This window comes from Pseudorca crassidens, chromosome 1 (genome assembly GCF_039906515.1).
Source record: "Pseudorca crassidens isolate mPseCra1 chromosome 1, mPseCra1.hap1, whole genome shotgun sequence".
Lineage (NCBI taxonomy): Eukaryota > Metazoa > Chordata > Mammalia > Artiodactyla > Delphinidae > Pseudorca > Pseudorca crassidens.
In genome coordinates, this window is record NC_090296.1 from 101675429 (window position 1) to 101819607 (window position 144179).

The 144179-nt window shown below is 38.1% G+C and overlaps 1 protein-coding gene and 1 pseudogene across 11 annotated transcripts; one reads left to right on the forward strand and one right to left on the reverse strand.

Annotated features, from left to right (window-relative positions):
- Positions 1-1472: 1472 nt before the first annotated feature.
- ATOSA (atos homolog A) lies at positions 1473-88754 on the reverse strand. 11 transcript variants are annotated; one of them, XM_067747479.1, is made up of 13 exons: positions 88561-88754; positions 87127-87242; positions 26215-26399; positions 25061-25263; positions 24655-24780; positions 22031-23879; positions 19787-19906; positions 16515-16594; positions 15697-15805; positions 11985-12143; positions 7058-7126; positions 4539-4738; positions 1473-2499 (listed from the first exon to the last, which is right to left on the reverse strand). In XM_067747479.1, exons 2-13 carry the CDS (start codon positions 87140-87142, stop codon positions 2346-2348), a joined length of 3270 nt encoding a protein of 1089 aa, XP_067603580.1. In that variant the 5' UTR covers positions 87143-87242; positions 88561-88754; the 3' UTR covers positions 1473-2345. The 11 variants fall into 11 exon arrangements, 10 of the variants coding, with proteins under 10 accessions (XP_067603580.1, XP_067603571.1, XP_067603561.1 ...); XM_067747470.1 differs by lacking the exon at positions 88561-88754 and adding an exon at positions 87709-88342; XM_067747460.1 differs by lacking the exon at positions 88561-88754 and adding an exon at positions 87581-88342.
- On the forward strand, positions 49035-60115 carry LOC137206991 (translation machinery-associated protein 7-like; annotated as a pseudogene).
- Positions 88755-144179: the final 55425 nt, after the last annotated feature.

Consider the following 144179-nt stretch of genomic DNA (forward strand, 5'->3'; position numbering starts at 1 on the left):
CAGGGCAAGTGAGAGCAGACAGATGCTGGGTCACCATACCTCACTGGGAAAAAGAACACAGACAAAAAAGGCCTTAAGAAGTAGATGGACAAAATGTCAGCACTTGTTTCCCTTGCACAAACTTGCTAGGAAAAGCACAAGATGCATCCAGCTGCTTCACTCATTTTCTGGAAATTTTCTTTAAAATGCCCAGAAACGTGGAAAACCAGGTACTAGAAATAATTCTAGAAAGATTGCAGTGTCGTATCCACATAAAAAGACACCTGCATACACATACATCATTAATTTTTGGAGTACTAGAGAGGTCAAAGCAGCAATAACATTTTTTTTAAATTAAATAAAGGCATTTTGATGTTTTAAATACTTGGTATTTTCTGAGTTTTATATAAAATTATCAATATTGACTTTTGTCAAATATATATAAAAAGTCTATTGGGATTGACATATACACACTACTATATACAAAATAACTAATAAGGACTTACTGTATAGCACAGGGAACTCTGCCATACTCTGTAATGGCCTGTATAGGAAAAGAATCTAAAAAGAGTGGATATATGTGTATGTATAACTGAATCACTTTGCTGTACACCTCAAACTAACATTGTAAATCAACCGTACGCCAATAAAATTTTTTTTTAAAGTCTAGATACATGTATTGAAATACATATTCCAATAATTAGATGACACTTTAAGAAGAGAAGACACGTTAATGATACTCTCACCCCATTTTCTCAATCACACAGAGCCAGAAAGGTCAGTTCCATCAGATACCATTAGAGCTAGGACTATAATCCAAACCTTATGGGTCCTAATTCCATGTTGATACCACACACCTAAAGATTAAAAACAAACCTTTATAAATTTGTGTCACTGAAAACTTTTTTTTCGTGGAGTGTAAATAGACTTTTCTCTTTAAGCTGGTGTTTCAAAAGGACTTTATAAGAGGCTTCTTGCTGAGCACCCCACAGCCTGCAGGTATACACTCTTATATGCCTTGTATAGTCTATCCATTAGCTGAGTGCCAAAGTAAAGACCTTCCCATCTCCCAAATTCCAGACTGCTCACTTGGTTCTAGACTCCCAGGTCTCCTGGGTCTGGCCTACTTGAACTGTATGTATTTTCTAACCTGCGTTCACAGCTTTGTGTGAGCATTCCCAGTATTTGTGCCTTGTTAACTGATCTGCTGTTGCCCACTGTCCCTGTACAAAGATCTAAAACCACTCCTCTTTCTGAGGGGGATGGACGGGAAGACTTTTGATGCGCTCAATCATGCTCCTTTACTCAGTGTTTTCCCAGTTGCCAAATGCCTTCCATGTGACTGTGAATGAGAAAGTGATAAATTGGTACGAGGCTCAAGATATCTCTCCCCTCTTATCAGCTGTAAAGCTAGAATAGAAACTGTCTGATCGGTACCAGAAATTCACTCAATCATATAAATGTCTCATCTAAAAATAAAAGCCAAATACACATTTCTTTGTTTCTTGCATATATTTACAATATAAATACTAATTTGTTTTCAAAGTACATATTCTTTTAACAATTTGCAAAAGTTTTCTAGAATGGGACAGCAATTTAACGTAAAGCCTTTGTAGTAGTGATTAAGGAAAAAATAGAACTGTTTTGGGGATAAGGGATTCTAGAAGGAATATGAATGGGCATGATGATCTGAACTTGCTAAGGGAGTGTGAAGCAGCTTACTCCGTGTTGCACTGCTGATACAGCATGTTAAAGGACTATTGTGTGAGACAGCAACCGGGATGGGGTGTTGTAAAAACTAAACCTGGGAGATATAAAAAGTACACATGCTTGCATAGTGCATTAATCTTGAAAGAAGCTCAACATTTCATTCTCATTTTCAATAACTTAAATGAATAGTACTTAAAACACATCACACAAAATTAAAAGACTTGTGCATATATTTCAGATTTCAACATTAATGTCAAAAATACATAGTATGATTTTACATAGGATTTGTGCTACATTAGAACACTAAAGACAAACATCACTTGAGTAGTAAGGAAAACATTAAATATTAAATAACTGAGAAACGAAACGTGTAAACGCTAATCTAACTGTGGCGGGGGTGGGGGGATGGGGGGTGGTTTGCTCTTGCAACAAGTCCAGTGAAGTGGTTTCGACAGTACAAAAAGGGTTAGGACATGAGTGTTTCCAGTCTCCTTGGAATATGTGGATCTCATCCCAGGAATCCTTTCATAAAAACTGGTCCAGGATAACAGGAGAGGACCCACTCTCCTGCTTGTTAATTTGGTACACTCCCTTCTACGCTATTTTTTACTTTCAAACTTGGGTACTGAGCAAATACTTTAAATTGTCACTCTTTATCAACATCTTGGTGAAAACTGAGGGTTTGTTGGCGATTCAGTGTAAGATTTGAGTTCATATGCAGCACCGCTATCAACTTCCATCGACTTTCTAGAGAACAGGAGCCGTACATCTCTATGGAGGTAGATCTTTCCAGATTTAGAACTCTGGAACCTAAACAAAGAAACAACAGAATGATGCTTCATTTCAGGGAATTAGTGTTTAAAACAAACAAACCTGAGTAATTAAATTTTGAAAGCAGGAAGGATTAGTCTTGCTACAACATTAACAGTGCCTCTTTAACAAGATATTTAAAGTCTTATATTGCCAAAGCACTTGCTGCTATTTCAGTGCCTCTCCCTCACTATCCCTAAACATTCCATACTCCCTTTCCCCTCTTACAATGACAGAGGTGCTTCTTTTTGTAAATCTGGGTTTCACATGCAATCTGACTCTACATCCCTGACACCACAGCACATGCACCTTTCCTTACCTGTAGTATGCACTTTCAGTTCACGTCAGCCAATTACACTACATTTGGGCATCTTCTAGCTACAAAGAATGACCCATTTCACACAACTTGCCCTCCTACAATTTTGAGTACATTAAAATGGATTCCACACTTGGAAAGTCACCACAGAAAACTATCAAGTTTTGAGACAATCACAGGATGAGAAAGGACTGCTACCACCAGTAGTGGCTAGCTAAATAAAACCTAATCATCATTAGAAACCAAGAGGAAAGTTAGCAGTGAAATGAAAATGGTTACCAAAGCTGTATATGGAACTGTTTCTATCCTCTGCTAACAGCTTACAGCATAATACAGGGGGTTGGAGGCTTTAATCACATAAACTTAACTGGCAGATAGTCAAACATACCCTTTAGTGTTAATTTCTCTAGTTTTCCCTTTGCATAGCAGAAATATCTGGGTTTGTGGATTTTATTCCCAAATTAGCTGAAAAATCTGGTGGTCAGTTGTATATATTAAAGCAGACCTCAGACTGGCTCACTCTTTGATTCTTTCTGCAGTTTTTCACCTTCTCAATCTGAAGAAGAACATGGTGAGCTTTGGGAATTATGCCATGCCTTCTAAAGCAGTTTCTTCACAGCATTTAAGGTATCTAATCATTATGTGGAGATGACAAAAGCTGGGATAGTTGACTTTTTGGCGAATGTTGGTTATATATGGCTAAGGCTGTTGTAACAGATTGAAGTTACCTCCTCCTGATGAATAGGGCTCCTTGGAGTAAGCAGTTAAGCTAAGATGAATTACTGTCACTGATGTGATTGAGGACTTCTTATGAACAACATCAGAAAATTATTATTAGGAATAGAGTTACAGGCAAAGGGCTACTGAGTTCTCTTCTAAGCAATACACTTGCTCATTGATCTTAAGAACTACACTAGGATTTCAGGGCTAAAAACCTTACCCTATGATGCTGGAAGCATGGACCTCAAGAGCAAACAAATGGTTTCTCACAACCTAGAGCTATTAGCTGGGTAGTAAAAGTCTGAGGAAAATATATTTCTAATGGAATCACCAGAATATAAGCTGTATAAGAACAGAGATTTTGTCCCTGCTGTTTCCAAGAGTCTAGAAGCATGCCGGACACATCAATGTTTGTTGAATAAATGAATGAATAAATGAAAGTTAAGAATTTCCCTGTCCAACTCAGCAGCCACAAGCCACATGTGGCTACTGAGCACCTGAAATGTGGCTAGTTCAAACTGAGTACAGCAAAGGAATGTAAATATCTCATTAATAATTTTTATATAGATTACATATTCCAATTATAACACTTGAATATGTTAGGTTAAATAAAATATATTAAACCTCTGCTTCTTATTACTTTTTTTAATGTGGCTACTAGAAAATATAGAACTATATATATGGCTCATATTACAATTCTATTGGACAGCATGGGTTTAGACAACTGTGTTTCATTTCCCCCAGATATATTAGCATTGTTTTGCTATAACATAGTTTCCATTACACAGCTATAAATGAAAACTCCCCTAATTCAACAAGTAGTAATGACTGAAGGAAGATATGCCATGTGTTTTCTGCATCCTGGCCTATCATAAAGAGTGTCGAAGTTAAGCAAATTCCAAGGGGTACTCGTCTAGTTAGAATGACAGTTTTTAAAAATAAACTAAAAATTTTAGAGTTTTCTTCTAAAGTAACGTATTTTCATATTCATTTGAAACATTACCTCAGATGTATGAGGTAGCGTAATAACCGTTCTTCTGTATGTCGGATGTTCTCTTTATTAACACTTCTCTTCATTTCTTGTTTAACAGGTACAGAAAAAGTTCTTTGTCGTAGGAATGTCTGATGATTGGCTGGCATATCTCGTAAGTCATATATCACAACAAACATCTTCACCACAGTCTTATTAGGATTAAATAAGGTCTGAAGAAACAATATAGAAATTATTCTTTAAAAACAGTGATTTGTTCATTTGATTCAAAATGATTGTGCCAATAATAAAATAGGCTTTTCAATAATAAATTAATCCCAGTGGATATAATTCAGTTTGGGGGAATAAAGTTAATAAAATTTCAGAAGTTTATGAAATGATATTCAATATTTTTTAATGGTTCAATTAGATTTTTTATTTACAGAAATAAAAGAAATAAAAACTCCTGTAACAAATCAAAATCTTTAGTCACAAATGTCATATTAATAATAGATAATACATAACATTTACTCTTGTTCATATTTTAAGAAATGGTTCCATTAGACTAAGCAAAATACACCTTCACTGAATTAAAGCATTCCAGTTCAACTACTTCAAACACTAGCTTTATTAAAATAAGTCAACTGAAAAATGCTCAAAATAGAATTTTAGTTTTCCTCACATTTTAATAGTGAATAAATAGAATTTTTTTAAATAAAAAAATAAAATCTTGGTAAAACTAGACTTTGATATGATGTTTCAGGTACATATGGTTATTATAAAATTTAAAATATATTCTCAAAAAAGAGAATTTTTCTTGTTTGGAAATTTTTCCAGGTTTAGAAAATAAAGTTCATTATTATTAGTTACAAAGTAGGCTAAGTAATACTTCATGTTCTCACAGTTGGATTCATTTCAAACACTGCAGTGACACTAGACTTTTTTTTTAATCATCATCAATATCATAATAGACTGAAATTAAATTCAGTTGCTACTTGGCCATTAATAACTGAAGGAATATTATTTTTTAAAGTACTAATTTTTAAACAAAATTCCAAGCTGCTGATTTGACTTTAACCAAATTACCAACACATCAATAGGTAACTTGGTGCCCATGCTTTCAGAAGCTCATCCGTGGCACTGGACATCACTCACTGAATCAAAATGAGAAATATATCAATATTATGATCCAATTTTTGAAATCTAGTGAGTCTTAAGATTAAGGCTAATAATACATTTAACAACCACAACAACTAGCAAGCCAGGAGTTCAAGCCATGTTTATACATAATTAAATTTATACAAGGAATGAAAGACATATCCAAATTTCAGATTTAAAATAGCCAGTAGAGTTGGTAGTCTTCAAACAAGGGGTAAATGTGCTGCCTCTGGGTTTCTGCCTCATTATTATGACACCTGATAGCTAGCTTTCCAGTGACCCACACTTTCACAAGCACTACAGAGCCAGAGGCAAGAGATCAGAAGATGATCACTCTTTTAGTTCAAGAAATACATTCAACATAAAAATCTTACTTTAAAATGCAGTGATCTTTCCTTGGTAAAATTTATACGTATGTACATACTGCAATACATACATGCATATATATTGCCTAGTACTATGTTTCATTCCTGTGTGATACGAAATAAACAAATGTACAGACTCTTCGCTATACTGGAACAACGAAGATGAGTAAAAGTGGTCCTTCGAAGCACTGATCACACTGAAGCCAAAGGTCATCAAAAGGCTTGCTGGATTAGACCAGATCCTTAGTGTGAGGAACTCAACTAGACTCTTTTTTTTTTTTTTTAATTTCAGCTTTATTGAGGTACAGTTGACAAATCTCAGCTAGACTCCTTCCAAGAGTTGCAAGAGCCAACACTGTAATAGACTTGCGTGCTTACAGGATTATCCTGGGTCTGACTTGGAGATGAACTCAATCACAAACTGGCCTCGATATAAAATTACTCTTCTGAGAACCCTAGATCAAGGATGATGAAGGATTACTGCTCTGGGCTAGAAGAGTTCTCCTAAGCCAAAACTAGATCTACACCTAGACCAAAAGGAAAGAGGCATTCTTTGCCCTGACATCTGTCGGACTGCATTTCTGCTTTGTGTAACCGTCTCATTAAATCAATTTTAGAAATTATTACAGTAGGGATAATATAATTTTGCTTCCCATGTTTCCCTGACAAAGCAATACTAATATTTGGGGTCTCCTTTTACATAGGTCAATCTCAGTCCGGCTTATTATATTAAGTAGAAGGTACTGGTAATCTAAATTCTAATTATACTGAAAATAGCTCTATTTAAATTATGTTAACTGTCATACACTATTTTTCTAAAGCATTCACCTTGATTAGCTTATTAATGCTTTCCTTTTATGGAGGTCCCCAAATGGTCATTCCTGAGGCAGAGCAGGGAAACTCCAAACAAAGCTGCAGCCCCACTGTTACTTACCAAAGTTGTTGCAGCAGCAGTAGCAGGAGAAAGGGCTAAGTTCTATATGTATGTGAGAGAATGATTATTGCAATTGTAGGCTATAAAACACATACCACTTGTATTGTTCCTGAAGGAGGTACTCGATAACCCCTTTTACCAAGGGACTCTAAAGTAATCACACCCTTGAAATAAAAGAAGACAAACTGAGTACAAACTGATGCATATATATACATAAAAGACTAAAATAAGAATAATAAATCATGTAATTACTAACATTTCAGAATTGTATTTGTATGGAAAAACATTCACATTGAATTAATAGAGATACATTCTATGAATATGAAATAGTGAGGATCCCACCTCACTAGGAAACAATTTACTGTTCTTCCAAGAGATGCTTCAATAAACAATACATAACATCAATGACCATACTGCTTGAAATTAATATTAAGATATAAGATATAGAAGTGAGAAGTTCTTTAACTAAAAAGGAAATAAAGGGAGATGACAGGATTATTCTCTTGTACCATGTGGGAGCAGGGAAATGAAGCAAAACAATTTATTGGTCTTTGGACATACAGAAACTCAGGAATGAGGACTGATCCTAAGTCTTTCCCAAAAATGAAGTCAATTCTTCAGTCAGAAAGTTGAGTTGTTATATACACATATGGACTTCTGACTAGAGACAGACCAGCATCATCAGCATCACCTGTGAACTTGTTAGAAATGCATAATTTCTGGCTTCTCCCCAGACCTACCAAATCAAATCTGCATTTTAACAAGATTCCCCAGATGATATCATATGTACATTAAAGTTTGAGAGGCACTGCCATATTATATAAAATAGTTTTCTGAGAAAGATGCTGTAATCACTGCAGAAGTTGAAACAATGACGAACAGTATAAATTAAAACACGGGAAGCTAAGACTGAATGTGTGAAAGTTTCTAGATAACCAGGATGACCAAATTACTACAGGTGGTGACTGTGATACTTAATTCTTAGGTGGCTTTAAGAAACAAATGCTGATTCATTTAACTGGGTGAATAGTTTTCTTTTGAGTAGTTAAGTAGAATAATTGCATGCTCTACAACTCATATCCCATCATTTTACACTGTACCTGCCAAAATGTGTCAACCTTATGTAAAAGTAAATATAAAACAGGACTGTCCCATCAGGCAACATTTGTTGGGTTTGAAAGACAGACCAGGGGAGGCGGTGGGGGGTAGAAAGCAGTGGACAAAGGTAAAAGGGAAGGCCAGACTCTAATATGTGAATACCTAATCTCCAAGTGAACAGCAATTGACAATCAGAATATTAAATTAATACGTTAATAATGGGAAATGTTCATGGAAATGGGCACTGAAAAGACATATGTGGTTCTTAACAAATATGATTACATGGTCATTTAAAGCATGAAAACAGCATATCAACAAACTGCATCCCTAACCAACACAGTAATGAAGTTTTAATAATTTTTCTCTTACAATCTTCTCTACATGAAAAAATGCTATGGTATATAATGCTCCTCTTCTTCCTAGTTCCAGAAAGAAAAAGCAGAATATATCTAAATAATAGCTACCTTTCTAATCACATTGCTCCAGGCAATATATTACTGTTTTTCCTTGCCATCCTCCGCTAAATATATATAAGAAAACTGGTGAGGGAAAATCTACTACCAAGCCTACACTTACTTCCTTTAACACAATACAACTCTAATAGATTTTAGAACATAATAACAGTAACTAAATCAATTTATAAAAAAAGAATATGGATAAAACCCCTCAAAGTTTAAGGCAACACTTTACAACAATAATTTCTAAGCAATATAAGACTAGTATTGGCAATGGCAAGTTAGGAATTTTGAAGGGATTGGGAAAGTATTTGGAATTTTATTTGTATTATTATTAAATTTATTATTTTTTTTAAAATTTCATTATTTTAATTGGTTGGCATATTAATATTTCCACCTAGAAAGTTACTGTATTTAACATAAAGAAGAAAAATACATTTTCTTCTGGCATTTTAGGATGGAATAGGTAGATTAAGATGAACTAAATTTGGTCAAAATCTTACACAAAAAATTCTCAAGTGACTGGGGAATAGAGAATATGCAAAGCTAAGTAAAACTGAAGGAGGTATATCTTAATTTCGTTAATTATAAATAGAAGAAAAAATATAAAATATATAGTGCTGTTAATATGATCATAAAGCAAGTCATACCATGAATTTGCCACGGGCAAAACTGCTTTAGACCTTTCTGCCTGGTTCCACCGTGCAATAGTTTCTAAACAGTGAAATGTTGCCATATTACGTAACACTTGGAGAACATTTTTACTACTGACATAGGATTGGAGAGAGACATTTGTATGGCTTTGAGCTAGTCTAAAAGGAATTATTTAATGAAAAGCCCTGTACTATCTCTACTCCACAAAGACAGAATTCTCTGTGCTAAAATTTCACCCTTGCAAGTCATTTGTATAATTTGTCATGAGAGGTCCCAAGGTTATTATTAGAGTAACAAATAGGGGTTTGGTGTCTCAGCTCCACTGGTCTGTGGTATGTACTATCTTATCAAAACATGATCAGACCTTTGAAAACAGACTAAACTACCAAAATACAAATAACACTCCCTACCGAATAAGATTAATTTGATTAATTTACAGTAGGAAAGATCCGTGGTCTAAGATTTGGACTGGGTCATTTGTAAAGGGAACCCATTCCTAATAAGTAAAAACAATTACATATTGGAAAATTTATTAAAGAATATTATCAGAGAAAAGTAAGAAAAAGATTCTTAAAGGATAGACTAACTTAACCTAATTTAGACTCTTTTCAATATTTATTCAAAATCTGTGATCATTTGTGTGTGCTTTCTGGAGACAGAGTGATAAAATCCTTTATCTCTCTCTTTTTAAAATTTAATTTAATTAATTTATTTTTTATACAGCAGGTTCTTATTAGTTATCTATTTTGTATATATTAGTGTATATATGTCAATCCCAATCTCCTAGTTCATCCCACCCCCGACCCCCACTTTCCCCCTAAATCCTTTATCTCTTAATCCTTATTTTTTTAGATGTCAACCAAGGTCAAGAATTAATGTTATTTTGCTTTTTTAAAGCATAGTTCAAATTACCTCTTGCTCGTGAATTTCACTCAAAGATAGTTTTTTGAGCTGACTTTCAGCCAATTCACTCTTTTACTTGTTTCTAACTCATCCTAATGGTCATCAGGGACTCTGTACACTAATGACCTCAGATCTTATCTTTCCATTCTTTATTACCATGTGCCAATAGAATACCTGAAACTAATGAGACTTCTTGATGTCCCAGTAAAGCAGAATGGCCATCTTTATAGCTATATTCTTTTTTTTTTTTTTGCGGTACACGGGCCTCTCACTGTTGTGGCCTCTCCCGTTGCGGAGCGCAGGCTCTGGACACGCAGGCTCAGCGGCCATGGCTCACGGGCCCAGCCGCTCCGTGGCATGTGGGATCTTCCCGGACCGGGGTGCGAACCCATGTCCCCTGCATCGGCAGGCGGACTCTCAACCACTGCGCCACCAGGGAAGCCCTATAGCTATATTCTAATATTGTAAGCATTCCAGTAAGATACACATTTTTTCTGGTATTGAGCTTATCTCAATGATATTTTCCATTTTATTATCTAAAATTAACAGTTATTTTTTCAAAATTATACTGGAAAGTGGATACATCTTACTATGGTAAATGAGTAACAAGTGGTATATGTGATAACTGGGTAGGCTTGTGAAGAACTGGGCCTCTGTTTTTTATAACAACCACTGTTATGCATCTTTACAATTATGACCCACAAGTGTTATTATTATTGAAAAAAGAAAACTTTGAATAAATGACACCACTGTGCTTTTTAGATCAAAGTATGAAACACCAATCAGACTCTTGATTAAAATTTCACCCTTAGAATGGAATAAGGCTTAACAACCTTCCGTGAACAAACTACATCAATAATGAGTAGACTGCATTTAGGTCCCTAAAAAACTGTAACTTCCCTTCCTCTGTTGTTTCTCAATTATGCAGAATTTGCTTTTCATAGTTTTTATTAATAACAAAAGACATTGCTGCTAATGTCCTTGAGGAACCTAGAAGGTGGGGGAGAGGGATATTAGAAAGGAAGCAATTGGGTCAGGAGATAAGTTAGGAAATTCAAGTAGCAAGACCAGAGCTGTATATTTCTATGCCTACTGCAATTTGTATTTCTCAAAGTAAGACCTAACATAAAAACCCAGATCTGACTCCATATTTTATACCATCAATGTAAACTTCTTACAGACTTGCACTGCTAGCCACTAACTTGTCTTTTGGAAAAGGGCTGATAGTAATCACACACCAGGACTTGGTATCATTTTTGCAGTTGAGGGCTTATTTCATCCTCAAATCCACTGGAATAAAAGATGGGAAAGATAAAATTATAGGATCCTAAGGCTCAAGACAGTGCTCTTATTCCTCTTAGCTATTTTACTCTCCACTAAAACATTGGCATGGAGTCAGAAATAGCTAGTATTCTAAAGAACCCTAGGATTGGAAAAAGAATGGTCCAAAGATAAACCAAACAGGAGAAAGGGGGTGAAAGCGCATCACAAAAGCCGTACGTCACCAAATCTTTACCTAAACTCTACTGAGATGAGGATCATAGTGAAGGCAACACTGTTAGGACTAGAGTGCCCAGTAAGCACTTGAGAATCTGCGTGAACTCAGCAAGATATGGAATCACAGTGTCACTAATCAAAATTTTATCATTTTTTCATATTACATAGAAACAAGTAAATTTTCAGCACAATCCTCAAATGTAATAGAGGATATCTGTTATTAGAGCTTGCTCAGAAAGAAGTTGTGAGGTGTTATTTTGGCATATTCATCTCTATGCAGCCTTCAATCCCCTCTTAGGAAATGCTTTATATTTTCAAGCATTGCACCAAAGTAGTACTAAATCTCTTTAAACTTAAAGGTATTTGTCATTAAGATGGTTGATTTTAGCAGAGGAAGACAATTAAAAATACTTGCCATATAAGGAGAGGGAGCATTATCATCAGAAACACTGTAGAATGACACTTCAACTGGAAGAGTCAAATGAGTGGGGCAGAAAACACCACTTGCCCCTACCTCGGCAGTAAAGCCATCAACAATGCCGAGAGGATCTAAACGATAGTTCAAGACAGACTCCTGGAAGGCAAAATAAAAGAATTTTTAAGAAATAAAATTTAAAAGTTAACACATTCATTCCTTCTTTCTATTTAAAGAAATATGTTAGTATGCTTTCTGGCACTACAAAAGTGGTCGCTGCCATTGCCATGCCCTCATTTCAAATGTTCATCTGACCTGAAATCAACCCCCTCCCAAATCAATCTTCTACCACCTTACAAAGTTTGGCCTCCTTACTATTCCAACCCACACTGAACTATCTTTGAACTTCACCATTATTTTTTTTCACCATTATTTTGATATAATGGTTTAATGAGTTATTCTTATCTCTGTAAAGAAAATATGCTCTACCAGAGCAGGTAAAATATCAGAAATTTTCTTATTCCTCAGAGTATATTTCTACTGTTAGCCATAGAGAAGCACTTGAAAACTTGTTAACAGGTCATATACAGAAGTTCCATCAAAACAGAAAGCCAAGTACTCATAACTTTAACTGAAAAACAACTGCCTCTTAAAAATTGTTGTTGGATGTGACATATGTTTTATTGTTTAGTTTAATTTAAAAAACAGTAAACACACATTGGGAAAAATTTAAAAGTACATAAATACAAACAACAGAGAAGCTCCTTATCCATCTCTCCCAAGCTCATTTGCTGAGGAAACCACTTTTAACAATTTAGTGTTTATCTTTCCAGGTATGAGAAACATGTTAAACCTTTCACAAGCTCTCTTTCCTATACATATATCAACATATATATGCATACATCAAGAAATGTGAGTAACATTTCTTTGATTCAGTAATTCTTTGAAAAGAAACACTCCAAGCCCTCATGAGTCTAAATTTGAAAGTGGCATCAGCAATTCTCAAGTCCCGTGTCAAAAAGACCAGACCAAGAGACCTATGTTACAACGAGCCTTCTATATCTCCCTCCTGCCCTGCAATCAATCCAATCCATACCCTGCTGATGGGACCTCTCAGTCTCACAGCCTCAGCTCTCTCAACACCAGTAACCTAGCTCAAACCCTCATAACCTCTCCTCTGAACAAATGCAATACTCTCTAATTAGTTATTCCATCTTTAGTGTATCATCTGTATTACTGCCAGAGTTTTTCTTTAAAAAAAAAAAAAAAGTCTTACGTTACCCACCAGGTTAAAAACTTTGTGTTTCTTGATGTCCACAGGATGAAGTCAAATATTCACAGCATGGTATGTAAGGCCCACCCTACATCTCTTACCACAGCTCTCCTCACTTGCACGCAGTCTTATACTCCAGTTCTGGATGATGCTTTTCAATATCACCATGCTCTTTTACTACTTTTACACATATGCCTTTGCACATGTAGCTCCCTTTGTCTAGAATCCCTTGACACTTCTCACACAATTTACTTGGCAAATTCCTACTCAACTTTTGTAACTAAGCTCAAATGACAGCTCCTTAGTAAAACTTTCCCAGTCCCTTAGCAGAGAGAACAAATATATGGAGACTGAGAAAATTTCTATTACAGTGCTAATTACTTCGGTTTATAGATTATTTATATGTCCAACTTCTCCAGCAGACTGTAAACTTCTCTAAGGCAGGCAGTTTATTATTTAGCTTTATATTCCTAGCATATAACATGACACATAGTAGGTACTCAATAAATGTTTCTTAAATAAGAAAAATGTTCTAAGGATGTATGAAAATTTCAGAAAAAGAGCACAAAAATGCTAATGGATAAGGCCAATGATCCAATGTAGTCTATGACTTTATTCAGATTTTTGTGACTTTAAACGAATATATTGTACTAGCATGCATGTTAGGCCCTACTGAGTGCAAAACTACAAGAAAAGGAAATAAAAGGCATACATATTACAAAGTAAGAAATAAAACTGTCCCTATTTGTAGATGATGTGGGAATCTACATACAAAAATCCACCCCCTCCAAATCAATAAAATTAATAAGCAAGTTGAGCAAGGTCATAGGTGATTATATATGTTTATACACACATACATACATACATACATATATATATATATATATATATATATACACACACACACACATACATATAAAAACACTTATATATATATGTATATTTTTAGCCCCAACTCTCAGCATGCAGGATCTTAGTTCCCCAACCAGGGATCCAACCCATGCCCCCTACAGTGGAAGCATGGAGTCCTAACCACTGGGCTGCCACGGAATTCCCTAAAATCACTGTTGGGAATGTAAATTGGTACAACCGCTATGGAGAACAGTATGGAGGTTCCTTAAAAAACAAAAAATAGAAGTACCATATGCCCCAGCAATCCTACTCCTAGGCATACACCCAGAGAAAACCATAATTCAAAAAGATAAGTGCACCCCAATGTTCATTGCAGCACCATTTACAATAGCCAGGACATGGAAGCAACCTAAATGTCCACTGACAGGGGAATGGATAAAAAAGATGTGGTACATATGTACAATGGACTATTACTCAGCCATTAAAAATAATGAAATAATGCCATTTGCAGTGACATGGATGGACCTAGAGATTGTCACACTGAGTGAAGTAAGTCAGACAGAGAAAGATAAATATCATGTGATATCGCTTATGTGTGGATTCTAAAAAAAAGGTACAAATGAACTTATCTACAAAACAGAAGTAGAGTTACAGATGTAGAAAACAAACTTATGGTTACTGGGGGGTAAAGGGGGGGAGGGATAAATTGGGAGACTGGGATTGACATATACACACTACTATATATAAAAGAGATAAAACAGATAACTAATTAGGACCTACTGTGTAACAGAGGGAATTCTACTAAATACTCTGTAATGGCCTATATGGGAAAAGTATCTAAAAAAGAGTGCATATATGTATATATATAACTGATTCATTTTGCTGTACACCTGAAACTAACACAACATTGTAAATCAACTATACTCCAATAAAAATTTTTTTTAAATGTCATTTACAGGTTCATGTTTAAGATTGTTTTCTAACTGAAGAAAACTAAACCCTTGATATACTTGATCCCAAGTAGAAGAGTCATTAAATAAAGCAGCACATGTATCAGAGACCTTTAACCATTTGATTTTTTAAAAATAATCTTATTTTATAATAAATTTAGATTTACAGAGGAGTTGCAAATATAGTACAAAGAACTATTTGATTTTGAAAATCAGCCTCCTTGATCATGAATCAGCTGCTATCAGCCCACCATCATCCTTCCTGGGTCCCAGAGCCAGTTTTACCAGGTAAGAAGGTGTGGTCAAGTCTACTTTCCAGCTCGGGTAACGGATACCTCCATCCAACTTGATTTCACCTAAGTCCTGCATCTCCTCCACCAGCTACCCAATTCTAAAATGTCACTGCCAACAATTCTCCCAACTTTACTTCTCATGAAAAGGAAAGGAAAAAGGGAAATCAAAAAAGGAAAAAGGGATAAGGAAAAAAGAAAAAGGGAAAGGAAAGGAAAGGAGGTGATTTCAAGGCTTTAGAAAAATATAATCCATTTATTTCCTTTTTAAGAACAAATGACATAAATGACACCATGGGTCTAGGTTAGGAAACTTCAACTCTTAAAATAGTTTCAAAAAACATTACCTCAAAATTTCCTAAGAGACTAAGACTTGTTATAGGTGGAGCACTAGAACTCAGAAATGGTTTTTCATGAATATCTGGATCATCTTCAATGTTTAAACATGGTCGAGGACTATTTAAAAAAAGAACAAATCAGCAAATGGACATATTAACAACAGTATTTTCTAATTCACTTTTGTACAAATTAAATTAGGAGGATCTGATCAATTTTACTTAAACTACCATAATAAAAAATTAATGTAACCAAATTTTAAGATATGAAATATCTCATTTTAAATTCCTGATTAGATTTTATAATCTTTGTTATAATATTTGATAAAGAATATAAATAACATCCTAGGTTTCAAGGTGGAATTTATCACATAGCAGCATCTACTGGAAATATATAATATTGTAATGCAGTCTTCTATATCAATCTTCATTTTAAGTTAAAAATTAAAATACAAAGGCAAACTTATGTGACTAAGGAATATAATGAGAGTATTATTTGTCAACATGGAACAAATTGCCAAGGCTTTTTTGCAAAGGAGTATAAGACAAAGGAGGAGGTGAATGACCAGAAACAGACAAACCCACTTAAATGTTAAAACCAATGTGTTTGTTTATCATAATGACTACTGTATAGTTAGTTACTCATCATCTTAATTTCTCCCTCACTCATCCTTAATAACTGTATGTGTGAAATCATCTTGAAAATGATAAACTGAAAAATGGGATTCCTGTTCAAAGTTTGATTTTCAGAGTCAACATTATTTACTGTGAAAGGCTAGAATTTTGTGCAAGATTATTTCATATACACTAATGAATTTTAAGATAAATACCTTCTAGATGATAAGCTTTTCAGATGCAGTAATGAAGAATCCAGATTAAAGCAACCTGATTGTGCCTTTCTTTGAGGAACCTAAGGTTAAAATAATCACTTGTTAGGTTTCAAAAGAATTTCAGAAGACTATAAGTTTTTTCTTGAATTGACAGAACAATTTTCAAATGAAAGCTAAGCATATCTTAAAAAATAATAAAACTTCTCTCCTAACAGCTTATTAAAATCATGCTCTTTATTACATATTGTCCCTATGTCCTCATTTTATTAACTAGTTTGGAAAAAAAGATGATTAATAAAAGCACTTTTACTAGGTTTTTATTTTTTTCTTTTTTTGGCCAACCGCACTTCGGAATCTTAGTTCCCCAACCAGGGATTGAACCCTGGCCACAGCAGTGAAAGCGCTGAGTCTAGATCACTGGACCGCCATGGAATTCCCTCGGTTTTGATTTTTTAAGAACCAGAACCAGTTTTTTCTAAAACCAAATCTTACATGTAATCCCAACATATAACATAATAAGACTTTTACTTTTTTACTTTATATACTTCTGTATTGAGGGGGTAGGAATAAATGATTAATAGCTTTACAATAAAAGGGGGAAAAAAAGAATTAAATGGCGATGGGAGTCTGGGGTCCTGACAATTCTACTGTTCTTTTAACCATCCCTACCCGACTGCACATTTCCAAGAACCCTGGCTGGGGCTTCACAGAGAATAGGTTTGAAAAATACTACTGTGGATTTTTAACCACTATTGTATAACAAATTACATTTAAGACAAACCACCAACTAGCTAAAAATAATCTAAAAATGAAAGACCCAAGTGTAAATTAAAGGTAAAATCACATACAACATACAAGTTAGACGGATTTGTCTCTAGAATTAATGTTAAATATGTATAAGTATCTGAGTGATTGGTCTAATTTGTGACTAAGAAACAGATGATACTGAAAGTCTAAAAAACCTCAATATTTTTGAGAGTTGTACAAGCGCACCATTCTATATTTTGGAGTTAGAACTTAATGTGAAATCTTCAATCCAAATTCTCATGTCTTCAATTCAGGAAAGTTTTCTACTTTCATTTCTTCCAATACTGCATTTTCCTCATGTCATCTAGCCTTCCTTTTGGAATTTCTACTAGGCTTATACTGAACATCTCATTTTATCCTCCAGGGCTCTTTCATATTTTACCATTTCTCTTCCTTTCTGCACTTTATTCTAGGTGCTTTCTTAATACGTGTCTCTCCATTGACTAAATCTCTATTCAGCTGATTCCAGTCCACCATTTAATCCATGTGTATATGTATGCGCACGTGTGTGTACACTTCAATTATATTTTTCATATTTTTAATTTCTATTTTTCCAATCCCACATGTTCTCTTATCTCAGTTCCCTGTCTTTATCTTCATTTATCTCTTGGAACATACATTCACTCATTCATTCATTTATTTATGTTAAAATCTTTATTGGCGTAATTGCTTTACAATGCTGTGTTAGTTTTTGCTGTATAACAAATTGAATCAGCTATACATAAACATATAACCCCGTATCTCCTCCCTCTTGTATCTCCCTCCCTCCCACCCTCCCTATCCCACCCCTCTAGATGGACACAAAGCACCAAGATGATCTCCCTGTCTTGAAACATTTTAAAAAGAATTATTTCTGATTCTCTTTCAAGTTGCTCTGATAACAGCATTCCTAAATATGAATTTTCCCACTTCTTCTTGCTGATTCTTTTAAGGTGCTTTGTAATTTTAATTCCCCTGAGATCATCCTCAGTAAGAGTTATCTTCCATGAAAATAAATCCTTGGTGCCATGGGTAATAGATGTGGGATAGTTTCATGTTTTCTCATAGACAGCACAAATTCAGAACCCCCTAACCATGGGTGACTTAGGCTTAGGTCCAAATTCTTTTGGGGGCTTCTTTTCCCATCTACTCTATCCCTCCTATTGCACCCCTTAAGTAAATAGGTGATTTCTTTTCTCTTCTCCCATTTCTAGAATGGCAGTCCTCACCTGTTTCTGGCTTTATGGAGTTTGGTTTTAGGTCCCAGCTACGACCGGTGTAGACCTGACTCCTGATCCAGCAGGAGCATTAAACCCTAGCACTATATTAGATTTAGATATCCTAGAAGGTCATAATTTGCCCCAAGTTAGTTTCGGAGATTTATCTTTCTTGCTCTTACACTATATTATGTATTTAAAAGTTGTGTGATATTTTGTCCAGGATTTTTGTGTTTGGGAAGGAGGAAGGATCTTCTTGTATTAACTCAGTCCACCACATTGAACAGAAGTCTGTAGTGCTTTTTACACCAGCATGATGCTGTAAGTTTTTTCCTCATCACTTGGGCATTTTGAAAGCACCTCATACGTAGGTCAAATATTTGGGGTTATTTTAAATTGTTTAGAATTCAACTTCCCTAAAATAAACACCTAAGGTCCAAGTTACAAATTTAAAACTAAATCTCTTATTCAAGAATTAATTTTTGAAAATATGCTAGATATTGCATGCTTTGAGTTTACTTAAAAAAACTCACATAAAAACAAAAATTATGTCAATAGCAAAAATAAACATGTTTTTAGTTTACTAGGATATTGACTGCTTACCTCTGGTTTAACTGAAATGGCAGCTTTAGCGACTATCAAATGCTTACCAGGAATGATACTAATCATCTTCCCAACACTAAGGTAGACATTATCACCCGTTTTTCAGATGAGGAAACTGAGGCTCAGAGAGACAATATTCCTCACCTAATGTCACACAGCTAGGGTGAAGTCAGCGTGATGCCAAAGCGAGGTTCTTAACCATCACACTCAGATCTATAAATTTATTAGTAAATGTAGAGTGGGGAAACGTCTCAAAATAAGACGATTAACTGTACAGGTCGCAAGTCAAAGACAGCCACAAATTTGATTCCCAGATGATTCAGCTGGTGGTGTCAACCAGCCACAGTACTATGATACAAATCTATTTAGAGAAAATCCACTTTACACTAAGTATTTTCTTTACATTAGTGAGAATTAATATGCTGGACAAAAGAATTTCAGAGAAATTTTATAATCCTAATACAATAAATTCATTTTTATTCATTTTTTCTGCCTTTTTCCATATTAACATTTAGCTATTAAATGTATCAAAAATTAAAACGTTTTCCCACTAGAAATTTATTTTGAAGGTATTTAAATTTTTTCAATTAAAATTTGGATAAAGTGATTTGCAAACATTTTACATGTTTTGCAAGTCTAATCATAAAATAAGAGAAAAACACTTACAGGACTGGAAAGAAGAGGCAATCCAGTTCGAGGATGAAAGGCTCTGGTTGAGGTTCCATCCAAGGAATGAAAATTATGTTTCTGCCAGACACTTGAGTGTTTAAGTGGTATAGTTCTCTGCTAGGAAAAGATTTAGATTTTAATGGCAATATTTAAAATTTTTTTGTTTCTAGATTTATTCTTAACATCTACTGAGATATTACATCCTTGGTGGTAAAGCTAACAACCTATATAACTACCTATACACACATATATAAACACTTTAATCAAAAAACAGTGTTTAAGAGTTTTTTCTAAGATGATGAATAAACTCAAATATTCTAAAAAAAGTATGTCCAAACACAATTGCCTTATCAACATATTTATCAAAACTCAGTCTGGGCTTCCCTGGTGGTGCAGTGGTTAAGAATCCGCCTGCCAATGCAGAGGACAAGGGGTTCAATCCCTGGCCCAGGAAGATCCCACATGCTGTGGAGCAACTAAGCCCGTGCACAACTACTGAGCCTGTGCTATAGAGCCCACAAGCCACAACTACTGAAGCCCGTGCGCCTAGAGCCCATGCTCTGCAACAAGAGAAGCCACTGCAATAAGAAGTCCTTGCACCTCAACCAAGAGTAGCTCCCGCTCACCACAGCTAGGGAAAGCTCACGCACAGCAATGAAGACCCAATACAGCCAAAAATAAAAACAAATAAATAAATAAGTTTATTTAAAAAAAAAACAACTCAGTCTATCATCTAGTAAGCTAATATTCAATTCTTTTAATCTGTGAAAAAAAAACTCACAGAAAAAAATTAGTAAAATATTCTAAAATATAAAACTATGTCAGTAGCAAGAGCCATTCTCAGAAAATATAATTTGGTACAGCATGATACAAAAATTTAAATGTGAATTTTAAAATATACTTAACACAGTCACAGTATCATGTTTTTGAAGTGATATAAGAAATAGACTAATTCTTAAGAATTTAAAATGGCAAATTTATACCCAGAAATAAAAAATGCATAAAAACACATGAATAAAAATCAGAGAAGAATAATTGGGGTCCTGGCTCTACCATTTACTAGCTTTATGACCTTGGGCAAGTTACTTAACCTCTCTGGGCCTAGAGTTCTCATTTGTAAACTGGAGTTAGTAATAGCGCCTAACCTCAGAGCGTAGTGAAAGGATTTAGTAAGCCAGCATGTATAAAACATTCAGAAGAGTGCCTGGGCACCCAGTAAATGCTATATAATTATATTTAAAGTAAGTGTATGAAAAAACAAATCTTAGTGGCTTGAAAAATACCATGGTCAAAGTAAGTCTCCCTATTAGGTACCAGAAAGGATCGTGAAAAGCTAGTATTCTTAAGGCCAGGGTAGGTTTTTGTGACAATTATAGTTTTAGGAAATTGGAAACTGTCATTTGATTAAACCCATGTGTTAGAAAGAGATCGTCTGTTGAAAAATATTAATTGGAAACATGGCATACTTTTAAGACTCTAATGTCCGGCAAAACTAATTTGTATGATAAAGAAGATGAATCAAGGTCATTCAGATTTGGATCGAGGCAGTTAAGTAGTTTTCCATATAACTGAGATATAAATTTGTGATACTTCTTGGAAAAATAAAGGAAATTTAAGCCTAGTAATAATTTTCTAAAGTTAAGCAGTGATTTGGTAGACAAATAAAATGGAACTAACTTAAATATCTTTGATTTAGGTAGTGCATTAAAAGCTTACAAAATGTTTAAAGATCTATAATTTGATTATCACCACAACTATAAGCAAAAGATATTCATCGTTCTTATTTTAAAATCGAGGAGACTGAGGGTTTTACAAGTTACGTGATTTATTCAGCTTCACTCAAGGACCAAATTGTCAGGACTGAAACTTGGGTATTCTGACCAACAGCCCAGTGATTTCACTGTAGGTATTCCTAGGCATAACACAATGGGCACACTGCTTGTACTAGGCCAGAGCTGCTATCAAACAATACCTTAAGCTAATGATACAAGTTTCATTTCTGACTCTTATTTACTCTCCAGCAACTGTTCACAGTATTAAAATAAACAAAAAAAGGCAACAGGAAGAATTTACCTAGCATTTGCTCCGAAGTGGGCGGGTTATTTACAAGGATGTTTATTATATCAGACAGTGAGTTCTATAGATAATGGGCATCTTGGGCCTAACTAGATCTCCTGTAAACAAAGTTCAAACCATAACAAATGTTTGAGGATTATATTTGAAATGTTAGATATTACCTACCAATACCTCTTTATTTTTCAGGCGTTCACACGTAAACAAACAGTCTTTTATATTCTTCCTCTGAGAACAGTTTTGAGATTTTTCATCAACCGGATCTTCTTTCTTATCCTGTTCATTGTTTAATTGGTTTGGCTTTTTGCATTTGAAACCTTCACTATCTTTATTGAGGTAATTTTCTATACTATTAAGTTGAGTATTTTGTTCGCATGACTTAGGCTTTTTTGAGTCTTTATCTGAGCACTCATTTGCATGTTTGTTCAAATATCCAGACATTTCCAACACAGTAACATTTATTTTCGAGTCATTTTTTTTTGAATGATCAAACTGGTGATTGTTAAAAGATTCTGGATTATAATTTTCATTTATTATTATTTTGTCCTTATACTTATTTGTGCAAATCTGTTTGTCAATACTGTTACATTTTGAATACTGTTTATTGATTTCATTGTCAATTTCTTGTTCCTTAAATTGACACTCAGAAAGTGTGTTTTCCAATCTGATTGTGAAATCTAAGTTATCTTCTTTGCAAAGAGACATATTTGAAGGATTCATTAAACCAGTGGCTTTGTTCTGTGTCTCTTGAAATGTACTTTGGATTTCACTAGGATTGTTCCGATGCAGATTCCTTCTTGTTTGAGGTTTCAAAGAAGGCTTGACATTACTATTGCATTTAAAAGAACTAAAATGTTTATTAGGTGTTAAGTGTTTCCCTTCACTGATGTTATCTAACACGGAAAATTTTGTATCAGAAATGGAAACAGAGGTGTCATCCTTGTTTTTCTTCAACAAATTTCTGTCTTCATAGGAACTCCTAAACACTTTAGAAGGAACTGAACTGGAGTCCTGAATGTTGAATGATTGCCGGGGCATGTGAGGTGCTGTTGGATCGATGTGCTCCAAGTGCTGAGCAATCCTTGCAATGACATCTTGCCGCTCCTGGAGTAAAGAGCTTATCAAAGGATTAATCTCACCAACAGACTGATCAGAATGAAGACCATTAGAAATGCAAGTGTCACTTCGAGGAGTTTCTGGTTTTACTCGAATTTTCCCTTCATTGGTGTCTTCTGAGGAGGTGAGCGCTGGATTACCAAAAGAAATGGAGAACGTTTCTTTACATTTTCTCACATTTTCATTTTCTTGTGAAACCCGGAAAAGCTTTGAATTAAGTGAACTAGATTCTTGTGTATTAAGTGGATGTCCAGAAACATGTGAAGTGTTTGGATCACAATGAATCAAATGCTGAGCTATTCTTGCAATAACTTCTTGTCGCTCCTGAATTAAAGAGCCTATTAAAGGATTAGTCTCACCAACTGACTGCCAGGAACTCTGGCGGCTAGATTCACTAGAATCAATCACTGAAAACGATTTTAAAGTTCTCACTGATGTTTCATGTGACTTTTTATCTCCTATACCACTGAAGCCCAGAATATTGCCTTGAGATGTTCCATAGTCAGATTTACCACTAGTGCCCGGATATAGTTTGACATTTTTGACAGCTGCAGTATATTCTGGAGTTGTGCCATTTTTTGCATGTAATATTATGCTTTCGGGTGCCATGGTCCAAGTTTGTTTGCTACACAGACGCTGTGAACTGTTTGTACCACATTGCTCTGCTTCAGTAGAATTTCGGTGCTGATGGGTTTTAAGTTCATGGTCTTGAACTCTTTTCTCAAAAAGGCCAATATTAGTGTGAATACTACAGGTCAAAACTGGATAATTAGATTGTCTGGGCAAGGACTGAACACTGACTTTCAAGGCCACATTGTGAGACACATTGGGAACAGGAAACACATGTTCAATTGGAGTTTGTGAAAAATTCCACTGTAGGTCTACATCAGCAGCACTGATTCTAGAATCACACAGAAAAAAATGGAATCAATGGATTATAAAACATATCATTATTATATGTTATTAAAAAATGTTACAGTCATATACTTACCTTTGTTTGCATTAATTACTATAGAGATTTTATTTTAACCTACTTTACCATGCATGTCATTCTAACAAAACCAACATAAATAGATTATACCTGGAATAGAGACCATCTTCTTTTTAAGAGCACTATTCTATTAAAGCATTAAAGCTCAAAAATACTATAATTTAAAATTAGTTGTCAAAACAGAAAAAAGGACTTTCCATTTACTACTAAATAAATGGATTCAGCTAATTCTGTTGCGCATGGTGATTAAGAGATACTCTCTATCTCACGGCCACCTGCCTAAAGAGACAGTTAAGACAGTTGTTCAGCAGCCTGTGTGTTTATAATTTTCAGGATCTAAAAATTAAGTCTACCATTATGGAAATTCAGCAACCCAGAAAGTTTTTCCACTTTATTTATAATGGTGGTACATTCTCATTGTTAGTTCTGTAAAGTAAGCTAAAAAGTTCTCTGAAAACTATTCTACACCAGATTTAACCCAAGAAGCAAAATGCATATTGAGTCATATCTAAATTTCTCCAACTTGTTTTGAAAAACAAGTAAAGTTTTTAATTTTTAATTTCAGTAAATTTTGTCCACTTATATTTAGAAATGAAGGATATAAACTGCCTAAAAGGTAAAATGTCATTCAGTAGCTAACCACTGTAGCTGAATACACATTGTCCTTTTTCTGCCCTAGACATACCTGTAAATAATATTTCGTGGAATAGCACCATGAGAAACACTCAGCCAAGCACTTAATTGAGAAAAAAACACAAATGAGCGGACAGCCAATAGGAGAGTCTTCTCTTCAATAAATCGATCGCCACTCCTAAGGGAAGTAAAAAAGCATCATCTAAATGTCAACAAGTACAAAATGGCTAAATTTTAGAAAGATAAAAGCTGAAATAAACATATCACTCAGGACATGTGCTTTCAAGAGTATAAGAGTGCATTTACCAGTGTCATTTGAAGTCACATAAGTACTAAATATGTAAATTTTACTACATAAATAGAGGGACTCAAAGATATGATATATTATTAAAATAATTTATAGAAAGTAATGGAAAACCTGATTTACAAAGGACAACTTCAAACTCAGTTCAACTTACTGTCGAGGAACTGGCTCCAATATCCATCTTTCTAATAATAACGCATCTTGCTTAATTGCAGGATCATTTAGATCAATCCCTTCTGTGGTGGGCCCATCGTCACTGTAGCAGCAATCTGGTAGTAGCATCACTTCCACCATGATTGGAAGGTTATTCTTCCACAATAATGCGACCTCAGACCTAGTTCGTCGGGCTTGGCGACACTTGGAGAAGATGGAGATAAGCAAAATGGCTCAAGAGCCCACCCAATTTTATATTTAAATTTGAAAAATATAATTGTAAAGCAGACATCTGTATGAAAATGAGTTGCCTATTGCAGGGCTCAGCTCAGGCTTGTCTGCCTATTTAGGTTTCCTCATTAAACAATGCATCAGCACTAGGAGCTCTAGAGTGTGGGGATTAGTAGCAAACAACAATTATGATGCAAATTTTCTCCGGGGAGGATATCTTTGCTCTATTTTGCGGAAAAAGAACTGCCATGCCCAATGTCTGACAGGCCGCAAGATGGCCCAGCCTCGCCTCATTTGTTAATTACATCATCATTAATTAGAGGAAAGATTCATTCTAAGATCAAAATATTAAAAACTCATTTTCATTAAACACTCAAAGTAGACAACATTTTTAGAAGTTTAAAATTTTGGACTACAGTTAAGAGACTAACTGGGAGGAAAATCCTTACAGCAAATTATACGCTACATATCAAAATAAATATTTTTAACAGTATTCTACAAAAACATTAATGATAGCAAAAAGTATCCTCCCATTAAAAAGGGGAGGGATATAAGTGATTAATGTGGGGAAAATAATTATGAACATCAATCTATTAAATAAACAAGAACACAAAGTTGATGAACCGGGGCTGAGACTAAAACTAAAGAAAAGCTAATTCATAGTAACAAAGATAATCTTAAATCTGGTGTGTGTGGAGGCAGATATGAAACTGGCTGCCCACCTGCCTGCTGATGGAAAAGCCTTTTAGAGCCTTGTTCACAGCCAAAATTATTAGCTGCAGTTCAGGATTAGTACCTTTTCTTTATGTTGTGACCAATTTTATACTTAAATGTGAACATTATAATTGTGATTTAACAAAGTCAATGACAGAATTTAAACAGGTTTATATAAAAGATAAAAAACATTCAAAACACAGTTCTCACCTGGGCCAGCTTATCACTACATTCATGTTTGCTAGTTACTGGGTAACAGGACTGTGCTGGAGGGCAATGGAAACTTTCTGTCCGACCTTTAACAGAACATTCAGGTGTTCTTCCTTCTGTTATTAACAAGGCCAGAGAGACCAAGAACTCCTCTGCATCATATTCAAAATATTCATCCAGACTATCTGGTATCAAAAAAAAGAAAGAAAGAAAGATGGGTCCTTGCTTTAAGGTATTCTTGACAAGAACTCTTTTTTTTTTTAACATCTGTATTGGAGTATAACTGCTTTACAAGAACTCATTTTTTTATGTCTAAAATAACTAATACCATAGCCCAAATTCAAGTATATTCACTAACAAAGAGTGAAAAGAGAATAAAAGTGAGGCAATTAAAATACAATAAACTCTTGGTACTTCCCTGGTGGCGCAGTGGTTAAGAATCCGCCTGTCAGTGCAGGGGACATGGGTTCGAGCCTTGGTGCGGGAAGATCCCACATGCCACGGAGCAACGAAGCCCGTGCGCCACAACTACTGAGCCTGTGCTCTAGAGCCCATGTGCCACAACTACCGTGAGCCACAAGTACTGAAGCCCACGCTCCTAGAGCCCGTGCTCTGCAATAAGAGAAGCCACTGCAATGAGAAGCCCGAGCACCGCAATGAAGAGTAGCCCCCCCTCACCGCAACTAGAGAAAGCCCGTACGCAGAAACGAAGACCCAACGCAGCCAAAATAAATAAATAAACAAACTTATTTAAAAAACCCAATAAACTCTTAATTCACAAGGTACAGAAGTCAGATGATGATGGATAATTCAAAATTTCATTTAAGACAAAGCCGGTTAAAATTACGGCATAAAATTGTTTTTATGTAAACTTCAATTAAAATGTTTAAGATTTAGGAGTACATTTATAATCTTTTAGATAATGATATTTTTGGACATCAAATACAATAGTTTTCACACACAAAACTTCGCCAATAGCCAAAAGGTCAAAATGTCTTATTAGGTCATATAAATATTTTCAGCTAAGACGTTTTATTACTGTTATTAAATATTAGAAAAAGAGGCAGATACAAATGTATGTTTCTCCCTTTCTCTCCCTCTCCCTTCCTTAACTAGTTCCTTGTTCTTAGAGCCCTAATTCTGTGATGTGGACACTCACAGCCACAGGGTCCTTCTCTTTCCTTGCTATGCAGTGGTAGTAGTTTCAGAGGAAGAAATTTTATAATTATCCAACAGGAGATGCAGGCCTGTATTGTAATATATGAAGTGTGATATTTTTTGGTTACTAGGCAGTTCCAAACAATCTAACCTGCAGATGTTTCACTTAGATATATTAAATTAAATTTTTTTCACAAGTCCTCCAATTTTAAAAGCACGGTTAGTCTTTAAAACTGTTAACCTGCTATGCAGGTTGAACATGCATGCATGTGTACATGCACACACGAAATTCAATTTATAGTGCAAACTTGAAAAGGTTGCTTTCTCTTATCTCTGCCAGCTAAGCAACACATATTTTAAGTGCCTAGCACACTGTAGTAGGTGACAAGGGGACACAAAGTTGTACTGCACATAGCTAATAGTTTCAGAGGATTTGATTCAGGGACGATTTTTTAAAACAATACAACACTGAAGCATATAATAAATTCCAAAGAAGTTCAGATAACAGTGGTAAAATTTTGCCAAAGAGGTAGATGTTAAGCTGAACCATGAGAGAGAAAGTGCAACTTGAGCGGAGCATTTGTACAAAAACAGTGTAGAAAAGGCAGGACTGGAGCCTGATTGTGAATAGCCTTGAAGAGTATGACGACGAGTGCCTATTTCTAGCCTCAGGAAGGCCTTACCAGGAAAAGAAGGAGTCTTGAGAGCCAACTTGATTGAGCTGGTATTTTAAGACCATTCAGTCCCTAAAATGACCATTTGCAATATATAAAATAACAGCCAGCACTTAGTAATGTTGTTAGGCATTGCCAGTTCTCACTACTTTCTATACATTAACTCATTTACTCCTCAAAGCACCTCTAGAAGGGACTATTACCACCATTTTTATAGATAACCGAAGCATAGAGAGGTTAAATAACTTGCCCAAGATCACCCAGCTAGGAAGTTGCAAAGTTGAAATTTGAACCTACACAAGTCTGGTTCTAGAATCTGAGTCCCTAACTACCCCACACATGCTTCCTTTCACTGTGGCTACAAATTTTGCCTTTATATACTTTAATAGACATTTGTAAAAATATAAATAATATGTATTCAACATATATTTTAACAATATATTTTGGAATATTGTGGTACAGGATTTGTTTCCAGGAAAAGGACCATAATTTATAATAATGTGCCAAACTGGGGGAAAAAAAGAGGTCTCAACTTTCAACTTTCCTCCAGGAACCAATTAGGTCATAAGCCAAGGGTCTCCTGTGGTCTCCTGGGACTCACTGAGTTAAACCATGGTGTCCTTCAGAGGGAAGCAAAAGACATAAAAACAAATCCATTCAGACCTTTCTCTGATGGTTCTGTGGGTTTTCAAGGCTAGCTCAGGCTTGCCATGGGCTGGCTACATGGGATGATTTTAGCTCCCGGGAGATTTCTCTGGGCTCATCCTTTTCCCTCTCTCGGACTGTGGGGTAATCCTGCAGAGCTAAGAATTGTGGCAGAGCAGTGGCTCTTACACTATGGAAAGCTGAATGATGTCAAGATGTCAGTTACTCCATGTGAGTACCAAGGATGGTTCACAGCCTAAGTAATGTCTCATATATATTTGGCAGTATTTTTTTTAAATTATAATTTATCTCCAAAACCCTAGCAGGATATCCATTGACAGATGAATGGATAAAGAAGACGTGGTACATATATAATACCATGGAATATTACTGAGCCATTAAAAAGAAAGAAATAATGCCACCTGCAGCAACATGGATGGACCTGGAGATATCATACTAAGTGAAGTTAAGTCAGAGAGAGAAAGACAAATATCATATGATATCACTTATATGCGGAATCTAAGAAAAAAAATGATACAAATGAACTTACTTACAAAACAGAAACAGACTTAGAGAATGAATTTATGGTTACCTGGGGGAAGGGTGGGAAGGGGGAATGAATTTATAGTTACTGGGGGGAAGGGTGGGGAGGGGGATAGATTGGGAGTTTGGAATTGACATGTACACACTGTTATATTTAAAATAGATAATTAACAAGGAGCTACTGTAAAAAAATAAAAAACAACCCTATCAGGAAATGGCTTACTCATATACTAGAAATTACCAAGTTTAAAGTGATAAAAATTAAACTGTTATACACTGTAAAGCAACTATACTCCAATAAAAATTTTAAAGAACCGTTACGTGATGACAACCTTTAGGAACTTGTCAGGAAAAATTTATGAGTGTCTGAATTTTAATAAATGAGAATACTAAATCACAGTAGTCATTAGAAAAGTTGCATTATTAAAATTTTGATAATTTCAATCTCTAAAACCTCTGCCATAGCGCAGAGTTTACTGTAATAAAGAATATGACTAAGGAACCGGGAAATTTTATGTCATACTAAAGAAAATTCATTAGATCCGACGATACTTTGAGGACATAGCTTACTCAAGAAATAAGGTATAATTTTTGGGTCTCTGAAAACAATTTACTCTTTACAAAAACAAAAAGTGCTGCAAATCTAGACAAATACGGGCTGCTAAGGCTTACCTACTAGCTATACATTTTAAAAGAGATAAATTATTTGATGTAAAATATAACTTTGAAAAGAACAGAAAGGATGTTATAAATTGTCACAGGCTATCAATGACAATTGACAGTGGGAATTAATCAATCAAATCATAGTCCCTCTGCCCCCAAAACCTCAATGAGGATAGTATTTACACCACAGTCGGACTAGAAGCCATGACCAGACTAGCTCCTTTTTTGTGGCACACTCTTCTGGCTCCGGAGTTCAGCCATCTTAAAGTTCTTCATCTGTTCTCTCCAACAAAAGAGGTTAATAATTTGGCCACTGGGAAAACCTTAAATAATCAGAATGACCCATAGGTGAAACAGACTAACTTGGGAAGTAAATTCTTCATCACCAAGGCACAAACAGACTGATAAACAATTGCCAGGGGTGTGGTTGAAGGGATTTAGCTGTCAAGTGGAAACTGAATTAGACTTGCAGTGGTTCTTTCAACCTTAAGAGTCTATGAATCTCTGTTCTTCAGAAGTACTTCATAAAAAACCTAGGGGAGAGACCAGAACCACCACTTCCTTCTTGGGAGGCCCTAACCAGGAGCCCCTCTCAATCAGAACTCATCATAAACACTTAATGGTGGTGCCTCTGGATCCTTGATTTAAAACAAAAACCTAGGATACTTCAAAGCTCTGTCTCAAGGAAACAGAAGAAGGTCCTTCCTACCATTGGGCTGCTGTATATACTGTTCAATGTACTTCTAAAGCCTGCCAAGGTAGTAGATTGCACCCCCCTCATATATGGAATAAAATGGCAAGAGAAGCATGAGAACCCCTGGGGGATTGCCAAAAAGAAAGTTTCTCTAAAAATAATGTCCTTTCAAACTTATGATGGACAATCTAATAATACGAATAAAAATTATTCCATGAATTTATTCCAATGAAATAATAGAACAAGTACACAGAGATGAATGTTGAAGGATATTTATTAAAATGTTTATACCAGTCAAAAATAATTGTAATCAATCTAAATGTCCAACAAAAAGGGACTGGTTAAATATACTGTGGTACAGTTTTATCTAAAATAATGATATAGATCTACTTTTGACAAGGAAAGATTATCTACATCATAAGTGAAACACAACTCTCAAAAGAATGTTATGATCATGTGTTTGTGGAATTACACATGCATAGAAAGATATACATGCAACAAAATATTATCAGTCCTATAAAGCAAACACACAAACACATAAACTAAATTTTAAATAAATTACTATTCTCTGACTGGCATTAGATAAATGATAAAGCCTATTAACTGAAAAATAATATGTAAATAAAAGAATTACATAGTGTCATATATTTTAATTAGAGTTATTGTTTTGTAAAACCCCTGCTAAGGAGATCATAGTCTGGTTACTCAGTAGAGGAATTTGTGAAGACACACGTAAGTAACAGCACACTGGTTCTGGTGTTGAAAAATTAGAACTTAGCAGTTTGAAACACTTTTCTGCTTTGCTTTGCTTTCTTTTTTTCTCTTTATAAATAATCTTTTAAAAATAATTAGGTAAGAACTAGCACCTCAAACGGATAATATGAGAAACATATGGATGAATCTGAGAAAGGGTGTTAAGAATTAGTAGAAGAGGTTATGCTCAGAGAATTGGACTCTCAGTTGATATTACCAGTATGTAGGTATGAAGATGGTGCTAAGTGCCATGCTATAACTGCAAAAATTGAGAATAATCATGTAAATGCTTTATACTAACTGTTGAGGGATGGCTTTTCTGAGCAGATAACATTTAATTAAGCCAAGGTCTGAACAAGGAACAAGCAATTCAAAAATCAGAGGAAAGAGCATTCTGAGCAGAGGGTCTAAGGTGACAATAAAGGAGTAATGTCCCAGGAACTAAAAGGTGAGTAAGGCTGGAATGGCAGTAGCAGAGAGGGAAAGTGGTAAGAACTATAGTTTAGAATGGTGGGCAGGGACTACATCACACAGGATTTTGAAGCTAGGGCAAGGAGTTCAGATTTTATCCTAAATGCAATGGGAAGTCACTGGAGGGTTTTAACTAGAGAAGTGACACGATCTGATTTACTTTTTTAAATGATCGCTCTGACTGCTATGTTGATAACAGAATAGGGGAAAAAGAATCAGAGTAGGTATACTAGTTAGGAGGTTGTTGTTTTCCAGGGTTGGGGATATAGTTTTGGGAATCATTGGCATTTGGATAGTATTTAGAGTGAAGAGTTACCTAGAAGCATGTAGAGGGTATTCATGACAAAGGCCAGAGGCACTCTAAGAAGTAGAGATCTGTTAGAAGATGATGAACCAGCAAAAGGAGCTGGTATATGTCAAGTATGGTATCATAGAAGCTGCGAGAAAAAAAATGTTTCATGGAGGGCATGGCCAATGGTCTTAAACACTAGTGAGGTTTAATAAAATATAAACAAAGAAATGACCACTGTATTTGACAATAAGGAAGTCATTGGTGACTTTGACAATAGCGATCTCAGTAGGTGGTGATGATGGAAGATTAGATGTGACGTACATTGTCAATTATTCTGAAGGGTACAGATGATAAATACAAAAGCCTACTTTCCTAGTCCTCTCTTAACACAATGGCAATTCATGTATCACAATATAAGTATTACACATGCAAAATCATCACTCATACAAAATTGTCGCCAAATCCCAAAAGGGAATAAGAGAAGTTCCCTTCTAAGTCTATGGTACAGGGGCAGGAGATTCTCCCTCTTTATGGTCCTAAAATCCAGTGACTGAACAAGTCACTAACTTGTTCTTCAAATTTCTCTTGAAATTAAACCTTCCTTTTTAACCTCAAAACAGTTACCAAGTTAGATTCCTATTACTTTACACATAAATTACTACACCAGTCTCCTAGCTATGGTCTAGGACTCTAGGCCCTTTTTTATTCATCTTGCACCCTGATGCAGATTAATCTTCCCGAAAGAAGATTAATGCCATTCCATCACATTCCTCAAAGTTTTTCTGTTTGTTGTTTGTTTGTTTTACTGGCTCCCTAACTTCCTATTAAACCCAGTGTGAACTATTAAGCCTGACATTAGGGCCAGCGCCACTGTACAGAGGTAGCTACTCTGGCTGGGCATTGCCAGATTCTGATGTGAACACTGCCTCTTGAAGTTATACACTGAGGTGACCCTGCTTAAGACTCCACCCACCTCTGGTTCTTAATCTCATCTTTTACTGCTCTCTGTGTTCTACCCAAACTGCTGTCTATACCACGCTCTACTCATTTCTCACCCTGTACCACTGCTTTTTCTTTCTGTACTGCTAACTTTAGCCAACCCTCTCCCAACTGCAGGCACTTCCAGAGTTACACTAACCCATCCATTTCTTTATAAAAATATTCTTAATATTTCATAGATGTTTATCTCCTAATGGGTTAAGTTCTACATACATTGAAATATTTTTGGTTTCTCATTTATATGTTCCAATCTCATAGGTATGTGTTGAGTGTTTCTGTTTTAAGTGAGAATTGTAAAGGACCTTAGAAATCATGTGGCCTAATCTACCTTACTTCCAGATGAAGAGAGTAAGGTAAAAAGACATTAACTTTCTTGCTTAAAGTTGTATGCAGTATGCATACTGGAGAAATCCAGGTTTCTTCATTCCTAGTGCAACTTGACTTATACACCATGAGAAGTCTTTAAGCAGAGAATAAAAGACAAAGCTGACTTTAATGACAAGTGCAAAAAATAGTGGCTGTGGCTATAAATGAAAGCAACTTTATATCTGTACTATTATTTTATTAATACTAGTGACACATAAATATTTCCACTGTCAGAAGAGTACCTTCAAACACAAAAATATTCTCTGTTTTTGTTAGCCAACAACAAAGCTTAAACTGAATTTAAAAAAATCCTCAGCACTCTATTATGAAAAAGGCAAGTGATCTGTAAACAAACTTATCATGGACTGACTTTAAAAGCTTTCTAGACGTGTGTGGTTTAAATTCAACCAAGTATTTCTGCTGTACATCTACAGTAACCACCAAAATTCAAAATTATGATTAAAACAATGAATATTCTGAGGTTCTATCTGAAAAACAAAGTCATGTGTATGTTTTTATAATAATCTAGCTCTTTGAAAATTGGCTATAAATTTTAATTGTCACGTAATACAAACATTCAGTTAAACAAAGATGATCATTATCATCTTGAGTTGTGGAGTGTTTTATCAAGTGCTTCCTCATCTTAATTCTCATGATGTAGCATAAAGTAATAGTTAAGAACATGAACTCTGAGGTCAGGCAAACAGTTCTGTTACTTGCTAGTTGTTTGGCTTTGTACAAGTTATAGCGATACAATCTCTCTTTGCCTTAGTTTTTAAAAAATCTATTAAATGGCAATAATAGTAGTATTGACCTTCAGAGGGTAGTTAATAGGTTGTTATTTGTAAAATATTTAGAATATTGCCTGGCACATAGTGAGCACCATACTGTTTCTTTTTTCTTTTATTTTCCATCTAACGTTTCTTAAATTTAAAATAAAATAGGGACTTCCCTGATGGTGCAGTGGTTAAGAATCCTCCTGCCAATGCAGGGGACACGGGTTCGAGCCCTGGTCCAGGAAGACCCCACTTGCTGCGGATCAACTGAGCCTGCAAGCCACAACTACTGAAGCCCACACGCCTAGAGGCCATGCTCCACAACAAGAGAAGCCACCACAATGAAAAGCCTGCACACTGCAAGGAAGACCCAACACAGCCATAAATAAATAAATAAATAAATAAATTTATTTTACAAAATGAAATAAAACAAAAATAAATGCGAAGGTATAGGTTTTTCTCTCATTTTACAGATGAAAAAACTAAATTTGTAAAATCATTTGCCCAAGGTCACAAACAGTATCAGTAAGTAGAGAACCATCTGTAGGAGCCCACTTTCCACTACCAATAGTTCTTAATAATTCTCAATTATGAAAGTTCATTCTTATTTTTCATTTCACACAAAAAAGACTCATTTTTAGGGTAGAGGTTACCCTACCAACTCAGGGCATAGATTCTAGAAATCTCCTCAGATAGACATATCTTCAAGGATTCCTGGTATTAAAAGAATTTGGACAGCTATTCCTTTCTCTCCTTATGTCTCCCAAGTTTAAAGGTTTCTCAATTTAGATATCATGGAAAAGGTCTGGATCATGCAGTTCCAGAAAGAGCAAGAGGATATCCCACTTAAAAACATTATCCTTATAATGCTTGGCAAAACTGTACAATTACATCTGCTTATAAATAAAATGTTTCAATGTTCTGTTTTGTGCATTCAAAACCACTTAGAGTTAATTAAAACCAAACTTGGTCCCTCTGTCATCAAAGAAAAATAAGCAGCTTCTGTGGGCAAAACTACAGGGGATAAGTTAAAAAGTGGGGCGAGGTGGGGGGAGTCTTGGCTTTTGTATAGAATTCAGGAGTAAGAACTCAAAGGAACCTTCAATAGTATGTATTTTCATTAATCTATAGATGAAGAAATTGGACTTCAGAGAGTAAAGTGACAGCTCAGACACACAGAGCAATATAATGGTAACGTGAGGCCTTAAATCAAGATCTCCTATGTATATAAAATGTTAAAAATCTGAGGACTTATTTCCAAGTCTCATCCAGGGTGCCTACCTAAACTCTACTCCCCAATTAGTCCAATTCCAATTCTGGCTCAGGAAAGAATAATGGATGGAGACTCAGCCTCAGGTATTTGTTGGCTTAGCATCAAGATCATTCTTACAGCTCATTCTGTATTGGTTATCCAGCCTGTGAATGCTGATTCTGGTCCTTACTGTAAAACATCTTGATGTTTAATTTCCAATCTCTGTTTTCCTTTGAATTCTAACTGGACTTCCCAGTTTACATGGTTACTATTCTGCAATCTTGACAGAATTTTCTTTGTTTCTCTGCTCATGCAACCACTCTGAACCCTGTCTTTCACCACTGAGACATGAGGTGCTTACCTATCTCAGGACTGTTTCCTCAATATCTATTATATCTGATAGGGATTCCTATATGCCATGGCTACCCAAACTAAACCTGACACTTTGAAAGCTGCAAAAGAAGAGTTGTGAATGAGTTGGAAAACCAAAGGGGGAAGGGAAACGGGTTAAAAACCTTAACTAAGGAGTACACTGTTACAAACTGTGTATTTTCCAATGGAGAAACTGAAAATCTGCCAACTTTTTTCTAGTCCCTGATTTCAGTTAAATTTCAACTCAGGCGGGAAGCAGACACAGAGGGAAATCCTCTCATAAGCTTCATGTGTTCCTACTGCAATTCTTAATCTACTCTAATGGCCGATTGTCTCTAATTAGATTATAAACTCTAGGCATGCAGGAGCCAGGTCTAACACATCCATCATTCTATGACCAGTGCCTAGGACAGTGCCTGGCGTATAGGAGATGCTCAATGAATACATAAGCAAAATGAAAGAGTGGTTAAAGTGTAGTTATTTAACTAATTAATAAGATCTCAGTTGCAGATCAACTTGAGATCTATGTTAAAGTATGACCAACTCTGAAGAATTCAGGTATTATAGGACAAGTGACCTCAGATTATTAGCCCTCTAACAAATGGCAGATTGAAGGTGCCAGGACATCAGGCAATGCACAAGAAGTTCTTTTAGCTTTTATTTTACTACGTTTTTTTAAAAACAGAATTTAACTTATTCACACTGACATTTTAATAAAGAGTTGTTAAAACACACACACACACACACACACACACACACACACACCACTAAAATGATTATATTCATGTATGTTCCTGGGCCTCAATCATCAGTATCTCAAGAGAATTTGTTTCCTACATTCCAATTTGACAGCCAGTTCTGCCATCTGATAGTGTATTCTCTAAAATGTTGAAAGCAGGTAATTTTTGAGGGTCAAATCTTACAGATATCTTCACACTAAATCTCAGAGAAACCAAAGGAAAAGCCTTGGCTAATTCTCTAATCACTAATTCTCTATCGTTAACAATTAGCACAACTAGTATAACCAATGGAAATGGACTAAAGGAAGGCAGGCTTAGTGATCTGACGGGTGAGAATTAGGACTTTCAATTATTTTCAATGCTCCAAAATGTTTCTTAAATTTTTCTAAAACTGCTCATGTTTGTAGACATTCTAACAGGCTCAGAACTGGTGTTTTGAAATTTTCATATATATACACAAAAATTTAATTATTGTGAACAAAATCAATACAAAATATTCATTCCATCATTCTTAGATATTTTAAGATTAATAGTATTTTCTAAAGCACTTTGAACTTCTTGAAACAAGGATCTAAATAACATTAAAAGACAAACAGTTCTAGTTCTAAAACTAAAAAAGAACATAAGAGAATTCTGGAAGCATAGAAGGTGCTCCTTTGATATGAGCTATGACAAGCCTGTGTACTCAGAACTCAGCCCATACTGAGTTCCTATGTTCCCTAAATTACTTACAGTCAAGTAATAAGTACTAACCCTTTTCCCACCTTTGCAAATATTGCATAATAAAAAACAGCAATCACCTACCAATTTGAATTTGTTTACCACAACTATTAAATAAATTACAGTAACAAAAAATACAATGCTATGTAGTTTTTTAAAACACTGTCATAGACTATATTAAAACTTTAAAAAAGACATATATTTTATGCCATTTAAACTGCTCAGATGATTATATTATAGGTTAAAAGCTTGCATAACAAAGAAATATGGCATTTATGATTAGTATTTACATATCTTCCATCAAAATAATTTTTAACTAAAAGTGCTACATAGGCATAACACAAAAGAAACAACTCTTTATAGTAGTAAAACAATTGGTGAGTTCATTAAAAAAAATTCAATCTAATTTATGCAATACTTACTACTGAATTTTTCACCCAGTTGTTAGCAGATAGATATTGTCTAGGCACAGAAGAGTAAATAGAGTTCACCAGAAGCCAAGGAAGGTAAAGCTTGTACTTCACACAATTCTGCAAGGCGACTCTCTTCCCAGAGGACTGTAATTGGCTGTCGTAACAGACATCTTTTCCTCTACAATCCGAATTCCCAACTACACAAAGCCTCTAATATGTAAGTGCCATCCACATTCCCCTCCTGGCTCCTTACCAATTCAACCACAGTAATTTGGTTAGAGATAAGGAAAGTTTTAAAGAAAACAATCAGAAAAGAATAGAAGGATAAGTAACTAAGAATTGTGATCAAAGTAAAGAGAAAAAAAGGAGGAAAGGGACAGGGAGAAACAAAATAGACAAAGAAGAAAGAATAAACAAGAAAATAAGATGGGGTGGGGGGGGAATATAAAAGGAAAAATAAAGTATACAGAGTAAGAGTAGAGTTAGAGGAAGCTGAACAGATGAGGGAGGGAAAAACTTTTCAGGGGAGCCATCACTTTCTGTTCTAATTGTTCCTTAGACTCTTTTCCTAAACTCCCATCTTTCAAACATTGCAAAGTAGGCTTCCCTGTCTTCTCACACATGTTCTACTAGCACCCCTAAAAGGAGCCCCAAATTTGTTAGGTAGTTGTATACCCATTGATTAAAAACATTTTAAAGTAGAAAAGGCCAATTCAATCTGGATTTCAGTTCACAATAGTGTTCAAAAGGTACAGAGCTTCAATTTAGTGAGCATAAAATATTAACTGTAACCTAGGCAAGTTGCTGTCTTAATTATTTCTCTGGTAACTAAGAGATGATTTATTGTTTGATAACCATATTGCTTATAATAATTTTTCTGTTGGTTTTAGATAAATGATCTTAAAGATTAATTTTTCTAAAGGACACATAATAAGCCAAAATTATAACTGTGAATTTTAAACCTGAAATATTAAAATTTTATGTTCTTCTATAGAACTGTGATGGTTCTAAACTGTGGCCTAACTTCGAGGAAAAAATTGGTTTTATGATCAAGTAGATGTAAATTCAAATACTGAGTGAATCTAGGCAAATTAAAATAATTCTTTGAGAAATTTCTGAGAAAAAAAAGACTCTGCCCTTTGATCTCTGGCATGTACTGCTATGGTAGGAATTATCAAATTAAATTTCAGTTATTATTTAACCTTAAACAGCAAACCTCATGTAGTTGACAAATATTTATTTATTTATTGACAAATATTTAAAAACCCACTATAAATTCACTGCTCTTTATGGTCAGAAGACATTCTTAGTAAAGTTTTCATACAAAGGGCCAGAATACAAATTAATTATTGATTTCAGGCTGTATTTCCTTCATAATGTATTTGATCCAAGGAATGCCATGAAGCATAAAACCTTCCCATCTCCAGAAATGAAATGAGGTTATATACAACATAACTGATGGTCAAAGTGAAAATTAAAATTCATGTAAAGATCTAAAAATAAAATTAACCTTTAATAACTATTTCGTAACTGCAATACATAAAACATTCACTGCAGAATTTGATTTTACTGTTTTCACAAAGACAGTAGGATCCAGTGAGGACAGTCCTGGGCAAGTTCAGGCATGTCACTTAATTTCTTCATTTATACAATGATAATGGTAAGTGTCAGGGGAGAAAGGAACTTCTTCCCTTTACCTGGGTTGGGTCTCTGTACACAGGGAGAGCAGGACTTTACCACAACTCTTATCTTCCACCAAGGAACATACTGGGGAGAAACGCATGATTTCTATATTCATCCATTTTATGAATTCTTCCACAAGGCCAGTAGGATGGCTGACATGACTGGTTTGATTTTGGTAGTCACTGTGCTATTTCCAGTCAAAATGGAGTATTAGGGACTTGATTTACCCACACACCTAAACCACAACAAAATACAAACAACTGTTTCCAGACACTGGACAACAGACAGTGTAAGACAGTGATCTCTGAGAGAAAAATAAACAGGTGAGCTCTAAACTGCCCAACTTTAATGCCTGGAGAACGTTTCCAGGCCGAAGGACAGGGAAGGAGAAGGCAGATGGAATCCAGCAGTCTCCCTGAATCGAGCACAAAAGAACTAAGGGAAAGGGAAGTTAGGTGGCTAGAGTCACAGGGCAGAGTACCAGACAAGGGAGAGTAGCACAAAGAAGGTGAGCTCAGGAGAAATAGAGAAGGAGTGAAAGAAGAAAACTGTCAACCTGGAATTCCTGAAAAACAAACAAACAAACAAAAACCTTAGACCCAGAAAAGCTGAAACAAGTTTATCACCAACAGACCCTCACTACCAAAAATGGTAAAGGAAATCCTTCTGTCAGAAAGAAAATTAAACCATTTGGAAATCTGGATCTACACAAAGAGAACTGGAAATCATAAATATGTAGGTAAATAAAAAATAATTTATTATTTGTTTTTAAATCACTTTTAAATAGAACTATTTAAAGGAAATGTTGAAGTATTTGAAGGTAAATACTTCAAAGTATTTGAAGGTAAACTGTGACAAGTTAATTATTGCATACTTTAAAGTAACTACTGAAAAAACAAACAAAACATACCCCCATAAGTTAACAAAGGAGATAAAATGAAATTATTCAAAAAAAACCCCCAAACTGTCAATCCAAAAGAAGACAGAAAAAGAAGGATAAAGGAACAAAGACCAGATGGGACAAATAGAAAGCAAATAATAAGATGACAGATTTAATCCCATCCATATCAACAATAACCTAAAATGTGAATGGTCTAATTAAAAAGCAAGGATTGGGCTTCCCTGGTGGCGCAGTGGTTGAGAGTCCGCCTGCCGATGCAGGGGACACGGGTTCGTGCCCTGGTCTGAGAGGATCCCACATGCCACAGAGCGGCTGGGCCCGTGAGCCATGGCTGCTGAGCCTGCGCGTCTGGAGTCTGTGCTCCACAGCGGGAGAGGCCACAGCAGTGAGAGGCCCACGTACCGCCAAAAAAAAAAAAAAAAAAAAAGCAAGGATTATCAGATTGGTTAAAAAAGAAAGACACAACTGCATACTACCTATAAGAAATCCATTTTGAATATAAAGACACAAATAAGCTAAAAGTGAGTGCTAACACTAGCCAAAAGAAAGCTGGAGTGGCTACAGTAATCAGATGAAACAGATTCCAGAGCAAATGAACTTGCAAGTGATAATGGTGGCCATTTCATAATGATAATGAGGCCAATCCATCAAGAAAGCATAACAGCCCTAAACATTTACGTACCTAAGAAAATAGCTTCAACAAGTATAAAGTAAAAATGATAGAACTGTAAGAAGAAACAGACACATCCACAATTATATTTGAGATTTCAACACCCACTTTTTCAATAATCAATAGAACAAGTAACAGAAAATCAGTAAGAACATAAAAATCTTGAACAGTACCATCAATTTGACCTAATTGGCATTTACATTACACTCCACTCAACAAAAGAAGAATACACACTTTACTAGGTACACATACAACATTTACCAAGACAGACCATATTCTGGGCCACGAAACAAGTCTCAATAAATTTAAATAGTTTTAAATCATCCAAAGTGTGTTCTCCAACCATAATGGAATTAAATTAGCAGTAAGAGAAAGATAGCTGGAAAATCTCTAAATATTTTGGAAGTAAATAACTGGTGTGATTTCAATAGTCACTGGACCACCTCTTTACTCTGAAGTAAGGTTTCCAAGTGTATGGACTGAAATGTGTCCCACCACACCTCCCCCGACCCCCAAACTCATATGTTGAAGCCCTAACCTCCAATGTGACTGTATTAAGAGACACGGCTTTTAGAAGGCAATTAATGTTAAATGAAGTCATCAGGGTGGGGCCGTAAACCAATAGGATTGGTGGCCTTACAGGAAGCGGAAAAGAGAAATCTCTCTACCTCTCTTCCTTCCCCTCCCACCTCCCCCCTTTCCAAGCACATGCACCAAGGAAAGACCATAAGGGCTTCCCTGGTGGCGCAGTGGTTAAGAATCCGTCTGCCAATGCAGGGGACACGGGTTCAAGCCCTGGTCCGGGAAGATCCCATATGCTGTGGAGCAACTAAGCCTGCACTGCACAACTACTGAGCCTGCACTCCAGAGCCCAAGAGCCAGAACTACTGAAGCCTGTGCGCCTAAAGCCTATGCTCTTCAACAAGAGAAGCCACCACAATGAGAAGCCCGTGCACCACAACGAAGGGTAGCCCCCACTCTCTGCAACTAGAGAAAGCCTGCGTGCAACAACAAAGACCCAATGCAGCCAAAAATAAATAAATTAATTAATTTTAAAAAAAGGGGAGACCATATGACCACACATCAAGAAGGCATCCATCTACAAGCCAGGAAGAGAACACTTACCAGAAACCAAATCAGCTGGCCTTGATCTTAATACTTCCCAGCCTCCTTAACTGTGTGAAAATGAAATTCTGTTGATTAAGCCACTCAGTCTATGGTATATTGTTATGGCAGCCCAACCTGACTAATACATCAAGGATAAAAGCCAGGAATCTGCCTCTATATTTCCTGTTCTTTGCTGAAACTCAGAGGGTGTAGTCCTGCACCTTGTTCCAGATTTCTAGATAAGGCATGCTGGAGCCAGTGCCTAAAGCCTACATGTTCTCAATTAATAAAAGAGGGAGTAAAAATACCAGGCATAAATGGGTTTCCAGAATCCTTGCACTTGGAGAACCACAGGGTGCATGCCTGGTTTAATAAAGTGATACTCTATTTCTCATTCTATTGATACCATCAATCATGTGTGTATATACTTGCAGTTGGAAAGGAGAAATGGTAGTTAGTACTATGAATCCCTAGCAATTATAACTATCCAACCATCTTACACAATTGTCATGATGATCAGAAGTGAGGTATGCCAAACACTGATTCATTAAATTAATCTTACTCAAAGGAAAAAAAACCCCTTCTGTTCGAGGGCATGGCTACTTAATGAAGTCAAGGTGGGGGCAAGAGGAGAAAACTGAGAAAAGAGTGAGGAATAAGGGGAAAAGAAAAACAAAAGTAATGATAAATACACGTAGAATTCACTAAGTACAACACCATATTCTACTCCCCCCTACTACCTATACATCTCCAAACCCAAATCTGCTCTTTCTCTTGAGTTCCCTATATAGTCTAACATTATCGATGCTTAACTGCCCAAGCCAAAAACTTGGCAATGGAGTCCTATAAACGGCACCACCTAAACAGCTCTAGCCACTTTTCTTCCTCACTCTATGGCCCCTACCTATACTACCAATGGCCATATGGGGACTTCCCTGGTGGTCCAGTGGTTAAGACTCTGCGTTTCCATTGCAAGGAGCATGGGTTAGAACCCTGGTCAGGGAACTAAGATCCTGCATGCTGCATGGCGTGCCCCAAAAAATTAATAAATAAAAAAATAAAATAAAGAAACCGTTAAAAAATACATACTTTAAAAAATGTCCATATGTTACACACTAGTGTGTATAAAATAGATAACCAACAAGGACCTACTGTACAGCACAGGGAACTATACCCAATACTATGTAATAACCTATAAGGGAAAAGAATCTGAAAAAGACTATACATATATATATATACGTATAACTGAATCACTGTGCTGTACACCTGAAACTTATATGATATTGTAAACTATACTTCAATAAAAAATTTTAAAAAATAGCCATATGTTAAAAAATACCTCCTGTAAAATGCTATAAAAAAATATATATGTATTTCACCAAGAGTGAACCCTAATGTAAACTATAGACTTTTGGTGATGATGTGTCGATATAGATTCATCGACTGTAACAAATGTACCACTGTGTCATGGGGTATTGATAGTGGGGGAAGTTGTGCATGTGTGGGGAACAGGGTGTATATGGCACTCTGTACTTTGTGCTCAGTCTTGCTGTGAATCTAAAACTTCTCTCTAGGGACTTCCCTGGTGGTCCAGTGGGTAAGACTCCGAGCTCCCGATTCAGGGGTCCTGGGTTCGATCCCTGGTCTGGGAACTAGATCCCACATGCATGCTGCAACTAAGAAGTCTGCATGCCACAACTAAGAAGTCTGCATGCCGCCACTAAGAAGTCCACATGCTGCAACTAAAAAAGATCCCACATGCCGCAACTAAGACCCAGGGCAGCCAAAATAAATAAATAAATATTTAAAAAAAATAAAACTTCTCTCTAAAAAAAAGTTTATTAATTAAAAAATATTTCCCTTCTATAAAATGCCAGAAAAATATTCTTGGTGTTTTTTTTTTACTTTCTGCAGATTTAAAAAAATAAAAATCAATACTGAAAATAATCTATTCACTTATCCCAAAATTGTACTTAAGAAGTTTCCCTCAGGAAGCATGAATTATGAAGACAAAAACAAAAATTACAGGGGCTTCCCTGGTGGCGCAGTGGTTGAGAGTCCACCTGCTGACGCAGGGGACGTGGGTTCGTGCCCCTGTCCGGGAAGATCCCACATGCCGCGGAGAGGCTGGGCCCGTGAGCCATGGCCACTGAGCCTGCGCGTCCGGAGCTTGTGCTCCGCAATGGGAGAGGCCACAACAGTGAGAGGCCCGCATACCACAAAAAATAATAATAATAATAATTATAGTAGAAAGCAACAAAAGAAGCACAAAAGAAAATTATCAAATCTCAGATGAGCTATCACTGTCCCAGGATCAAAAAAAAAAAAGACGTTCTGTACAAACTTAAATTAACATAGTTCATGTTTTATATTAAAGCATTTTAATGCCTGATAAGTATGAATATACTTAAAAGTCTTCAGGGTCTGAAAAAAATGTGTAAGTTACTGAAAGAACTGAAATAATGTTCTGCAACATTATTTGCTATTTAATTTGTATTACAGGTAAGAAGTTAAGTGACTGAGGGAAGCACAGTTCTTATTATAACTGATATTCTCAAAGTCTACTGACAATAATATTGTTTCTCATATAACCTCTGGTGCTGAGCTTCTTGGACAAAATTCCCCTAGACTAGACTATTGAATACCTATGTTAAATTCTGTATTTTGAGAATATGCCAGAGTAAGAGTCCTTAATGAGTAGTACAGTGTAGTATATTGTATAATGATGGCTTTCAGCATTCTATAAATACAGCAGTCTTGGAAATATCAATTTAATGCCAGTCAGATTTGTTTATAAAAGAACCCACCTACAGGAAATAACTTAAATAAGTTTCACTTACAAACTGAAGACTGCTTGGACACCTTTCTCTGGTCTGTGGTTGTGGATCCATCATGCAATTATAACACTAGTATTTACAATGCTATAATAACAGCTGACACTTCCTAAGCTCTTACTATGTGCCAGATACTATGATGATTATTTTATCTTATTTAATCTTCACAACGATACTGAGAATACATCACACTGTTTTACCTCCAAAAATAGCCTGATTATATATGGAATGGTCATTCATATATAACCACTATTGTTAATTCATCAAATCTAAGATGTCATTAATTTTAAGATACATGACTATTTTATCTTTCATTAAGAAAGAAAAATCTGCCAATTTAACTACAGTGTGCATCAAAGTGTAAGAAACACATTTCTTTCTGATTTCAAAGATTTAAAATATAGAAAATGTGCATGCTAAAATCAACCAAATATGGTAATCCTAAAATTATAAGTTTAATCAGAATCTGATTTAAATGCAGTATTTCTTAATAGACCTGAAAACAAAGTGAGCTAACTAACTGAATGTTTTTCAGCCTCTTTTGAGAAGAAATCCAACCTTGGAGAATGAAATCATTTCGCCAACAAACTTCTTAACTGAATGGGAAAAAAGAGAGAGAGCTACAGCTGCAGGTGTTCATATGAACTGCATTCATACTTTACGCTTATATATTTTTAGTCTAACTATGTACATTCATTATTCAAAGTAAAAACACCTTCATCAAAGTGTGTGTTTAACAGTGACTGGTTAATCTATATTGTAATAAAAGGGTGAAATAAGACTGGATATTTATAGTTTCGTGGTTAAGATCATGATTAACAGACAATCTGAATCCTGGTTCTGCTGCTAATAACGATGTAGCCCAAAGGAACTTATTTAGTCTCTCTAAACTTTACTTTCCTGAAAAATGGAGGTAATACCTATTTCATAGCATCAATGATTTCATGAGGTAACAGTATGTTGTGTTGGACAACATGGCATACAGTAAGCAGTTTTATATAATACATAGTCTCACTGTTCCTTAATAAGCCAAAGTATCTGGAGAGAAATTTTCAATAGTTCTAGAATCTTGTGGTTTGGAATCCCAGCTGCACATTGAACAAACTGGAGAGCTTTAAAAACAAAGTATAAGACAAAACAGAAACAAAACCCAGGGACACATCCAAGACTGGATATTATATTCTTATAAAAGCTCCCTAGGTAATTCTAATGTAATTTTAATGCAACAAGGATTGAGAACCACTGCTCTAATTGGAAGCTTGAGGCTAAGCAAGGGGAGAAAATGAGGATATTAGGCAAGGTGGTACATGGAGAAAATAGTGGTGACATTCAAAAAGCAAGAGACCCGCTTTAACATATGTACACTGGAGTTACATTTTCAGTTATAGCTGTGAATTTTCAAATATCCATTTATAATATATAACTGAGGTAGAAGTGGTTCTCAGACTGGGGTCTGTGGACATTCTGGGGATCTGACAGCTCTTTCTCCAAATTTAACACGTGATTTATTTTCAATGAAAATCTCAAAAAATGAGCAAAAACCTAGCCTGGAACATCCTGGACAATGATAATCAAGGATTGCCTTATAATGTCAGTGCTATATTCATATGTACTATTATGATTTACATTTACAGTTTTGCTGGTGTTTAAATAACACGACTTTAACAGCTCTAGGCTAGTGAGAGAGGTGGACTTAACACAGATGATGTTTTTATATTGTGTGCAAAATGGTGGTCTGGGGTACCAACAAAAGTTGACAATGAGTCAAATGGGACAAGCAAATATCAAGCCATAGTACGGTAGGCACGTTCATCTCAGAAGGACTTGGCCCATAATACCAATCACGATAGTCACATTTTGACCAGTAACTTTGTAACACATCATAATGATTTAAAGTTTACTGGTTCTACAGTTTTATTTGCACTTAGTTTTTAATTTTTAAAAACTTTTTAAATATTTTAATTTTATTGGAGTTGATTTACAATGTTGTGTTAGTTTCAGGTGTACAGCAAAGTGATTCTGTTATACAGATACATATATTCATTGTTTTTTAGATTCTTTTCTCATATAGGTTATCACAGAATATTGGATAGAGTTCCCTGTGCTCTACAGTAAGTCCTTGTTGGTTATCTATCTTATATATAGTAGTGTGCGTGTGTTCATCCCAAGCTCCTGATTTAACCCTCTCCCCCATGTTTCCCCTCTGGTAACCATAAGTTGTTTTCGATATCTATAAGTCAGCTTCTGTTTTGTAAATAAGTTCATTTGTATCTTTTTAAAATTAAATTCCATATATGAGCGATATTGTATGATATTTGTCTTTCTCTGACTTACTACACTTAGTATGATAATCTCTATGTTGCTGCAAATGGCATTATTTCCTTCTTTTTTATGGCTAAGTAATATTCCATTATATATATGTAACACACCTTTTTTATCCATTCCTCTGTTGATGGACATTTAGGTTGCTTCCATGTCTTGGCTATTGTAAAAAGTGCTGCAATGAACATCGGGGTGCATGTATCCTTTCGGATTATGGTTTTCTCCGGATATATGCCCAGGAGTGGGATTGCTGGATCACGTGGTAGCTATTTTAAGTTTTTTAAGGAACCTCCATACTGTTCTCCATAGTGGTTGTACCAATCTACATTCCCAACAACAGTGTAGGGAGATTCCCTTTTCTCCACATCCTCTCCAGCATTTATTGTTTGTAGACTTTTTGATGATGGCCTGCATTTAGGTTTTAAAAATCATTTTGGTTTTATAGTTGTATGAGGTCTATAAGAAAATTATACTGAGTTCAGTTTTCTACAATGTAATTAAAAAATAACTTATGTCAGCTGGTTCAAAAATTTTTTTCCCTTAAATAGTTGTGGGGAGTCCTGGAAGAAAGACTGAATGGATTCAAATCTCAGTTCCATTATATAAGGAGGAGGCTTTCAACTTTTCATAAAATCTTTAAGATCTCTTTCTCTCTCTCAGGTATTATTCTGAAGTTGGCAAAAAGTCATACTTGGCACACCTGTCAGAATGGCTATTATCAAAAAGACAACAAATAACAAGTGTTGGTGAGGATATGGAGAAAAGGGGACCCTCGGGCACTGTTGGTGGGAATGTAAATTGCTGCAGCCACTATGAAAAACAGTATGGAGGTTCCTCAGAAAACTAAAAATAGAACTACCATAGGATCCAACAACTCCACTCCTGAGTATTTATCCAAAGAAAACAAACACACTAATTGGAAAAGATATACGCACCCCTATGTTCACTGCAGCATTATTTACAATAGGCTAGATATGGAAGCAACCCAAGTGCCCAGATGAATGGATAAAGAAGCTATGGTTTATATATACAATGCAATATTACTCACAAAAAAGAATGAAATGTTGCCATTGCAACAACATGGATGGACCTAGAGGGTATCATGCTAAATGAAATAAATCAGACAGAGAAAGACAAATACTGTATGATCTCTGTTACATATGGAATCTAAAATACAAAACAAATGAGCGAACGTAACAAAACAGGGTCATAGATATAGAGAACAAATTGCCAGAGTGGAAGGGGGTTGGTTGCCAAAGTGGAAGGGGGTGGGGGGAGAAAAGAAATAGGTCATGGGTATGAAATGTACAGTGTGGGGAATATAGCCAGTAACTATGTAATATCTTTGGTATGGTGACATATCATAGCTACACTTATCATGGTGATTATTTTGAAATGTATAAATACCAAATCACTATGCTGGTGCAACAGGAACTAATATAGTGTTGGATGTCAACTGTACTTCAAAAACAAAAAACTAATGCACTCATAGAAAAAGAGATCATTGTGGTTACCAGAGACAAGGGGTGGGTGAAGGGGGAATTGGAAGAAGGTGGTCAAAAGGTACAAACTTCCAGTTATAAGATAAATAAGTACTAGGGATGTAATGTACAACATGATAAATATAATGAACACTGCTGTATGTTACATATGAAAGTTGTTAAGACAGTAGATCCTAAGAGTTCTCATCACACAAAAAAAGGTTTTTTTCCCTGTTCTTTAATTTTGAGATGATGGATGTTCACTAAAGTTATTGTGATAATCATTTCATGATGCAGGTAAGTCAAATTATTATGCTGTACACCTTAAACTTATACAGTGCTGTGTGTCAATTATATAGAGAGAGTATGATCCTATTTTTGTTTAAAAAGAGTTTTAAGGGCTTCCCTGGTGGCGCAGTGGTTGAGAGTCCGCCTGCCGATGCAGGGGACATGGGTTCGTGCCCTGGTCTGGGAAGATCCCACATGCTGTGGAGCGATTGGGCCCGTGAGCCATGGCCGCTGAGCCTGCGAGAGTTTTAAGACATCTAATATTATATATACTTACATGAGGACAGGAGAAAGAGTAAAGATACAAGCACAAAACTATAGATACTGTTTATCCCTGGGAAAGTAGGCATAGGAAGAGGTAAGGAGTTTTCCCTATTTGCTTATACACTTTTTGTTTGTTTGAATTTTTTTTCAAACACCATGTACTATTACTGTAATTTTTAATCAAATTTTTCAAAACTGGGGGAGGGGGCAGTGAGAATCAAATAAAGATACATGCCTTTAAAGGATTTTAAAATCACAGATAAGAAATACCTACCATAAAAACTAGAGCATTACCAACTTTTTACTTTGCTAGATATTTTTTAAAAGACTACTGAAATAGAGAACTCCTAAGATGACTAATTATATATAAAACTTTAAGACCTCTATCTTATATAAACTTTCCAAGACACAACAATATTATTTAATAACAGTTCAAATATATATACAGTGATTAAGGGAAAAATATTGAGTATCTACCATACACCAGTGTTTCTCAAATTTTAATTTTTCTAAATATTATGGTAGACAGAGTAATGACCCCCCAAAAAATGTCCATGTCCCAATCTCTGGAACCTGTGTATATGTAACTTTACATTGAAAAGGAACTTTGAGGATGTGATTAAGTTAATCTTGAGATGGTGGGGGAGGGGTCCCTGGATTATCCTGGTACGCCCAACATAATCACAAATCCTTATAAAAAAGAGGCAGGAGGTAGAGGTGAAAGATGATGCTACATTGCTACCTCTGAAGACTGGTGAAGGGGCCATGAGCCAAGGAAAATAGGAGGCGTCTAGAAAGCTATAAAAGTCAAAGAGACAGACTTTCCCCTAAAGCCTCCAGAAGGAGGAAGACAGCCCTCTGGACCCATTGTAAACTTCTGACCCCAGAACTGTGAGACCATGAATGTATGTTGTTTTAAGCCATAAAGTTGTGGCAATTTCTTACAGCAGAAATAGGATCCTAATACAAGTATCATCTTAGGAGCTTGCAGAAAATGTATATTCCCAGGTCCTACTCCCAGAGATTCTGACTCAGGAGGTCTGCATGTTTAATAAGAAAGCTCTATGCCTCTGATGCAGGTGATCTCTGAATCATACTTTGAGAAATAGCACTTTAGATCATACATCAAAATAAATACCTCACAAGTAAAAAGAATCACATCTAAATTTTAACGGGGAAAACTAGCAGAATATTCAATATGTATTTATTTGACCTGTGGAATAATGAGACCTTTCTCAGCTTGGCAAGAGAAAAATACACACAAAGGAAAATATTGGCAGATTAAAATGTTTTAAATCTAAATTTTATATATTTCTTTTTATATTTCTTAAAGGTAAAAGGTAGAAGGGGACTTCCCTGGTGGTGCAGTGGTTAAGAATCCACCTGCCAACGCAGGGGACACGGGTTCGAGCCCTGGTCCGGGAAGATCCCACATGCCATGGAGCAACTAAGCCCGCAAGTCACAACTACTGAGCCTGCGTGCCACAACTACTGAGCCTGCGTGCCACAACTACTGAAGCCCATGCACCTAGAGTGCGTGCTCTGCAACAAGAGAAGCCACCGCAATGAGAAGCCTGCGCACCGCAACAAAGAGTAGCCCCCACTCGCCGCAACCAGAGAAAGCCCGTGCATAGCAACGAAGACCCAATGCAGCCAAAAATTAATAAATAAAATAAATTTATAAAAAAGGGAAAATATTTCTATACTATATGGTTGACAAAGTGTTCCTATTTATATTATATTATTCTATATGCTATTTTAATTAAACTTACTATTTCAAAAGTTGAAAAGAGAAAGAATTCACATAAGGTGAAATAAAAAGAGTAAACACATAGAGAGGAATGTTTACTCTCTCTAGCAAAGAAATACCAATTAAAACCATGTTAAAAATCCATGTTTTATCTACTATAATAGTAAAGTTAAAAATAATTTTTTTAATTATCTATGAAAAATGGTTTGAGTGATGTTATGTCAACATGATGGAATATCCAACAGCCATTAAAATAATTATATTATTTAGAAAAATGCACTCAAAATCCATTAAGTTAAACAGCAATACATACAATATTATATTTAAGACTTTTTTCAATAATGTATAAACTGATATAAAGATGATCTGAAACAATGACAATATAAAAAACTATAATAAGTTTGCTAAAGTTTGCTAAAATAAGCTCTCTAAAGCTTCTGAAGATTTTTAAATACTTTACTTCTTAAAAGCAAAATTAGAAAGAAAAACAGTACTATCTATCTATCTTTTTACTTTCACCATCATTTCATAAAAGAAATAACAAAAATTTAACAGTCATGATCCAGAAAAAGGAGTCTCTCTTGAGAAAGGCTGCCATCTTTGCCATGGACAAATGAAAAGCTTATGTTAGACTAGCACAGGTCTGAGGACCAGTCTTTGGGAACCAACTACTACTACCCTGAAAACTACTGGACTTTAGGCCCTGTGTGAATAATAACCAAGAGCCCAACTACAGTTCTCTGGGGGTTCTTCCTCTTTCTCTCTCTACTGCTCCCACTTCAATCAGCCTGAGAAGCTTGTCTATCATTTGAAGGAGCAATGATAGGGAGGGTAGAGACCATGTTCCACAAAAGTGGAAAACTGCCAATTCTAAAAAAAAGGGGGCAATGGACCAGAAGTCAATGAGAAAGATAGCTTGCCAAAAAGAAAATGAGATGATGTAATAGCACCAAGAAAGAATACCCACTGGTTCCTTCAGTGATCCAACTGGTTGAAGCAGGGAGACAATGCCACCCTTTTAACCATTTGTTTGTTCAAGTGGATTCATTCATTAACCTCTGTGCAAATGTGGGGAGATCAATTATTTTGAATGGAAGTTGCAGTTTAGCTGTAAATGGCTATTGTAAAGATATCACCTTGCTATATACAAGGTTGGTAAGAAAAGAAACAATACTTTTTTCTCTCTAATTTTTTTCCTCAAAGGCAGTTTCATATTGCTCTATTTCCCCTTTAAAATGGGTAACTCTGCCAAAGACAGTATCCTTTGATAAAGATAATGATCAAGCAGGGGGATTTAATGCTAATGTAATGCTTTTAATTAACGTTTTATTGGATAACTCTGTGGTCATTATCGTCAACTTCAATCAGCCAAGTACAGGATATTTCCTAGAACCAGATTAAACTGGTTTTAGTTCAGCCAGTATACACACAATTAGAACTATCGTCAGTCGAGCATAGCTATTATCATCAAGCAATTATTTATTGTTATATTATTTTAAAATCATCTGTTTAGAAGATAAACTTGCCAACATGCTTTAATTCCATATTTAACTTAGATCTTTTACCTAAATTTTGATAGCTAAATAAATCTTAACACTAACATTTATACTTGTAACAGATCTTGAAATTGACAGATCTCTCAATAAAACAGAGGACAAATGAAAAAAATTTTATAATAACTTGCAAAAAGTATGAAAATGCTATACTAGAAGTCAGAAGATCTGGATTCTAATTTCAGCTTTGTCATGAACTGGTTCCAAGACTTTGGGAAAGGTCAGTTAAACACAAACTCACTTGTAAAATGAAGGAATGTGAAACTAGATGGCCCCTTCCAATTTAAATAATATCTGATTCTACATGTGCCAATTTTTGGAGTTATAAAATACTATCATCCCATTTACTGTCAGTACCACTTTGTCCACAAGCACAGACTGATCCTGGTACATCTAGCCTACCACAAACTAAAAATAATCATGGGGGTGCTGGTCAGAGTACAAAACTTGTCCCAACTACAGCTGTTTTTGCTTTCTGTGACTCAAAATCTTAGAATTATCTATGCCTCCTCCCTTTCTCCCGCCTCCAATAAGTAAAGTCTGACTGCTTCTATTAACAATCTCCCATATCTGATCCCTCACCATTCCCAGTTTGGCCAAAGCGTTGGTTGCATAAAGAGAAGCAATGAGAGACGAGGTAAAATAAGGACGCTATCTGTCATTAATGCCCTTTATGCATCCAATGGTCTGGCTCACCTGATCTTATTCTCTCCCAGAGCCACCTCAAGATATCCCACCCCTCCGTATTCCACTGAATCACTATAATTTTCTTGTTTCCAGCACTCCCCTCCTGGCAAGCCTCATAGCCCCACCTCGGTTGTTTTAATCATTCTCTCCAACTATTCCAGTATTCTTAAAGCCACACCATGGAAAAACTTTGTGGTAAGGAGGTGATTCATCCTTTGTGCTCCAACTCTCCTAATACTCTTACTGCTTTTCCATTCTTGATACCCCACTAATTTACCAATGAGTCCCAAAAATTACAGCTAGTGACTCAAAAATCACTTCAACTAACTTTTTTTTTTTTTTGCGGAGCACAGGCTCCAGACACACAGGCTCAGCAGCCATGTCTCATGGGCCCAGCTGCTCTGCGGCATGTGGGATCTTCCCAGACCGGGGCACGAACCCGCGTCCCCTGCATCAGCAGGCGGACCCTCAACCACTGTGCCACCAGGGAAGACCTCAACTAACTTTTTTAAAACTGCATTTTAAAGGTTCAAATCTCACCATTTATACAAGCCTTCTAAAATATTCTTTGGAAGAGTTTAAAAATTTTCTTCATAAAGAATTTGCTATTAAGTTCATTCAAAATTAGATTTGTTTGTTACACTTGTGCATGGGTTTTTAAAATTACATTTTCTAACAATCTCTACTCTCATGAAGTTAAAAATTTAACTTTACCACTTGATCAAAGTTCTACAGATTAAAAGAACAGGGTATGATATGATCCGGCAATCCCACTACTGAGCATATACCCTGAGAAAACCATAATTCAAAAAGAGTCATGTACCACAATGTTCATTGCAGCTCTATTTACAATAGCCAGGACACGGAAGCAACCTAAGTGTCCATCGAGAGATGAATGGCTAAAGAAGATGTGGCACATATATACAATAGAATATTACTCAGCCATAAAAAGAAACGAAATTGAGTTATTTGTACTGAGGTGGATGGACCCAGAGTCTGTCATACAGAGTGAAGTAAGTCAGAAAGAGGAAAACAAATACCATATGCTAACTCATATAGATGGAATCTAAAAAAAAAAAATGGTTCTGAAGAACGTAGGGGCAGGACAGCAATAAAGATGCAGATGGAGAGAATGGACTTGAGGACATGCAGAGGGGGAAGGGTAAGCTGGGACAAAGTGAAAGAGTGGCATGGACTTATAAATACTACCAAATGTAAAACAGATAGCTAGTGGGAAGCAGCCGAATAGCACAGCAAGATCAGCTCGGTGCTTTTTGACCACCTAGAGGGGTGGGATAGGAAGGGTGGGAGGGAGACGCAAGAGAGAGGAGATATGAGGATATATGTATATGTATGGCTGATTCACTTTGTTATAAAGCAGAAACTAACACACTACTGCAAAGCAATTATACTCCAGTAAAGACGTTTAAAAAAAAAAAAAGAACAGGGTATGAAATAATGCAATGAGCTCTAGTTCAGCTTAAATACACAATTCTTCCCTAGGTCTTATCTCAGCTCATCTGGTCCTATTATACCTTCCCATGATGTTTTATTGTTTTTAGGAGAAGAGCTCACTGTACCTTATGCTTTTCCTTCCTAAAACTTAGCACAGATAAAAATAAATCACTATTTGCCTCTCTTCTCTAACCCACTAAGCTACATGAGAACAAGGACCAACTCTCTTACAGTTACCCAGCACAGCACTTAGCATGAAGAAGCTCTCAAACACTTGTTGAAATACTGAATGGTTAATGTTCCATCATATTTTGTTTTCTGCCTATTTCAGCTTATTTCTGGTTAAAGTGATAAAGGCTTGCTGTTACCCTTTCCAGATAATTATCATTTTATTCTTCTCTTGGATTTGACATTTTGCACTGAAATAGTTTTTGTGAGTTTTTTTTTTAATGCCCTTATCTATATAATTTTCTTAAACGGGACAAGGAAATATTTGTTTTTAAAATAAAGAAATTGCATTAGGTAATCACCACATCTCTAGCCCAGGACAAAAACATTTTCATTTTAAAAAATAAAAAAGAGAGGGGCTTCCCTGGTGGCACAGTGGTTGGGAGTCCACCTGCCCATGTGGGGGATGCAGGTTCGTGCCCCGATCTGGGAGGAACCCGCGTGCCGCGGAGAGGCTGGGCCCGTAAGCCATGGCCGCTGAGCTTGCATGTCCGGAGCCTGTGCTCCACGACGGGAGAGGCCACAGCAGTGACGGGCCCACGTACCACACACAAAAAATAATAATAATAAAATAAAATAAAAAAGAGAGAGTACTTTCTGAGTTCTAATTTCCATATTGGTTATTGGAATTTCTAGGCCTCAACAGTCTTTTAAGGGATAACAGAGAATTCATCATACCAACCTATTGATTGCTTATGTGATGAGTTGAGGGCAACTTAAGCTCTAGAAAGAAAACTGTATTTTAAGTAATTTAAAGACTGGCTATAAGGTAAGAGTGGAAAAAAGAGGTATCTGCATGTCAAAAAATTCAAGTGAAATCCAGCTCTTCTCCAGAAGGCAATGGGAGAATGCCTTCAAGTAGAGGACAGTCTTATGGAGCACATTCAGATAGTCTAATTCAGGGTGATGCCTGATAGATAATAAAGGTGTTACTAGAATGCTTAGGTGGGAACTCAATCTCAGATATCAGAAAAAGCTCCCAGAAGGCCTGATATTTAAAATGAAAGAATTAGGGAATTTCTTGGTGTTCCAGTGGTTAGGGCTCGGCTCTTCTATTGCAGGGGGCACAGGTTCGATCCCTGGTGGGGGAACTAAGATCCCGCATGCTGTGTGGCACGGCCAAAAAATAAAAAAAGAAAGAAAGAATTAGACCTAGTCAGTGTTACTGAGGTGTTCTTTTGTTTTGCCTCCTTAAGTTCAGGCTGCCAGAACTGTGCTTTTAGCCACGTATCATAGATGCACAGGCACAAACTTAGAGCTACACAGATTTTATTCATTTCCTTTTTACTTGCACTGACCCTATTTTTTAATTTCTCTGTGCTCTGTGTAAACCATTAAGCCTAATTCACCACTTTTTCAGGGCCTGAAAATCCTCAAGTAGAAAATATTGTCCTTTCCACTTTTGTAGGAATATTCCTATATTCCCATATAGGGTGTTATCACTCCATACCACATGCAGAAAGAACCATGGGACAAAAAAGCTGAGAAAATACTGCCACAAAAGGAAACAAAGTCCTGGGCTTCCCTGGTGGCGCAGTGGTTAGGAATCTGCCTGCCAAGGCAGGGGGTCATGGGTTCGAGACCTGATCCAGGAAGATCCCACATGCCACTGAGCAACTAAGCTAGTGTGCCACAACTACTGAGCCTGTGTGCCACAACTATGAAGCCCGTGTGCCTAGAGCCCGTGCTGCACAACTACAGAAGCCACCACAATGAGAAGCCTGCACACTGCAACGAAGAGTAGCCCCTGCTCGCTGCAACCAGAGAAAAGCCCACATGCAGCAACGAAGACCCAACGCAGCCAAAAATAAAATAAATAAATTTATTTTTTTTAAAAAAAAGGAAACAAAGTCCTGTCTCTCAAAACCACAAGTTCTAGATTTAGCTATACACTCAAAAGATGACCCTGTGCTAAAAAAGCAACAATCCACTATTCTAGTTCTGTTTTGTTTTGTTCCAGCTTTCCTAATCCCAGATAACTGGCACATAACTTTCCAAAATTACTCTCAAGCTTAACCTAATTTAGTCTTTCTTACATTTTTATCTCGTGGGAATATGGTTACAACATAGGCTGGTCCCCAAAAATACATCCTGTCCTTTCAACCTCCTTCCCTCTACCACATGCATGATTCCTACTTTTAAGTACTCTTAACATTCATATTTTCCACTGACTGTGTGTTGGTATGTGTGAACCCTAAAACTCCAGCACAAATAAAAAGTGGATAGAGAGTTGTTTTTAGTTAAGAGTTGAAAACTTGCACATACACACTAAGATCAGTTCTGCTCAGTTCTCTTGAACAAAGATGGAATTAGGTAACATCTGTTGCAGTGGACCTGTCATCTCTAGGGCAGAGCTATTTCTGGAAGAGCATCCAGGTAAAAGCCTAAGGCCATAGGAGGTGTCTTCTAGGTCTCCTCTTATCTCAGTCTGCAACTCAGAGATGATATGTAGGTGCTGGGGACCTAGATATTACATTCCAGGCCTGGTCCTTTTGTACTAGGTTCTTTATCAGAAGCCCATCCAGAATATAGGAGTCAGCGCAGGAATATGGGGTACTCCCTAGGACAAATCCATTTGCAAGAGTATTAATGTACAGAGTACATGATAGAACATTTTCCCCCTCCTCAGAAGTTACAAAACAGCATCCCATGTTCACTACTTAACACTTTGCTCGTATACATATCCTGAAGTTCTTATCCAGTTTGTTTTAAACCTCAGTTCTCTAAAATTAATGCCTTTATTCTCTGACTAAAGGCAAATTATGTTTAACAAGATTTCTTAACTTAAGAGAATTTATGAACCTCTGGATATTTTCCACAAAATTATGTATGTATATACACAGATGCATTTTTTTTCCTAGCAAGAGGGTTGATACTTTTCAGCAGATTCTCAAAAGGGTTAGTACCCTAAATGAGAAACAATGACATAGAGCAATCTTTTTTTTCTTTTTCTGTGTGGACATTTTTCAGAAAAAAATGATTTAAGGTAAACAAATATACCAATGCAATGCAATCAGGTAAAATCAGGATACTTATTTCTAAAAAGGTTCTCCTACCCTTTTTGTTAGATGTGAAATAGTCTCTGGACCCAATGCAGAAGCCACTTGGGCAGTACCACTGAATGCATTGACAGTGAAAAAATGGAGTACACTTGCAAGAGACTGTCTTTTCTTTACATTTGCTTGTTCTCTAATCCTCAGTAAGCTAAACTTTATCTTCAGCAAATTGGAAGACTAAATATGTTTGTGTTGGCTTCCCTGGTGGCGCAGTGGTTAAGAATCCGCCTGCTAATGCAGGGGACACGGGTTCGAGCCCTGGTCCGGGAAGATCCCACATGCCGCGGAGCAACTAAGAGCCTGTGTTGCGCACCTACAGCCGTTTCTCCGCAACAAGAGAAGCCACCGCAATGAGAAGCTTGCGCACCGCAACAAAGAGTAGCCCCCGCTCGCTGCAACTAGAGAAAGCCCGTGTGCAGCAACAAAAACCCAACAGAGCCAAAAATAAATAAATAAAATAAATAAATTTATAAAAAAACAATAGTTTACATAAGAATCACAAAATCTTAGCATTTGATGAAAATATGAAAACCAGGATGGGAACCCAGATTAACCCTCTCTCCCAAAATAACTTAAAATTATCACCACCCAAAGCAATGAAAATACTGTGCTCAGCTGAAAAGAATCTGAAATTTTGTGTACTTATTAAAATGACAAAAGAGCATTTTCTGAACATTTTGGCTTAGAAGTTTGAGTTTTCAAATTTTAGCCCTACACCACCAGATTTTTATTCTGTAAGTTCTTACATTTCAAAACTGTTACATTCATCACGTATGTGACAATATTTAATTTCTGGCTTCCAGACAGCTGGCTTGTCCCTTGTCATCAATGAGTGGTAAATACAAGGTCACCCTTAGCCCAATCCTAGTTGAGGAATTCAAAAGAAAAGTTAGAAATGAGTTACTTCCCGGTAAACAAATCCCCAGTGGATTTACCAACTCTAGTCAGTCAGCCCAGCACTTGTGGGCACTTGTATGCACACACAGGTGTGCACACACACACACACGCACACCAAAAATAACACTACATCAAACAAATTTTTTTCTGCCTTCTCTTCTTCATTTATCTTCCCATTTACTCATTATTTCCTTGCCATTATTGACTATTATCTTTCTTCAGCGGTTTAGTCGCATACTTCCCTATCAGCCTTGCCCTTTCTTCTGCCCAAATCCCCAAACTTCCACAACTTTCTGGGTCATAAAGTAAATTGAGACATCTGCATAAAAGTATATCTGCATATGTGAAATTTAGAGGGAAAAATATAAAAAACTATACTTAAAATGCTCAGAATTTAAAAATGTAGAATAATTTTAAAGAAAAGAGAATGGTTAATATTTAGAAAAAAAAATTATATAAATAACAATGATTGTAAATAACTGGCGGAGTTCCCCTTTCATATTCTGGATGACAAGATGCCTACAGCAAAATCTGAGGCCCAACTATGTATGACCCTTAGGGCCCGGCTATTTTTTCTACCCTATCTTGACTACTTCCTGTAATTTATAATTTTAATGTCCCTGTGCTTATCATAAACCTTATAATTCAAATCCTTTGATGTTCAGAAGTCTTTAAATGAGTAAAATAGAGACCAGTGAGCAACAAGGCAACATTTCCAGTTTCTCAAGTAACAGTCATCATACTACCACTTATAACTCAGCCTCACCACAAAGGATTATATAATCAGATTCAAGCAGTACAGTAAACGACTATGTTTTTTAAAACTTGGGTCTTTGATTTTAGATACAACGGCATCTGAAGATTTAAAAAAAAAAGATTTACTATGCTCTTGCAAAAGCAATATAGTTTATGCAATAACACTGTTGCAACATGAAAATGCTTGATAAAATGCTGTTAAGAGGCATCTGGTGGCAGGGTCTGGGGAAGGGGCGGCAGGCGCCACGTCGGGCCACGAAAGTGGCAAGAAGAAGCCCCTGAAGCAGCCCAAGATGCAAACCAAGGAGATGGATGAGGAAGATAAGGCATTCAAGCAGAAACTGAAGGAGGAGCAAAAGAAACTCGAGGAGCTAAAAGTAAAGGCCGAGGAAAGGCCCCCTGGGCACAGGTGGAATTAAGAAATCTGGTAAAAAGTAAGCTGTTTCTAGACTCCACGTATTGTGTCCAGGCAGGTTAATGAACAACACACACACACATACACATGTGCACACAGCAGCAGCAACAACAATCTATGGGGTGGGGGGCAGGGGTAAGAAATGAGAATCTAGATTTGCTACCATATATTATCAAATATGTCTACTTATCAAAAAAAAAAAAGTAAGCTGTTCCTTGTGCCTGAGGCAATGATGATCCTTAATTCCGTTTCTGTTTAAACATCTGGATTAAACATCTGGATTCCCTGCCATAACATCTGTTGCCACCTATAGCTAGAATGAAGTGTTGTCTTGAAACCTATTGTACATTTAAGAATAAACTTTTGTAAAAAAAAAAAAATCATTAAAAAAGAAAGTGCTGTTAAGACAAAACTTCCCTGCCTAGCTGACTATAATAATCAAATCTTTTTTGGATTCAGAACATGAACAAGTGATGGAATTTCTGCAAGAAGGAGTCAAAGAAACATTGTATCATAGAGCACTTAGAGCATACCTGTAGGAATCAAACGTTTGGGATAATACTTGCTGTAGGAATGATTTTTCACAAAAGACCAAAAGAGAAAGAAATACTCAGATTGTTACCCCTTCCCAGCCTGAAATTTTAAATTACAGAATTTTTTTTGAAGAACTATAAATGAAATACTATTTTCATATTATTGCCTGGTTATTTAAGAATAAACAAAAAAAATTATTTTATTTAAAATAAAATCTGTTACAGTAATCACACTGCATCTGATAAATATAAGAACTTCTATTTGCTACTGTATCAAGTGGCTAAGAGAAAAAAGAAATCACTATTTTTGAGAACTGAAGTATTTTTCTATTTTCAAGTACAAAGAAGTATAGTTAATTTAAAGATTTGGCACAGAATAAGACAATTAAAATTCTATTGTCAAATAACAGATAAATTCAAAGAGTTGAAATATGCTAGCAGTGTCACTAGCCTTGACCAGAGGAACTTTCAGATGTGTTAAGACGTGTAAGAACCATCTTTAGGGGCTGAGCCCAGGAATAAAATCTGGGATTCTGCCAAGACTATTCCTCCTGCAACACAAGGCAAAGCTTTTGTGTGACACAACAGTAGATCCAAATTTCTTGCCAATATCATGTACCTTTATTTTTGCAGCATATGAATGAAATCACCCTGCTCTTGGAAAGTCTGTTAATTCTTAAGAAATAAACCAAGGAAAAGGGAGTAGTAAACCAGTACAAGCAACATTTTGGTTTTTGTGGTTGTATATTAAAAAATAAAATAGTAGTTGATGAGAGTGATAGCTAAAAAAAAATGGAAACTAGATTGACTTCCATGTGGTTAGAGCTACATTTGATGATCTTGGGTCTACTCAGCATACCTCTGCCTCCCATCCCTGCCCTTCTCATAGCTCCTCTTCTGCAAATGAGTGCTTTATATTGCAAAGGCCACCAAGTCCAAAAACTATAATAGCTTTCCTTATTTTGCCATAATTTTTGTAACTCCTACCAAGTTCAAGTTTGGGGGTACACGTAACGAACTGAAAAAACTAAGAAATGCCAGTCTTTTAAAGTTTAGCAACATGTAGGCTCACATAAAACACTTTTTTAACGTTTAAGGCCAATTTATTTTGTAAATTTTCACCTCCTATTTGAAATCCTTAACTTACTATAAATATATATGTATCTTTAAAAATGATCAGTAATGGGCGCAAAAGCATGAAATGTATTTTGAGTTCTTTTCAAGAAAAGATATATCTCTCCTCTCTTATAAAATAATGCTATCCCTTCCTAATGACAAGCACTTCTTGAAGAGAACAACAATATCAAAACCAATCCTATTCCAAAATATATCATTTGTAGAGATAAAAAATAAAGCTTGAATATTAACTTGGAATTTATATTATATTAATTTTATTCAGACATAAGTTACCTAGTGAATTAAAAAGGAGCCACTTACACAACTGGGTGAAACTGGATAAGCAAAAGAAAATTGTTCATAAATGGGTAATATACTAATTAGTATTCTGTTCTGCTTTAATTAATTTAAAAGAATCATTAGCTAAATCAACTATATAAAATATAATTTCACAGTATTTGAAATTATGTAAAACTTTTCTTTATATCTAAGATATTTTAAAACTTGCCTATAATTAGTTGGATAAACTGGTTTTTCCAGATCTCATAAACTGTAACCCATATTCTGTTCAATTATTACAAAATTGAATTAGGTTCAATTTAATAAGACTGTACTATATTTGCAGTATTAACTAAGTCAGATATGGAATTATTATATTTAATTAAGGTTTACTTTAATTTTAAAATATTATCTTAAACATTTCTGGTTTGTCTTCAAAATCCTTTATTTTTTCAGTTTTCTATATGGACATTTAATAGAACATGCCACTACCTTTGCTGTTGGATTTTACTACTATCCTTTATCTGAACTGAGAAGTACTAGCCAACAGATCAAATAATTAAGAGGTTATACAATTTGAGGTAGCATCTTCACAAATCCTTTATAGAAAGACACCATGTCAAAAGTATGTCAAAATTCTCACTAAGCTAAATTCTGACAATCTCTGTCAAATTCAGAAACAATGAATTTCAGTTAAAAATACGTAACTTATATTAAATACATTCTCCTTAATAGCTTTTATTTTAAAAACACCTCCTACCCCCAAGTACAGTTAATACTTCTGTCTAAACCTCATTCTCGTCCCAGTTTTCTCATTTTTATCATATTTTTTCCCCATTAAAGTAAGCATATTGTATTTTGGTTTCTTTTCTCCCTACTCATTGTTCAGATCAGCATTTTAAAAATCTTTTAAGCAATGCTGTTCAAAGAAAACAGGCTATATGAAGCTAAAGAAAATTCCCTAAGTTCAATGTTTTTCAACCTGAGATCATTTTCCTGGACCTATTTATTAAAAATCCACGCAAATCAAACACTACAACTGTAAACAGCTACAGAAAATTGGAAGCTTAAAAATAAAGCCGTTGAAAACACTTCATTACACACCTTCTCTGTGAAGCCCTTTGTTTCCACTGAAAACCATACTGGAATCCTTGTGTAAAATAAGTTGCCTTCTGGCTGTCAATAGCTATACAGTCAGTAACTGAGGGATCCAGATGTCTGCAGTGGTTAAAACAAATGTTCAGCAGTGGGTGCTGATTCCGCTTCCCTCTGTGTAAGGTTTTTCACAAAGGCAGCAGAGTAAGAGCTCACATAGCAACAGCACTCACAGCTGATTGGATGGAGGATACGCTCTGCCGCCCCTGCTCGCTAGGTCCACTACAGCTTCCTGTCTGCTTGGCAGCGGTATCTTGTTGTCTTTGCTCCTCTTACCAACTCAGCTGTGTTTAGGCAACGTGAAAGGAAAGATCAGGAGAACGATAATGACAAAGTATTCTAGCATGAGTCCCTAAAATGTGCATCTCTGGGTGCTTTTAAAAAGGAGAGAAATTCATAGGGCAAACATTTACTTCAGTGTTTCACATAAAACTGAGGACAAAGAGGGGTAGTGGAGGGAATCAATTTATTACTTCGCATTTCAAGTAAATCAGGCTCTACCAAGTGAAACCCTCTGAAAACAAAGAATACAAAAATTTTCGACAATTAGGATAAAGCATCAACCTCCATCTTCCTAGAACTATGAATTACTTTACAACAAAGTTCACAAATTCCAAGAAAATCACGCAGGACCAGTTAGATAGTTAAAATGAGACAGGGCCTAAAAATAGTCCTCCCTCAAATTTATGCAGTGCCTTTTAAGAGGGCAAGAAAAATTGAGGTTAACAGATTGCTTAGAAAAAGATTTTAAAAGGAAAAAATAATTGCTTAATAAACTCTGACAACAATAAAAGATTTAACTAGGTATCTGCATTAATAATATCTCTTCTTACATAAACGACAATGACATAAAATATAAAACAACGACACTGAGCCTGGATTAATTTATTTTCTCTATCATAAAAGTATCTGGAGACAGGAAGGCATAGGAATTTTTTTACCCCTAGGTTTCAAATACTGGGCTTCAATGTACCAATCTACACTATCTCCACAAGCTTTAACAACAAAAACAAAAATCCATCCCCAATTTACGAAGATGTTTGGGGGAGTCAATGCAAGTGTAGTAGGAGATAAACAGATATGAAGAATCGGAAAAATTCCTCATTTAGGAAATATTTCCCTTGAACTTCACACAAGCTAGGATAGTGTTTTTCAAATTTTTAAAGCAATGGAACCCTTTTAATTTGCATTCTTCCAATAAAATGCATTATTAGTGGTGGCATTAGGATTTCTATACAGGAGGGGTTTGTGAGAGTAGGCAGAGGCAACAGCAGAAGCATGCTGTTTATTACTCAGATCTTTGTTTATGTGGAGTGTCTTGTGGGTAGGGCAGAGAGGCTGATGGAAATGCTGGCACTACTAAAGCACCCCATGAGCACCATGAGGCTATTTTTAAATGAGAGGCTACAAACAACACTGCAGTTTCATATCAGCCCCAGAATCTACAAAATTCCTACCCTTGAAAAAGCTTTTAGGATCTCTGGAGTTCTACAGTAAACAAACAAGAGATATAACCTGTAAGAGTTAAATCTTATTATTACCTTAGTGTAAGGAAAGAACCTGATCCTTGCCTCCACAATTAGCCAGAGGGAGAGCTGCTAAGCCCTCTGAGAAATAACAAGAGAGAAGATGTGTTTAGGAGCACAATAACCGCTGAGCTAAGTGACTCGGAGAAAGAATGGCATAGTAGAGAGAACAAGGACGCTGGAGTCAGGCTGACCAACCTGGGTTCAAAATATTAATCTGCCATTTACAAACAGTAAGACACTATACAAATTACTTAACCACTCTGAGCTTCAGTTTTTTAATCTATAAAATGGAGTTAACTCACAGGATTATTGTGAAGGTTAAAAGGTGCTCTTTGCCAGCCAGACTGCTTTTTTGGTTACTAAGTCTCTTCAAAACTTAGGGTCTTTGCAAATACTATTCTTCTTTTGCTAGGACTTGTCTCCCACAACCCCTTCCATTGATAAGTCTCCATTAAATTTCTCTTCCCCAGGGCAGCTTTCTGTGAGCCAAGACTAGTCTCAGGCTCCCTGTACTTTTTTCTTAGTACTTAGCTCACAGAACGTTAAATAATTATTTGCAAAAAGACTGGTTGGACATTCTCCTCCACTACACTGTAAGTGCTTTAAAGGGAGGTACTACATCTGTCTACATTATTGCTTACCTAACACCATGCCTGATTTATATTCCACATACTATTTTATTTGATTTCATAACCTTGGGAGGTAAATACAAGTATCATTATCGGCATTGTTCAAATAAGAAAATCAGCTCTAAATGTTTATTTACTCAAGTCATACAACTAGAAGTCAAAGGAAATAAATTTTTTAAAATTTTTGGATGAATAACTTTATAATTCAAAATTAACTTCTGGGCTTCCCTGGTGGCGCAGTGGTTGAGAGTCCGCCTGCCGATGCAGGGGACACGGGTTCGTGCCCCGGTCCGGGAAGATACCACATGCCGCGGAGCGGCTGGGCCCGTGAGCCATGGCTGCTGAGCCTGCGCGTCCGTAGCCTGTGCTCCGCAACGGGAGAGGCCACAACAGTGAGAGGCCCACATACCGCAAAAACAAAAAAACAAAAACAAAAACAGAATTAACTTCTTCCTATATCTTTGAAAAAAAGAACATATAATCTCTAAACTGTTTTAGAATACTTCCTTTCAGTTAGAATTCTTAAACTTTTTAATTAAAGTCTAATGATAGCCTGTTTCTATAATCTAAAACTACTGATTAACATTTACAAAGAGAACTTATTGAAAAAATATTAACTTTAATCAGAAATATGTAATTATAAGTGAATAAAATGAACTCCAAGAGACATGCCACCTTAAAAAGTAAAATCCAACCAAGAGATTTATTTAGTGAAATGCCTCCTCTGCTACCAGTTTTCTAAATGGTAAATAAATTTCAAAATGGCACTTTATATAACTCTGAAGAATGCTTGCTTTTTTTCCTGGGCCATCTTGGTACACAAAGCTATAAATAATCTCAACAGTCTACAAGTTAAGAATCTGAATAGGACTTCCCTGGAGGCGCAGTGGTTAAGAATTTGCCTGCCAAGGCAGGGTACACGGGTTCAAGCCCTGCTCCGGGAGGATCCCACATGTCGCGGAGCAACGAAGCCCGTGCGCGACAACTACGGAGCCTGCACTCTAGAGCCTGCAAGCCACAACTGCTGAGGCCTGCGCGCCTAGATCCTGTGCTCCAGAACGAGAAGCCACCGCAATAAAGAGTAGCCCCCGCTCGCCACAACTAGAGAAAGCCTGCACACAGCAACAAAGACCTAGCACAGCCAAAAAAAAAAAAAAAAAAAAAAAGAATCTGAATAATATAAAATGCTATACTAAGTGCTAGTCTCAGGTTCTCAATTCTCAACACTTAACCATGAAAAAGCCCCTTTTTGCCCAGCGTGGTCATAACTGTACTCTCCATAGACCAGTTCAAGAAATATAAATTATTTATATTATACTAATGTAGGAAATAAATAGGAAAGCAGATCTTCCATAAGAGTTTTCTAACGTACATATTCCAAATATAAAATGGAAAAATTTGAATTATCAACTGTTTCAGATCATTTGTGTCCTCTGTTAGCAGAAATAATTGGAAACTATCTACTTTTAAAATACCTTAGATATAACCATGCTAGCTTGGACAGTTTTTAAACAAAAAGATATCCTTCTAGAAGTAAAAAATAACCCTTCAAAGGTAAAGATTATATAGCTGCTATATATGTAGGCCCACGGGCCAGGCATGGGGCTAATTTCTTTACATGCCCATCTCTTCTGACTCTATGGTAGTTAACTATCCTGAGAGATAAGGAAACCGGCTTGTAACCTGCCCAAGTAAGCAGAACTAAGTGGGCAAAGCCAGGAAGTAGGTCTTCCTAAATCTAATATGTGTGCTCCTAACAATTCCTTTCATAATTACATTTCCATAAGATAAATACGGCATCACGTAAGAATAAAGTTTAAATACAGAAATCTCAAGTTAACATTTTCCACTTATTACTCATTCAATAACCACCACTACAGCCCCATTACACCTCAGAACTGTCATTGATACACTACTTATAATACAGAAAAACAGGATTTGACTACTAAACAGGGAGCCAGGCTGTAGCAATAGTGAAGGCACAATAAAAGATTCAATCTGTAAAACTTCACTACTTTATGGTCACAGAACACATACCTGATTCAGAGAAAGTATAAAGGGAGTATTATACAAATGAACATTGAACCAGGAACCACAGATCTGGGCTCTAGTCTGAACTCTACCACTAATGAGCTTTGTGATCTTAAGCACTTCTCTGAAATTGCTCACGTCTAAGTCAGGAATCTTTTTTTTTTCCTTTTCTTTTCTTTTTTTTTTTTGCCTGCAATATTGGTATGTTGCAAGGATCAAATAGGACAAGAAACAATTATTTTGAAAACAGCAAAATGCTACACAAATAGGATATTGTCATCCCTGGTGGTCAGTCTTCTACGGGTTGGCACAGTAAACATGTTTGCACAAAATCCAGTGTAATTACTGAAAAAATCCCTTAAAGCAGCAAGACATAATGGAGAAGAGCCAGACAGTCTAGGGTTCAAGTTCTTTCCACTTAACAAGCTGTGCTATCAAATTATTTAACCTACCTCAGTCTCTTTCTTCATCTGTAAAGTGGGAGTAATAATTTCTCTAAGAGTTATGAACCATGTAGTCCAATACTTGCTCTCAAGCAATTTAAGTGTCCTCTTTTCTTTTGCAAACATCAGTTCCATAAGATGTTACTAAAGAGCAAATGTACATGCATACACACATACACATACCAACAAATAAAGGGCAATACATCAGTAGTATCCCATATTAATAACAGTGGGGATAAAATTTAAATCTTGACTACCAAAGAAAGATTTTTATGACACTGATTTTTTTTTTTTTTTTTTTTTTGCCGTACGCGGGCCTCTCACTGTTGTGGCCTCTCCCGCTGCGGAGCACAGGCTCCGGACGTGCAGGCCCAGCGGCCATGGCTCACGGGCCCAGCCGCTCCGCGGCATGTGGGATCTTCCCGGACCGGGGCACGAACCCGTGTCCCCTGCATCGGCAGGCGGACTCTCAACCACTGCGCCACCAGGGAAGCCCGACACTGATATTTTTTAAGTTCGTTAAATGATGTCACTTTGACGACACGTTTCACAGCTCACTAACTTATTTGCAAGAAAGACTAAACAAAACTAAATTTTACAGTTTGGGGAATTAGGGAAATTTATGGTTTTTCTAATTAAATCAGAGTTTTTATTCAAAAATTATGCTGTCAGGTCACTACTGGGATAAATTAAGCCATAAAAAGCTATATTAATTTCCACTCACATGGAGATTCCTAGTGATCATTATTGCTGAAATGATTATCCAGTGATTTGTATTTATTATGACAGGGTACCAATAAGCCAAGTGGCCAAACAACAATCCAAACATACTGTGTTTTTAAGAGCTAAAACACTTCTTAAATTTAAAATATTAAAATGTACCTAAGAGACTTAATTGGGATTCTCATCTTTCAAAAGATTTGGGGTTATGATGACCTACATTAGTTCCAGGAGCAGAGCCTTGTTTACAAAATCTAAGATCTTGGAGAGAAGAAAATGTTCTAGCCTGTTTTTTGGCATCACTCATACTACATTGTTTAAAATGAGCTAGAACAGGGATTATTTATAATCTAAGCTAGTGGACAAACACTCTAATAATATCCACACACTAGTCAGATTTAATAAGTATCAAGATCAGGTATAAGAATCCATTTTTAATATCCTATAGTACTTGGTCTTAATAAAAATATCATTATTTATTTTCTTTTTTTAAAAATTAATTAATTAATTTTTGGCTGCATTGGATCTTCATTGCTACACCCGAGCTTTCTCTAGTTGTGGCAAGCAGGGGCTACTCTTGGTTGCGGTGTGCAGGCTTCTCATTGCAGTGGCTTCTCTCCTGTTGCAGAGCACAGGCTCTAGGTGGTGGGCTTCAGTAGTTGTGGCACGTGCGTTCAGTAGTTGTGGCTCGCGGGCTCTAGAGCGCAGGCTCAGTAGTTATGGTGCACGGGCTTCATTGCTCCACGGCATGTGGGATCTTCCCGGGCCAGGGCTCGAACCTGTGTCCCCTGCATTGGCAGGCAGATTCTTAACCACTGCACCACCAGGGAAGTCCCCTATCATCATTATTAAATATGTGCCAGGATGCACATGGGTTCCCCTTTACCTATACCCATATTTCTTTAAAGATATGATCTAGGACGTTGTTAACCTTCTGCTATTATAAAGAATGGTATGTTTGATTCATACCATCAACCTAGAACCAATCAAGGGTTTTTTATTCTGATAAAATGATATTTTAGTAAAAGTATTTCCATACAGATAATGTATCTTACATTTACTTGTCCCTTAGATGATCACAACTTTGTGAAATAAGAATGAAGAAACAGAATCACCTAACCCAGGTTTAATTCCAAGTCCTGGTTTGTTTTGTTGTTGTTTTTTTTCCCCACAACTAGCCATCACTGGTAATGTCATTACCTCTACTAATTATGCCAATAGTCATACAAATGACAGATTCTGCATTTAAAATTTTGGAGAATGTTAACAAAAATCTAGTAAAGTAAATTAGTTATGTGGAATTAAGACAACCTCATGTAGCTTTAAGACTCAACTGCTAAGCCCTCGAAGTTTTAATAATTTACTTGCATTTTTAAAAATTTTGCTAATTTCAGACTATTTCATATAGTCTTGTTTCCAAATGATATAACAACTCTTCTGGCTACCTGTATCACTGCAAACTCTAATGTATCTAAAACTGAATTACTTTTCCTCTGATTAGGATTCACCATTATTATCACTCCCAGTTTCCTAAGCTAACAAACTTCGGAGAGAATAAAAATAGCCACTGATTCTGTGTTTATTAAGTGCCTGATACAACGACTTTACTCAAGTTATGTCATTACAACAAACCTATAAAATGAATACCATTATTATCTCAATTTTAACCAATGAAGAAACTGAAGCTCAGAGAAGTTAGGTAATTTGATCAAGCTTACATAGAGCAGGTGACAAAACCAGAATTTTAACCCAGGTCTTTCTAGTTCTTCTAAATGCTAAAACAATCTGCAGGATTAAATGTGAAATTAATTTAAGGGACTGGGACTATCATTTTCTTTTTAAATGAAACAGGAAAAAGAAAAGATGAGCCACCATTGCGTGCGCAAGATTGAGTAATGAGTTTTGCTTAGGAGGAGGGAATGTTGTTATAGGGCAGGAACTTCAGCTGTCTTTGTGGGCAGTCAAAAAAATGTTTAACCTACTGCTCCGTTTGATACTGCCTCTCAGTTACCACCACCCCCTTAATTTTCCCAAATAGGTGTTTGGTTCTACCTTATCACATTCAACCAACATGGACTTTGGAAGCATATATTAAAGGCTGATATTAAGTTTTACCTAGTTTGAGAAAGAAGTAGTTGCTAGAGATTTACCACCAGAATGCATGAATTCTGTAACTACTAAATACACTTTTTTGTGTAGAGGGAGAGCCTTTTCTTCACACAAATGCTAGTCAACCTCTCAAAGCTTTCCACTTTCAATACAATTTCAGTTTACACAATTATTTTACCCAGCAAGCCAGTGCAAAGTACTTATACTTTGCATACCTTAATAGTTTCTAACCTTTTAGACCAGGAAGGTTTTAGTTGCATCTCCTAGAGGGGAAAATCAACAAGACCTCATGAACTAAGCACCTCAATTGAAACCTGCACTTACTGAGAATAAATTTCCATTCCTTATTCTCAAAAACGAAATAAAACAGAACAACCAACACATACATACATACCCCCTATATTCAAACCAAAAATATTTGAGACAACCACAAATAGAAAAGGGTAGTGGAACGTCAAAGTTCTACAAGTCTGTGCAGGCCATCTGATACTCTCTTCCTCTGGGCCAGTTCCCCTACTCCCCACCTGCGCCTCTTCCAAAACAGCACAGGGTAACCACTCCAGTCCTGATTTGTCTGTTGACTCAGGGAAAAAAAGTCAGGAAAGACTACATTTGACAACAGGTTCCACAGGGCAAAGATCATGTTAGTTCTTGCTCATGATTATATTTCTACCACATATGTGCCAGGCACATAGGAGGTGCTCAATGAATATTTGTTTCAGGAGAAGAGAGGGAAAGGAATCTAACTGTCCAAAGTTTTATCATATTTAACAGTAAATTCTAAAAATGATAAGTCATTTTATCCATATACTATGTAATCACTAATTTAAAGTTTATTACAGAAGGCACTGTTCGTAAGAATTCAGATGACTTTGAATAAATATTTTTTTTGCTATAATATGTGCATTTTGGTAGAAACATTTTAGAAATCAAGAATTTCTGAAACAAAGTCCAGGTGTTTTGTACCAAATCAAAGCAAACATTCCATGTTGTCAATCCCTTGATTTAGTACAAGAGTCCACATAAATTATAAAATACTAGATGCAATATCCTACAGAACACAGCTGAGGCAAATTGTCTGCCTTGAGCTATATTTAAGCTAGCTAAATACAGAATAAAATACAAGTTAATGGAAGACAAGATTTGAGTGCACTAGCAGGACAACAAAATGGCTAATAACTAGGGTGAACATAAAATTCTTTGTCCAAACAATGACACATTTAGAGTGAAAGGAGACAACTGTGAAATAGGATTGAACACAAGCGCAACAGGCATAAAACCAGGACCATCCCAGGTAGCATTTAATCCATCCCATCCCCCAAGAAAATGTGAATTTCATGGTTAAAACAGATATATAAAATGGTTTAAAAAAAGATATATAAAATGGTTAACTTAATTTTTTAATGTAAATTTTTTATTCCATGAAACTCACTGATCTGAGTCAAAATATAAAATTTATGATATTCTATGATATCTGAAATACTTTACAACTGTGCATTAGGTTTTTCAAATGTCCTTAAAAAAAAAAAAGTTACCATATGCAGCTCACTAGTCCTAGCTTTCTTGTCTGAAGGGAAGGGAAAGAAAGATCAGGTCTTCACCCACAAAGCACTGACAGTGATTAAGCACACAATAGACACTTAAATGTTTTCTCAAACATCTAATAAATGCCAGCTCTGAGCCCAGCACCATAACAGGTGTGAGGGAAGAAGTCAGATGCTGTGCTGCCCTTGGAGAACAAATACTCTAGTGAAGGAAGCCCAAATTGTGGTATGTGTCCTAGTCTTCTTTCATTTCCTAAAGCATGCCAGTCTCTTTCTAAATTCAGGACCTTTGTACATACTACTCCCTTGGCCTGCAATGTTCTTCTCCTCACTCGTTACACAGCTAGCTCCTGTTCTCACCTCACTTTCTCAGAGAGGCCTTAGCTAATCATCCCAACCAAAGGGGTCTTCTCCCTGCCCTAAGTTGTCACCCTCTTAACCTTTGTATATTTCCTTCAGAGCACTTAGAACATGTACTTACCTTACTTGTTGAAGAAATGTTAATGTATTAACAATAATAGGTAACATTTATTGAATATTTCTTCAGAATCAAATACTATTCTAAGCACTTTACATGGATTACTTCATTTAACCACTATGACAGTCCTTTATTTAGGCACTATTACTAGCCCTGCTTTTCACATGACAAAACTAAAGATGGATTTCCTCTATAATTCTTAATAAGCAGCTTACACTATTTCTTGACTTTTAAATTTTAGGCGTTATGTCTAATTTCTTTATATTCCTTTCTCTTTTTAGCAACCCAGTTTCAAGGATTAAATATTTCTTTCACTTTGAGTCTATGTATTACGATTTGACTTTCTTTTAAAAGTATGTATACATTACTTGAGAAGAATGTTAAAATATAATCACCTAGCCTTTGTTTCTTTCAAGTTCCTTGAGGAAGGCTGGATGATCATGATGTCATTTCTGATGCCAGAACCTAGAGGCAACTGTGATCTTGCTAGAGGTAACAGAGTACAGAAAAATACTCAACTGGCTAGCAGGTAATTTAAGTTTTACTTTTGTAGTTAGAGAGGTTACTTCTTTTTTGGGGGGCCTTATGTTTTCTCAACTGTAAAAATGAAAGAGATTCACACTCTCTAAGGACCTTTCCAAATCTGTTGTCTAGCAATAGCATAACTTTTAGAGTAATTTCAGAATAACAAAAGCATTTTCATGTCCTGAGCTCTTCATAATGGAATTTAATCTGTACCACGATGTAACCCGATGATTTTTTTTTCATTGTTAGTCATTCAGAGTCCCCTGGCAGATCCCTGAACTCTGCAACATAAGCTACAAGAAACAGCACAGGCCAGGGTTGTTATATGCTGGACTACAGAAACATGTCTCCAGGACTATCATTCAACCAACAGAATAACTACCAAGATTTGAGTATACTTCCTCAAAGGCACAGGTATGTTCCTTATTCCAACTTCTGAAGAGCAAGTATACCAACTTAAGAACATACATGCCCAGAGAAATAATTTTTAAGAAAGGAGTTATGAATGATGGAAAATAAGATTTCCTGCTGTGCTCTTTCTACCACAATACACTGCTGAACAAACCCCTCTTATAACCAAAATTTTTTTCTTGAAGCTTTGGTGTGAAAAGTGTTTATTTGGTTGGGTAGTGGAGAAGATATATGTTCATTCTCTCCTTAACACAGCTAGAAAAGCTTATCAGTATCGTGGGGAATCTCCTTACTCTTAATGCTCACATGCAGTTGGGAGGTACAAGGGCTTCTAATCCTACAGAGTTCATTAAGTTTCTCCCAGCAATTGTCTGGAATGAGAGAAGGAATCTCCAACTTCATCCTGTTCTTTTCCCCTTTATTTGTTCTAACACACAGCTACTTTAAAATAAACTGTGCAGTTTACTACTCTGACCAAAGAATATCATAAAACAATAGCCATGGTATTGTGTGCCATCTTAATATTCCCAAGAATTTTCATAAAAGGCAATACACACTAATCCCTCATATATTACAACAAATGGTGGTGAAGGGAAAAACATATAGAGAAGAAAACAGCCAACAGTAGACATGAGTGTCAGGTAATTTTTATAATACCAGGTAATAATGTAATTTTGAGGGCTAAAAAACTGAATTTAAGACTGTCAGACATTCAATAATCTCTGTTCTGGTTTATAATGAAATTATATAAATGTACTGCCAAATTATTCTTCCAAAAAGTTCTCTTAATCATACAAAACAGTAATTAATGGTGCCCCACTATCGAATGAATGAAGCTCAAAGTCCTTAGCTTGACATTCAAAACCCGAATCCCCTCATTCCCAAGTAACCCTTCCAATTCACATTAGTATACCTGCTAGCCCTCAAACATCTTTATTGCTCATGTCCTCTCTTCCAATCTTCCCCCTCTTAATCTCTGTAAAATTTCCATCTATCCAAATCAAATTTTTAAGGCTCAATACAGCTGCTGTCTCTGCCAAAAGACAGGCTTTGCCCTGAAATTAATCATCCCAGCTGAAATTAATCATTCCCTACAAACTCTGATAGTAGACATTACTTTTACCATTTACTGTACTCAGTTACGAATATCTTGTATTATGTTTGTTTGTTTGTTTGTTTGTAGTTATCTCATTTGATCCTTCCAATAACCTTGAGAAGTGGGAATAAATATTCTCATTTAGAAACAAAAATGGACACTGTAGAATTAATTCTTAGTTATAAAACTAACAAATCACAGAAAAATAATGCAAAAAGTTTTCCAGTAATAAGTTTTATGCTGCACCACAAAGATATTAAAATGCATGCAAGCATTCATTCAATGACAAATATTTATTGAGCAGCTACTAAATGCCAGGCACCAGTCCATGCATGGGGAAACACAGCAGTGGACAAACACCACTAAGTCCCTGCCCTCTTGAAGTTTACGTTCCTATTGGGAGAAAAACAAAAACAGCAAATAAATAAACATAGAACAGCAGGTCAAGCAGTGGTAAGGACTATGAAGAGTAATGCAGAGTCAACAGACAATAAAAGAACTGTACTCTTTTGATAGGATGATCTAGGAAGGCTTCTTTGAGGAGCTGACAACTGAGCAGAAAGTCAAATGAAGTAAAAGACAGTCATGAGACTTATATTCCAAAAGGGAACAGCAAATGCCAAGTCTCCATGGTGCCAATGTGCTTGTGGTGACTGAACAGCAAGATCGATGTGCCTAGAGTACAGGGAACCTTAGAGAGTACCAAAAAATGAGGTCAGATAGGTAGCATGAAGCTTCAGGATTAAAAATGGAATTCTTCCCAATGCAAAAATAATTTAAAATATAATTCTTTTTCAATTGAAAAAGTCTTAGAATTTCACCAATACTCATTTTCCTCTTACATCTACTTAGTCCAGGTAATTTTTTTTAAAGCTAAATAAAATAAGGAAAAATCTGCTAAAATCTTAATTAACTGTCCTATTTACATGACCTAATTTTTTTTTCCAGAAGCCAATCATTTTATTTACTTGTACTTTTACATATTCTTATGGTGTACTCCAAAAGCTTTCTAAATGTTGTTCAAACATCAGGGTCTAACTCCTTTTCTGTAACAGAAAGCAACTTACTTCCTTAAAAGGCAGTATGACTATAGACAATACCAGGACAACTAGAGAAATATGAATATAAACAGTATATTAGATATTAGCATTGTGCCAATAGATTTCTTGGGTGGGATAACTGTATTGCAGGTATGTAGGAGAATGTTTTTATTTTTAGGAGACACACAGTGGTATGATGGTAAATGTTTAACGACTGGCTCTGCAAAGGAAAAAAAAAAGCCCTGGTTTGTAGCACTGCCAATTTCCATGGTGTAAATGCTGGTACCATTGCTGATTTCAAGCAACCAACTTGATGCAGAGCTGGGAAGAAATGTACACAATCAGCTTTCACATGCTGTTACCAGCCAGTTCCACACTGAAGTACACAGGGTTGAAGTGTCATGATGTCTGCCACTTACTCTCAATTTATAGAAACAAAAAACAAAACAAAACAAAAAAGCCCCTATGTCTGTCTGTCTAACCACTTACCTATCTACTGACCTCCCACTCAAGAGAGATAAAACAAAAGTGGTAAGATGTTTACAATCCATGAAAAGTATTTAGATGTTAACTGTATGATTCCAACTTTTCTTGTGGGTTTGAAGTAGAGCAAGCAATGTACGGAAGTTTAAAGAAATCCTATGGCCAACTCTATTGTATACCAAAAAATTTGTTTGTATATCAAAATTTTTTTTGTATGTCAAAAAAATTTGGGGAAGTATACCGAATATGATATAGAGCTTTAACTTAAAGTTATTTTTAAGATCAAAACCTTGGAATTCCCTAGCGGTCCAGTGGTTAGGATTCCACATTTTCACTGCTGAGGGCTCAGGTTCAATCCCTGATCAGGGAGCTAAGATCCCGCAAGCCGCACAGCGCAGCCAAAAAAAAAAGATCAAAACGTTTTTAAAAAAAAGCAATTTGCCAATACTGAATGCTAAAGTTATACATTCTCCTACTATTATGAATTTAAGTAGAAGTGACCCACTGGATAATGCAACAAACCATGATATGTCTTCACAAAAGAAAATGGCTGATTTGGTTAAAAAATGTAAAAGAATTCTCTAGATGTCAGAGTAAAGTTTTATCAATATAAATGGCCCGATTTCAGCTACTGTTATCAAATTTTAATTCCATTCAGAATATATAAGTTTAATAAGTGGGAAAATAACAAATGGGAACTTCATATTAATTTAAAATGTTAATTCCTAACTATAAACTAGTTGTGCTCTCAAAAAGGATGTTTTAAAGTCCAAATAAAAGTCATACTTTGAATAAATATTATTTATAAATAATAAATAAATAAATAACAATTATAAAAAGTTATGACTAGATTCCCAGGCTAGCCTACCAAAGGTTTCTTAACCTATATTATTAGCCCATTTCTTACAGCATCATGGAACAAGTGTAAATTCTGGGTCACAGATGCAGAAGGGCCATGCTCCAAGCACTGAAATCAATCCTAGCTTATATTCTAAAATAAAGAAAAAAGCAATTTGGGGCACCATCTGACCATTCTAATAATTTCCATCAACCTCCTTCTAGTGTCCACCCCCACCCGAATCTCTTTGCCTTAACGCTGCTCTAAATGCTCTTAATGGTGTATGATCACCCAGAAATAGTTGGTGTGCTCCAATTACCTACTTTCCCTCTCCCCTTGCATGCACGTTACAGATGTGTAGTTCAGTACTTGTTTCGAGTTCCTCTAGTTGTATATTCCAGAATACAAGGTTCAGAGTGACAAACAATAAGGGCCTATCGATCTCTTATGCCTTTTATGATTAACTTTCACAACAGAGTACTGAAACATTCATTTCCTCAGTGCAGCTGATCCAAGTTGTGTATCCTTGGAAATAAAACACTCACCAATCTCTATCCTGTGCCAGGCACAAGCTAGGTGCCGAACCATAGGTTCTCAGTTCGTCTTTCCCACAATCCTTAAGGTTGATGTTATTAGAACAAAATGAACTGAAGTTCTGACAGGTTATGTAATTTGCTCAAGGTCATTTGGCTGATAAGTGCTGAAGTTAGAATTTCTAAGTTTGACCCTAAAGCCTTAGGGTCTTAACTCTTCCTTTTTAGCATGCTGAAATTTGAACTAATTTTATAACAAAATATGCCCATTATTTCAATAATCCAGAAAAATGTATAATTAAATATACATTTATTAATCTAAATGGATCTCTTGTTGGTGTAATTTCAATCAGAATAACAAGGGGAAACTTTAAAAACAGTAAAAACCAGGCACTGTGTAAATGGATAATTTTAGACAGAATGAACCCACCTAAGATACACTTGGGAGCACCTGGCCCTTTGCTCATCTGTACAGATGATCCTGTCCATAGAGCAAACCAGTCAACATATATAGCATTTCACACCTTATAAAGTTCTTTGACACATTATCTTACCTGAAACTCAGAAGCAACACTTTGAGCCCAGTACAATTTACAGATGAGAAAACAGGCTTGGAAGTTGACCCAAGTCACAGAACCTATAAGTGACAGAATGAGCCCCAAATCCAAACTCTAAATCCTTTGAGTCTTTATCCTACTTATACTCATAAATCTGAAGTTATCCAACAAATTTAATCTCTCTTTCTTTCAAAGAAATAGTAACAGGAACAAATTCAGCATGGTGGTTGGAGAGCAGAGAGCTACCAGAAGATGTCTGTGTGTGGATCATTTGTTAAGTAGATGTATATAAACTGGGGACCACCTATACCAAACAGCTTTTGCCTACTTCTTATTTTACAGCATTTTATTTCAATTTAATCAATTTAAAAATATAACCTTTTTTAACTTTTTATTTTACATTATAATTTATTAACAATGTTGTGATAGTTTCAGGTGTACAACAAAGTGATTCAGTTATACATATACAGGTATCTATTCTTTTTCAACTTCTTTTCCCATTTAGGTTGTTACATAATATTGAGCAGAGTTCCCTGTGCTATACAGTAGGTCCTTGTTGGTTAAATATAACCTTCTTTTAAGGTAAGTTACGGGCAAATATATCTTAAATCTATTTTTGTTAATTAGGTATAAAGTTGTGATAATAGACTAACAGTCAATAATGCAAACAAATTCCTAAAGTGAGAGAATTTCAGGTGGTGACACTAAAACAATCAATGATTGCTAATCATCTGCTTCTACTCCTATTTGCTCCACAAATATTGGGATATACTAGTGATTCATTCTTTCAGCAAATATATATTAAGCACCTCCTATGCACCTACCATGTATAAGGCTATCTGCTAGGTGATGGAAATATAGTTGCGAACAAGAGATAAGGTTCTTGTCCTCATGGAACTTAAAATCAAGCTGTGGAGACAGACAATAAGCAAAGAAAAAAATCACAGAATGTGGTAAATGCGGGACTTCCCTGGTGGCACAGTGGTTAAGAATCTACTTGCCAATGCAGGGGACACAGGTTCGAGCCCTGGTCTGGGAAGATCCCACATGCCGCGGAGCAACTAAGCCCGTGCGCCACAACTACTGAGCCTGTGCTCTAGAGCCCGCAAGCCACACTACTGAAGCCTGTGCGCCTAGAGCCCATGTTCCGCAACAATAGAAGCCACCGCAACGAGAAGCCCGCACACCACAACAAAGAGTATCCCCTTTTCGCCACAACTAGAGAAAGCCTGCACGCAGCAACGAAGACCCAACACAGCCAAAGATTAAAAAAAAAAAAAAAAATGTGGTAAATGCTATGAAGGAAACAGACTGCGGAGACACAGAACAACATAGGACACTAATTTAATAAATAATAATAACAGCTAGCATTAATTGAGCACTTTAAATAGAGTAGTCAGAGAACACCTCTCTGAAAAGTGATATTTAAACCAAGGTCAGAAGAATGACAAAGAGTTACCCATGTGATAACTAGGGAGAAAGGCTTTTTAGGCAGAGGAAATAGTGCACACAGGGCTGTGAATGGTCATCAAAAACCTAAAAGCTGGCCAATGGCACTGGGCATGCTGAACAATGGGAAGAGATGCAAAAAGCCTTATTATAATTTTACTGGATGAGTTTCTTTTATATGAAAAGGAATATATGAGAAATCTCAACTCAGGTTATTGCTAGGTCTGTCTTTGGTATTACACATGGATTAATGTCTAATATTTTGACTAGCTACTGGCATTTTTAGCCAGTCCATCCTGTTTCAGTTTAAAAAGAAAGTCTGACATAATCAACGTCAGATTTTTCACCCATTTGAGCAAAGACAGAATTAAGTATTAACAAATTGACTTTGGTTTACCTACTAAGAAAGAAATACTGTTTCCTAGTACTACAATTTTGCTTTTTCATTTAAAAAAAAGTCAGTATTAAGTTAGAATTTCTAAGTTTAACATTCCCTCAGTTTTTAAAAACTTCAGCTTTAAATGGGGGAAAAATACTACCATAATTAGGTGCAAAGTTGAGAAGGACAAAAGAATAAATGAATATAAATATTCTTCATTTAACAACTAATTTTTTTCTATACTTGTTCATAATACAGAGTGCTTAGGCCCCATGGGTTTCTTCACTTTTTGAAAAGGAAATCAGCTTTTGAGTCACTCTCCCTATGTACACATTAGCCTCTCAATTCTACCTTCCAATTATCTTTTTTCTCATCCTTCAAAGAAATGACAGTGTTCCACCCACTGAATCACTTCCTTCTTACTGAATGACAGGCAAAAACATAGGGAACCTCTATGTCAAGCCCTTTAGTACTGAATCTCAGAAGTTGTATCAAGCCAGCAATTACTTGACAGCTACTGATGTGTCAAGACCCATCAATGTAAATGGATGAAAGATCAACAGTAGTCATTTTTGGACTTGAGCTCACAGGGAGTATACAAAACATATACAGCTTAATTAGCCCCTTTCTTTTGTCCTCCCCAGCTTTCCCTAAATGATTGACTTCTTAATTAGAATATGTCCAATTGTAGCAAGAGCAGTTCACATTTGAATGTCTACTATATCCCAGCCATAGTTCTAAGCACATTACATGCACTAACTTATTTACTCAAAGTAACCCTAAGGCAAGGTACTATTACTTCCTCCATTGTAAAGATGAAGAAGGTGAGGCACAAATAAGATATACAGTTTTCCAAGATCACAATAATTAGTAAATCTGTTTTTCATTTTCCTCAGGCCTATTTTAAAACAAATTTGGTCCCAATATCTTATAATACTTTAATATAACATACTCCTACAAGTCAGAGGGTTAAGAGCATGTACCCAAGCTTATTTCAAATCTGGGCTAGCCCTCTTATTAGCTGCGTAACCTTGGGTAAGTTACCAAACCTCTCTCTCTGACTCAATTTCATTTATCTATAAAATGGAGATGACAATAGCATCTAATTCCTTGAACAATTGTGATGTTTAAATGAGTTACATATAGGGCTTCCCTGGTGGCGCAGTGGTTGAGAGTCCGCCTGCCAATGTAGGGGACATGGATTCGTGCCCCGGTCTAGGAGCGGCTGGGCCCAGTGAGCCATGGCCGCTGAGCCTGCGCTTCCGGAGCCTGTGCTCCGCAACGGGAGAGGCCACAACAGTGAGAGGCCCGCGTACCACATAAATAAATAAATAAATAAATGAGTTACCTATATAAACTACTTGGAATAGTGCCTGGCACATAGTATGTAGAAGAGTTAGCTGTTATTAGTAATAGTACCACACCACTTCCACTCCGGGAATTTAGCAAAAGCCTGATCTATTTAATCTAGTCAACACTTCTTTTCCTCTAACATCTGTCATTCGTATTGTCTGACTTACACTGGCTAACAATGAACTATTCTTAGCAAGTAAGCAACACATCTAACTCCCATGCTATTTTTTTCTAGTCCTTACCACTTCTTTCCTCCTATTTCAGTTGCCCAGGAAGAACTGTTTTGAGATTAAAATGGTTTGCATTATACTCTAGGCAAGTTCATAAGCCATCGCAATACTAAAGCTAAAGCCTAAATTTGTAATACAATCAAAAAGGGGGTTTCTTAGTCTATTCAGCCTGCTATAACAAAATACCATAAACTAGGTGGCTTATAAACAACAGAAATTTATTTCTCACAGTTATGAAGGCTGGGAAGTCCAAGATCAAGACACTAACAGATCTGGGTGTCTGGTGAGGACCAGCTTTCTCATTAGGCAGTTGTCTTTTCATTATAACCTCAGATGGTGGAAGGGATAAGGGCACTTTCTTGGGTCTCTTTCATAAGGGCACTAATGCCATTCACCCTCATGACCTCATCATCTACCAAAGGCCCCTACCTCCTACTACTATCATTTTAGGGCTTAGGATTTCAACACATGGATTTTGGGGGCACACAAGTATTCAATCTACAGCAGAGGGAAAAAACTAAGCATTCCTCTCAGTTTTAACCTCAAAAAATCAAATTGATTGGTATTTTATTCGTGGAACAGGTTTTACACTAATAGTTTTTTCTTAAGAATTATAAATGACTTACAATATGTGTTCAAATATGAATTGAAACAAAGTATGTTTAAATTATTAATGCCTTGATGATTTCCTGGATGTTATAGGCCTTAACCTTTCATAACAGTTGATAAGCTCAGACAACATTCTTAGAAATGTCTGATGAACAAACTGTTTCTAACCAAAGCATAAAGCATAGCAAAATTGACATTTATCTTTTAAATTGAAAAGATGTTGATTCTACTTAAATTGTTGAACAATACCATGAACTTGGGACTTCTGAAACCTTGGGACTTTTTTTTTTTTTTTTTTGCGGTACTTGGGCCTCTCACCCCCGCGGCCTCTGCCGCCGCGGAACACAGGCGCCGGACGCGCAGGCTCAGCGGCCATGGCTCACAGGCCCAGCCACTCCGCTGCACGTGGGATCCTCCCGGACCAGAGCACGAACCCGCGCCCCCCCGCATCGGCAGGCGGACTCCCAACCACTGCGCCACCACGGAAGCCCGCCTTGGGACTTTTGAAATCAAAACATAAGCTTATATTCTATTATTTTGAAAAATATTTTTATAGAAAAAATATGCATTCAAAAACAAACAAGATTATAAATACCATACATTTATACCATAAATAAATATTAAATGTTAAAAACATAAAATGCTTTAATTGCTTCTATGCAAAGACCATACTTCAGAAATCTCTTGAAACACTGGGCATTCAATATCTAACTAGGATCAGATCCAAACTTTACATCCTTGAGTACAAGGTGAAGTAACATTGTTTAACCTCTCCAGCTGCCCAGCTCTAGTCAGAATTTAAAAATATATTTCCAGGAAGCTTGGTCCACCCATGCCACCCCCTACATATAGAGGTTAAGATGTAACTGTAATAACAAATGACACAGAAATAAATTACACATACATCAAACATCCTTTCATAGCTTTTGTATCTTCTCAGATAACTATACATTAAAAGCCTACTAAATCTGCTTGAGCCTTAGCAGGTTACAGGTTATGAATGCAAAACGAAACAAGATACTATTAGGTTATTGCACATTTGACTATTTCTTTACCTCTGTTGAACATATTTTATAACCGACCAACATATAACCACCTGTAATATCTTGTTTAACATGGTAATGATCATTTATTTAAAACCTACTATGTGCCAACCAGTGTCGTATTTCATTCTAACAACTATGAGAAGTTGGAATTATCCCCATTTTACAGACAAAGAACCTGAGACTCTCAAAGATAAAGGAAATTAATGAAGATTACACAGCTAGCAAGTAAAGGAACAAGGATACAAATACAGGTCTGATTCCAAAACCTGTGCTAATGATAACATCAAAGATTCATCTTTGGCAGCATTGCACAAGTAATGTTATATAACTGCTGAAAAATTTAGAAAAAGAAAAAAGAGGAAAAAAAAGATTTACCTCAGACTATAGTAAAATTCTATTGACTACTGTGAAACATGGCCATTGTACAGTAACATCTTAATTATCTGGAAGTACAGTAGAAGGTCTTTTAATTTTCACTTAATCAACTAGCAAGATTGTCCAATGCTTTCCATATCTTCCATAGAAGCAAACTGACAGACATGAGCAGCTAATAAGTTACTTTCCAGTTGCCTGCACACTTCTACTCCTACTAGTTGAGTTGTATGCTTAAGTAGTATCTGGTGTTTCTTCCCAAATCTGCTTATGTGAATTTATTTTAAAACTATATAAATCAATGAAATGAATGCACAAAAAGGTTATTTCTGTGAAAACTACGTTGAATGCTTTGGAAAGCACATATTTTGATGAACATAATTTTGATGAATATATATTCTCTCTCCTCCCAAAACAAATTTCTGTTGACTACACAAATATCCTTGTAATTCCTGGTGTACACAGACACCTATAAAGCTGTGTGAAACATTAAAAAAGAATTTAACACTTTTTAAATGTAAAATATTCCACCCTTGGATTTTTTTGCAGTCTTATTCCACTTTAAAGAAATTGAAAGTAGAAATCTTAGGTGTACATTTTTGGTGTGGTTTACATAGGGAAGATCATATCTAACTCTGAAAAACAGACCCCATTTCACCCCCCAAAAAAGGGCCTTGAGCCTACACCAAAAGACAAATGAAATAATTAAGGCTGTTATTTTTTCTGATTCCTCATTTAAACTTTTTAAATTAGCCAACCAACTACCACATGCAACCATGTAGGATAAGAGGGTCCTTTTGCACTTAGAAACTTTCTGAAGCACAGCTGTATACCACTAAGCAAATATCTCACAGTTTCTACACTAGAATTCGTATACTTTCTTAGCTTCTGAGTGAATATCTGAAGGTTTTCCTATTTATTCTCATTTTTTAGAGAACTCAGTGCTAAGCATGGTTATCTAGTTCTTTATCCCAGAGACTAAAAGCAGTAAAATTAAAAGGAGACAAGAATAAGCATATTGACAACAAAGACTGTTGACAGCATGGGAATTCAAAAATCAGATCTTAAAAAAAATAGGCTGAAGTGGTTTAAGCTAGAGGAAAAAAAAAATCTGTGTCCACATATCATAATTACAACTGAAAATATTTTTGGCATTTGAAGAGTAAAGTTTCAGTTAGCCAGAAAATTAACTCATATAGAATAGCTTCTTAGTTACCAATGTAGAAAAAGTGAAGTATTACTGTTGTCAAGCTCTCCCATAATTGTGCCTTGCCAACCACAGGTCAAGAAATCAATTCAATGGATTATGCAAGCAATTTTTAACAACAGAAATAGAACAGAAAGTACAAGACCACACTGCACATAGTACGAGTAAGTATGTTTTGTGAAGTTTATTTCAGTATTTCTACACTACTTTGCAAAGTAAAAGATACTTCTTACTCTAGGTCCTGGTCAAAAGAAAGCCATGGGCCTAAAGACTCATATTATAAAATATAGTCACAATACTAAACTTTCAATCACCTCATTTTTACATCATAATGCTAAAGATAGCTACAATTTTAACGAGAAAAAAGTCTCCTTTTTAGGAGTCTTGATGCATAAATGTATTTACTTTTCCTAGTAATCTACATTAATATATAACATTTTATTGTGTTTAGTACTAGTTTTGGCTAAAATAGAGATTGTGTGCAAATACTATTTTTTTCAACTGCTTAGGGGACTTCCCTGGCGGTCCAGTGGGTAAGTCTCTGCCCTCCCAATGCAGGGGGTTCAGGTTCCATCCCTGGTCAGGAAACTAAATCCCGAGTGCATGAGGCAACTAAAAGATCCCGCGTGCCTCAACAAAGACCTGGTACAGCCAAAATTTTTAAAATAAACAAACAAACAAACAAACCTGTGTAGGACCTTAAAGCGACTTTTGCAACAACCACCAAAACAAAAACAAAAAACAAAGAGCAACTCTGATTTTCTTTGCTTGTTTATTTTGAGATGCAATTACCGACCTTGGTGCCATCTTTCCAAAGTCACAGATGAAATCTAAAAGTCTAAACTTGGCATTCTACACAAGCAACCTGCTTAGTAACAATATTCTTGCTAATACTTAATTCATACAAAGCTGATTTTAAGAAACAACCAAACACTTAAACTAATCCACTAAATTAAGTATGGCTTTCTCCACTTCTTTCTAGTGCATTTTAAGACAGTATTACCAAAGATGTATTTTAATAGAAAAGAAAATTTGACTTTCTAATCCAGTTTGAAAAAATATATGGAAAAAATAACCAGTTTAATATATATCTTTTAAAATTATTTTATTTTATTATTTTAAATTATCATTTATTGATTGATCGATTGACTGCCATGTCGAGGCCTGCGGGATCTTAGTTCCCCTACCAAGGATCAAACCTGTGCCCCCTGCAGAAGAAGCACGGAGTCCTAGCCACTGGACCGCCACGGAATTTCCCTTTTTTTTTTTTTTTTTTTTTTTTGCGGTATGCAGGCCTCTCACTGTTGTGGCCTCTCCCGTTGCGGAGCACAGGCTCCGGACGCGCAGGCTCAGCGGCCATGGCTCACGGGCCCAGCCACTCCGCGGCATGTGGGATCTTCCCGGACCTGGGCACGAACCTGTGTCCCCTGCATCGGCAGGCGGACTCTCAACCACTGCGCCACCAGGGAAGCCCTCCCATATCTTTTTTTAAATAAGCATCTAATTCATAAAGATAAATTAACATTTCCAATCTGAAAGTCTCAGATTTGGAAGGAACTCTGTCATCTAGTCCAACTCCCTACCAAATACATTAATCCTCTTCCTACAATGTTCCTTGGACTCAAATTCCCATATGACAAACTCCTACTACCACTATATTAAAACCTTCTAAAGTTGGTCCTTGCAATGGCCAATCAAAAGCAGATTGATAAATGAGTTTTCAATTCCTTTGAAATCCTTGAGAAACACAGTGTATGCATTATTCCCATAAGTCCTGAAAATACAGGTTTATTAAGGAAATGGCACATTTACAGTTACTTATTATAGGGATTTCAGTAGCCCTGTGTATATACTGATATACTGGACAAAGCCCTGGAGTACTCTGCAAACTTTTAGAGTTTGCCTAAAGCACAAAAATCAGCAATGACAAATAATATTTGTGAACTCAATTTTAAATTTTCTCAGTTTATCAAGATCAAATTCTCAAGTTGAAAAAACTTTTAAACTTCTTTAAAATCGAAGTTAGATTGAACCTAAAAATGAGTAATGTAACTCTAAAATGATACCAAGTATTGTGGCAACAGATACACGTGCTGTTCTTGGCAATTTCATTTTTAATATCTCTTGAAACTAATACTTTGAAGACACTTTTGAAGAATGTATTCTCCCATCTACTTCCTAACTCTTCCATGCGCCCTTCTCTACCTTACCAGCTGGAATCTGTAACAGAAACAAATAATCATATGTAATTCACAGAGAGTTGATCCTGCCGCAGAACTAGGTTAACTTTTCTAAAATGGGGCACAGAAAAAAAAAATCCTACTTAAATCAATTATTTACCTCGGTCTGGCTTCATCTTCACGCCAATTTCCACCCAAGGTGCTGTGAAATACACGTGTGGGTTCTTTCAACAGGCTCGCCGCCGATTCTGTGGCTACTGCTCCGTTTTTAAAATGCTAAAAGACATCAAAATAAAATTAATCTGGTCTTGCCCTCAACACTCGATCTTGCAAGAAAACTACTGCTAACAGGCCTCTCCCTGGCACTAAGCGCGGTGACAGCACCATCCGCAGGTCTGAAAAAAGCAAAACTCTGCACCGCCCTCTCCCATCTCCTCCGGACCAAGCACCCCTCTTCCCCGCCCCTGTGCTCTCCAGGCCAACGTGTCCTTCTTTGACACAGTGTTTCGGAACCAAAAGGAAGACCTATTTATAACCTGAAGGTACAGGCAGGGAAAAAAAAAAAAAAGGATTCAAACAACACAAGCTAACTAACCCCTTTGTAAGAAAAATACCGCTGGGAACAGTGGCACCTCCGCAGTGGCTGGTATAGAAATGCTCCGACCTGGTGACTTGGGCGCAGGAAACTCTTCAAGACCCCAAGCGCCTCGCCTACAGCTCCGCCCGCCCCGCCGGGCCTCACCTGTGTAGTTACCCTCTGGCTAGTCTTCCTGCCTCAACCGCGGCCAAGTTGACACAATGAGAGGGTCAGAAAGAAACGCGAGTCATCTCCTCGTGCCCAGCCCCCAGTCCCAAACGAACTCTACTGGGCTGTCCCGGGGCGCCCCTGCCACCCCCCGGCCCTGCGAAGTCTTCCCGGGAAGGTGTTTACGGCCGGGCGCTCGCCCCTGCTCGGCGCAGCCTGCCCGTGCGGCCCCCTTCCGTCCCGCCGCGGCCCTGATTTCCTTCAGCCACGCCGTCCGGAGCGCCGCGCCAGCCCTTTTCCCCGCCGGAGAGTTGTTTTCATGGCTCCCTCGGCCGACCTCTGCTGACTAACTCGCTCTCCTCTCCCGTCCCAATCCCTCCTCCTCTTGGCACTTCTCTCCGCCGCTCGCCCAGCGGCTCACATCACACTCCCACCTCAGACGTGAGGCTCCGAGAGGCGCAGGGCCGGCGAGAGCGGAATGTGGCGCGCAGCGGCCCCCGGGGCTGCGTTAGAGGACCATGGGGGCCCGAGACAACAAGCCCGACGCGGCTCCCCGGCGCCCCTGTGGCCATCCACCCCCGCCTCGGCCGCCGCCTCGCTCCGCTCCCGGCGCTCAGCCCCTCGCCCTGCCTGCCCGACTCGCACCCGAGCCCCGCTGCCCCCGGGCTTCGCCTGCCCGTCGCCCCGGCCGGCCCGCTCGCCCCGCGCCTCTGCCAGCTCTTCGCCCGCCCGCTGCCTCTAGCTCTGGAGCCCCAGCTCCCGGTCCCCCTCGCTCGCCCAGTTCTTTCTCTTCAGTTTGCCCTGTCAAAACACTGCCCGGGTCACGTGTCCCAACAACAGCCAACCCACCGCTCGTCACTTCCTCCCCGGCGGCCTCCGCGGCGGGCGCCCGGTTGTTATGGCAACGCTCCCCGCGCCCCGGGGCGCTAGCCTGGGGGCCTGGGATCCCTTGCTGGTGCTGCCGGCTGCGAAGGGCCGGCGGAGCCCGGGAGGCCCGAAAGGCGCCCGGCGCTTTGGCCGCGCTCGCCTCCTGCCTGCGCTCCGAGCTGGCTGCGGCGCTTCTGGGACCAGGAACCGGAGCTGCGCTATTAGAGCACAGGGTAACTGGGGAGATGTCATCCGAGGGCCTGCCCCAGACGTGGAGGATAATTATAGTCTCCTCCTCCTCCTCCACACTGGATGCTGGCGCAGAGTTGTGACCCAGCCCCAAGGGGCTTGCAGTGCACGGTGGAAGTCGGGTCTAATTAATGTGGCCAAGACAGGAGAGTGGGCAGCCATACGCTGCAGGGATTGGGGAGTTTAAGAGCAAAAACCCTCCCCAACCAGATTTTTTTCAAATCACCAGGGGTTTTAGTAGGATTCGGAACCCAAGCTCTAGAGGCCTTCACTGTGCTAAAAATAACTTTTATAGCCTCTAAAACACTGACTCATGGCAGGAGGACACTTTTGACACCGTGTTATTGTTAGGGAGCTGTAATTTTGTTGTTGTGCTATAACAATGTGACATGATGACATTTCGTGTTGCGATGTTGTATCATCATTTCAACACAAACAGATGACAAGGATCTACTGTAATTAAAACAAGCAATCCTAACAAGGGCTGAAGCTATTAGCTACTCAGTTTATAGACAAAGTACACATGGGGTTGTGAGCTCAAAACAGAGACAAAGAGAAGTACAAAATTTGCAATCCTCTTTGGTTTCATTTAGAAAAAGCCTTTTTTTTTAAGAAATAATTTTGCATACAAGAATCACAACAGGCAAGTACTAGGTTAGGTTTAAAGGTGATTTACTTTAGTCTTTGTACTCTTCTGAGGTTTCCAAAGTTTTACAGGAAGTATGTTTACTTCTACATCAGAAAAGTTTTTGTAAATTACAAGATTGGGATTGCATTTTTTTTGCCTCAGATCTATTAAATACATGAAATTTTTATTATGAAGAAAACAATATTTTCTGGATGTTTTCATATGCACAGTAAAATTACATACGCACCTGCAATTAAAAACCTTAACTCTAAGATTGCAACTAATCAAAACAGGACAGAACATTTAGGAAGGTAACATTCATCTTCATGGGAAATGTTCTGGCATCCTGAAGATGAAACTTCTGACAAATGGCAACAGTTCCTTTATGTAATAGCTGCAAATGTTAACTCCCAGTGGATTTGACTTTGATATTACAGAATACTGTAGTATGTAGTTTCTTTTATGAACTGAAGCTTTACTTGTTCTAACATCACTTCTCAATTAACCTTGGTAATGGGAGACAGAAAGAGCAGTTAAAGATAATCCAAAATCCTAAATTTAGCACAACAGCTGGGACCAGATAACAGCTATTGTAAAGGCTTACTGGGTGAACAGGCAGCAAGATTTGTGATTTAGCTCCTCTTCCTCTGCCGAATTTGCAAGAGGTATAAAGACCAGAAAAATGTTGAGAGTAGAAGCTGAGAATATTGGATAATCTGGAAAACAATTCTCTTTTAAACAATTAAGTTTGTTTTTTGTTTTTTGTTTTTTTTGCGGTACACGGACCTCTCACCGCTGTGGCCTCTCCCGTTGTGGAGCACAGGCTCCGGACGCGCAGGCTTAGCGGCCATGGCCCACAGGCCCAGCCGCTCTGTGGCATGTGGGATCTTCCCAGACCGGGGCACGAACCTGTGTCCCCCTCATCGGCAGGCAGATTCCCAACCACTGTGCCACCAGGGAAGCCCTAAACAATTAGGTTTTAACAGCACATGGATAAATGATGCTGTCTGAATATTTGTTAGACTACCTTGAAGCTTTTTATTGAGAATCTTAAATTTGTTGAAAAATTGGAGATCATTATGGTAGTGGAAAAATATTTTAAAAGAGGTGTATTTTTGACTCATTCATTCATTTTTCAAATTATTTTTTCACTCAGCCTACATTTATGGAGCACTCACTGTCTGCTAGGCATATGCTAGTTTCTGAGAGCACAAAAGTCACCAAAAACAGGGTCATTACTCTCATGGAGCTTACAGTATTGATTACTACAGTTGCATAGCCTAGGTCAAGTCACATTCTACAGCCTCTTTTAACCTATAAAAATGAGGGGTTTGGACTCAGGCAGTAAATAATCTCTTTCCTTTCTAATTCTAAAACAATCCTGTAATTGTATAAAGCATTTGTAGAATGGTTGGAAATAAGAACCTACCTACCATGGCAACTCTAAGTGTTGGTGGTAAAGTGTGTTTGCACCTTGGAGCACTCAAGCAAAACAAACATCTCTGGTTCCTGCTTGGTGAGGTGTTGGGTGAAGAAAGCAAGTCAAAACAGCTGGCAGGGGGCTTCCCTGGTGGCGCAGTGGTTAAGAATCTGCCTGCCAATGCAGGGGACATGGTCTCGGTCCCTGGTCCAGGAAGATCCCGCATACCGGGGAGCAACTAAGCCTGTGTGCCACAACTACTGAGCCTGCGCTCTAGAGCCCGTGAGCCACAAGTACTGAAGCGCGCATGCCTAAAACCCATGCTCCGCAACAAGAGAAGCCACTGAAATGCGAAGCCTGTGCACCGCAACAAAGAGTAACCCCCTCTCGCTGCAACTAGAGAAAGCCCGCGCGCAGCAACGAAGACCCAAAGCAGCCAAAAATTAAATAAATAAATAACTATTTTTTAAAAAACAGCTGGTAGGAACCTTTCCCCTTTTGCATCTGATTTGCTCTCCATTTTGCTTTCCCCTAGTGTTGCAAAGACTTGAGTAATTAACTTCAAAAAAGTTAGCTCATCTTCAGCTAGGAGGTAATCCCCTCAATTTTGATATGTTTTGCTGACATGGGCAGTGTATAACAAAACTGTGTGTTTAATGGAGGTGTTTTACTAACTAAGGTGATGAGGATTACTGGTTTGCTCACTTTATTAGTACAAGGCTATTACTGTTACCAAGGTCATGGAACCAGTCCAGGCTACCAGAATGAGCTCCACCAAAGCAGGGACTGGTGCATTTTTCTTCTTGTATCTCTAACACCAAGCATAGGACCTGGTACAGAGTAGGAGCTCAATACATGTCAACCTTTGTATTCACCAATAAAATATTCTTGTACATGCCCACAAACTGTACCTCTAATACCAGTTGGCATTTACTCCCTAGTGGGATAAAGCTAGATAGAGAGCTGGGAAATCAGTGGGTGGCACAAACTTCATACATGAAGGATAAGTTTTCATTATACTTTTGGTATTGTCTTATAATAGTAGGAGCTCATTGTGGGTTGAATTGTGCCTTCCAAAATGCTATATTGATGTTCTAACCCTGATACCTGTGAATGTGACCTTATTTGGAGTTAGGGTCTTTGCAGATGTAATCAAGTTAAGATGTAGTCATGCTGGAGTGGGGTGGGCCCTAAATCCAATTACCAGTGTCCTTATAAAGTGAGAGAGATTTGACGACAGAGGAGAGACAAGGAAGATGGCCATGCGACCGGGCAACAGAGATTGGAATGATGCAGCTGCAAGCCAAAGAATGCAGAAGGTTACCACGAGCCACCAGAGTCTAGTAAGAGGCAAGGAAGGATTCTTCTCCAGAAATTTCAGAGGGAGCATGTCCCTGCCAGTATCTTGCTTTTGTCCTTTGCATCTTCAGAACTGTGAGGGAATAAATTTCTGTTGTCTTAAGCCACTCAAGTTTGTTGTATTTTGTTACCGTAGCCCTAGGAAACTAATATAAAACTCCAGCAAAGAATATTGCCATAATTTTTTCTTGGCCTGTAAGTTGCATTGCTGATATTGCAAGTTTTCTAAAGTTTCCAGATTCTGAATGGTCACCAAATCATGGAGATCTTTAATTCTATAAAAATTACAGTAAATAGTTGGAAATGTGAAGAAAATCTCTCTAGTGTCACAAAAGAACAACTTTATGATCATGAATAATAAGTGGTTGAGAATCATCACATGAAAATACACTGTTTTAGATATGGAGATTGGTAGATCTGTTTTCACCATATTGTGGAAATAAAGACTAGTAGAATTAACTGGAATGTATAGATAAATCTTCTAAGGTAAGTAAAAAAATATCAAACTGTGTACCTTTAGTTCCTGAAGCAACAAGAGGAAAGTCACGCTATCTTTTCTGTACCAAAATTGTTTCTGATTGTTCAGTCATATTTATTACAGTTCATTTCTTCCTAAGGGAGAAAGGTCATGGAGTCGTTGCTAAGGTATTGTTCTCATGTAAGCAACCCTCCACCTTCTTTTAAATCGGTTGGCTGATCTGTTCTTTTTTGAGACTCCTGTTTGTCCACCTTCTTTAACCACGGGTATAAGGAAGTGAAAAATGATTCTTTCTGGTTCCTGCTTGCAGAAAGTGACTATAGTACTCAGAAATATGAAAGCTTCTAAACTTCAAGCCATGGGAACCTTTCATCTGAAGGTTTGCTGAGCTGCTAGAGGTCTCTGAGCCATCAAGACTTAAGATCTTTTCAAAAGTTAAAAATAATTGTTCATTTTTGTGACAGTAATTGTGCTCAGCACTTCACATATATTATACGTTTGATCCTGAGAGGGTGATATTATCTTGTAGATTAAGAAACTGGGGCTCTGAGATGAGTAAGTTTCCCAAGGCTGCAGTTAATAAGTAGAAGCAGCCTGCTTCCTAAGTGGGCTCATTTAATTTCCATTACAACATGATAAAGTAGGTTAAATTATTCCAAATTTTTCAAATGGGGAAACTAATACTCAGAAACATTTGAGAATGGTTGCACATTTGGAATGTAAATTGGTTTATGTAAACTTAAGCTCAGTGCTTTGAGATATAAGTTCTAAATAGAATGGCTGTGGTTGGTTTATTATATGTAAACTCCAAAGAGCAAATAGTCACACTTAGTTAATAACAGCAGCTAATATTTCTTGAGCTTTTAAGTAGTAAGCACTATACTGAGTGCTTTATAGGTATTAGTTCATTTAATCCTCACAATATCCCCATGAAGTATTATTATCCCTATTTTATAATCAGATAAACAGGAAAAGGGAAGTTAAATAACATGCCAAAAGTCAAGCAATTAGGAAGTGTCAGAGCCAGGATTCACACCCAAGGAGCATGACTGTGGAGCTTATGTCCTTAACTACCACCTAGTACTGGTCCCATATAGTTTGGTTTTCCTCCTAAACCCTGTATCTTCCTGCCACTGGGCTTTTGCCATTTCCCCCACAAAATGTTCCTCCCCAGTTCCTATCTAAACCCTTGTGGACTTTCAGGGCCCAAAATCTTACTTCACAATGCCTTCTAACGCCCACTCTCACACACACCCATCTGTCTTTTCTATGAACTCATGTTTTATTTATTATGTTAAAACCACATACTATATATTTTTTTATCTTTTTATGGGCAGAGATGAACTGTGACCTCGGGTTCCTTTTTATTTCTTGTGTTGACTGACACCAAACTGGGCACAAAGCCTGAAGTAATTACTGAAGACCTGAGGCCATCACTATTCTCTAGAACTACTCCAGCCAATACAGTAGCCACTGGTCACATGTGGCTACTGAGCACTTGGAATGTGACTAGTGAAACTGAGAAACTGCGTTTTCCATTTTAATTTAAATATAAACTGAATGACTGGTTCTTGATTCCATGATTAGAAAAGTAAGTATGTTTGGAACAACTTAGGTATATGAATCTACTTTTTGCAACTGCAAATTGTAGGAAATATAAATATAGATCAATTATTTCTTTTTTTTCAACGAAATTTTTTATTGTAGCAAAATTCACATAACATAAAATTCACCATTTTAACCATTTTAAAGTGTACAGTTTAGTGGCAATTAGAACATTCGCAATGTTATGCAACCATCACCACTATCAGTTCCAGAACATTTCCAACGCCCTAAAAAAACCCTTGTACCCACCATTCAGCAGTCACTCTTCATCCTCCCTCCCCCAAGTCCCTGGTACCCACAACTCTGCTTCCTGTCTATGGATTTGCCTCTGTTGCACATTTCACATAAATAGATCAACCAACATTTTTCAGGCTCAGCACCTGCTAGGCACCAAGGGTATGAAGATAAATATGACAATCTGCTCTTAATGAGATCACTTTCAACTGGGATGAAACATTTAAAAAAATCATAGTAGAATGTGATGTGACGATTATTGTAATCAAAATATGAACATTGTGAGAAAACAGATGAGGGAGATAAGGGATGCTGCAAGAAGTAAGATTTGAATTTGGGCATGGGGGCAGAAGTTTGCTAGACCAATGAGGGCTGGGCAGGAGGGTGGTGTAGAAAAGAGGGAGCTGGAGTAGGACAGGGAGAGTGTGACCAAGGCACTATATCAATTATTTCTAATGAAAATTTAGCAACCAAATTGAAATGTGCTGAAAGTCTGAAATATACACCAGATTTCAAAGACTTAGGAAAAGTATAAAAAAAGGAATATAAAATATTAATACTCTAAAAATGTTGATTATGTGTTGAAGTGATCCTATTTTAGATAGATTTGGTTTCTTTTAAAAAATTTTTTAATGTGGCTACTGGGAAATGTAAAGTTACATATGTAATTCACATAATACTTCTATTAGACAACACTGCTCTAGGACTTGGTAGCTTAGTAGCAGCAACACAAAAGACATTTGAAAATCAGCTATGCTCCCCAACCAAGTGATGCCTTCTAGCAGTTCAAATTTAGGGCTAAGGGAACTTACTGCTTGCTCTAGTCCTATCAAGAGTTCTATGCATCCTAAGCAGAAATAGAGACACAGATGTAGAGAACAAACGTATGGATACCAAGGGGGAAGGGGAGGTGAATTGGGAGATGGGGATTGACATATATACACTATTGATACTATGTATAAAATAGGCAACTGATGGGAACATACTGTAAAGCACAGGGAACTCTACTCAATGCCCTTCAGTAACCTAAATGGGAAGGAAATCGAAAAAAGAGAGGATATATGTATACATATAGCTGATTCACTTTGCTGTACAGTAGAAACTAACACATTTTAAAGCAACTATACTCCAATGAAAATTTAAAAAAAAAAAAGTTCTATGCATCCTATGGGAATTCCCTGGTGGTCCAGTGGTTAGGGCTTGGTGCTTTCACTGCAGAGGGCATGGGTTCAATCCCTGGTCAGGGAAATAAGATCCTGCAAGCATAGCGGTGAGGCCATACACACACACAAAATTTCTATGCATCGTAATGAGACTTGAACGCACCACAAAATGGTGAGAGCATACCTTAGATATAGTAGACACAGTAGTGAATGACCCTTCCAAACACACATGTTAAATTCAGTAGTGTTTTCATAGAAATTATTTTCCCTTTTGTGCCTGTTAAAGGATCACACACAGAACTATCTTGCCCCCAAACAGTGTGAGCTATTTTCAGAAGCAGTGATGGGTGGATTTCAGTTAAACTCTCCATGAGCTGGTAGAGACATTAAGTCTAATATAAATCAAGTTACTGGTCCTTTAAATCTTTTCATCAGAATATATCAGTTCATTGCATCCTAATGCGAATTCTATGACAGTGTTTTTCACTGTAAAAAAAAAAAATCCAGACCATTTGACTTGAATGTAGATATAAACAACAACAGTGACGTCTGTTTCAAAATGTGTATGATAAGACACAGCAGTGTAAAGCAACTATACTCCAATTTTTAAAAATGTATGTGATAAACTAAATGATTAGATATTTCAGAAAAAGTATTTTGAGCAGAGTCTTATTCTTCCAAAAGTTTTTAAAGAAGCAATCTTAGGTTATTATGCTATTAGGTTTTTAAGAAAGAAAAAAGAGTGTAAGACTGTACAAAAATAATGCAGAAAATCTCCAACTCCTTTTTACAAATGGGAAAACTCATAACTGAAACTAAATTCTTCACGTGCAATTGATAGAGCATGATAGAACAATTTGTAATATAATTTTTCAAATCAAATTTCTGCTGCTTCTGCCAGAACCAAAAAGCTCAATGCAGCATAAAAAGAATTCTAGAAGTGATTCCTTTATTTGCCTGCTGTGTGTATCTTAATAATTTCATTCTGCCATGCTTCAGAGAGAAGAGAACATTAGCTGCCTTCTTATTCCAAATTTCACAGGCAAAATTCTGTACTTGCAACTCAGTGTAATTGGTCTTTATTTCCAAAACGTCATTTCTGTCTAACATAAGTTTAATTCAATTTGGCATTCATTGAATTTTGAATGCCAAATACTTTGCCGGGCTCTAGAGAAAAAGAGGCCAGAAAAGCAAGTACTTACACTCCAAAAGCTTTATTAATCTAAAAAGGAGGTGGCAATGTAAATAAATAACTGCAATTTATTTGATAGCAGCAAAAAATTCATGCATAAAGAAAACAGCTGTCACAAAGAAGGAAAGTTGCTTCTCTCTAGGAGAAGGAGTTGCTTAGGAAGGAAAAGGAACATATTAGCTATGCTTTGGAGCATGAAGGAGTCATCATCAGACAAGCAAAATGGGGTGGGATGCAGATGGGGGAAGTTGTTCCTAGCATGTCACTCCAGCATGTTACTGAGGCAGGATAGAATATATTTTGTTCAAGATGCCATATTAGGTCAGATTCAAGAAAGTTAAATGAAAGTGATAGGTACAATATCAGACAGCCCCACCCCTTTTGCCATTGGCCGCAGTTCTTCATCCCTCCAGGTATCCATGCTTTTCCCTTGTAACTTGCAGTCTCTCCCAGTAATAGGTCAGAATACATTGCCCAGATCCTGGTTCAGCCACACTACTTACCCTGACAAATAGAATGAGGCTAACATGATAGTTTTGAGCTAGACCTTAAGAGGCCTTAGCTGTTTGCTCTCTTGTGCCTCTACCATTTCCATGAAAAACAGATACCAGGGCTAACCTGCAGGTCCCTGGAAGATGAGAGACAAATGGAAGGAACTTTAGCCACCTCACATGACCCACAGATCATTCCAGCTTTGATTAGCAGTACCACCATAGCCAACCCATACACCCAAGAATATGAATCGTTGTTTTAAGCCACTAAGGTTTGGAGTGGTTTGTTACACAGCATTTTTGAGGCATTAGAAAACCAATACAGCTGTAGCAATGAATTTGCGTCTTACCTTGTGCATGACAGAAAACTATAAAGGATTTTTAAATGAATAGTTAGATTGTTTCAGAAAGATGGCTTCAGCAACAAAGTGGAAGATGGAGACGGAAAGAGATGGTGGCAAAAAAGCTACTACAGGGCTTCCCTGGTGGCGCAGTGGTTGAGAGTCCGCCTGTGATGCAGGGGACGCGGGTTCATGCCCCAGTCCGGGAAGATCCCACGTGCCGTGGAGCGGCTGGGCCTGTGAGCCATGGCCGCTGAGCCTGCGCATCCGGAGCCTGTGCTCCACAACGGGAGAGGCCACAACAGTGAGAGTCTCGCGTACCGCAAAAAAAAAAAAAAAAAAAGCTACTACAGTTGCCCGACCCCGAGAGTATGCAGACCTGAACTAAGGCACTGGCAGTGGGAATAAAGTAGAGAAGACAGACTGGAGAGAGGTTTAGGTGATAGAACTGATAGAATTTGGGTGGTGACTGGTTGTAGGCAGAGAGAGAGGGCAGCATTCCCACGCCATCCTACCCTGGCTCAGAATAGCTGATGAATCACCATGTACTTTTAGACAGGAAAAATCAGATGGCCACTGAAGGCTGGGGTAGGGGTGGGCAACAGGGGATAATGTATTTAATTTAGATACATTAAGTTTGAAAAACCTGTAATCATCTAGACAGACAGTATGAAAGCAGAGGAAAATTCTGCTCTGAAGCTTGGGGATGAGGTCTCATCTGAATGCGTAGTGCTCAGAAACCATCACCATAACGAATGGTGGGTACTCCATGGGATAGAAGAAGGTGCTATCATGGGATGGAAGAAGGAAGGTGCTCAGAAATGGTGGCTGCTGCGGAGAAGTCAAATAAGGTAAGGGAAATATTCTTTTGATTTAGCAATCACGTCACCCTTAACAGAAGAAACAATTTTGAAACTGTTTTAACAGATGGACGGCAGTAGCAGTAGCCTGGGTCCAATTAAACTCATTGTCTATTCAGAAAATAACCCATAGTTGGGAAATTCACAGCACCAGTGCTTTGAATCAGATCACTACTTTACACCAGGTCAGTCAGTGTGGCATAATTCTGAGAACAGTTGATATTTTACTATGAGCACATGTTTTGGGAATTTAAAATCATTTGTGCTATATCCCAGAAACACCATTATCCTTGATTTCATGAAGTGCACCAGCAAAATCCAACATGCAGAGATTTCACAGAAATTGTTTTTCTGAGAGTAAGTACTTCAGAAATGTTTTCTGATTTATAGGAGTGTCACATATGAAAAACCAGAAAAAACCCTCCCCAGCTCTTATTCATAAGTGCCCATATATTGAATTTCTCTTCAGTGTGCTATATACATGACATTTTTCTCTCAGTAAATCATGGTTCATTTCTGTCTCTTCATCAGAATACACCATGGTGATTCTAGGAAACGTGATTGGGTATTGATGGCTTGTCTAGTAAATGAAATCCACACAGCAAAGATGTGGCAATGTGAATGTAAACTACAACTCGTGTGGCGGTCTGGATTGTTAGATATTGATATGGGACAGGCCCCGGTTATTGCTTTTAACAGTAAGGTAGTACTAGGCCGTGCAAACTGCCTCAGGGTACCTGCCTCATTTGTGGCCCCCCTTTTGCCATGTGACCTTACCCCCTTTGCCACAGGTGACTGAACCAAGGATCATTACCTGAGCTGAAGGCAACACTATATAGGTTGGCAAGTGACCTGTGAAGTGGTTCAGTGCTAGAGAACTAAGCCCAGCAGGAGTACCATTATATTGGTTAATGACTGGCTAATCATATTCATTATGATGGTGGTGGTGGGAGGGTAGTGATGTACTTCAGACATGCAGAGTTAGTGGCAGCTGAGCAAACACAGAGGCCTCCTTAATGGTGAACAATGGGAAAGGGGGCAACAGACACCCAATTCTGAAAGAGCATTAACTGCTCTTAACCCAAGAGCTGCAATTAGGCTGCTAGGGGTGTTGCCAGTCCCAAATGATGGAAATGATGGTCAGTCGGCTGTATACCTGTTGGGATTTTTTTTAATCTTCCTTTTATGGCTCCATGAATCCTTCCAATAAACCCCTATAACAAAGGCAATCTGAAGATCTCTGATACTTGAAATTTGAAAGCATCTAACATAATTTTACATTGCTTTTTATCGTGAGTAACAATGTTGAGATACATTATTGAATTAGGGTCCCTACACACATCAATTAATTATTCAATCAACAATATGTACTGATTACCTACTATGTGCCAGATGTGTACTAGCATTAGGAATTTAGTAGTAAACAAGATTGACATGACTCCTTCTTGTATGGTGCTATGGTCTAGCCTGGAATACGTAGACTACTTGGGTCTTAATATGTACTATATGGACAAACCTAAACTTAATATGTCTCACAAGCTTGTGATCTACAGTTGTTTTTCTTGTTTTAAATATTTATGGTTTTCCAAGTATATGACGTTGATAAGGGTATAGCATTAATACTTGTGTTAATACTTTGGTCTAAGGATACTTACATTTATATCTGAATAACAGTTCAGAGCTTTCTAAGATTTACCATATTAGAAACAGAGCAAACAACAGAAATCAGGGTTAACAAAACTATAAACTATTAACTAGAACCTGGCCCCTAAGTAGAGCCAGAAGTATAGTAACAAGATGAGGCTTGTATATAGAAATCAACCAAAGAGAATAAAGTGATGACATTTGTATGCCAGTATTTTGCAACAGTGGTAACGTGCCACCTATAAATGAGAGTGAGTCCTGAAGTAGAAAGGCTGAACATTTTTCTTTGCCTTAAATAAAAGATAAACTGAAAATTAATGGCATGGATTGCCCAAGATAACACGGCTGAAAATAAAGGTATAGGTGATTCATTAAACTAGACTGAAGAAAAATGGAGAAGATGGAATCTGGTGCTTGGTGAAACTGAAATCTCAAGGAGTTGACATTGATGCATCCTGTTGGTAACTCAATAGTCAAGCAAAAAATTTTAATGCTATATTTCTTAGGCTGACTAAATTAAGAGTGAATGTCTTTCTCAGTGGAGATAAGATGGTCCAGCGAGAGTAGAGAGTTGGGGGAACACTGTTAAGTTCTTCAGAGTTTCTCACACTCTATTATTTTACTTGGAGCATCAAGGGACTGAAATACTCTTAGTTATATATTACCATTAAAACTTTTTCATGTTTACCTTCCAAGATACTCAAATCCCTAAGCCCCTGAACTTCTAATTGCTGTATGAGAGTTAGTCTGGTTGCTATAGTAATGCTATGGAAATTATCTCTTGTTGTCTTCAATTCAATAGGTTGCAGTTTAAAGGTCTGCAGCTCTAAGCAGAGAACACAGACAACAATGGAAATTAAAGAGATGACATAACCACAGCTACAGAAGATAATTTAATTAGCACAAAATTTTATTTACATAATTTATATAATTAATTATAAAATTAATATGAAGTGGATAATCTTACGGAAAATATAAACTTATAATATGGAATCAAGAAGAGGTAGAGAACCTGACTAGACTAATCATCATCTAAGAAATAGAAAAGTTAGTCAAATATCTACTTCTTCAAAAAAGATAACAGGCCCAGGAGAGTTTGGGAGAGTTCTGCCAAACCACTGAAGAACAGGTAATTCTTTTGTTATACAAACTGTCCAGGGCAAAGAAAAGGATAAAAAGCTTCCTATTTCATTCTGAGACCAACATAACCCTGATAACAACCCAAAATGGAAAGTACTGTTTCCCCCCCAAAACCCCACAAGAAACAAATGTCATTTATGAACACAGAAGCAAGTATCCCAAATACAGTATTAGCACAGAATATGGCAGTATATTAAAGGACTAACACATCAAGACAAGAGAGTTTATTCTGGAAATACAGAACTGCTTCAACATTATGAAGTCTATTAATACAAATCACCATACTATCTGATTAAAGAAATAGAAACCAAATGATCATCTTATGCTGAAAAAAGAACTTGATAAAATTTAATACCTTTCCTATCAAAATGCCTGAGAGAGCTAACAAGACGGGAAAACTTCCTTATAGAGAATTTACCACAACCTTATGGCAAGCATCATCCTAATAGTGAGACATTCAAAGCAAGCATCCCCTTGAAAGAACAAGATAAGAATATCTACTTCCACCATTACTATTCATTATTGTATTTGAGGCTTTAGTCAACGCACTAAAACAGGAAGAAAGACATAAGATACAAGTAAATGGAAAGGTTGAAACAAAACTATTTCAGAGGTTATGGTTAAACTAGTAGAACAAATAAGGGAATTTAGTACCATGTTCAAATATGTGATCAACATTTGAAAAATTAATAGCTTCTAACACTCCAACAATAGTCTATTAGAAAATGTCTATTTTATTTATTTATTTAAATCTATTAGAAAAAAATCTATTAGAAAAAGCCATTCATTTCAGCAACAAAACCATTACATCACTTAGAAATAAACCCAATGAAAAATGTTGAAGATTTACATGGGAAAACAACAACAGCAAAACCAAAATGACATAAAATATTTAAATAGCTGGAAAGACAGACCATGTTCCTGGATAGGAAGACTCAATGTTTAAAGATAAAATACCTCAATCAATCTAAGTGATTTTTATCTTCTTTATGTTTATAGTATGTATTTTCTGATTTTTCTATAATTGTTACAAATTACCTGTAAAATAAACATGAAAACAAACACATACACACACATGCACAAAGATTTCTCAATCTATAAGTTAAATACAACCTCAATCAAAATCTCTACAAGATTTTTAAATGGAATTTGACAAGTTGATTACAAAAGTTTACATGAAACCCTAGAATTACACTTAATACAGTGAAATGCTTACACTAAGAGCATGTGAAAACTAATACCAGCTAATGGAATCACCTCTTCAAGCCTTACTTCTCATGCTCACATAGAAAAAGATATTAGTTGAGGGGGATGGCAGATAGCAGTGCCTGCACTCTTCTCTCTCATACCTAACTCTCCTTTCTCTTATTCAAAGACTCTAGGTGAGTTCTCTAAATTAAGTGCACTATATAATGTGACTACTCGTCACTTTGATACATTTTCTAAAGAAATACTACCTAGAATTTTGCAACGTTTCACATCAGTCTCTTTGCATTTTACACTTAAACCTCCAACTGAGTACAATTTAAATATGTGATTGCTTAGAATTAAAGCATATAATTAACATTTCTCCTCTGAGACTCAAGAATTCATAGAAATTTGATATGGCACCTTTGTGTTAGGTCAGGTACAAAATACAAACAATACTGAAACAAAACATTTGTAACATACACAAAACCCCACTGTTTCACAGAATGAGAAAAACCCATTACACGTTTTTAAAATCTAATTTTGAAACATATTTTGTCCTATTTCCCTGGATTACCATACTTTTCCACTGCTAAATTTAATAATTACTGTACGTTTTCTGATAGCTCTTTCTAGTGTTCTTTGTTTTGCGGTCACATTTTTTCTGACTACTTTTTAAGTGTTACTTTTCCTCCCAAATTCCTTCTGTCATTAGTCAACAGGTACTCTATGAACAAGCCCAAGTTTCAGCTATCTCCCACATGCTGATCAACTTCCAAATCTAAAATTCTGTACCAATAGTCCTTTCCCTCGAACTCCAGACCACCCAGGTATCCACCAGGATGACCCACGGATCCTTCCTTAAAATATTAAATCAATAACATTCTCTTTGTTTCCTGAAAGCTTCTACTTCTCTCCTGCCTTTCCTTTTTTAGAGCTGCATCACCATCCCCTATTCATTCATACAGTATCTATTGAGCATCTGCTGTGTACCAACCACTATTCTTTTTTTTTTTTTTTTTTTTTTTTGCGGTACGCGGGCCTCTCACTGCTGTGGCCTCTCCCGTTGCGGAGCAACAGGCTCCGGACGCGCAGGCTCAGCGGCCATGGCTCACGGGCACAGCCGCTCCGCGGCATGTGGGATCTTCCCGGACCGGGGCACGAACCCTTGTCCCCTGCATCGGCAGGCGGACTCTCAACCACTATTCTTGATATTTGGGACCACAGTGACCAAAACAAAGATCTCTGTTCTCATGGAGCTTACATTCTAGTGAGAGAAGATAGACAAGAAATTGAATAAGTGATACAGTATGTAAAAGGCAGGAAAAAAATAAATCAGAGTAAGTGGGATTTGAGGAAATGTTACTAAACCAAACTTGGGTCCACTCACGCACGTGGAGTAAAGCCTATCTACTGACACTGGGTTATGGTGAAGGAAAGTGCAGCGTTTATTGTAATGGTGCCAAACAAAGAGAACAGGTGGCTCATGCTCAAAACCCTCGAACTCTCCAAAGGGTTTCAAGAAAGCGTTTTTTAAAGGCAAGGTGAGGGAGGGGTGTCCCAGTGTATGTGATCAGCTTGTGCACAATTCTCTGATTGGTTGATGGTGAGGTAACAAAGTGGTTTCACAGGGGTTAACATTATCAATTCTTAGGTGCCAGTAGGCCTGGGGGCTACATTCTTATGATCATCAAGTAGTTAATTTCTTCCATGAGGTAGTGGTTTTAACATCTGAAAAACTCAGGAAATATGTATTAGATACTATTATCTAGGAATTTCGGAGAGGAGCTAAAGCAGAGGATATGGGGGAGGGGTCTGTCCCAGAAAGGCCCCATAGGGTCCTTCTTGGTTACAGAGATGCTATTTCAAATAGGGTTGTCAAGGTAGGCCTCACTAGTGTGATTTGAAGGAGGTTAAGGAAGAAAGGACTTGAAGAGGTTTGAGCAAAGACTTGAAGGAGTTAAGGGAATTAGCATGTGGTTAAAGAAGACTGTCCCAGACTGAAAAAGAGTCAGTGCAATAGCCCAAGGCAGGAACATTCCCTTGTTTGTTTGAGAAGAGGAGCTGTATCTGAAACAATGAATGGGGAGGGAGGGAGAGGAGAGGAAGTGGAGACAGTAGGAGATGAAGTCAGAAAGAGGACGGAGGTTCAGACCATGTGGGGCCCTAAGGACTATTGTAAGGACTTTGGTCATTGCAGGGCTTTGAGCAGAGACGTTATGTAATCCTACTTACATTTTAAAAGTCCACTTTGACTGTTCTGTTGAAATCAGACTGGGGGGGATAAAGACAGACACTACTAACCAGTTAGTAGGCTATTACTGCAATCTAGGTAAGAGTTAGAGTGGCTTGGACTGCCAACAGCCCTCTTACCCAGTCTCCGAACCTCAGTGAACTCCTCTAGTCAGGGCTCTCTCCTGCTTTCCCAGTCATCGCCCCACCTACTCCCAACACACACACACCTCAATTCTATTTCCGAATAGTAGACACTGCCTTTAACCCCACTACAATGGCCTCCATTCAAACTAGTCTGGACCATTGAAATGGTCTCCCTGCCTCTAGCTTATCCCTTCTTCTAGTCTATCCTATCAGCAATGGTATCCTTCTGATCACAAAGAATCTTCATCTGAGATGCACACATAGAACTCACTGGGTCTGTGAGCTTGGTGAGAAAAGAACATTTTAATTTTTACTAACATCTAACTGAAATTTAGTATTTCTTTCAGTTATGAATGTAAGCAACAAACCATAGTAATGGTAGAACCCATGACTATTGTCAACAGAAATTATAGACATTTTCGTATCACATTAAAGCTGAAACATATATCTCAAGACATCATTTATAGCCATACCTACTTTGAAATTATGATAATTATTAGATCTACCACTAGATCTTTTTACATGCCAATAATGGAACAAATGGGGCTTCACTGGTGGCGCAGCGGTTAAGAATCCGCCTGCCAATGCAAGGGACATGGGTTCGAGCCCTAGTCTGGGAAGATCCCACATGCCGCAGAGCAACTAAGCCCGTGCGCCACACTACTGAGCCTGAGCTCTAGAGCCTTTGTGCCACAGCTACTGAAGTCCACGTGCCTAGAGCCCATGCTCCACAACAAGAGAAGCCACCTCAATGAGAAGCCCGCGCACAGCAACGGAGACCCAACGCAGCCATAAATAAATAAATAAATAAATAAATAAATGGAACAAATGCCATAATTTAGAAATATTTTGTATTTCAAGATTATTGGATTCCTTTGAATTCTTATGTAGTTTCATTTATACATTTTAAATTATTATTATTAGGAATTTATTCTTAGGAATTCATAGGCTTCATAGGCAGACTTCCAAAAGCATTCAAGGCCAGAAAAGATTTAAAAGATTAAACCTATTGTTCTAATCATATCATAAATCCATTTGCTTATAAATAAATTTGCTTGCAAGTCACAGAGTAGAAGATATTTGCAATACATACATCTGGCAAAGGATTCAGACCACCTTAAAAAAAAAAAAAAAGACTCCTATAAAGCAATAAGAAAAAAGGCAACCAACTCAATTAAAAAAAAAAATGGGCAAAAGACTTGAACAGGAATTTGGAAAACAAGGATATCTATGTGGGCAATAAACATAAGTAAAGCTCAACAGGGATTTATATGCCTCATCAGGGAAATGCAGATTAAAACCACAACAAGATTACCAGGGGGGAAGGGTGGTGGGGAGGGATAGATTGGGAGTTTGAGATCAACATGTACACACTGTTATATTTTAAATAGATAGGCAACAAGGACCTACTGTATAGCACAGGGAACTCTGCTCAGTATTCTCTAATAACCTAAATGGGAAAAGAATTTGAAAAAGAATAGACGCACATATATGTATATATAACTGAATCACTTTGTTGTACACCTGAAACTAACACAACATAGTTAATCAACTATATTCCAATATAAAAAATAAAAATAAAAAACCACAGTGAGAGACCACTATTCCCTCCCCAGAAAGGCTAAGATTTAGAAGACTGACAATATCAAGGGTTTTCAAGGATGTAAATCTCATATACTGTCGGTGGGAGCTGCAAAATGATGCAATCTCTTTGGAAAACCATTTGTTAGTTTCTACTAGAGTTAAATATGCATTTGGTTTAGGATATAGCAATTCCTTTTTTTCTTTTTTGCAGTACGCGGGCCTCTCACTGTTGTGGCCTCTCTCGTTGCGGAACACAGGCTCCTGACGCACAGGCTCAGCGGCCATGGCTCACAGGCTCAGCGGCCATGGCTCACAAGCCCAGCCACTCCGCGGCATGCGGGATCCTCCCGGACCGGGGCACGAACCCGTGTCCCTTGCATCGGCAGGCGGACTCTCAACCACTGTGCCACCAGGGAAGCCCTAGCAATTCCATTTTTTATCCCCCAAAGAAATGCCTATGCCCTCTAATTTGTACATTATATTCAAAGCAGCTTTATTTATAATATCCAAAATATGAAACAATGCAAATATTCATCACACAGATAAATAAATTATGATAATTTATGTAACGGAATACTACCCATCAATTAAAAATGAAAGTCTCCAACACAAGATGGAAAAATCTCATAGATACTGTGTTGCATGAAAGAAGCCAGACACACAAAAAATTCTAGTATGTCATTCAATTTACATACAGTTTAAGAGCAAGCTAAACTAATAGATGTTTTTAGAAGTCAGAATAGTGATTAACCCTTCAAGGAAAAGAATGAAAAGTACACAAAAGAATCTCATAGGTTGCAGGAAGTATTCTACAGTTTTACCTCAATGGTGGTTATTCAGATGTATACGTATGTAAAAACTCAAACTATATGCTTAAGATTGTGTACTTTATGCACTTTGCTGCATGTACGTTATCACTCACTAAGTAAAATAAAGTTGGTCATATCTGCAGAAGTGGTAGTGTTTAGGGAAACTCAAACCATGGCAAAGCCATTTGGAAAATGGTTTTAATATAGTCCAAAACAAACTGCTGGTTGACCCAGTGGAAAAAATAAGAAAGTTATTCTTGGATGAGTAAAAGGGAGAATGAAAATAGAAGTTGTTTGTTTTTTTTTTTATGTTGAACCTTCTTTTAATTAATTAATTAATTTTTATTTTTGGTTGTGTTGGGTCTTAGTTTCTGTGCAAATGTTCATAGCAACTTTAATTGTGGTAATTCTAAACTGGAAAAACCCAATGCCCATTATCATGTGAATAGATAAACAGCTTTCCTTTTGTTATTTATTCCTAACTTCATCTCATTTGTAGTCAAAGAAGATACTTTGTATGATATCTTAATTTTAAATCTATTGAGACTTGAGTTGTGGCCTAACATGTGGTCTACCCTGGAAGATGTCCATGTACACTTGAGAAGAATGTGTGTTCTACTGTTTTGGGGTAGTGTTCTGTGTAAGTCTGTTAGATCAAGTTGGTTTATTGTGTTGTTTAAATCCTCTACTTCTTAAGGGGGAGAGGAAAGGGTAATGGATGAAGAATTGGAAATGGAGGAGAGGTGGAAGGAATATGACCGGAGGGTGAGCATGGGGGGTGGGAGTATGACTGAAGGGGGTGGAGCATTTAGAGAAAAGCAAGTAATTTCATGGCTTGTCATGATTAACTATTATTTGGTGTCGTTACTACTAATCACAACTATTAATAATATAATGCAGTTAACATAAGTCTGGTCCAAAGTAGAAATCTGATACACAATATTTAGTATTTTCTTTTCAATTGACATGATGACTTCTCTACACAATGAAGGTACTCATTCACTGGTTCATCTAATTTGTCACACTGTGCCGGTTGATGCTGAGGACAAGGTGGTAACAGAGACAGCCCAGGCCTTTCCCTCATGGGGTTCATCTTCCAGCGGGGAGACAGACCTTATCCCCAGAAAGATTGAGCCAGGGTGGGCAGAGCAGGATTGGGGAGCCCAGGAGGGTGAAACAGGAGAAAAATCCCATACACATAGAGAAAATGGTACAATGTACACTCAGTTACCCACCAGCCAGATTCAGAACTTGCAAGATTTTGACACCAGAGGCACAGGTTACAAAAGAAAAAACAGACAAATTAGACTTCATGAGAATTAAAAAAATTTTGTGTATCAAAAGACACTACCCACAGAAGAAAAAGGTGACCCACAGAGTAGGAGAAAATATTTGTAAATCACATATGTGATAAGGGATTAATATCCCAAATATATAGAAAGCCCCTAAAACTCAACAAGAAAAAAACCAAACAACCCAGTTCAATAATGGGTAAAGATCTGAGTAGACAGTTCTCCAAAGAAGATATGCAAATGGCCAATACGCACATGAAAAGATGCTCAACATCACAAATAATTAGGGAAATGCAAATCAAAACTATGATGAGATACCACCTCACACGCATTAGGATGGCTGCTACCAAAGAAAGAGAAAACAACACGTGTTTGTGAGGATGTGGAGAAATTGAAACCTTGTGCACTGTTGGTGGGAATGTAAAATGGCATAGTCACTGTGAAAAACAGTAAGGCAGTTCCTCAAACAATTAAAAATAGAATTATCATATGATTCAGGAATTCCACTTCTGGGTGTATAGTCAAGAGAATTGAAAGCAGGGTTTGGAAAATATATTTGTATACTCATGTTCACGGCAGCATTGTTCACAATAGCTAAAACTTGAAGGCAACCCAGTGTCCATCAATGGGTGAATAGATAAGGAAAATGTGGTATGTATAAGTTGTAAATACACACACACACACACACACACACAGAGGAACATTATTCAGCCTTAAAAAGGAAAGAAATTCTGCAATATGAGACAACATGGATGATCCTTGAGGACGTTATGCTAAGTTAAATAAGCCAGTCACAAAAAGATAAATACCATATGATTCCACTGAGAGTACTTACAGTAGACGAAGTCATAAAGTCAGAGAGTATTAGTGTTGGTTGCCAAGTGCTCAGGGGAGGGGAGAAGGGTGTTATTGTTTAATGGGTATAGGGTTTCAGTTTTATAAGATGAAAGAGTTATGGAGACGGATGATGGTGATGGTTGCACAACAACGTGAATGTATTTAATACCGCTGAACTATAATTTAAAAATGGTTAAGATGGTAAATTTTATATTATGTATATTTTACCATAATTTTAAAAAAGGAGAAAAACCACTGAATTGTATACTTCAAAAGGGTGAATTATATCACTAAAGCTGTAAACAAACAAAGAGTGTCATAGAAGGGAAAGCTCTTTCTTACAACAAATGTCATTTAATAAATGTAGAGTCAGTGGTGGTATAACTGGGAAATTACTATTTTGCAACCATCATGGAAAAGAGTGGATGCTAAATCTAGTGGGAAAATTTGATGAGGAGCAGGGTATTTGTATGGTCTTATTGTCTCCAAAGATTGTTGATTGGCTGCAAGGGTACAAGCAATGAATATATAGTGAAGAAATAAACAATGACTGGGTGGTTGAAATTAACATCACCCAATAAATGCTGACAGATATCATGTGTCTCCAGATGTGATAGTCTGGGGAGACCACAAAATCACCAAGTAATGATCTAGCTGGGGATACATAATTTGAATTCTAGTGAGGAAACACTAGATAAAGCAATTGAAGAATGTATAACATAATTGGCCTACATTCTTCAAAAAGGTCAGTGTCATGAAAGACAAAGACAGACTGAAGAACTATTCCAGATTAAAGGAGACTACGGACATGGTATGATCTTATATGGTGAAGGAAGTATTATTTGGACAATTGACAAAACTGGAATATAGACTATAGATTAGACTATTTTATCAATATTAACTTTCTGGAATTTGTTAATTATATTGTAGTTATGTAAAAGAATATCCTTGTTCTTAGGAAATAAACACTGAAGGCCCATGATATTTGCCACTTGCTCTCCAATGGGTGAAAAAAAATTGCAAAATAGTGGTGGGGCTTTGTGAGGGAAGGAGAGAAGAGAGAGAGAGAATGATAAAACAAATGTTGAAACCCTGGTAAATTTGGGTACAGAGTACACAGAAGTTCTCTGTACTATTCTTACAACGTTTCAGTAAAAAAAAAAAAAAAAGTTAAATAAAAGTCTGTTTAATATTGTTAAATTCATTTGCCTTTCATATGTGAGCCCCTGAGAACAGTTTTTTTTTAGATTAATTTTTATTGGAGTATAGTTGATTTACAATGTTGTGTTAGTTTCTTCTGTATAGCAAAGTGAATCAGTTATACATATACATATATCCACTCTTTTTTAGATTCTATTCCCATAAAGGTCATTACAGTATTGAGTAGAGTTTCCTGTGCTATACAGTAGGTTATTATTAGTTATCTATTTTAAATACAGTAGTGTGTATATGAGATTGGAATTGACATATACTCCTGAGAGCAGTTTTGCTTTGGATAGCCAGGAAAATCCTAGTCCCATCTCTACACTAGCTCTATGTCATAGAAACCTTGTCAACAGGGGGTGGAACCACAGGAGGCCTAGGGATGTTTTCTGGGACTTCAAGAAAGGGGTCAGAAAGAGAAAGACAAATACCATAGATATCACAGATATGGAATCTATCTATCTATCTATGGAATCTAATATATGATACAAATGAACGTAACTATGAAACTGAAACAGACTCACGGACATAGAGGACAGACTTGTGGTTGCCAAGGGAAAAGGGGTTGAGGGAGGGGTAGAGTGGTAGTTTGGGGTTAGCAAATGTAAGCTATTACATATAGAATGGATAAACAACAAGGTCCTACCGTATAACACAAAGAACTGTATTCAATATCCTATGATAAACCATAATGGAAAAGAATATTACAAAAGAATGTATATGTATATATATCTGAATCACTTTGCTGTACAGCAGAAATTAACTCAACATTGTAAATCAACTATACTTCAAAAAAAAATTTTTTTAAAAAAAAAGGAGTGTAGTTACCCTCGGGAAATTCTAGTGAATGTTAATTTAGGAGAAATGTTAAATAGGAGAAAATGAAAAATGAACAAAAGGAAGGGAAGACTAATGCCTCTCAGTCCTGTTCAGCAGCTCGGGGTACTATGACTCTTCAACCAGAACAGCATACCCCTTCCGGAAACTTCTCCTCTCACTTACATGTCCTAACCGGCCTCTTCTCAACAGAAAAGGGAGGGAAGGGAGGAAGGGGACTTTCTTTCAGGTTCCGAAAAGTGAATCAAGTACATTTTCAGATAGACTTGAGAGTAAAGGCCGCTTCCTGATTCCTATTCCTCACCCAAAATAAACTTCTCACCTGAGTCTTAACCCTTTAAGTAGAGAACAAATCTTCTCTTTGAAATAAAGTGTTCAAATGCAAATAATTGGCCAGAGTAACACAAACATGGAAATGCATTCATGTTACTGTATAATCAGTTCATGAATCAGTACAATCCACAACTCTAAAGGACTAAGAAAAAACTAGGAAGAGATTTTCTTGTTTTGGAAAAGAGAGGCATTGAGAAAAAGAAAAAGAAAGAAAGAAATTCCTGACATGTAAAGAGAGGGAAGAAACAGGAGAAGAGAGATCTTTACTACCTTTATAATTTGCTGGAAAGTTAATCCTGGGATTCTCAGGACCAAAACACTTGACGGGGTCATTGCTATTAAACTGCAGGACACTAACTTTCCTGCTTGCACGATTTACGAAGCTAGCTTATCAGACTGACTTCATAACAGATCTCAGGTTTTGGAGGATTTTCTGAATCAAGATGTGAGTATTAAATTAAGGCACTTTGCCTCCATTTTTTTTTTTTTTTTTGCGGTACGCGGGCCTCTCACTGTTGTGGCCGCTCCCGTTGCGGAGCACAGGCTCCGGACGCGCAGGCTCAGCGGCCATGGCTCACGGGCCCAGCCGCTCCACGGCATGTGGGATCCTCCCAGACCGGGGCGTGAACCCGTGTCCCCAGCATCGGCAGGCGGGCTCTCAACCACTGCACCACCAGGGAAGCCCTGCCTCCATTTTTTAATCTGTAAAGTGGCTATAGTTATATTTGTAAAATCTACCTCACAAAAGAGTTGGGACTGAAGAGAGAGTTTCTGTTAAACTGCTTTAGGAAAGCAAGACTAGCACCGATTTAAAACTGTATAATTTTTTCCTATTCCAATTGGTCTGAACAAATTCTCCTCAAGCCTCTTACCTTAAAATTAACCCTTAGGTCATTCACCCCCATATTATCCATTGTTCACAGATAGCTAATTGTTTCACTGACATATTACTGGAGACTTCTCCCTTCCTCCCTAGTAACATGAGTTTTCTTAGTTGACCAGTGTCACAACCTCAAATCCTCCAGGGCCCAACCAAGTACCACAATTCCTGAAGCTGGCTCATGTGAGGTGAGTGTTAGGGAGCAGTGAGGACTGGGCCAATGGAGACAGCGTGCCTGCCTGAACCCCTTCACATGCAAAACATGTTCAGGCAAGTGGGTCAGTTTTGTTCCCTCTAGATTAAAGGATGTCTAAATTCCCTTTTAACTTCCAAATCTCGTGATTGATTATTTTGAAATCTCACATTTGGCATGGTAACTGGCCTGGAACCCCTTTCCCAGTATGTATTAAACTGCATGGCTCTTGCTGGTCACCTATCATTGCAAAATCATTGGCCTTTGCACAGTAGCGCGGTTACTATCAAATAAAAAGTTCACATAAAATGTTTCGCGAATTTGTGAAACTTTGCCCCAAAGCTCGAATTTGGCTGTCTCTCTTAAGGGACCAAGCTATTGGTTATAACACGACAAGTTACGGATTATTTTTCACATTGACCTTTTAACATAAAATGTATACAGGTCCCTTTCACCCTTCCAAAGATTGTACCCAATTTCTACTTTATCCCCCTTGAATATTCCAGATAACTCTAACCTCATCTGATTACAAATCCCTTTACCTTGCCTAGTCTCTTCAACCACATCGCCGCAACCACAACCTCCCATCTCTTATCTTTTTACACCCATTCCCCCTCTCCTCTTCCCCCCTTTCTCCAGACACATACCCACTAGGTCTTGTTCACAGAGGCCAGAGTGTTCCCTGCCACAGAAGATAAGATGAGGATCTGGGAGTCTGGAGACAGGAGCAGCCGCCTAGGTTGCTGCTTCAGCTGTAAATAGGCAGAGGGCAGAGCGTGTAGGAGGGGGAGACCCGTTCATTAGAGAGGCTGGGAGCTCTGGCTTGAGGGAGGAGGGGGCTCTTGGACTGTCGCAGCTGCTAACCCCAAGTAGTTTTGTTGTTAATACCTAGTTCCTGATATTTCAGCCTGATTCGTTCAACCTACAATAAATCAGCTCAGGGTGCTTTTTATTGTTGTAATGATAATGACAATTATGCCCCCACAAGAACTCAGACCTCTAAATTTCTGGAGCTAGTGAGTTGTATTGCTGGCAGCTGATCCCAAAGAAAGGCAGCAGCGAGGTCAGGTGTCTTAAAGTTCAGAGGCCTGGTGTGAGAGGTTGCAACCTGGGAGATTGCAGCTGTAACTAGTGTAGTTTCTGTTCCTGTTGTACGTGTATCTATATGTCATTTTAGGTCCACGAGGGACAGGCCTGGGCCGACCAGCTCCTTTGACTCTTGTTAACAGCTTGCTGTTCTGCAGCCCCCGGAGCCAAACTCTATCATGGCCTCCAAGGTCCTTCCTGTTCTGCCTCTGCCAACATCTCCACTTGTTGCCCTACCATGTGACCTTCTTCCACTGTGCTCTGGCTACACTGTGTTCTCAATGAACCATATCCCATAAATAAACCAAGTGAGTTCTGCCTCAGGACCTTTGCACTGGCTATTTCTGTGCCTGGAACATTCATCCCACTGCTACTGTTCTTCCCTTTGCGTAAACATCTGGCTCCCCCTCATTCATTAGTCAGCTCATTGAGTAACAGTCTTTCTAAGGGTTTCCCTTGACTTTCTCCTCAGCCAAAGGACACTGTTTGATTTTCTTCATCGTTATTAGCACTACCTGAAAGTATCGAGTTTCTTTGTTTACTTGGGTATTTCTCCAGTCCCCTCCCCTCACTAGATGGTTAAGTGCCATGAGGGCAGAGCTGGGCCTGTATTGCTCATAATATTATCCCCACCTTCAAGCTTAATACCTGACACAGTAGGTGTTTAATGTACCTTCACTGGCTAAATGAATGGGACACTGTTCATTCATTGACTGAGTATTAGTGTGTACTTGGTGTGTGCCAGCTGCTGTGCTGAGCACAGGAGATATTAACAGCAAACAAGACTGGTAAAGGTTCCCTCAAGGAGGCTTCAGGTCTAGAAGGAAAGACAACTATTAAAATAATAATCAATTAATTGAAACTGTATCTTTTTTTAGATTTTATTGAAGTATAGTTGATTTACAATATTGTGTTAATTTCTTCTGTACAGCAAAGAAACTCAGTTGTACATATATATATATATTCCTTTTCATAGTCTCATTTTCCTTTCCATTATGGTTTGTCACAGGATATTGAATATAGTTCCCTGTGTGATACAGTAGGACCTTGTTGCTTATCCATCCTATACATAATAGTTTGCCTCTGTTAATCCCAAATTCCCATTCCTTCTCTCCCCTCCCCCCTTCCCCCTCAGCAACCACAAGTCTGCTCTCTATGTGTGTGAGTCTGTTTTTGTTTCGTAGATATGTTGATTTGTATCAAATTTTAGATTCCACATATAAGTGATATCATATGGTATTTGTCTTTCTGTTTCTGACATACTTCACTTAGTATGATAATTTCTAGGTCCATCCGTGTTGCTGCAAAGGCATTATTTCATTCTTTTTGATGGCTGAGTAATATTCCATTATATATATATGTGTGTGTGTATATATATATATATATATATATATATATATATATATATATATATATATATACCATATTGTCTTTATTCATTTATCTGTCATGGACATTTAGGGTGTTTCCATGTCTTGACCATTGTAAATAGTGCTGAAACTGTATCTTTTATTTTTTAACATCTTTATTGGAGTATAATTGCTTTACAATGGTGTGTTAGTTTCTGCTTTATGACAAAGTGAATCAGCTACACATATACATATATCCCCATATCTCCTCCCTCTTGTGTCTCCCTCCCACCCTCCCTATCCCACCCTTCTAGGTGGTCACAAAGCACTGAGCTGATCTCCCTGTGCTATGCAGCTGCTTCCCACTAGCTATCTATTTTACATTTGGTAGTGTATATATGTCCATACCACTCTCTCACTTCGTCCCAGCTTACCCTTCCCCCTCCCCGTGTCCTCAAGTCCATTCTCTACGTCTGCATCTTTATACCTGTCCTGCCCCTAGGCTCTTCAGAACCTTTTTTTTTTTGATTCCATATATATGTGTTAGCATACAGTATTTGTTTTTCTCTTTCTGACTTACTTCACTCTGTATGACAGTCAGAATGGCCATCATCAAAAAATCTACAAACAATAAATGCTGGAGAGGGTGTGGAGAAAAGGGAACACTCTTGCACTGCTGGTGGGAATGTAAATTGATACAGCCACTATGGAGAACAGTATGGAGGTTCCTTAAAAAACTAAAAATAGAATTACCATATGACCCAGTAATCCCACTACTGGGCATATACCCTGAGAAAACCAGACTTCAAAAAGAGTCATGTACCACAATATTCATTGCAGCTCTATTTCCAATAGCCAGAACATGGAAGCAACCTAAGTGTCCATCGACAGATGAATGGATAAAGAAAATGTGGCACATATATACAATGGAATATTACTCAGCCATAAAAGGAAACAAAACTGAGTTATTTGTAGTGAGGTGGATGGACCTAGAGACTGTCATACAGAGTGAAGTAAGTCAGAAAGAGTGAAACTGTATCTTAAAACAATAAACAAGAAATTGCTTGTTTGTTCACAGATTGCTATAAATGTACATACCAGACGTGTTGATAGAGGAGGTAAGCTGTCAGTCACAGAGTCCAGAATTCTCAGGAAGCTGAGTCACATTTATGAATTGATAAAAGGATTTTATTCCTGGAAACTTGATGAAATTCCATGGAGCAAACAATCCATTTCTAGTTCTCAGACTAATATTCTGCTGAGGTGTCTGATCAAGACTGCCCTGTGGCACCAGCGTATTTAGCAGTCTCAGGGAGTTTAATTTGACAATAACCTTTGAATCCATGCTTCAACATCCAAAGAATTCAGATTCTGGGGATGACCCAGGGCTCTGAGTGTCCTTTGGAGATTGTAAAAGAGATCTGGCATAAGGCAGGCATTGCAATAGGTAAACTTTAAAGTTTTAGAAGGGAAGTTGGGAACAGGTCACTTTCCTCTAGGAGAAGTTACAACCAATAATTTTGTTGGAACTCTCTAGTTTCCCCCAGGCTCCCGAGTCTCTACTGGACTCATTTCTTTCAGCTGTCAGGCCCCTGAAGGCATTTGATTTTATGAGCCCTGCTTCTAGACATTGAATTGGACGCGCTACGAGTTTTAGTATTCTGAAATCCCTGGAAATTTTCTATTAGACAAATAAACTATGATTTGGGGAAATTCAAATGCTAAGATGCTGGTGATTTAAGCACCAATCCAAAAATCCTCAATATAAAGGGGTCTAAGATACTAGGATGATAAATCTCAAATCCTAAAGATTCATAAAGTAAAACTTTTTTAGCACATTCTTTTTTTTTTTTTTTTTTTTTTTGCAGTACGCGGGCCTCTCACTGTTGTGGCCTCTCCCATTGCGGAGCACAGTCTCCGGACGTGCAAGCTCAGCGGCCATGGCTCACAGGGCCAGCCACTCTGCGGCATGTGGGATCTTCCTGGACCGGGGCACGAACCTGCGTCCCCTGCATGGGCAGGAGGACTCTCAACCACTGCGCCACCAGGGAAGCCCTAGCACATTCTTTTGAATTTCCTTGGCAGGAACAAATTATATCCTTTGGGAGTTGTTTAGTTACTGTTACTGTCAAACAAACCACCCTGAACCTTAGAGACCTAAAATATAGTTGTTCCTTGTTATCCAAGAGGGGATTGATCCCAGGACCCCTCAGGGTACCAGAATTCATGGATGCTCAAGTCCCTTACATAAAATGGCATAGTATTTGGCATAATGGCATTACTTACACACATCTTCTGTATATTTTATTTTATTTTATTTTTGCGGTACGCGGGCCTCTCACTGTTGTGGCCTCTCCCGTCGCGGAGCACAGGCTCCGGACACGCAGGCTCAGCAGCCATGGCTCACGGGCCCAGCCACTCCGCGGCATGTGGAATCTTCCCAGACCAGGGCACGAACCCGTGTCCCCTGCATCAGCAGGCAGACTCTCAACCACTGCGCCACCAGGGAAGCCCTGTATATTTTAAATTATCTCTATATTACTAACTATACCTAATACAATGTAAGTGCTGTGCTAATAGTTAACCAGCATGGGGCAAATTCAAGTTTTGCTTTTTGGAACTTTCTGGAAATTGTTTTTCCAAATATTTCGAAATGTGGTTGGTTGCATCTGCAGAAGCAGATTTTATTATGCTCGTGGATTCTGTGGGTTAGGGCTTCTGACAGGGCAGAGCGGGGACAACTTGTCTTTGTTCTGTGATTCTGGGTCCTCAGCTGGGAAGAAGGCCCAGGTGATTCAATGGCTGGAGGCCGGAATCAGATGGAGACATCATCACTCATATGTCTGGCAGTTGATGTGGGCCACTGGCTAGGCACACCTACACGTGGTCTCTCAGTGTGGTCTCTCTGCAGGACTTGTTTGTCCCCAGAGAGCAAGGCAGAAGTGTATGACATTTTTATGATCTGGCTCAAGGTCTCATGGCAGGAAAAGCACGTGGGATGGGATTATTGCAGACATCTTTGGAAAATACAATCTGCCACAGTTGTAGATTCGACTTCAAAAATAGCTAAGAGTCATAAGAGGTTAAGTTTGATGAAAAATGTCCACGAGTGAAGCTGTTTTTGATTCAGAAAATGAGGAGTATGACCATCAAATAATAATAGATGAATAATTTCCTTCTGTGGCTCACATCCCATCCAGAATTCATTTTCAAAAGACCACTCGTAGAATTTTTAAAACAACCAGCATCATTCTACCACTTACCATGGTGAATTTGATTGGATGTTGCATAAGGATATCATCTCCTAGGGGAGTACTTGAAGAACTGCTGTGTAGACATTCTTGCATTTAGGTTTATCAGAAAACACATGGCCTGGTCATCTTCTATCACGTCTAGTACATACTGCCATCACCAAAAGCTACACTTTGCTTTGGGGGTAAATTCTGGGGTGCTGAAAACAATCAGTAGATCCGAAATGCTTTAGAAAGATGTTTTGCAAAACTGCGTTCTGAGCACTAGTTCCTGGAGATGAGAAATCTTCCCAGATATTAATAGCTAATAATGTATGTAAGTATTAAAAGATTTCCACAAAAGAAACCTGTTTGACATTGTTTAACACGGTGACCAAAAAAATCGCTTTTCAAGGAGATCCTATTAATATCCCTTGGAACTAGTACACTGTGGTAATACTGTAACACTGTTGTCTTGTCCTTAAAAGTGTTTGGGAACAGCATCAAAAAAAGTACTGTTGGTTTGTCATTTTGTCTTCAATGTTCATTTTTAACTTCTGATTAAACTGCTGCCAGCTGATCTGATTCACTTGGGGGCACGGAGGACAACTGGGGCCATTTGATAAAGATTCATTAATATAACACAACCGTGTCGCCTGGGTTTCAGGGCCACTTTCACAAATGTGAAAAGCAATCTGGGGTATAGATTGTAAAAGAACCACAGAGCTGGAAGAAACCTTAGCGATTATCTACTTTAACTCCTTTATCTCAAAGATGGAAACTGAGGCCTACCTCTGTTGGATGACTTTCCCAAGAAACATTTGTCTGTGCCAAACCAGAAGTGGAAGCCAAATGTACTTTCCTAGGGTAGTTTCTCCAAATATAAAAAGTGCAACTGTATGTCTTAGAGTAAGTCTGGATCCTGTACCCCTTAGAAGCAAGAGTTTGGAATCAGGCCTTAGGAGACTCTGCCATTTATTAGCTGTATGATTTTAGGCAACTTACTAATTCACTCACCTTCTCCAAGCCTGTTTTCTCATCCACAAATGGGACTGATATAGTACCCTAGCTGCGTTATGCGGGTTAAATGAGGTAAGGTACTATACGGAGGCTTATGCAAATGTGGTTGGTCGATTGGTTTACTTGCCCTCTGCTCACATGTAGCTTTCTGGACTCCTTAGTAGTTGGATTGGTTTGAGATGCTGGTGGACTCACCGATGCAATTAGTCATTTAAAGTAGCTGCTTTCTTTTTATGTCTTTGTAAATGACACAAAATGAATAATTGAGAGCAAAACCTCAAAGCACGTTTCCAAAGATTCTTAGAGGTAAAACCTAACACACCACTGATGCCTCACCATTGTGCTTAGGAGTTGGAGGATCTAATGTTTGTCTTGAAAAATTCTGGGTGTCATTGCAGCACTATTTACAACAGCTAAGACATGGAAGCAACCTAAATGTCCATAGAAAGATGAATGGATAAAGAAGATGTGGTACATGTATACAATGGAATATTACTCAGCCATCTAAAAGAATGAAATAATGCATTTGCAGCAACATGGATGGACATAGAGATTATCATACTAAGTGAAGTAAGTCAGACAAAGACAAATATCTATCATATGATATCACATATATGTGTAATCTAAAAAAATGATGCAAATGAACTTACTTACAAAACAGAAACAGACTCACAGACATAGAAAACAAAATTACAGTTACCAAAGGGGAAAGGTGGGGGAGGGGGAGGGATAAATTAGGAGATTGGGATTAACAGATACACAAGTATATATAAAATAGATAATCAACAAGGACCCACTATATAGCACAAGGAACTCTACTCAATACTCTGTAATAATCTGTGTGGGAAAAGAATCTGAAAAAGAATAGATATATGTATATATATTTATATAACTAAAATCACTTTGTTGTACACCTGAAACTTACACATTATAAATCAACTATACTGCAATATAAATAAAAAATTTTAATTCTAAAAAAAACCAAGACAAAAACAAAAACCAAAAAAAAAAAAAAAAGAAAAAAAATTCTGGGTGTAAGGAGACCAGTTAGACCTGTTTCTAATACTGGTAAGACTGGGGTAAGAGTCCAGAGACCCATACACCATATGTCAAAATATTTAAAAGTTGCAGATAAAACTGATCGATTGTTAAATAAATTATGTTTTATCTTCCGATCTTGACAAATACCCATTCATAACAATCTGAAGAGCCAGGTTTGAAGTTTAAATTCTCAGAAACTCATATCAAAATATAGTATCGCAGAGAGAGCTGGCCCTGGCTCCCAGCCCTGCCCCAGCACCCATCCCCTTTTCTTCATCTGAGATGCTCCAGCTCTGCGACTGCCACTCCCACATCCAAACTGCGCATCCACACCCCCCCTCAAACAGCTACCCTCAGGCCACCCTTTAGATCCAGGGCTGTGCATACTGGTTACAACATTCACAGCTGGGAGGCTGGATGCCAGGAAAAAGCCTGCACAGGCTCTGGAAGTAGGCTTAGGACTATTTGGACAAGAAATTCTAGGACAATAGCATTCCAACAGTGGCCTGGAAGTGGGGGCTTGGACTTGAAGTGGTGTCTCCCTCAGCTCTGCAGTATCCTCTTTGTGCAGGAGGGCACAGCCAGAGGAAGGCCAGGGCAAGGGCCCCTTTTGCCTGGGTCCAAGAAGGGCACTGCAGTTAGAAGTCTCTTGCAAAAGTCGCAGTGAAGGGTGACAAGGCTGTGACCAAAGGAACGAAAAAGAGACAGCAGTTGAGAAGATCACACAGGGAAGATTTCCAGCTTCTTAGAAACTACCAAGATGTGGGAGAACAAAAAAGAAAGACGATAACAGAAGATGCCAGATTTTCAGTCCTGGGTTCTTGGTGGAGCTGGGGCGAACCCCCTGACCTAGGAAATCTCAGATTTTTGTGAGCATGTATGATTTTTTTTTTTAATATTTGTAAAATTAATTATTTATTTTTGGCTGCGCTGGGTCTTTGTTACTGCGCGCAGGCTTTCTCTAATTGCGGCGAGCGGGGGCTATTCTTTGTTGCAGTGCACGGGCTTCTCATTGAGGTGGCTTCTCTTGCTGTGGAGCACGGGCTCTAGGCGTGCGGGCTTCAGTAGTTGTGGCACACAGACTCAGTATTTGTGGCTCACGGGCTCAGTAGTTGTGGCTCATGGGCTCTAGAGCGCAGGCTCAGTAGTTTTGGCACATAGGCTTCGTTGCTCCGTGGCACATGGAATCTTCCTGGACCAGGGCTTGAACCTGTGTCCCCTGCATTGGCAGATGGATTCTTAACCACTGTGCCACCAGGGAAGTCCAGCATGTATGATTTTTTTGTGTGACTGAGCAAAACCCTTCCTCAAAGATTTTCAACCAGAATTTTCACCCATTCATATGTACTCATAATAGTGCAGAAATTTAAGCATTTGCTCCAAGCATCAGATATAAGAATACTTTTGCTTAGAAATGTTTATTAACAGCAATATCTTAGAGCAATAGACTTTAGGAAAATGTGTGCTTTCTATTTAAATATTATGTTACCTCAAGGTATACAAATTAACTTCATTTGATAGTTTTTATGGCTTAGAATTTGATCAGCTACAAAATAGGGCTATTGAAATTGCTTTATTATTAATTTTTAAAATCCACTGCCAGAGTAGAATGGGGTGGTATTTTACTCAGCCTGAGTCCTCAGAAGTCTGAGACATGACTTTTCCTATTACAGGTCAATCCAAGCTGAATCATAGGTGGAAAATATGTAGATGGAATATAATTATTCTAATTGGAAAATGGTCATGACAGCTCACTAGCCAACCTTCCAGTCATAAAAACAATGGTTATTTTTTTTCATTTAATTGCTTTTTATGAGCCATGGCAATAATAGTTTGTGTCAGACAACTCTGACAATGTAATTGAATTCTGGAATTATTGTTCTAAACCCACTTTGTAATATGAGAAACAAAAAGTGTCTTTCTTTAAAAGTAACCCATCAAATGTTTGCTTGAAAGGTAAAAATATTTAGGGTTATGAAAGGTCCCATTGATAAATAATAATGGTATTCCCACAGTGGTTTTTCCTAAAGGATAGTAAGAATTTTTAAAATGGTCCACTCTTTCTCTTAATGTTGATAACTACGCAAGGAAACCACATGGACTTAAGTCTATCTTGGGGTGCGGGCTCTTAGAGCATTTGAAATACCCTGGTGATCCACGGTGTACCCCAAATCAAAGCCTGTAGGACACTGGAAGGGAGTGGAACAGGATATAACTTGTGAATGACTAGGTCCTCATCTCCAGCTGTAGGTGTTCTCTGGCCCACAGAATACATTTGACAAACCCCAGGTCCAAATGGGGACGGGGGAAGGTGAAGGCTAGGGGTGGAGGTGAGGGGGGCGGGCAAGATCGCTAAGAAAATGTATCAGAATAGATGCTTGTTCTTCAGGGGGCACTGAGAAGCAAGGGGGTAGAATTCTTTGCCAAGCACGTCTCCTCAAGTTGTCATTGACATCTTAGGGATGCCAGTCAAACCCATGCTTCCTCCCTTCAGGCTCTGAATCAGTTGAGAGATAGGCACACAAATCTAGTGGGAATAAAACCACACCTTTACTAATGCTGAAGCTGGACTAGAGAGCACAACTTGCACCTGTGGCCTGGGTAGGGCCTTCAGCTCTACCTGTGGGTGGAGGGAACTGCTCTGCCGGAAAGGGAGTTTCTGCCCTCACTCCCTATCAGACTCAGACAGGAGGCCCGGGAGACCTTGGCCTCCAGAAGGCAGGCCCCTGCCCATCTCTGCTTGCCTCTTGGGAACAGAGGCAGAGAGGAGAATGTGCAGGCAGGTTTCAGCCAGAGGGAGCAAGCCAGTGGCGTGACCTTTACCCCCATCTGCCAGGTCATATCAGTCACTCCTCCCCAAAGGGCAGAGCTGGGAGCAGCTTTCTCGCTTCCCTGAGAGGACAAAGTGTGGGCAGAAGTCACTATTTTAGGGGTCAACAATGGAGCATGAGAAGAAGGAGAGAAGTGTTCCCTCGGTTGTCATGTGACTCAGTCTTAACCTCTCCGAAGAACATTCCAGAATAGTTGGGTCCTGAAAGTTATATTTTTAAATGAGCCCAAGTTTGAATCAGGAGCCGCTGTTGCTCATGGGTGAGTGAGTCGGGGGCGGCAGATGGAATTTGTAGTTGGAGGCTTTGCAACTGAAACTCTGAGCTCAATCTTGAAAAGGAGCCAAGGAGTGCCTCCTGAGAACCCCACAGGACTTGTTTGAGGGAATAAAGTCATTTATATTTCTTTTTATTGGAAGCTGCCTCTCCCTTCTGAGGCTGTCGGGGCAGAAAAGCCTGGAGTGGGGGTGAGGGGCTGGAAGGGGGAACCTGGATATATGTGCACCGGCAAGGCTGAGGTTTGAAAAATTGTGAAAATTACATTCATCTTTGTTATCCTCAATCTGCTCTTCAGTCTGCTGCCCTGTGATTCCTTCATCTTCCAGATGTCCTTTCCTTCCTTCTAAACTTGTCAAAACAAGCATTCCTTCATTCCTTTAAGTGCAGCTCATAGGTAGACGGTAGGAGAAAAATAAATTAATTAAAATAATTAACAATGAAGTGTGAATCTTAGCCCTCCTTAGCTACCTTGGATGCATTTGAATTTTAAAGGAAAACACTAGTTTACAGGTGTAGATGTCTCAGTGGTTTAAATTTCAGGCAGAATTCTGAAGCTGTTTGCCTGGGAATCGGGGATGGAATTGTTCCCAGCGCCAAGCAGACAATACAGTCTTCTGTGAACACGTGGCATGAGTAAGGACCAGGCACAGACTCGGCAGAGGTCAAGGATGAAGACAAAGAAGTGACCCTTGGTTGGCATCGAATGAGGTCATTGGTAACTTAAAGGAACCAGGGAGCAACAGTGGCAGTGATGATGAAAGATAATACAGGTGGCATGGGTTCAATTCAGCCAGTTAGATTCAGGATACTAATTATCTGCTAAGCCCTGGGCTGGATACAACTAAAGCCACAGGAAAAGGATACACTCACTTGGAAGAACAGGACGGTGCTTGGGAAGGGTAGTAGAATGAGCGTTTTAATTCTCTGGACATCTGAACTGGTAAATATTCTTTGCTTTTTCTAAGCAAACCCCTAGTCTTGAACGATGGAAATGCTGACTTCTCCCCTTCTAGCTGCAGGACTCATGCTCTACCGTGATGGTAAGGTCTGCCCTGGGTCAGTCTCCTTATCCATCCAAATATGTGTTCTGCTCCTCCCCACAGCAATCCCTCTGCAGCCAAGTGGGCACCTGATTGATGTCTCACATCCTTCACATTCTCTCCTTGCCTCTGCTCTGACTGTTTGTCCTGTCACCCCGAGGTGTTCGTGCCCCTTCTGAATCCTGCACATCCTTCCAGGCTGGCTCAGGTTTCCAGACACTTCCTTCTGTGAGCAGGCTTCGCTGAGTACCAGGACCGCTCCTTTCTCTGAGCTCCAAGTATTGTAATCATAATCATAATGGCAACGATCACAGCAATAATAATAAAGCCCTACATTAGAATAGTACTAAGAATTTTTCAAGTGCTGACACATACTGTGTTATATTTGTGCATCCCAGGATCATTCAAAAGATGCTAAGGGATTAATAGAATGCTTACCTAAAAACAAAACAAGACAAAAATCAACAAGGAGACTGAGGTCCAAAAAGAGTAAATGCTTCTCCCTAGACCATATACCCCAGGATGCATTATAGTTTCTGCCACTTTGGTCTCTCTGATTTAAGTTATGATTTCTGATGAAATGTTATCTCTCACTGTTTTCAAATAGTTTCCTGTTGCTAGTCTTGGTTCTCTGATAAGATTATACTTTTCTTCAGGGCAGGGAAAATCTCATGCATTATGGTATTTTCTCAACACCCAGAACACAATTTTGAGTACACAATTTTGGCTTAGAAAATGCTGCGTTGATGATGCGGAGGGTCACATGTTTATATTCCTGCACATTGTGTGAGTGTGGACATGGCCCTGTGATTCCATTTGACCTTACTTTGGGTGTTGGAGATCATGAGGCACACACAGACCACACACAGGAGGAGCTCTCTGAGACGGTAGCCACCATAAGTAATCTAAAAAGCCTTCAGTATTGGTATAAAGTTGGGAAGGAATGAAATATCTCTGTTTAATGTGTCACCTCCATAGTTCCTACATTATTAAGTTTAATTGGGAAACATGCATCCTGCCCTCATCTGATCTGAAATTCCTTGCCTCCCTCTCTCCCATCAATAGTGGTATCTGATGAAAACACTAATTCGAAAAGATACATGTACCCCGATGTTCATTGCACCACTATTCACTTTCATTCACATGAAAGCAGCCTAAATGTCCATCTACAGATGAATGGATAAAGAGGATGTGGTACATATATACAATGGAATACTATTCAGCCATAAAAAAGAATGAAATAATACCATTTGCAGCAACATGGATGGACTAGAGATTATCATACTAAGTGAAGTCAAAGAAAGACAAATATCATATGATATCACTTATATGTGGAATCTAAGAAAATGATATAAATGAACTTATTCAATATTTACAAAACAGAAATAGACTCATAGACGTAGAAAACAAACTTATGGTTACCAAAGGGGATAGTGGGGGTGTTGGGAGGGATAATTTAGGAGTTTGGGATTGACAGATACACACTACTATATATAAAATAGATAAACAACAAGGACCTACTGTACACCACAGGGATACAAGGTATAGTCAATATCTTGTAGTAATCTATAATGAGAAAGAATCTTAAAAAGAATATATATATATATAAATAAATCACTTTGCTGTACACCTGAAACTAACACAACACTGTAAATCAATTATACTTCAGTAAAAAAATAGTGGTATCTGACCTGTACCAGGTTCAGTGGGGAAGACGAAAATCTCTGACTTCATGACTGACAGTGACAATGCTGGTGAAGAGAATGAGCTGGGAAGCTTAGTGACTGTGCTGGCAGCTTTGGGTTTCTTAGAGGTAAACTGGGGAGGCACAGGTTGGCTCTCTCTCTCTCCCAGGGCTTTGAGGAGGAAAGATGGTCTATGGGTTACTGCTCTGGCTCAGTGTTTGACCCCTGAGGGAGAGGAAAGAGAGGAGATCTGCACAAGCTCCAAACCAGATTTCTGGAAGTTGAAGCTACTGTAGATGGTTGCAGGGATACAGTCAGGGCAATTTGGGTTTCAGTTCAGGGATGGGCCAACCCCACGTCCCAGGAGTGATGGATCCACTGGTAGATGTATCTACTGGCTTGTTGCCACGTAGATTTATGTCCCACACTTAGGGTGTGTGATCTCAAAATATAATGATATCGGAAGATTTGCTTAAATTTACATCTGAAAAAAATATAGTGGGACATTGTAGTTTCAATACTTGGAGCAAATCCTACCAACTATTGATTACTGTATAAACTGTTAACTTAAAACAGCATTCAAATTCAAGTATGGAAGCATGCCAGTAAGATTTTTGAGGCAAAAATTATCAATGTACGACTTTTGGTTTCTGAATCAATCTTGTGGCTACCTCTTTTTTTTTTTTTCCTCTTTTGCGGCACGCGGGCCTCTCACTGTTGTGGCCTCTCCCGTTGCGGAGCACAGGCTCCGGACGCGCAGGCTCAGCGGCCATGGCTCACGGGCCCAGCCGCTCAGCGGCATGTGGGATCTTCCCGGACCAGGGCACGAACCCGTGTCCCCTGCATCGGCAGGCAGACTCTCAACCACTGCGCCGCCAGGGAAGCCCGTGGATAACTTTTAATAAACACGTAATACCTACTTCATCTCTAAGTAATGACATCAAAGGTTCCAGGGAATTTGCCCTTCTCCAGAGGGAAATCAATCAAACTATGATAATATAACAAAATCCTGAAACAAACATATGAGCAAAGGAAATAAAAAGAATATTTATTATAACAATTATTTCCTTTTCCAGAATTATGACCCTCTGATTTATCAGACTAAGAAGCCCTAGAATAGGCTGTGAAATTAAAAACAAAGAATAGTTTTTAAATTCTGAGTAAGAAAATATTCATTTTATTCATATTAAAGTATAAAATCTTATTAGAGAACCAAGACTAGCAACAGGAAATAATTTGAAAATAGTGGAAGGTAACATTTAGTCAGAGACTAAACTTAGAGAGAGCAAAATGGCAGATATAATGCACAGATGCTGGTACATAGTTAGAGTTTAACTCATAACTGAAAGTAAAATAGCAAATACTCATGTAGCATTAATTATATCCCAGGCACTGCTCTAAGTGATTTAAATATATTAATGAATTCAATTCTCATAACAACCCAGCAAGATAGGCTTTATTATACTCATTTTACAGATGAGGAAACTGTGGCACAGATCTGTTAAGTAATTTGCCCAAGGTCACACAGCCAGTCAGTGACAGTGCTGAGGATCTGACCTCAGGCAGCTTAGTTCCAAAGTCTGTGATCTTAAGCACATGGCTTCTCACACTTCTTCCGCTGTTAGTAGTAATAATCATAGTAATTTAAAATTGTTTTTTCTTATCTTAATACCTTCAGTAAAGCTTCGGGTGTTAAGTGAAATACATGCCTGCACGTCACTGGCCTTTGCTTTATAAGAAGCGACATCCAGAATATGCCATCTCCCAGACTGTAATGGACAGACTGTATGAGCGGCTGGCTCACTGCCCTGCTCACTTACACAAAACCTCAAGTTGTTTGTAGGCCCACAGCCCGAGGAGTTCCTTTGGTCGCTCCCCAGGAATCTTGATTGCATAAGTTGCTCTCATTTGTGCCTCGGAGACATGACCTACCACCCCAGGCGCGAACACCTGCTCCAAAGGCAACCATCGAAAGACTGGCCGGTGACCTATGGATTGGCCTCCCCTGAGACCTTCAGCCAACACTGTGGTGACTGGACCAGTCAGACTCTCTCCCTTCAAGACATTTAATGTGAGGCAGAGAGGGGATGCTGAAGGAGTGAACTGGTGTTGGGTTAGAGAGAGACACAGAGAAACCGGCAGAAGGCAGGAGGCACAGAAACTGACTTTGCAGGAGCCATGAGGTGGGCAGGGAAAGTGGGGGAGTTGGTCGGCCGTGCGGGAGGAGTGAAGAAACAAGAGGAGAGCAGGCTCTGCTTGGAGGAACTGAGCCACAAACTTGGCCACTGACAAGGATGGCAGTGGAGCCCTGAATTGATACTGGATCACCAGGGCCACGTGGTATCTTGAGATGACATGAGTGACATTTTCATGAAGCCAGAGATGCAGTTATGGAGATGGTTTCTTGTCCCCTTTAGGGTTCCACGTATCCTTAAAATCCACCCCCATTCGCAGGGGTGTTCCGATTATATTTTTTCATCTTGCACCCTGAAAGGACCTGACTAGCCCAGGGATTCCAATCCTAGCTTCTCCTCCTTGTTCCCCCTCCTCCCAAATGCCATTACCAACTCCTGCCACATTTGTCCCCAGGCCCCTCCTCTCCACACCTTCCTGTTGATGAGAGGTCCGTAATCATCCTACCCACACAGCTGCAGTGACCTCCTGGCAGAGGTGGCTTTAAAAACTCAGAAATATAATTTTCTAATTTGTTTAAAATTTGTTCTGATAAAGATTTTCAATGGAGTTAAAAGAAAAAAGATTTTCATTTGTTAAAAAACAAAAACAAACCTGTAAATCAGCCCCTTCTGATTAGTATGCTATTACCACTGATTGAAATCAGAGAACATGGACATTTTCTAGCTGAATTTCAACAAAAATGTTTACATCATGGGTATGTGGGATTGAAAAAAAATTATCATGATTTATAAGCACGCTTCTTCCTTTGGGTCTGCTGTACTTTGGTGAGGTATCTTTTATCAGCCATGACAACCACTAAAACCCAATGTCAGAATATACCCATCTTCTGTTAAGTCATGATTTCCAAAATAATGAATCATAGCCCATCTTATGGCTCAACCTAAATTATTAATTTTGTTTTTAGGAAAAACAAATATTAAAAATTATTTTTAAAATGCTTATTTAACCAATCTACTTCATTACAATTTTTTGAGTGTATGTTTTATAATGTACATATTAGTAGAGAGTACAAATGTTATACATAGGGGTACAAGCTTAAAACATTTTATTGCGATTAAAAAAATACCCTGGCCTAAAGAATAAAATGCTAGGTCTTCAAGGCTTTTCTCCAGCCACGCTCCCCTTGCCTCACCTCTGAGACTTATCGTACCACAGTTCCTCCACTCCGGTCAAGATTGCCATTTCTGGAAGCTCACGCTCCTCCAAGCTTCCCTCCAAGCTTCTCTTCCATTAGGCAGCCTCAGGTGACATAACTTTATCCACCTTCCACCAATCCAGATGGTGAAATTTTATTTTTTTAGAAAAACCTTATGGTTCCTAACTTTTAATTCCTTGCCCATAACGCAGACTCTAGTTTTAAAAATGTTAATATCCAATATTGTGGTTACTTTCTATTTCGTTTTGTGTTGGACTACAAATTGGATACTAACATTATAATGTTACAGTAACAGAGTTTGTTTGGATGTACCTACATGGTTGCCAACTTATTGACTCATCATTCTTTACAGCACACCAGACCTTTCCCATCCACAATCATTTTCCAGTTTTCCTGCAGTACATGGGTAGTGGGGCTTTGCCAGTGGCCCTTCATATCCCCTCAACACTTACCACTTCCAAGCTCAGCCAGGCCTACTTCCAACTCTCAGCACCTGTCACTCGTCTTGAGGGCTCTGTTTGGCTGCTGCAGCCCAGCTACTCCTACCAGGTGCAGGCAAGGAGTATGTGGGGTGTAATGCCTCCTGGGAGCAGCCCTCCAATGAGGTCTGAAGGGAATTGGTAGATTGCCAGCTCTCTTGCCCTTTGGGGAGGAAAACTGAGACACTTTCTACACTGGCCCCAGGGTCCCTCTATGGGATGAAGCTCCCATCCCCCATGATGGTGACTTGCTTGATGGTGCACCTTTTCTGGCTTGCTTTTCTTTCCTCTCTCACTTCCCCACTTGCCTACAACTATTTCCTAGGGTCACTTTTCAAATAAACTACTTTCACTCCAATCAGAGTATACTCTTGGAACCCAAACGAAGACAAGATCCTTTAGAAATTCCCTTAATGCAGGTTTATTGGTGGCAAATTCCATTTTTGTTGATTAAAAACACCTTCATTTCATTCTTGTTCTTGGATAATGGTTTTGCTGGATATGTGATCCCAGGTTGTCAACTGTTTTCTCTCAAACTTTGAAGGTATTATTTCACTGTTTACTGTCATTCTAATTACTGGTCTTTTGTAGGTGATCTGCCTTTTCTCTCTGAGAAAAGATATCTTCTTTGTTTCTGGTGTTCTGCAGATTTCATTATGATACAATTAGGTGTAGATTTTTAAGAAATTTACCTTCCTTGGCATAGATTGTTCTTACTGCATCTGTGGATTCTTATCTTTCATCATTCTGGAAAATCCTCAGCAATGATCTCTATAAATATGCCTCTCTTGCAGTCTCTCTTACTCCTTCTGAGACTCTGGTTAGATATATGCTAAACATTGTCCTTTTTTCTATGTCTTTTCTTCTGTGCTACATGCTGGTTAATTTCTCAAGATTTTCTCTTCTAGTTAGCTAATTTTTGCTTCATCTTGCTATTCAATTTCTCCATTGAGTTTTAAAATTTTCTATAGTTATATTTTGTATTTTAAAAATTCTATAGAGATCTTTTCCCAAACCCATCATTTTTTATTCCTTTTTCCACTTTTGTGGTTCTAACTTTATTTAGATGTTTTGTATATTATTATTTTATATTGTTTAGTTGATAACTCTAGTGATGAAGTTTATATTTTAAGGCAGGTCAAGAAAAAATTAAACACAAAGTTCTCTCTGTGTGTTTGTTTGGGCCTCCTCCCTCCCTCCCTCCCTAATGCGCAGTGTGCGTCTGCATTACACATTAACCAGAGCTCTGCAAAAGGGGGAGTGCCTGCTCAACCAAGAAGAGCAATTCTTTCTCTTTCTTCTGATGCTAGCAAGACAACTTCTTAAAAGAATAGAGTTCTTTCCCAGCTCTGTAGGGGGTCATGGTGACTTGCTGCTTGCTTTGTGCATGCTTACGTGGACTATGTATCCTTGGTCAACTTTCTGTAAGATATCAGTATGTCATTTTGATATACGATCCTTTGTCTTGAAAATGTATAAATGCAGAGCTTTCTGAGAATCTGCTTCCCAGGTTATAATCCTCAGTTGGACTTGAACAAAATTCCCTTTTTTTTCTTCTTGATAATTAATTGAATGTTCATGGACACTAGTATTTAAAGTTTGGGGCGGTTCTGATTGTGGTCTGTTGTTTTTGCTGATGCTCACTCATCGTGCCTTTTCTTCTTATTGATCTTTGGTAAGGAGCGCACATGTATTTGCTATTAACCTACAGGGACCCTTAGGGCCTAAGGTTGGGTTACTTTCTTTCAGGGGAAATTTTCGTTTACATCTGCATACAGGGGGCACTACCTACTGGGACCTTTTGGCCCCTTCCAGGATTCTTGGCTTAATCTGGAGTCATGACCCAAGGTGTAGACTCTGTTATGGGCTAGATTGTCCCTCCTTGCACCTCCCAATTCCTATGTTGAAGTCCCAATTCTCAGTACCTCAGAGTGTAACCATACTAGGAGATAAGGTCTTTAAAGAGGTGATAGGGACTTCCCTGGCGGTCCAGCAGCTATAAGACTCCAAGCTCCCAGTGCAGGGGGCTTGGGTTCGATCCCTGGTCAGGGAACTGGATCCCACATGCCACAACTAAAGACCCCGCATGCCGCAACTAAAGATCCCGCGTACAGCAACAAAGATCCTGCTTGTTGCAACTAAGACCAAGTGCACCCAAATAAATAAATAAAACATTAAAAAAAAAATAAAGAGGTGATGGAGTTAAAATGAGACTGTTAGGATGGGACCCTAATCCAATATGACTGGTGTCCTTATAAGAAGAAAAGATGCTAGGGAGGCCTGAGTACAGGGATGACCGTGTGAAGAGGCAGCAAGAGGGCGACGATCTTCAGGTGAAGCAGAGGGGCCTCAGAAGAACCCAATCCTGTCAGCACCTAGATCTTGGACTTCTGACCTCCAGAATTGTGAGAACATAAATTTCTGTGTTTCAGCCCCCTCCCAGTCTGTGGTATTTTGTTATGGCAGCCTGAGCTGACGGATACAGGCCCCACAGCGCCTTCATTAGGATTTGCACTTGGGGTAGCTGCAGTTTTCCTCCCGTGTGCTTATTATTCACCACTCTGGTTTCAGCCAGCATTTTAATCTCTACTTCAGGGAAATTTCCCTTACTTCCTAAAAGCTCACAGATGCAAAGGAGAGTATATTTCACTGCAGGTCTAGTTGTTTTGTTGGAGGATCTATTCAGAGCATCTAGTCTGCCATACTGCCAGCAGTGCCTCAAATTCTATTGTTTTCTTAAGTACCAGCTTCCATGTTCTTTTCTTCTACATCTTCTTGAGTCATCTCCCACAGTAATAGCTCGCTTCCTTAAACTCTTAGCGTGTATACATAATTTATTCTTTGCCATTTATGCTACCTTAGAATTAGTTGCCAACTACTTCCTTGAAATCAGAGGTCAAATCCTATAGCTTCTTCTCTCCCACAGCTCGTAAGGCAATCCCAGATACCACAGGCAATGATTTCATGTTTATGAAATGAGTGAATATAAAATGAGAAACAAAGGACCAAAAAGCTGTCAATACTACATTGAACAGACTACATGAGCCATAGAAATGATTGTGGCTATTAAGTGGTCCAAATATGTTTTAACAACAAAAAGATCACATTCGAGGTCTGATTCACTGAGTCTTTGAGGAGTTGATGAACAGACCTTCCGTTATTCCTTAGAAACAACCCTGAAGGAAATGAAAATTGAAGTAAATCAGATCTGTAAACCTAAGCTGTTTTGCAAGTCCTGCTCTTCCTGAGAAACAATAGAAATAATAGAAACTAAATTCATCTTGCACTACCTCACACCAGAAAGGAAAATACAGTCACCTGTTGTAACTCATGCAGCCTATTTGGCAATGACTTCCAGATTCCTCTTCCAATTGAGAAGCAAGACGGAAGAACCAAGGTTGTTTAGTTAAGTCTGTGTGGCAATAGATATTAGACTGTAACCACATGAAGTCCCTTGCAATATGGGGACTTAGTCTATAAATGAATTCTGGGTTTTAAATTTACTGAGATTTCAGGTTTCTTTCATCAATTCTGTCATTTCATATTGCTGAAGGAATAAAAAAGAGTTAGGGGGAATATAAAAATTTAATAGTTATATAGCCACATGGTCAAAATTATTTTATGATTCTAGAATTTGATTTTTAAAAAGCTAAGAGATAAGACCCAACATGAAGAAGAGGGATGAGCAGTTGGGAAGCAGGAATGGAGCTGAGAGATGGAGAGGGGCCACAGCTGAGAACAGCTTGGTGCCAAGGCTACCTCTCTGAGGTGCCTTGGAAGACTGGAAGTGACCTTCCTCCCTTCCAGCCCTGAGGACTCCTTGAGGGGTTCCAAAGAGGCATTTGGAATCCGGAACAAGACAGAGAGCTGGACAGTATATATTATGCTGCCCTGGCTCGTAACTGGGAGCATTCCATGTCAGTGACACGAGCGCAGCCAGGGCTTAGTTTACCACGATCTGAAAGACGGCTAGGAGCGAGCTTATCCTTAGACCAGTGTGAACCACAAAATCTTGCACTGAATTTGATTTAGATTCTTCAAGGAGTGCCATTTTCTGGAAGGCTGTGGAATTAAAGGATCACATAGCCTTGTAATCAGAATTTTGGTGGTCTCTATAGGTTTATAACTTCCTATTGTTTCTTTTTCGAAACAAACTCACTACCTGCTTAAGTTTACCTTCCTTTCTCCTGAGGCAAGGAGTGATTAGCTCCAAATGGGCCCAGACAAGTTCCTATCTAGCCCAGCACCTGTGTCACTAGTGGCTTACAAGGATATATGTTTACCTAAGTGATATGTCTGTAACCCTCTTTTGTTAAGAAATCCTAAATCAGTATCCCTTCACTCTCTCATTTGGTGAGAAAAAAATTCACTATCCTTCAATTTCCTAAGACTCTTTCTGTGTAACACACCTGCTTCAACTTTTGTCTTCAGCTCATAGACACCACGATCAATTTCCTGTTGACTTGATATTTCTCGTGCATGGGTCACTAGATCTTATGACGAATGCACACCACCTTCGGAAGAGGACCTAAATAGCCTACCTGTGATTCTAGTTCTTCTGTAACAGACCCACATCTGGTTTGTCTTCCTGGTGTAACTAAGATGATATGGAGGTAATTTTTCCGTTCCTTTTCCCACGGGGGTGGGGAGGTCTGGTGAGCTGCCCATCCCTGCACTTTCTTTTGTCAGAAACAAAAGAAAGACGATATCCAAAGGGTTTGGGGGGGAAGCATAATAAATAGTTTTTACTTATTACAGCTTTTACAGTCCAGTTCTCCAAGGAGCATAAAACCAGCACACTGAGGTAGGGCAAACGAGTCTAAGAGTCGTATCTCAGCTTTCTTGTCTCACAGTACACCCTGGAGAATACCTGAACCTCCGTGTAAGCCAACACCAAGGTTAAAAATACCTCTCTCTGCTCTGGCTGGGGGAGAGCAGGGCTTTACTCTGCAGAGGGGCGGTAAAGGCCCAGCCACCCCTGGCTGACCAGGGCATCCTCCTTCTGGAAAGCTGCCCAAATACAAGCATAGCTCCCACTACACTTCTCTCAGAAGTGTGGTGAGGCCTGTCCTGAGCTGTCATCGTAATTTCAGAAGAGTTGGGACAGACTTTCTTCTGGGTAAAATACCTTCCCTTCCCTGATAACCAGCCACCTGAAATGCTATTGCTGACAGATACCTTTAGCTGAAGACATGGGAAAAAGCAAATCCTCCTGAGAACGGTTACCCTATGGATCAATGCGTTAAACAAACAACCAACAAAACTGTGGTTGGTGAAAAAGTCATACGTGCACATGGTAAAAAATATTCAAATAGTGCAAAAGGTTTTACAGTAAAATTAGTCTTCCGCCCCATATCCTCGGTCTCCCTGCAGTTATACTCATCAGACTCTTATATATCCTTCCAGAAATAGCCCATATATATTCAGGCATACATAAAATAGGTGTCCCCTTACAGCACACCACCACCAGTTTTTCACCTGCTTGTGAGCACACAGGTGTGGCTTCTTGCCACCTTTGTTTTACAGACTGAATTACTCTGAGAGTAACTTAGCACATGAAGATGGAGAGTATCCTTCCCAGCAGCTACCCAGTGTTCCATGATCACCATCACAGAGGGCACAGCTGCCCCGTCTTAAGGAAGGTCCAGAGGCTCACATTTCCTAGAACAGAAGAAATGGCTGAGATCACTTTAAGGTGGCTTGTTTCTGGAAGACACAAGCTCGTAGAACAGATGATTTATTCCACAAAACATGGGAAATTATTTAGAATTTGGGGTAAACAAAGTTTTCAAATGAGGAGCCCTTGTACACTGTGAGAACAAGGTAGAATTTCAACCTGGATTTGTTGTCGCTGCTGTTGATCTGTCACCTGTGGGGTTAGGGCTGAGGCAGGGCCCGGGCAGAGCATACGTGAAGCGCATGGGCTGGAGAGGGACCAGAACCAGGATCGGGGTCAGGGTAGGGCTGTGAGTCAAAAACTGGAAACATCCATTTCCCAAGACAAAACAGGGGTGTTTCCTGATTTTTCTTTTTTTTTTTGCGGTACGCGGGCCCCTCACTGTTGTGGCCTCTCCCATTGCAGAGCACAGGCTCCAGACGCGCAGGCTCAGCGGCCATGGCTCATGGGCCCAGCCGCTCCACGGCATGTGGGATCTTCCCGGACCGGGGCACGAACCCGTGTCCCCTGCATTGGCAGGCGGACTCCCACCACTGCACCACCAGGGAAGCCCTCCTGATTTCTTTTATGTTATCTTCTAAGTCATATTTGACCACATGTTTGTGACTTACAAGATTTTAGGGGTAAAATTATAAGTAGATTCCCATCCATACAATGGATAAGTAAGTAGGTTTTGCGTTTCATGAGATTAAGATAAAGGTGGCTTAACTGAGCGGTACCACTTCATACACGTGTGATACTTTATGTAATATATGATTGTCATTTATGCCATTCAGCTTTTCTGTGGGACACTTTCTCCATTTTATAAAATACATTTAGATTCAGGTTTCACCTGAATCTTTAACTTTTAGGTATAACTTCCAGGTTACAGGAAAGTCGAGGGATAGAGAAACAAGCAAACCACATCTAGAAGAATTTATCAGACACACCCAGGAGGCAAGCATTCTGCAGGTCAACTGACCCCCACATCTCCAAACGGTCAGTCAGTAGCATGAGAAAAGGGAATGTTGTAGATTAAGAGACAATAGGTACATAAGAGTAGGTGCAATGTAGGATCCTGTTATATTGGATCCTAGTTTAGACAAACCAGCTTCAAACGACATTTTTAAGGACAATTTGAGAAATTTGAATTTCAACTGGGAATTATATATTAAGGAATATAATTATATAATTTAATTTGGCTAAATGTGAAAATGTTCTTTTGACTATAAAAAAACATTATTTTAAAAAGATGTCAGGACTTCCCTGGTGGCACAGTGGTTAAGAATCTGCCTGCCAATGCAGGGGACACGGGTTCGAGCCCTGGTCCAGGAAGCTACCACATGCCATGGAACAACTAAGCCTATGCGTCACAACTACTGAGCCGGCACTCTAGAGCCCACAAGCCACAACTACTGAGCCCACGTGCGAAGCCTGTGCACTGAAGCCTGTGCACCTAGAGTCTGTGTTCCGCGACAAGAGAAGCCACCGCAATAAGTAGCCCTAGCTTGCTGCAACTAGAGGAAGCCCACAGGCAGCAAGAAAGACCCAACACAGCCAATAAATAAATAAATTAAATAATAAAATATTTAAAAGATGTGTACTGAAGTTAACAAACTGTTTTTCTTTGTTTGTTTTTTTGTTTCCCCCAGACCTTGAATCTCTTAAAATGAGGGTTACCAGATCAGGGTAGGGTAATAGGGCTGGGCTACATTTTCACTTTTGTTCTGGTTAAAACAAGTGCCACCACTGGCAACCAGGGCACTGTGGGCTGTGTTTGCAGCCAAGCATGGCTGCCTTTATTGAGCTGCCTTTTTGCGGGGTTGAGTTCTTGTATTAAGTTTTGCACATTCAGCAGAGCAGGCATGTGTTATGTAAAGCCAGAGATTGTTGCATCACAGTCGTCAAGCCCTCTTACCCACATCCTGTCACATTCAGCTGCAGATGTGGCAAGAGGCTCCGAGGCAGCACAAAAGGCTTGGGACTGCAACCTGTGCGCTGGGCCTCAGTCTGCTGTAGGTCAAAGTGAACTGCGGGGACTGAGTTGTGTGGGACTTCAGTGTCCCCCAAGCAGACAGACCTCAGAATTGTCTGCGCCTTGACATTCTAAGTAAGGAGTCCTTTCTCAGGCAGCGCCAATGAGATGGATTACCTGTGATCTGGGCCCTCCAGCTCTGTGATGGCTGGTTTGGACTAGACCTTGAGACTCCCGTAGAGACAGCTGCCCTCGGTGGCCTCCACCTGGACTGGACCAGAAACTCAAGAACAGCTCCTACTGGAACTGATTCCTGAAGCTCATCCTTGTCAGTCCTAATATCTCTCAGGCTGAGGTCCCTGCTGGTTCTGGCTGATTCTGAAGGCCATGTCCTTCCACACATCCTTCTAACCTGCTGCTTTGCTGAAGAGGCGGGGGGGGGGGGGGGGCAGTTGCAGGAGGCCAGGTGGTGAGTGCTCACCGAGCAGGCAGCACGATGTCCATCTGTCCATTAGCAGTAGGCTATGGATTAGGTGTGGTATGAAGGGTATCTTTAAATAGATTTCTCTTGTTTGTTTGGTTTCAGGCCTAGTGATTGAGGTCACTCTGGGAGAAGCTTCAGAAGCAGCAGGAAGCCCTGGTCAGAATTTTGGGGTTTTATGTTTCACAACCATTATCCATCCTCCCACTTCAGTGGGGGAAAGAAAAGGTTAGTCAGGTTGGATAGTGGAATAAGGAAGAAAAGCTCTCAGTCTAGAAAAATCAGAATCTAAAGTATTATTAAAATATATATTTTAGGGACTTCCCTGGCCGTCCAGTGGTTAAGACGCCGCGCTTCCACTGCAGGGCGCGCGGGTTCGAACCCTGGTCGGGGGACTAAGATCCCGCATGCCGTGCAGCCAAGAAAAACAAGACAAAACAACAACAACAACAAAATATATATATATTTTAACAATTACAGGTAGAGTTCATCTTAGCACAGCTCAGCTTCATCGGGGACCCTTGGTGCCCAGTACCGGAAATCATCCCACCCCTGTCACCTGGGAGCCCACGCCTTCACACATGAAAGGCAGGGCCTTAGGATGAGTTTCCACCGCATGGAAGGAGAAATGGACTCATCAAAGTCTTGGCTTGAAGTCCTAGTTCTGGCACTTGCTGACTGTGGTCTCTCCTGACCGCCTGGAGTTCGGCGACTACCAAAAGATGGCTGAGACACTGAAGTCAGGTGTTAGACTCTGATGGGAGCAGTTCTGGGGTTTGGGAGAGAAGTCGGCAGAGAGAAGAAAGAGAATGAGTGGAGTTCCTTCCAGGCCCACCATTCTCAGAAAAACCAAAAAGAAATTTGGTAAACAGTCTTATTTTAAAATTATTAAACTTTTATACTATTAATGATTTATAGTTTCTTTGTAATTCATTCTTTAAAAGTCTCGCAAAGTCACCCGTTGTTGTCCTTTCAATAGTGTGGCATTAGCACCTGGTGGAGGCAGTGTGGAGGGCTTCTTCCTGATGCTCCAGGCTGGGGTGGGAGACAGTAGGGATAGGGTGGAGTGGATGATTTTGCCTCCAAGCCTTACATCACTGTTTACAAGTTCTTTCCTCCATGCCTCATCATTTCAGTGCCCATAAAAATGGATCACCCTAGAGTGACTGTACATCAAATAATGACAATGTCACCTTTACCTCCTGTGTCCAGGACGTCTCATTGTTTCACCTCCCTCTCTTCAATCTCATCGCTCGTTCTTCCTGGGTTTGGCCGATGAGAAACTGGTCAAGTGCTGCCACCTACTGGCCAAAATGTATATAACTAAGGAGCTGTGTCCCGGAAAACGTTAAGACCTAGGGTTTCCAAGACAAGGTGCTTTGTTGTAAGTGACAGGGCTGCTGCTATTCACGTTACTCTGTTAGCAACCTATAAAGCAAAGAAGGGGTCCACAACTGCACTTTCAGAGAAAAATGAATTTGGGCAAAGTTGTTTAAAGCAAAGTTTTTAAACCTTTTATGTTGAAATAATTTGAGACTTACAGAAACGTTGCACAAATAGTACAGGGAGTTCTGTCTACCCTTTATTCAGCTACGTCTAATAGTCACATTTTACATAACCATGGTGCAATTACTGAAGCCAGGAAACTAACATAGACACAATACTTTTAGCTACTCTAAAGACCTAATTTGAATTTTGACTGTTTTCCTACTAATACCCTTTTTCTTGTCCAGAATCCAGTCCAGGAGCTCTCATTGTCCAGTCTTCTGAGTCTTCTCCAATAGTGACAATTCCTCAGTCTTTCTTGACCTTAACACTTTAAAAAACAAAAAAAAAGTTTATTTATTTATGGCTGCGTTGGGTCTTCATTGCTACGTGCGGGCTTTCTCTAGTTGCAGAGAGCGGGGGCTACTCTTTGTTGCGGGGTGTGGGCTTCTCATTGCCGTGGCTTCTCTTGTTGCGGAGCATGGGCTCTAGGCACGCAGGCTTCAGTAGTTGTGGCTCGCAGGCTCAGTAGTTGTGGCTCCCGGGCTCTAGAGCGCAGGCTCAGTAGTTGTGGCACATGGGCTTAGATGCTCTGTGGCATGTGGGATCTTCCCGGACCAGAGCTCGAACCCATGCTCCCTGCACTGGCAGGCGGATTCTTAACCAGTGCGCCACCAGTGAAGTCCCGACCTTGGCACTTTTGAAGAGTACTGGCCAGTTAATTTTGTACAATGTTCCTCTGTTTGTCTGATACTTTCTCATGATTAGATTGAAGAAATATATTTTGGGTGGGGTACTGATGTTGATATGCCTTATTTATAAATAGTGATGCTAACTTTGATCTCTTGGTTAAGGAGCTGTCAGGTTTCTCTGCTGTAAAGTTACTATTTTCCCCTTTGTAATTAGTAAGCATCTTCTGGGAAGATACTTCGAGGTTTTGCATGTATCCAATTTCTCATCATACTTTTACCTATTGATTTTAGCATTCATCAATTGTTGTTGTCTGCAGCACTTATTACGGTGGGGTGGAGTTTGGCTAGTGGTGATTATCTATTTCAGTCTCTCCTACATTTTTTTAATTGGAATTCTACTGTAGAGAAAGGCTGTCCCTTCCTCCCATTAATTTATTTATTCAGTTATGTATTTATATTAGTATAAACTCATGGATATTTATTTTATTGTATGGGTTATAATCCAGTACTCTCATTATTTATTTTGTAGTTCAGATTGTTCAAACTGAAGCCTTTGGGAGCTCTTCTGAAGTCTGCTCCTGTGCCCTTCGACATGCCTCATTATTTTAGAAATAACAGAATTATTAAGATATAATTCACATAAAATTTACCCTTTTATAGTGTACAATTCAGTGGTTTTTCGTGTATTCAAAATATTGTGCAACCATCACCACTGTCTAATTCTAGAACATTCTAATCACCCCCCCAAGAAACCCCGTACCCATTAGCAGTCACTCCCCATTTCCCCTTTTTCTCAGGCCCTGGCAACCACTAATCCACTTTCTTTTTCTATGGACTTGCCTATTCTGGACATTTCATATAAATGGAATCATACAATATTTGGCCTTTTGTGTCTGACTTCTTTCACTTAGCATAACATTTTTGAAGTCCATCCATGTTGTAGCATGTATCAATTCTTTTTATAGCTGAATAACGGTTCAATACATGGACATACCACACATTGTTTATCCATCTATCCAGTTAATGAACATTTGGGTTGTTCCCACTTTTTAGCTGTTACGATTAATGCTGCTCTGAGCATTTGTGTACAGGTTTTTGTGTGAACATATGTTTTCCGTTGTTCTGGTTATATACCTACTAGTAGAATTGCTGGATCAAATGGTAACTCTAAGACTTACAGTTCGAGGAACTGACAATTCATTTTCTGAAGTGGCTGTACCTTACATCCCCACTGGTAACGCAGGAGGGTTCCAATTTCTCTCATCTTTTGCCAACACTTATTATCTTTTTTAATATAGCCAGTCTAGTAGGCATGAAGTAATATTTCCGTGTGGGTTGGATTTGCATTTTCCTTATGACTAATGATGCTGAGCATCTTTTCCTGTGCTCATCTTCCCTGCCATTTATCATATTTTAATTTACTTAGATCATATTTTTCTTTCAATTATGTGTTGCAGTTTTCAGTGTACAAGTCTTGTACTTTCATCAAATTTATTGCTAAGTATTTTATTCTTTTTGTTGTTCATGTAAATAGAACTCTTTTCTTAACTTCATTTTTAGATTGCTCATTGCCAGTGTATACAAATACAGTTGATTTTTGTATAATGATCTTGTATCCTGCAAGCTTGCTGAATTTACTTATTAGTTCTATTAATTTTTTTGTAGATCCCTTAGGATTTTCTAAATACAAGACCATGTCATCTGTGAACAGAGATAGTTTTACCTCTTCCTTTCCAGTCTAGATGCCTTTTTCTTTTTCTTGCCTAATTGCCCTAGCTAGAAACTCCAGTACAATTTTGAATAGAAGTGATGATCCTATACATTCTTGTTTTGTTCTTGATCTTAGGAGGAAAGCATTCAGTCTTTTGCCATTAAGTACGATGTTAGTCGTGAGTTTTTCATAGATGTGTTTTACCAGGTTGAGGAAGTTCCCTTCTACTTCTACTTTGTTGAGAGTTTTCATCATGAGAAGGTGTTGAATTTTGTCAAATGCCTTTTCTGCATTCCATTAAGGTGATCATGTGGATTTTGTTCCTTACTGTATTAAGAATTGATACTCAGATGTTAAATCAATCTTGCATTTTCAGGAGAAATCCCCCTCAATCATGGTGTATCATCCTTTTTATAGGTTGCTGAATTTGGCTTGCTGGTGTTGCCGTGGAGAGCAAAATCATGCCTGGTTGAAAATCACTGCTGGAGGAAGGACTAAATTATCTTTCTATTCTTTTTATAGTGAACATTTATGTAAGGAGGAAATCTAAGAGTATGTAGCCAATGCCTTGGCCTGGTAGAAGTAGACTTTATATGAAGAAAAAGACTTCCCAGCCCCTCCTTCCCGTGGGCACAGCTGTATATGGCAGCCATAGATGCTATGGAACTGAGGACAGATGGGGCAATCCTTGAGTCAGGCATAGGCCGAGGAGACAATCAAATGTGTGTATCACCCGGGAGCTGGAAATGTTAAATCTCAGATCCCACTTCAGAGGTTGAATCAGAATATGCATTTTAACAAGAACCTCAGGTGATGTGTGTGCACGTTAGTCTGAGAAGCACCAAGCTGAGAAACTTGTTGAAGATCGTAGACACAAAAAAGCCAAAAGTGGGACCCATATCTCCTGACTCCTGCCTATTGTGTATTTATGTGTGTGTATTTGTTGTGTGTGTTGTTTGTGAGTAGCCATTGTGGATTTAATTAAATCCACAAAAGTGTATTAAAAGCCTCCCATGTACCAGTTAGTGTGCTGGTGCTGATGAAAACTCCATTTACAGGGCATTTTTTTTTTTTTTTTAATTTCACCTGACTCAGAGCTCACTCAATTTCAATAACCTTTTCCCTGGGGCACTTGTCAAAAAGAGTCAAGTACAATTGTTTAACGTTGCACCTGCTTGAGGTAGTGACAGCAGGTGGGGCAAACAAGAAGCTGACTAAAAAACTTAAAAGGAAAAGCTGGGGAATGAGATATCCATAAAGGGTTCTGAAAAGCTCTGAAGGATTCCTGGGAATCTGGACATCTATGCACATCGGTGTGGGATAATCTCTTTTACTTAGAGTCAAATTATGAACTGTAATCGCATCCACAAAATACCTTCATAGCAATACCTAGATTAGTGTTTGATTGATAACTGGAGACCAGAAACATAAAACTGACCATTATAGGAGAGAATAGAGCTATAGGGAAGCAAAGTTTTACATACTATTGAACTAAAGTAGGAGGTTTCTTAGAAAATTCCCAACAGGTCAGATAATGATAATTCTCCAAGAAGGGCATTTGAGGAGAGCTCCAACCCCTTCTGCCCTCTCCAGTGGCTGCTAGGCTGTTGGTTTTCACTGTTCTTATGGAGATTCAGCTGTCTTTCTTAAGTAAACGTTCTTCAGATTGTTGCAATCTGTGAGTTAATTTCTAGGGTTCTGAGAAAGTTAATTTTGACAGTTTTTGCCAGTGTTGTCATTGCTTTTATGAAGGAGTGGCTTTTTGGAGATCCTCACTCTAACATCCCCCTGTCCTAGGGACACAAGCACAGAGGTGTGTCCAGGTGCCCTCTTAGCAAAGAAGCCAGCCAATGCAGGCCAGTGATAACATTCA

Coding starts and splice junctions, on each gene's coding strand:
- ATOSA (XM_067747411.1), bottom strand. CDS start 63,161: ATGGTTTTCAGTGGAAACAAAGGGCTTCACAGAGAAG. Junction 15,806..16,514: donor AAAAGCTTATCATCTAGAAG/GTATTTATCTTA, acceptor TTTTTTAAATAG/TCCTCGACCATGTTTAAACA. Junction 12,144..15,696: donor GTCTCTTAGGAAATTTTGAG/GTAATGTTTTTT, acceptor TTTGCCTTCCAG/GAGTCTGTCTTGAACTATCG.